This window comes from Pyxicephalus adspersus, chromosome 7 (genome assembly GCF_032062135.1).
Source record: "Pyxicephalus adspersus chromosome 7, UCB_Pads_2.0, whole genome shotgun sequence".
In the NCBI taxonomy this organism is placed as follows: Eukaryota; Metazoa; Chordata; class Amphibia; order Anura; family Pyxicephalidae; genus Pyxicephalus; species Pyxicephalus adspersus.
The window spans coordinates 55,252,573-55,381,707 of record NC_092864.1 but is presented as its reverse complement, the minus strand read 5'-3'; the positions used below and the strand labels follow the sequence as shown (position 1 = coordinate 55,381,707).

General features: G+C 36.9%; 1 protein-coding gene and 1 long non-coding RNA gene across 4 annotated transcripts; one reads left to right on the top strand and one right to left on the bottom strand.

The window, feature by feature from the left end:
• Positions 1-15,588: 15,588 nt before the first annotated feature.
• On the bottom strand, positions 15,589-87,299 carry LOC140335697 (uncharacterized). Its single transcript, XR_011921746.1, has 3 exons — positions 87,204-87,299; positions 39,210-39,260; positions 15,589-15,797 (listed from the first exon to the last, which is right to left on the bottom strand). It is a non-coding gene; the product is annotated as an uncharacterized lncRNA (long non-coding RNA).
• MREG (melanoregulin) lies at positions 16,156-43,556 on the top strand. Of its 3 annotated transcripts, XM_072418540.1 has the most exons (8): positions 16,190-16,326; positions 18,782-19,182; positions 22,661-22,735; positions 27,695-27,788; positions 35,177-35,336; positions 39,585-39,675; positions 40,404-40,567; positions 41,695-43,556. In XM_072418540.1, exons 4-8 carry the CDS (start codon positions 27,700-27,702, stop codon positions 41,794-41,796), a joined length of 606 nt encoding a protein of 201 aa, XP_072274641.1. In that variant the 5' UTR covers positions 16,190-16,326; positions 18,782-19,182; positions 22,661-22,735; positions 27,695-27,699; the 3' UTR covers positions 41,797-43,556. The 3 variants fall into 3 exon arrangements, with proteins under 3 accessions (XP_072274640.1, XP_072274641.1, XP_072274642.1); XM_072418539.1 differs by lacking the exon at positions 18,782-19,182 and having other exon boundaries at positions 16,156-16,326; XM_072418541.1 differs by lacking the exons at positions 16,190-16,326; positions 18,782-19,182 and adding an exon at positions 17,455-17,475.
• Positions 87,300-129,135: the final 41,836 nt, after the last annotated feature.

The window sequence follows — 129,135 nt, the reverse complement described above, 5'->3', positions numbered from 1 at the left end:
CATTCTCTGTACCTCCCTTTTGCGGCTCAAATCATCTAATACACAAGCAGTTCAAGGAATATCTTTCACCTAAATGAGTTGCATTTTCGGTCATTTAAGTGATTTTAGTTTATGTTTAATGCACAGATTCCAAACTTGAAAATGCAATGCAAAAAAAAAACTATATATGCCTACATATACAAAACTACATTTTTGAAATACCTAATGTCAATGTATTCTAAATTCAGTGTATTTATATAACTAATCACAAAGAAGTCATTGAAAAACTTGATTTCCTTTTATGCTGATGATCAGGACAATGAAGTTGAAGGCTCCAGCAGTATTCTGACTTCATGTGTTTATCCCATCTGCCCTAATACCTTTCTTCCATCACCTTTATATCTTGATGGAACCTCTCCCCTTGTTCATCACTGACATCGCCGAGGTTTTCTGGAAATGTTTGCAAATGGCTATGGGGATAGTGTACCTTTATGCTCATAGTAGCACCAAAATTTTTAAAGTTTAAGAGCAAGTTTATACCAGTTCTTCATAATTTTGTGCTTTATGGTTACCCAAGAAGTTCTTGACATCCATGAGATAGCTGTCCCAGACAGAAGCTTCAGTATCATTCATGTAACTTGTGAAATTTGAATCATTTATCAGTTTCCCAATCTGGGATCCATCAAAGATTACTGCTTTTCATTTTTCAGTACTCAATCCAGGGCAGAATCTACAAATGTATTTGAAGCAATCACCGTCCTTGTACAGAGCTTTAACAAATTTTTTCAACTTTAATTGTAGTCGAGGGAGAATGATTTTTTCTTTGTCAACCATTAGCTTGTTAATGATGTTCGCTGCACCTTTTTTCATGTTTTCCCTTAGAGTCCATGTCACTTTTTTCCAGTGATCCTGCTTTGCTCTACTATCCCATAAGCAGATTAAACATGGATGCCTTGTGTATCCACTTTGCTGTACAAATAGGAAGTTCACCATTTTTAAATCAACACATATGGGCCATTGGTGTTCATGATAGGAAAGCTTTTGTAAGACCATTTGGATATTTTCATAATCTTTTTAATGTTTTGTTGGAATTGATTGATAGCAGTTGCTATTATGCAGTTAAACAGATTTCAAACTTCCAGTGGAACTGTCTATGAAAAGCTGCCAATCTTCTGCTCAGTATTCTGATACCCCCATATGGGCTAGTAGTCCAGGGATGTTACTGTTGGGTTAGCACAAGTTTATTTAATGTCAATTATGTCTCACCAACAATAATGCTTTACCAGTATATACTGGTATATATATACCATATATGAGGTCATCCTAAAGGAATGCAGCATATCCAGAATACACTTTCATCAGTGAAGCTGGCTAATAGTACAAACCTGGAATGGATTTCCTAAAATCAAGCTATTTGTTAGCAAATGTTTTCAATCCTGGACCAGATCCATTTCAGGTTTGCTGGATCACCCAGCTTCACTGAATAAAGTGTATTCTCTCCAGCCTTGGAGAACTTCATTAAATCAGGGCCTTGTCTCAGTTCCTGGGTAGTTAAAAACACAGTGCCATACCTAAATAACTAGTCTTGACCAGAACTAACTGTATGCAACATGTTTTTTGATCATCTGCCAAGCCATTAATTTGGGAGATTCCTTGGATGAATGCAATTCACTTTCACAGCTAAGTCTAAATCTAAATCTATGTTACTGCATTGCTTTATATATCTGTCTTTAATATTAAATAGTCTATTCTTTAAATTTTACTTGCAAGTCTCTGTGTTATCTCTCTTTGTACACTTCAAATTTTATCCCATTATTATTTGCATAAACTGTCACAAATTATATTCGTGACATAGCAGTTACAACAGTACACAAAGTCTCCATCTTCACTGAAATATGGTAGGAGTGTCACTTGTCTTGTCCTATAAACTGTTATTTTAACATCCGGTCTAAGACAGTTCTTTTCTTTTAGCCTGGGTGCTAAAAGATCAGATTCTTGTTTTGACAGACTTAGGTCACGTATTAAATCATAGAGCTCTTCTTGGGAGAACTGCAGGTTTGATGAAACACTTCCTTCATATTCACTTCCACTGCTAACTCCTGGATTACACTCCAAACCCTCTATATCCTCCATGTCGGATACAGGAATATCAGGGAGTGTACTGAACACTGGTATAGGAACATCAGCACCATGCCGCACTGGTCGTCTTGCTAATGCCATCAGGGTACTCCCACCTGTTTTTCTTGTAAGGATTGAAACCTTTTACATTCACAGCACAAAATTAACAATCATTAATATGGCTCTTACCATACCAAAGGTACACCCAATTTCAAGATTTTCAGTTTTCCATTTTTCCACTGATGTAGACACTCCACACAAGTTTTGCATACCATATGGGGAGCCCAATACTTATCTTGGTCCCCCAGTTTAATAACAAAATATGCAAGATATGCTTCTTTCACAAATTCTGTAATGTTTTTTCTTTGTTTTTGCTGACCATATTCACCACAAATGTAGCAAAATACATTAGGGTAATTTAAAAAACTTCTTCTTGAAGAACTCTATTTCTGTAAAAAAAGAAAATGTATGAGTAAAAAGAAGGTAAATGAAAGTTTAATGAAAATAATGCTACATTTAAAATAAAAAAAGCAAAACATTAGTGTAAATAAAGATTGATATTAATATGCTGTGTTAATATTCATGTATCACATGTATATTCATGTATCACAAGAACTAAAGCCAATTAAATGAAACTGATGTCATTTCTGGATTTTTTGTTGTTGAGCCATGTTATTATTTTTTGCTTCCATTGTTCCCAGTACCTCTGTGTTTGCATGCATTTCTACTCAACCTCTATATACGATACATTATACTAATTATACTATATACCCTGTACCCTGTACCCTATATATATATATATATATATATATATATATATATATATATATATACACATTTTATACAATTCTCAAGGCTACGCTTTATATGTATCTCTCCCATTACTGCTCTTCTATATATTATACTATAGTATAGCTTCATCTGTATCCCTCCTATTGCTGCTCTTTTTTTACATATACTGTATGTTTTTTTTACTATGTATTGTCTTTTGTACTGAGTGTGATGGCCCTAAAAATCATTAATAATATTAACCTAGATACATTTGTTGTTTTCCACTGACCACTAAAGAGGTTCGGACAAAATGTTATGTTTGTTTGTTATATAAATTAACTGATTATGATATATTCTATACTTTTTACTGTAGTCTCTCCCAATAAGTTTCTATAAGTTTATATTTGCAGAAAAAGAGAACCATTGTGATGTAAGTGGAAAAGCAAGATTTTTTGTCAAACAGGGCCACACCTGATGACTTTGCACTCAGGACTGAGCTCCCAAGCAGTGGAATTTGTGTGGTGGTGACTGGGGAGGGGGAGTGTCTGTTAGTTTGGTTCAAAGAGGACAAGCTTACTGCATAGGCACAAAAGCAAGGCAGGGTGTGGGATCCACACATACAAGGCGCCTTCCATAGCTATTTACCTAAACTATCTTAGATTTATCCTCATTCTTTTGAGCACTAATCAACATGCAAGAGATGTGATTGATGGTATGATGTCATAATGTGTCATGTGAAAGACATTCTGCATTCCAATGAGTGATGTGTTCCCAATAGTAAAGATTGTCAATTTGATAAGACATTTAAAACATATTTTAGTTTTTTCTAATAGATACATGCAGTTGTTTAGTTTAGAAACAATGTTCTAATACTATTGCAGACTAGACAAATTTTATTGACATTACAAATAAAAATGATAGGCTTGCCATTCAGAAAATATGTTTTTTTAATTTTTAGAACAGATGCCAGTCACTAGTTTTGTACCACATAGCCCTTTACAATGTCCTGTTCAATCTAATATGTTTGTAAGTATCAAATGTGAAGGCAAAGAATGTCTTTTTGGTAATGTCAGTAGGGTTGATTTTTTTGAAAGTGTTTGTTACATGGAACATGATTTATCATTGTTGGAAGATTGATTAGGGCAGCAAAAACTGCAGTTCATTATTTTTAAGTGCAAAATAATGCATAAGGAATTCTGTGATAGAATACTTTATTGAAGGTACAGTGCTGGCTAGAACTTCATAAATATTTAGGGGTGTATATTTTTAGATAATTGGAAAATAAGAAAACAATGTAGCATGGCAATGGTTGAAAGTGAATAAAATTTGAGGATCATCTGCAGGAAGAAAAAAGTCTTGATTCAGCAATACGGATTCTTGGTTAGACCCTGTTTAATATCTGTGTTCAGTTCTAGAGATTTCACTTAAAGAAGTTATTAACTAGATAGAAGATAAGGGCAGCAAAAATGGTAAAAGACATACCGAGAGAGACTGCAGGAGATTATTATGTATAGTCTTTTGAAAAACAATAAAGGGGTGGGGGTGTAAGTGGAACATTCACATGCAATAGGGTGTGAGTAAGTTTAAAGAGGGAAATATTTTCTATTATAAAACTAAGATCAAGAACATTGGAGAATGACCTTGAATTAGTGGGCGGAAAGTTTACTTAGAAAATATTATTGAGAGTAATTAATGCATAAGAGATAGTAGTAAAGCAGTCAATAGTAAGCAGATTTAACCACCATTTACTAACGCTTGGGTCTACTCTGCTCTTCTGTGGTTGTGGGATTGCTAAGTATACATAAAGAATACATCAAGATGGCGAAACAGATAAGATTTTTCACATTAAATTACCAAATAAAGGGCCAATATTTGCTACATATGTACTTACAATTTCTGCTTTATCTAGAGACAGAGAGATCCTACATATTTCTCTAAAAAACAGTTACAGCAGAATTTGATAACCAGGCCAGAGAAGGCCTCCAGTGAGAAGCTTACCAATGTTAAACAGGAGCAGGAGAGAGCTCATTTTAATAGTGTTTTATTCATTGCCTAATAGAACTTTTTGTTTTGGTATGGCCTAAGAGCTCAAAGACTGACTATTTTTTTAAGTTTTAGATGACATGGGCAGGGTGGGAAAAGGGGGATGGTGGAACCCTTCAGTAGTGGGCTTTTGCATGTCTAAGCATAGGAGTTTTTTTTACAGGAAAATACCATGAATACAATGGTTTAAATACTTATTTAAACCTTAGGGGATGATTTGTTTTATTGAGATGTATGGTCTTATGCACTGAACAGATAAACATGAAATCAGAATTATGCAAAAAAATATAAGGGTTGGCAGTATGCAACATCCAACATAGTATACAAGGTGGGGCATTCAGGAATATGTACACATGTATACAAGGACAACACAATTTACAGTGAGACATTCTGAAATACATAAAGCCTATCTCCCCTCCCATTGAGTGTTACTTCCCCCACCACCTAGATTGTAAGCTCTTTGGGGCAGGGTCCTCTCCTCCTGTGTCACTGTCTGTATCTGTGGGTCATTTGCTACCCCTAGTAAATGTACGGCGCTGCGTAACATGTTGGCGCTTTATAAATACTATTGCTTAATATTGATAATAATAATAATACTAATAAAACTAAACCAAGGACAACAGATTGTGGCTTTCAAAAGAACAACACAGTAAATGGTGGGGTGCTCAGAAGTCCATAAAGTTCAATCTGGTGTATATGTATGGTGTTCCATTCTTAGGTACAGCACTGTACAGGATCTCATGAGATAGGGCTGCCTGGAGAGAAATCTCAAATATTGTGAGCCTCCTGGGTTTCTCAGGAGATTTGAGAGCTCCATTAGGTGTCTAACCATAGTCATTTCTGTAGTTGTCACCTAGCAACCAATCACTTAATTGTTGCTATGAAAGTTAGTAAATGAAAGGGAAACACTAATTGCAAAAAGAAAACACAGGCTATTCTTTTGCAATCCCTATGAACACAAGTCCTGTGCATTGTCAAAGTGAATCCATGTTTTTTTCCAGTGCAAAATAAATTCATATATAGGCTAATGCAAGGCCCAGCGTTAAAGTGAACCTGTTGATGTGGCCTACATAAGCAAGGAAGGAAACAGTGAGGGTGGAGGAGTAGTAATTGGTGGTGTCTGAGAATGTCATGTCTCTACTATGTCTGGCACGCGGGTTGACCTTGCAGTTTAGTATAAGAGTTGTCGCGCTGTGGTGAAGATGGCTGCAAAACGTATGTATTGCACCAAAGAGGAACAGCGTTCTGCCATACACTTTTTGTGACCAGTGCCTATTATAGGGATGAAGTTCTTTCTCCCATAAGGCTTGATTTATTTAAGCTATCCAAGACTAGAGGTGATACAATTTCACCAGTAAAGCTGGGTGATCCAGCAAACCTGGAATGGATTTCCTCAAAGTCATTTGCTATTTGCCAGCAAATGTTTTGAACCCTGGACCAGATCCATTCCAGGGCACTCCGGACATCCAGCTACAGCCACAGATATGAAAAAGATTTTCATGTGATGATGATGATGTGAAAGCAGAGGTGGATCAGTGGCTATGCTCTCAAACATACTCTCTCATATCTATATAACAGATGCAATTCTACATGATGGATTGTATTGATAACTAATAGGCTCAAAATCTGTTCTTAGTCAAACCTTCTAAACTATTTGGCACATATTGTATGTCTGATCTACCACATATCTCCAGAATGACCCCCATAGGTTCCTCAATCCACATTTTTTAAAAGATGTATTACTGTAAGCTTATAACAATAAGGAAATGTGTAAAAATATACCAAACTATCATCTTGTTGTTCTTAGACACACGTAGTTTGTTTATGTGCACAAAAGTAGGCATACCTTGCCTTTAAAGACCATGACCTTCATAGCTAAGTTATTGTGTTTACTATTCCTGTATCTCAAATAATTTAAATAAACATTATTTAGGGGTGGTTTATCACTAAACTAGTTCCGTCCTAGGGCGTCTCTGACATATTAACAATCACCAAGGGAAGAATCTGTAAATCTTTATTTTGTATTACTATTATGTATTTTTTTAGTGCTGGCTTATTACACAATGCTTTTTTTGTCAAGTCACTAACTATTCCTCAGAAAAGCCACAAAGTCCCTACCATAACCTAGGGCAATTTTTGGATAATATATCTTTAGGATGTAAAGGGAAACCAGAATGTCTGCAGAAAATCAGTTCATCACACATGCTGCCTGATTCATTAAAAGTCTGGAGAAGATAGACTATCATAGGAGAACCTGCATGATCCAACAAGCCTGGAATAGATTTCTTAAAAATAATTTGCTTTTAGTTGACAAATGTTTTCAATCTATTCCAGGTTTTCTGGATCACCCAGGTTCTCCCATATTAGTCTTAATTTAGCAGTCTTGTAGAACTTTAATGAATCAGACCCATAATATGCCCTGGCTGAAGAGTAAAGGTTGGAAAATGAACGAAATGATTAACAATAATAAAAATGCAAGCAATAATATTTACAATTTACAATAGTGTAATGGAGCACACACTATAGTTTGCATGTGAACTAGCCATTGTGTGCCTTCCAGAGTGAACATAAACATGAGCAATTTATATTATATTATATTAATATATAATTTTATTTGTGGAATCTCCTGATTAGGGAACATGTGCTAGGCATGTATTTTCTCTAAGTATCTTGTTAAATGTTAAATCTTAAACATTAGAATTAACATTAGAGCTTAGAAGTGGCATGAAAATGTATATAAAAGAAAACATTTAGGGGGTTAGTCGCTTTGCCAAGATTTCCCCACTCCATTTCTGAATTTTACAGTTTTATTGGGAGCAAAAGGTGAAGGCAAATCTTCCAACGAGGACTAATGTTCTGTGATGAATGTCTTAGATGGAAACATTTCCTCACTTTGGGATTATTTCCTCTCACATTTGTCAAGAGAGTAAGTAAAGGCAAATCTTACCAACAGGACACAAAGAGCAAAAATATTCTAATATTCAATCTTTTCCCTTCTTTATTGCATGCATATTAATAAAAAATTATTATTGTTTAAAATGCATGCATAAATGAGAATGCAGATGGTATTTATCATTGACTAAACAGTCTCCCAACCTGGTCACTTCTCATGATTCATACATATTTCTGAAAGTTGTAATAAAAGTTCCAAAAAGATTAACACAGCAGAAATACTATCCTTACCAGGAACATAAATTAACATGCTCAGTTATACCAAATTAAATAATTTTTTTTACAATCTGCATGAATATATGCTTTTTGTGTTTGGCTTTAGAGGAAAAAACATCAATCATGGAAATAATGAACGTCTTGTTACCATTCAGCAAGTGGGAATTCAATAATATGATTTAGATTTAAATCAAGGTGATGTCTTCTCAATATTATTCAGTAGGTGGCAGCAGATCTCTGTAAAAAATCTTGTGGCAAAAATGAAAAAACTCAAAGAAAAATTCTCTTTTTATTAAACTTCTGCCATGGCATACTTTTCTTTTCTTTTATTGGGTGGAATATACCCCATAGTGAGTGTGAGCAATGTGCCATTTTTGTGGGCATTCCTTGTAGAACAAAATTGGAGAGGCTCTTGCAGTGCACATGTTTTGCAAATTTAGTTTATGTAGACACATGCTTGGGAAGTCTGTGCCCCCCAGGTAAGATTGTATTATGTTTGTATTGTTTGTGGACCAGTGAGAGGGCAATACCAGGTTGACAGTACAGCACATATGGAACAAGAACTCCAAGTTCACAACATTCCATCTCCCTGCTATTCTGTCAGTTGGGGCCCTGTGTTTAGTTTCCCCTTCTTACATTAGCCCAGAATGTGTTGTAAACTGGGCGCAGGGGAGTAAGAACTACACTTGTAGTTTAAAGATCATCCTGCATTTTCTCGGATGGCAGAATAGAACATTTACAGGTTGCCCTTTAGGTTACTTGTCTGGAGCTCTATCAGGTAGGTAAACTTTAACAAAGGAGCCTAAAGAGAAAACATTAAACTTTTTAAATCCCAATTCAGTGTATAACCTGTACCACTGTTTAAGAATCCCTTTGTCCTTCTACCTTGGTTCTTAATTTACAGTTGTTGTTTTTTTTTTACTTTGACACTATGTTTGTTTCTTTGTTTCTCTGTTTGTTTTGTAATTTGCAATGTTTGTACTTATAATGAAAATCTTTCAATAAAAGTTATCTAAAAAAAACAAAAGAAAACTTTATATTCTCTGCAGTGCCTTTCCTACGTCCTAGAAAAGGCACATTGCTGCCAGGTGGAGAAAAACAGCCTTGCCTGCCAGGAGCACCTGTCCTGTTTCTAGACATCTTACATAGTAGTTCAAACTTTTTATATTTGTAGAGTATAACTGTGATCTCAGCCAGAAAATTGTATGTGATATATTTAGCAATTTAGAAAAACTATTTAAACATTTGTTTAATTTATTTTATCGCCCAAAACAATTCAGCTGTTGATTGATAGGAATGATTCAAATCAAACTAGCAATTTAGAAAAACTATTTAAACATTTGTTTAATTTATTTTATCGCCCAAAACAATTCAGCTGTTGATTGATAGGAATGATTCAAATCAAACGTCCATCCAAATATTAGTAAATGCAGCTGTGTGCTATTTTTATCAATAAGCTTAACAGTAATCAACACTAGGGATGAGCTAGAATGCCTCTGGGATGAGCGAAAATCGACGAACTGATTTTGTGAAACCATCGGAAGATCGAGGAAATTATAACAGGAGGATTCACAGGGGATTTACAGGATTTGCTGTGCTTTATGACATTGAATAAAGCCTGATTGAAGGATATCTGGAGTTGGTTGTGGTTTGTGTGCCCAGGCGCATTACAGGCATATAACTATAGTGGGACATTAGATTGTCAGCCCCTTAGAAGGACAGCTAGTTGCATGACTATGGACTTTGTTCACCACTGCGTAATATGTTGGCGCTATATAAATACTGTGTAAAATAATAATACCGTATGTGCCACTAGTATAAACTCAAATACCAGAAAAGAAAATCCAAGCACAGATCACATGAAATCAGATTTCACATCTCCGCTCTTAAGATACAAGACAGAGATGATCTTTACTGCAGAACAAGATTAAGGAACAAACACTGCACAGGATGACCTTTTATGTGATAAAAGAGTGTTACTGTATAAAAGTATGTATTACAAAATATAAGAAGTACCACACTTCTCAGCAGCATGCGTGGGAGATATTCACATATCTCTTGACATCTCAAAGTGGACCATTCAGTAACATTACAAATCTGCATGAATAAATTCCTATCATTATAAAATATATCAGAGACATATGAAATGTAAGGAGATTATACATTTATAATTTGGAGATCCATTGCATTCCATTATGAATGGACTGCCAACAAACTGCAACGGGTGAAAAAAACACACCTGAAAAGTTTTTGTCAACATGGTTTTCATGCTGTGGCAAACTGCTGTCCAAGTCCCTCAACTGTACAATGCGTTCAGGTGCCATTCACTATAAATGGCACTGCAAAGCACCACACAGGTGCTTAGCCATGACTTTAGGGAACCTGCATATTAATAGGCATTATTGCATTGCCCAAATACGATCTGGCCCCAAAACAAATGGGTAACTTACGTTTACCTGAAAACAATTTTGCAAAAAATGTATTTTAGTTTATTGCTCTAAGGTATTGTACACTATTGCATTGCACCCCAGTTCTGCTTTTTTTTTTGTGCTGTACAAATAACATTCATGTAATACACTGTGGTATAGGGTCAAGGTGATCCATAGAACCAATGGTCCACATTATATTTGACAGATAGGATTGAATATACCCTTTTTACTGAGTGAGCCAGAGGACTTAAAAATATGAGAGCGGAGTGCAGTCAGTATCAGTAGTGTGACCCACATTTGTGGCAGGCATTCTCCATTCTTGTATCTGATCCTTTTAGCAGAGAGAACCTAATGCCCAGTGCATTGATTCCAGATAAAGTTAATGCATTCTTAAAGATTGTATTTTGTATTTTTTAAGTTTTGGACAGAGTTTGGAAAGGTTAGACCCACTGTCAGCATTTTATTGCTGCCTGTGTCCTCCATGAGCAGATTTATTGTTTACTTTTATTCTACTAACCATTATGACTAAAGTAATGGAAAATCCATACAGGTGTCACTAAAAGATAAAAAGAGGTAAAACTTTTAATATGAACACCTGTTAAATGACAATTATCTAAAGGGAAATTTTCACTCACTTGGAAGAAATTCCCTCTTTCTGTGTCTTCAGAAAAAAATCAAGTGTCTCCCCAGGGAGAACAATTATTGCAATAAACCTTTCCATCATTTAACAATCTTTTAGCTTGCCTTTAGATAAATTCAGATGAGCTAGTAATGACCGTCAAAGCTGAATGCAAACTGGCTTTGGTCTAGATGCAGGCCCTGGAAGGTCCTGGTCTTCTGTAGGTTTTGTGAGTACATCCAAGAGTACAACCCATGGTAAGTTTTACTGGTGGCAGCTTCAATTGTTTTGCAAGTTCACTGTTGGGCTTAAGCTATGAATAGTATTCAGTTAGGCAGAATTGGTAGAGAAAAATAGAAGAATGGTACAGAAGTGTAAACACAGGTTGCTGCCATGGGTCCTAGCAAACAAGAACAAAGGCTTTACAGTACAATATGTAGCCATTAACTAACTGTAGGTTTAAGTTGCCCTTAGTATAAAAGTTTGAACATCAAGAATTTTTTCCAAAATTGCTAAACCAAGTGCACACCCCAACATGACTGGGTAGCTCCCCCCCCCCCTCAATAAACAATAAATAACCAAACTTTTAAACAAATGACACCCCCCAATTAAACAACCTAATTTTCCCTCTCTTTACCTTTTACAAAACACTGCCTGCACACAAATCTCCTGATGGGTTGCAGATCCTGGAAGGCCCCACCAAAACAAACAACGCCAAACACCTGAAGTGGACTAATATTTTTGGCTCCCAGGTGCGCCCCCCCCCCCTGCTTCGGGTGCTGATATCAACCATCCGCCAACTCCCGCTGACCAAACCAGTTGTCATCACCAACAATCCATTAGTCCCCTTGCACACCATGCCACAGATGAGTCCTCAACTACAATTTCAATTCCATCCTTGCCCAGACCACCGCCATCTCAGGATCCCAACAGCTGCATTTTGCAATAAAACCCTTCCCACCTCCAAAATTCCTCATTTTAGCTTACAAAATCCTCCAGATTGTTGATGCCCTCATGGCTAGTGGGAGGGTCCAGCAGGGTGCAATACATACTTTCCTGAAAATATCTCAAAACCCTGCCTCATGTGGATTACCCTAGCTAATGCCCACATACAAGACTGCCCCCATATATAAAATGACTGAAATCCAGTGCATAAAAGGGGTGGACAGGGACTGGAGGGTTAGTGGACTGTAAGGCTGGACGTTTTTGGCAACAGACAAATGCAAAGTCCAATTTACAAAAAAAAGACCAGTTATTATACCTAATAAAAGAAACATAGTTGTTAGTTTACCCAAACAGTTCCTGTGCATTCATTTTTTATAGTCCACCAAATGGTGGCATGACAGATGTATGTCACAAACATGCTCTTAGCTAAAAAGAGTCCCTCTTCTGATCTCTTAAAGATGAGTGTGATGATTGTGAGCCCATTTGAGGTATTGATGATGGGGCAATGAGAAAAGTTTAATGTAAAACCCTGTACAGAGTGTTACAGTAAAAACAATATATAAACACATACCTGTATCATGCTGAAACATGAAGTTACCCTGTAGCAGACAAGCTTTTTGTTTTGTATGGTCTGTATGTGTGTGGCTGGACCTCAGGCCATCTATAACAAGTACACACACTATTCTATGTCTTGGGAACAAAATGTGTTAAAGTATAATCTAAATAACCTACAGGAACAACTCCTCTGAATGTAAGCCACCTTGCTGCTGTAAATGGGGTAGTAAGCTTGTCCCCCACCGCTACAAGAGAGTACAACAGCCCTTCTGGCTAACATTGCTGGTTCAAGAAGGCAGGGCAGGGTGGTTGATTGCTGACTGATCTTTTGCTACTCAGCTTCTACTAGCAAAAGATATATTATACAAAATAAGGACGTCTTCATTCCTTTGAAACAGCCAAGGACAGCTGCAATGCAGATATAAAATGTTTATGAACTGTGATACATACATACATTAAAAGATTACTACCCAGCAAAAGATATTTAAACACATTCACCCATATGTATAGGAAAGGGACATGAGTTACTGCGAGTTACATGGCTTTACATTGGTATTCTTATCGTATTTATATATCGCCAACATATTATGCAGCGCTTTACAAGGTGCATAGGTATGGCACTAGATGTACCTCAAAGGGGCTCACAATATATTGTATATAAATATATATATACATTATATTGTGTATCTACTACCACAGTTATGTCACTACCACAGTCATATGCCATTAACTCAATCCAAGGTCAACTTGGGGGGAAGTCAATTAACCCCATGTTTTTTGGAATGTGGGAGGAAACAGGAGTACCTGGAGTAAATTTACACAAACATGGGGGAACCTGCAAAATTCATACAGATAGTGTCCTGGCCGAAATTTCGTACATTACAGACAGTGTCCTGGCCGAAATTCATTACACAAGAAGTAATAAATGTTTCCTGTTATGGGAAAAAGGTAAAAGAAAAATAGATCGTGGGAATTTTTAAAGGGAAAGGAGGAAATGGGTTTGAGAACTTGGGTATAACCAATTTTACATTTTAATTTTAGGAGTTTTACTTTGTAATGGCATAACAATTTTATCTACCATCTGTGAAAAAATGGTATTACAAAAGATTGTACTATACACTCCTTTTTAACAAGGTAGCCTCACTGCTTGGAGTAAATACCCTAGATGGAGTATCCCAGAGAACATCGCTGGATAATAGTAGCAAGCCAACATATTTTCCAGGCCCATTGTTAAAAAGTATCCAGAGCTGTGCCAAATGTCACATCAAACTGCTAATCAAAAAAGGCTCAATGGACTATCTCACATGAGAAAGACAAATAATCATACTTATGATGGACTGGTAAGTAGAAATATCTGACCAATGTTTATAGTATTACATACAAGTAAATGGGTAGCTTGGCACATGGGTGAAAAAAATGGTGAACGAGTTCCACTAACCCAACTTTTTCCTCTACATTCTATTATGAATGGTGTAGCCAGACTTATCCATCCTTCCCTCCGCTCCTCTTCTGCTGCTTCTCTTTGTACTTCTCTTCATTGGCTTCCATTTCACCTTAGAATCATATTCATGCTCCATGCGCCTTCAAATCCCTCCACAGGTCTTGTCCCTTACCTTTCTGACCTGGTAAAAAAAATACACCCCTATCTGTTCTCTTCCCTCCTCCAATGACCTACTACTGACTTCCTCACTCATAACCTCATCACAAGCACGGATACAAGACTTCTCTAGAGCTGCCGCAACTCTCTGGATTTTTTCACAGGTCAGAATACAGTTTGGGTTGGAAGCATATGGAATATGGTATTAGGAAGGACCTAGTAAAAAAATAAAAATAAAAAAATCAAATACAAAACTTTAAAAAAAAATATGATTCATTTTTTAAAAAATGTGGTTGGGGACTAATTGTATTGCATTTAGCTCCATAACATCATCTTGCTTTTATCTACAATTGTATTTTTTTTTAATAAAGGGGAAAATAATGTGGGACCCTCTTGGTACTCTATTCTTTATGTTTCAAACCCAAACTGTATTCTTAAGAGTGAAAAAGAGTGAGGCTGTACTATTCAGCTCATATCTTCATCTGGGCAATTCAGAAAAGAGCAAAGCCTGGTTCAGAAGGATGCCTAGGTGCTTCCCCCATTCCAAAGTGTGACAGCAGAGGTAACCACTAGCTTTCAGGTTTGTTACCTTTGTAACAAGATGATCCCTGCTATGGGTCTGCAACTTTAAGAAGTCATTGTAAGCCATGGCAGATGATACAGATACATGGACTGAATACTTTAAAGTGTACATAAAGGCAAAACTTTTTTGATATTTATACATTTTTATACAGGGCAAACCTGTCAGATCATTTTTTGAGATCTCTATCCCACTGTGGAGAACTCTATTGACTTCCTGTCTGTGAAACACAACAAGACATTTCTCCAAAGTGAATGAATTGTAATTGAAAACCATCATTGTAAAAGGTGTTGCAGTTGGCGGATGATCCTTTGCTTCTTGTTCAAATGACAACTAGGTTCCCACTAATGCATTTAGAAATGCATGTGTTACTGTGCAGCAATGCATTATCATGTGCATTGGTGTGCTTGGTTGTCATTCATTGTTTTTGGCAGCTTAATGCACTTTTCCAGCCATCAGCAAAGTTGCTGTACACTAAGGTTTTAAAAACAGAGCATAGATGACTTTGTGGTGCATTAGGACACTCAGCAAAAAAAATCATTCCAATGCAAACAGCAACATTTTCAGAAACATTTTAACATTTTTACTCTCTTTTGTGTGAGATACTTAGTCTGAGTCAAAAGGGTTAAAGAAAAATGTTCTTTCCCATGAATGCCCACAAGACCCAATATTTCCAATGACAAAGCTGAACAGTGGAACTGAGCAATCATATGTGACCAATTTTGACTCCTGTCAGCTTAAAATATTTGATATGTAAAATCAAACTGACTCCAATGACTCTCTGTTCCTGCAATTTATTTTGTGTAATTCCTCAAATTTGTCAATATTCCTTAGGCTTTAGTGTGACCATAAATAGGCAGATATCTCACCAAGGATGGACACATCAGCCTGTCCTCAACTGACACATACCCGGCAGGCCTGGTTGTGATCTTCCTCATGGCTGACCTGACAGATTGGATGCAAACATGGACAATCTTTAATTGCCTTTGTCCTCTGTAATAGAAATGAAAGGTCATTGACATTAAAAAACATTTTTTATCCAAACGGTTGCAATATCTCTTTTGCAATGACAGTTCCTTTGAATAACTGGACACATTTGTTTTGCAAGTTTACACATATGTTGCAAGCATACCTGATAAAATTGCATCACTTTCTGTTATTAAACCTTGATGCCTTACCAATGGTATTTGATTGTTTCTTTAATTTCAGCAATAAGGAGCTAATACAATGTGTAACACATATGATTATGATAAGGTATGAGAGGGGCTGATAAATCCAAAAAAGATCTATGGGTAGCAGCTGCATTATTACACTCCAGAGGACTGACTATACTGCTGCAGCTCTCCTCCTGCTCCCCCCATCTCCCCACCTGTGTTGGTTTAGCTGCTGTCTGTGCAGTTTTCCAGTCAAACAATGAGCATCAAGTGATTTCAGCACAGTCTCCAATTGGAAAAAATGAAAGATCCGCAACCTGCAGAGAATTCTGCTTTGCAGAAGGATGGATTTGATCCTAAGACAAAAGGTAAGGATGCAAACATATCTATCCATCTATCTGTGTACATTCATACCCATACATTATTGAACCCATTGCATGCATATACATGCAACCTACAGTTTACAAAAGGACACAATTCTTTAAAAGCAGAACAATATTCTCCCAAATGCAATTGTATTATAAATCAAGCAAAATGTAGCTCCTTATTCTGTCATATGTATCTATGTATCTATGTATCTATCTATGTATCTATGTATCTATCTATCTATCTATGTATCTATCTATCTATCTATCCCTCTATGTATCTATGTATCTATCTATCTATCTATGTATCTATCTATCTATCTATCTATCTATCTATCTATCTATCTATCTATCTATCTATCTATCTATCTATCATTCATCCTTAGGACTACCATTTACTTAATCTTTTTATCAATATTATTTATCAACCTTGTACGCTAACCCTTCATCTCTGTTCATTTCATGGTTTGAATATATGATTGTTCACAATACCACTGTTCCTTTGCATACTATGTGCATAATAATTAAGCCAGGCTTTTTTCTGACATACAATAGATCTCACACTGTCTTCTATTCACACACAGACAGATGGCACCAATTACACAAGCTGTGTAATGCCTTTAAAGAATATCACCAGTTGCTTACATTGAGTGCAGTCATAGTTAGCTAGCAGTAAATTAGTAGTGATGTAACCTGCCTTGGTTCACATTTTGTACTTTATATATAGCCTGCAAAATGCTGGCCAGCGCCATAACAGTTCTGTGAATCAGATTTGGGTCATTCTCTCCTTTATAGGATTTGTCTGTAAAGATCAAATTTAAAAATAATCTTATTCAAGTCTTTTTTAACTTATATAGGTACAGCTAATAAAAATAAATGTGTGGATATTTAATGCTTAGTTTGAATTCTGCATTCTCTAATTGGATGAATGTTAAGTTGTAGCATTAATAAGATAATGAAGGGTATGTTTGTGGTGTCCTACTGCATCAATAACACAATGAAGGTTAAGTTTGTGGTATCCTACAGAATCAATAATAAAATGAAGGTTATGTTGTGTTCTGCTTTTAGAAATGTAGAGAAGATTATATAGCGTGCAGCCCAGACTGTGCAGAATCACCAAAAACAAGGAACAGTAATGATGTAAAAAGAATGGTAATAATGAATAAGTCTGTCCAGCATAGTAAGTGTGCCAAGGGAGATGTGTGTTATTGGGAGGGGGGAGTACAGACGTATATGTTGACGTGTGAGAAAAAAATAGATATGCCATGGTGATGTCTGGTGGTGGGGGCGTCAGGGATTGAGGAAACTGGAATGAGATCTCTGATTATGGTGTGTGAACCTGCAGTGAGTCACACTACACCGGTGTGAAGAGTGGATTTAGCTCCCAGCATTGGTGATCATGGCTGCATCATGTGATATGTTAGGCAAGTAGCTGCAATATACAAATTAGCTTGGGATATAGAAACATTAGTACAGAGATGTGTAATCAGGATATGTAAATCAAAAATAGGGCTTTAAATTAACACTTATGATGTCTACAGAGAATGGAAGACAGTTGGCCAAGAATGTGCGAACATTTTCTCATGACTATGAATAATTATAGAGAAAACTAAAAATGCTTTTAAAATGCCTGGTTGTGATATGATGCACAGATGTTAGCAAATATTAACAAGCAATTTAGAAGTGCTTCACTATATATATATAAAACAAAATAATCTGGTGCTTAGCAAGTCTTAGGTAAATGCATCCTCAAATGACATTGTGCATTGTGAATATTTTTTATATAACAAAGCTAAGGCAAAGTGCACTCATAGCAAATGCTGAAGAATTATGTGGAGCATTCGGGTGTGTGTTAAAACAATGCCAAAGAGGACACCCAGCAATGTGTCTTAGAGAAGAGGAAGAAACACATCAGCAATGATCTTAGAGATGCAATTGTTGCTGTTCATAAATCTACTAAGGGTTATAAGGCCATTTCCATACACTATGAAGTCCATAATTCTACAGTAAGAAAAAAGATTCAAAACAGTTTAGTTCCAATATTTCCAGAAGTGGATGGCCTAGCAAATTCACCACAAGGTCAGACCATAAAATGTTCTGGGGAAACTGCAAAAAAAAAACAAAAAAACAAGAGCTACAACTCAGATATTACTGATCTCAGTCAACATGTTAAAAGTAAGTTTGTGACAGGACAGTTAGAAAAAAACTGAAGAAGTAAAGCTTGTTTGGAAGAATTGCCAGGAGAAAGCCTCTTAATTTTAAAATGAACATGGCAACATGGCTTAGGTTTGTAAAGTTGCTTCCGAACAAACCACAAGACCTCTGGAACAATGATCTTAGGACAGTTGAAAGCAAAGTGGAGATGTTTGGCCATAATGCACAGCATAGCAGTACACACAGCTCATACCAACTGTCAAGCACAATGGTGGAGGGCTGATGTTTTGGATTTGTTTTGCAGCCCCAGGACCTGGGCGCCATGCAGCCCCATTGAGTCATTTATTGTAGATGCCATCTGTGGCACAGCTAAATCTTGACTGAAGTTCCAAAAGAATGGCTGAAAAAGTCCAAACCTCAATCTGATCGAAATGCTGTGACGGAACCATGAAAGAGCTGTGCATGAATAAATTTCCACAAACCTCAAAGAACTAATGTTGTAAAGAAGAGATGGCCAAAATCCCTCCACAACACTCTGAGAGACTGATATGGTCATACTGAAATGAAACAAAAATGATTTGCTGCAAGAGGTTGTTCTACAAGCTATTGAATCATGAGTTCTGCTTTTTTTCTTGATTTTGGCTTTAGCTTTTAGCGTGTTTGTTAAATAAATAATAATGGAACCTGATGTGTGTTACACCTGAGGTAAGTTTTAAATCATTTTTAAACCTGCTATAGACCAGATGATTTTTTTCTATACCTACAACCTTAGATCTGACACTTTGTTTTTATCATTACTGTGTGTATAGGAAAGTTTACTTTGAAAACCCTGTCATTATTATAACACTTTAGGCATTAGTTTTTATTTGTTTTCTGCATTGAAAACAAATGAAAAACTGATTTGGACTTTTTCGGTGGTTTTTCAGACACCTGATTGAGACCAGTCGGGCCTGTATATTATTCCCTGTGAAAAAAATGGCCTAGGATTCTTTTTTGGGGAGGAGGCTTATTCTACCAAGTGTCTGAGCATTTGAAAATTTTGCTTATATGTATTATTGTAAGGTGTCTCTATGATTAGAACCCTTTAAGAAGCAGCTGGAGCAAACAAACCTATATCTGACAATTTGGAGACCTTCCGTTTTGGAAACTTTACCCAAGGAAGCCCATGAAAGATTGAGGAATTGGGAATTTACTGTTTGCATGATGGCCCACAAACTGCATGAGGTTTACTGAGGTTGTGTCAGTGCTGAAGGAAATGAATCAGAATTGGTCACTCAAGTGTCCAGTATCTGCTCACTCCCTCCAAAAAAAGTTGTCCAGCAGGGACAGTGGGCATTCTTAGACGTACGGGCCACAACACATTAGGGACTGACCTTATGTGTCTATGCCTACCTTAAAACTAAATCTAGGAACATACAAAGGGAAAGAATATTGCAGAGCCATATAAATGTCATGGCTTTATAGGCAGACATACTGTACATATACATTGGCAGGTTAAACAATTCCCATGTACGTATTTATTCTGTATATTTAGCTATTTATTTGGAGTTTAGCTCTGCTGTTTTCAGACACTGGCAGTAAGGGTTTGCATACTTTAAATATGAGATCAGTCAAATTTGAGTAGTCCACTATAACAGTGTGCCAAACCTGTGTTTTGCAATAAAGGGAGTTTAGAAAATATGGTTTACCAGGATTACCCCATACAGACTTTTTTTTCTCTTTTACTGAAATATTAATATAGTTATGTAAATAATATATGCAGTAATCGAATACTACTGTTTTGGCCTTGCATGTTCAACACTGGACTCCTCAAAAGCCATCCAGTGGGTATTCATTCACCTAACCACCCCTTCCACCAATGACCACCACCAACCTTCACCTTATCACAGAAATGTGGCAAGAACAAAATATGTATTTATTAAAGATCAAAGTCATTTTAAGATCATCTTTTATATGAAATGGCTATAAAAAAAAAAATCTATAAACAACTGTCTAATAACTCAGCTGCACTGCATTCTGCATTTACAGATCTTTTTCTCTAGAATTTACATCCACTTAATGCTTAACAAAGCCACCCATATTATGGGAAAAACCAAAATATATAAAATAAATGTCTGTAGGCCTAGAATTCCAGATGCAGCAGATGTAGTTGAGTATAATGTTTTTTCTATATTTCCAGCCGACTCTGCAGTATAGCTTTGCCAAGTGTCCTGCTAATTAGGTTGAAACTGCTGAGGCTCCATGATGCTGCAGTGCTGGAACACCCAGTATGTAACATCCCGAGTCTCTGCTGTCCCCATAGAAACAATTCTCATCCCATATGTTATATTTAGAAGAGGTCAATCGGATATAGCAGAATAAATAAATAGCTCACTCAGGAAAATTCTGTTTAGGGATGAGCTAACCTGACCAATCATATCAACTAGCTTCTAAAACTCTAATTAACAAAGATCAGAGTCTGGACGATCCATTGCCAGCTGCTGCAAAGTTATAATAATTGCAGCATAGCATGCTTCAACACCAGACTTTAATATAACAGTATGATTAACTGGGCAAAGGTTTATTCTTTTCAAATGACCTTTCTCTCAAATCATACATTTAACAAAGCAAAAGTATTCATAGTTTTGCAAAGACTGAACTAGTTTTTCTTTCTGCTTTTTTTTTAATAATATTTCTTTTCTTTTTTTATATGGTATGGGTCATATATTGATTGAACCATCTGTTTGTATATTTTGTTTCTGAAAGCTATAATCCCTGGATTCCTTCATGTAAACAGTCATTACACTAAACGGCTTAATTGGTATGTATATGGTTTTTTTTCTGCCCATACAAACCTGTGAGGCAAGGTGAAAATAAATAGAACTCCCCAATGTCTACCACTATTACAAAGCAAAGACATGCGTTGACGAGTGAGACACTCTGCAGCGCTAATAGGAGCTGATTGGTAGAAGATTCACCCAGGAATGTTCTTTGTGGTCAGTGGTAACTAGAAGTTTGCGCTCACCACACTTTCCTTATTAAAGGATCAAAATTTTCTATTCCTTCATCACCGAATCAGAGCTGACAAATGATCATCTGGAGTTTTAATAAGAATGATGTAAGACTCTAAACGTTTACTGTGTGGTCATTTAGTACCACTACTATATAGTGACTGATGTGGCAAAGTTATCCTACTCACAATATTTCAAAATCTGTGTGTAATTAAAGGAATGTAAAACCCAAATAAGTTTTTTCTTTTGTTATATATAGAGGAGAGGATTTTTTCCTGATCAGTGGACACAATCACACGCACAATCAGCAATAAAATCCTGATTAAAAAAACTATTCAAACAAAAAGAAACAATAGGCTGAAGTTGTGCTTTCAATATAGATTGCAGTGTATTATGGTTTGGAATGCAGACCACACCATAAAATGATTGACTTCTGGAGTAGAATATCCTAAAGCTGCGTACACACGGCAAATTTTTCTCGCCCGATAATCGGTATCGGCCAATTATCGGGCGAAAAACTGCCGTGTGTACAGTCGGTCGTCGTCCATCGTCCGACGACCGTCCTGGCGGATCCATGGACGATGGACGACGACCGATCCTAATGAAAGGGAAGGGGAGAGCGCGCAGCAGGGTGCCGCTCCGTCGCTCTCCCCCTCCCCTCTCCATAGAGCATGAACGGTGCTGTATGTACAGCATCGTTCATGCATCGTGCAGTCTTTTCTCGTTGGAAAGGATCGTGAAAGATCCTTTCCAACGAGAAAAATTGCAGGTGTGTACGCAGCTTAAATGTGCAGTATTGCTTATCCAGCAAAGCCTTGTTCCCACTTAGAAAAGAATGTTATACCACACACAATGCACAGCCATGTATGCAGTTCTGACCCTGTTCATTCCACCGAATGGTCCATGCACAGAAACACACAGAAAAGCAAGGAGCACATGAAAAGAATGCACTGCAACACAAGGCATAAAAGTGGCAACATCAGACATTGCGTATCATATTATGTGAAGTGTACTGCTCTCCACATAGTGGAAATAAATGCTAAACCTTCAAAAAGCCAATATGGGAAAAATTGTTATGTATGACTTGTCTTAGTAACATGTTAGACTAAATATTAGGATTTATATGACCAAACTATAGATTTATGGTTGTAATTTGACAATATTTTTGAAGATATTTATGTTTTTCATTTTAGGTTTTAACCTTCATGATGCACTTCAAGTTCCAAAGCAACTCATCAGCAAAACATTGTGCAGCAATGCTCCCCCTGGTAAGTTTTTGATAGTGGATCACATCTAAAATTTACTAGACTTAGCTTAGTTGGACAAGGACTAATACATAACTTTTAACCTATTAAGTTATATACATTATTATTTGTTAAGAGAGACAATTAAATAATTAGTTAATTGCACCAATAATTGTAAGAGCATTTGCACTGACAATTTTCGATTATAACTCCTGCAAAATGCAATAAATACCTGTTAATCCTGCCAGTGAAGATTACCCAGTACAGTTTTGTGTGATTAGGGGGCAACAATGCTAAACTACTCTTAAATTCAGGGCAGAGTTGCCACTCATATGTTGAATGTGCGGACTGGACAAGTGCTATTCAAAAAGAATAAGGCAATCAGGCTGGGGATATCAGGCAGAAGAAAGAAAGTACTGCATGGAATTTAAGCCAAATATTTCAGCTAAAGATAGATTCTCTTTTATATTTTATTAGCCATTTGTTTTTAGATTATTTATGCCCTAATACAGGTGTATTGTTTGACATCTTTTTTCTTTATTGAAGTAAAACATTCAAATAAGTTTCTTTCCATGAAATACGAGGTGGTTTAGGCTTCTCAAGGTTAACTGTGGTAATACAGGTACTTCATGTATCTGGCAGAACTATTTTTCGTTAAAGTATTGAAGTTCCTCAGTACCAGGGGAGAACCAGTCTGGGCCCATGGCACCCCCAAAGCACTACCTTAACCAGGGTGGGCCACTACATTGGAAATGTAGCTAAGGTATTTAGGGACAGAGTTATTAGAGGGACAGATAATATGAGAGAAATGAGAGGGATATTTTTTCAATTGGTTGATGCACCAAGGCAATGCTCAACAGAGCAGTGAGACATATTGTGGAACAGATTTTTTATAAGGTTATAGCTTGAGTCATAAATCTCCCCTCTGAATGCTCTAAAGTCACACTGCAACTGAATTAAACTTGACCTTTACCAATTATTAATCGTTCTTCTGTTTAGAAACAAAATCTATCTCATTTTCAGTAATGAATCTGTCGTAGGCCAGCCATGATCAGCTGTCCAGAAATTCAGACACATGGGTCATAAATTCACTGTTTACTTGTTGCAGATATTTTGCTAAGTGAGAAGCAGCCTGATTTTCATCTCATCTGTGCTGCTAATTTGTTAATAAATTTCCTTTAAGTTTCACAACTGACAGCTATCGTTTGGGATGTCCCCACCTTCCACTGGGATTAGCGGAGGGGACACCCACAGCCGGCTGTGCCTCTCTCTACAGGTACCACCAAACAACTCTACCTAGTCAAGACATAAACTCCACATAACCTAGTCCATTCGGTAGCCATATTTTTTCGCCGGGTAAATAGCACACACACCCCTGACACATGATCTAAAGGAAAACATGATTCATCAGAACCGACTACCTTCTTGTATTGTTCTTTTGTCTATTTCTGACACTCACATGCCTATTTTAGAAACTTTGGAAGATGTCCTGTGTGTTCAGATGTAAAGCTAGCATTACATTTCTCAGCAATCTGTGTTATAGTAGCTCATTTGTAGCATGGGACCAGATACGCTGGCCTTCCATCCTCTTTGCATCATGGAGCTTTAGACACCCAAGAGCCATTTGCCAGTTCATCATTTGTCCTTTGTTTAGATCACTTTTAATAGATTCTGCATAGATCCTGTGGTTTTATTGAGTTAATTAAGATGATAACTGATATTTATCTGTCAGCGGTTTTAATGTTTTGGTTGATGAGTGTATATTCTACTTCAGTTGCAGATGGGTTTCCATGCTTTAAAAGTATGAGGGTACATGCTTTGTAGTTTTTTTTTTTTAAACAAACACCATTTCATGTGAATTTAATTATTTTTGTCTTTGATTAGACTTTCTACAGGATAAGGGTGTGAGGGGGGAGATAGATGGACATGGTAAATACATGGTATATGTGAAAGTGCCTTCTGCTGCTAACTTTAAATTAAATTGATGCAATAAAGTTCAGAGAAACTACAGATCTTAAAAATTAGTATCATTCTGCTTTAGAAACCATTTTCCTTTTACCTCAGTTAGGCTTATTGAAACAAACCAGAATGTTAGAACAATTCTTGTAATAATACCTGACTGTATGGCCCCATAGAAAACACCCACCCAATAGATGGGGAACTCACTTGATTAATAGGAATATATTACTAGATTTTAGTGGACATTGCTCCTGGTTGGAAACATTTCCTAAGGTTCACCTTCTCTCTCCGACCAGATATTTAGTGACAGTGAGTGTTTTTACATTTGTTTGCTACAAATATAGCAATATAGTCTTAGCAACATTCCTCATTTTCCTAGGACATCAGGGTACCCGTACCCAGGTTATGCTAGCATAAATATGCAACAGTAAACAAAAAAAAGTGCAAAAAGGTAAATATACAATTCTTATATTTTGTTTTTTGCTGGTGCAACATGGTGGGTAGACAAAGATTTGGCATGCTGCCATCAGATGCACCAGGAAGGAAACATTTTGGAGAGGTAAAGGCTACAAACGTGTATTTTTACCAGTATTCAGCTGGACAGGTCACCAGTCCTTAGAAAAACCTAGAATGGGCATTAATCTACCCTCACTTACACTATTAAAATGTAGTTTTGTTTACAAATGTTTTTTTTGCAAGAAATAGATGCAAATGTGCCTTTTAATACAAAAGGTTCAAAGACTTTTGCTAAAGCTAGGAGCAATCTGTGATATGCAATGAGCTTTGTTATACAAATTGCTGGCATTGTAAGATCATTGCAGTTTCACTTATTTCCAGGGTAATGAGAATTAAAACTGACCTTCTTTAAATTGCAGATCATGTACCTAGCCTTGTCCACCCGGTTTCTGTTAAAAAGCAAAATGGCAGTACTAACCTTTCTTGTAGAGGTCAGTCTGAGATATCACAGGTGCAACTTTCCTTGAGCAGCTACCATTTTTCCTTTTTACAAAGAAGCAACTAGTAGATTGCATGCAAGGTAGAACTGTTGTTACTCTTTACATTAGTACTCTATAGGGGGGGGTGCACTGGCAGGAGCCGCGGACTATGTCCTCTTTAAGTATCGCAGGCTCAGGCTCTGGACACAAACTGCCCACTCTCCCATCTCAGACCTGCTCTGTGAGGGAAGGGAAGGGATTTCCGCATGTTAAAAAGGTAGAAAATGCTGCTTTAGAGGTTTTGCCAGATAAGGATGACAGATTTTTAAAAAAATAAGTCAACAAGTATTTTATTAAGACAATGGGACTCATTTATCAAAGCTTTCTAAAACTGGAAAAGATAGACTTTCATGGGTGATCCAGTGTTACAGATAGGTGGAGAGGCATTGCTACACACACTAGACAATTGTAGTCTAAAACAAATGGTCAAGATTGTATACGGTAATGCAGATCCAGTGCAGCAGATCACTAAACAACAAAATGGGAATGGATTGTCATTTCCTATAAAGGAGGATGCATTGGAGTGCCTTCTGCTTGTCCTCCCACTTTTAAATTGAACAGTGTACAAAAATTTTTGTATAAACAGAATAATTTTGGATATTTTTGTAAAGCAATTTCTTACTTAGTTTCCTGTCTAATAAAAATATTTCTATTATTATTATTAATAATAATAATAAACAGGATTTATATACCCCTAACATATTATCCAGCGCTGTACATTACATTTTAAAAATATATGTAGATTCTGACCCCTGAGAAACAGAGGTGAGGCTGAGGACACCTGATCTAACCAGAACATCCCAGAGCTTAGTGTGCTTAATTTTTTAACAGGCAATAAAACAGAACTAAAGTCTGCATCCTGTTGGATTTCTTGCTATAATGTGCAAGCGTGAACAGCATGATGTCTACTGGTATGCTCCTCTGCAGCCACTGGATGACTAGTTACATCATCACTGGCACCCAACTCTATTCTCTGCAGGTTACAGTACATTGTGATATACCTACACACAAAAAAAAGCTTCAAAGAGAATTAATGTTTTTTTTTTAAAAAAGGCTTTGCATGTCTATGGGTCATATCACATCATGATATGATATCACAAATGTTATGTAACCAAAGGGTTTTCCCATTTCATTTTTTTTTCAAATATATATAATTTGCCTGAGAAACATAGAGACTGCATTTACTAACCCACACTTCTAAAAATGTTGGTTGCCTGGCCTGTACCTAGAACAAGCATGCTGATCAGAAGATCCGATTTTACTTTGATTGGTGCATGCTGATTTCTTGTAATACTCAGGTATTGAGGTCTGGGATAGCCAGGTAACTAGCATTTTTTAAGGAATGGGTGAGCAAAGTCCCTTATATTCTTCTCACAAAAGTCCATAATTTAAATCATAAAGCTGAATCCCATACAGATATAACAATAATATGTCTCCAGGCAAACATTTCCACACATACACCAGCCCATCTCCTTGCACTGCCATCATCACCTGCAGAATCCCAATTGAATCTGTAGAGAACCTACTGCTGGAGAGACAATTTAAAATGTCCACATTACACAGGCAGTGCCCGAAACACCCAAAGAAAGACTACTAACAAACACCAAAGACCAGCATTCTTTACACCAACGATTCCAGTTATACAACTATCTTGATAGGCAAGCTGAAAAACCACTTAGCAATGTTTTTGGCTTGCAGAAGGCTGTGCCTCTTACAAAACCTTCCACACAAATGCTAATAAGCAATTAGCATTTTGAAATGGTAGATTGCCAGACAGGTTAGAGTTACTTAACCACATGACTGAGCTCTTGAGCTTTTTACTAGCTTTTTTTTTTTTCTAAGCTGTGCATTATCCAAGGGATTTGTTACTCTGAAGCTGAAAAAATGATTTTGGACTTCCCATTCTACCTGAGAGTCTGAATTTGTGCACACTCATCATATTGACAGACAGCTCATATGGTGTGATTGTGGAAGGCAGAAGAAGCAGAGCCTTCAGACTGCTCACTTTGTGTCTCTTGTCTTGTACTAGAATCCATGGGTCTGAAGGACTGGCTGTGGGCCCTGTGTTGTGTGAGGCTGGGGTGCATTGATTATCCTAAGAATGAGAAGCAGCCTTTAGTCAAGTAAGTATTTGTTTCGATTTTGTAACCTTATTGTATTTCTTTTAACCTTGAGGCATCCAAGAAGCATGTGTGAAAATATTTTACCTGTAAGGAGAAGTGAAAAAACATGATACTTTGTTGGACAGGTATAATAACTGAATACCTGTGGTATGTAAAGGGGCCAGGCCTTGCCTTCAGGACATTTATTATTTTTTAGAAACATATGAACTGAAAATCAAAGGCTAATGGAGTGTATGAACACCAGCATACACTATACAGCTGTATATACTATACAAGAAATAAAATTAAATTCCAGAAATAGAAGAATTAGTCTTACTAGTATGATTCGCTGAACAGTAAAACCAGTGCACATTGTTGTCTACCTAGGCATTGCACATCATGATATTTGGTAGGTTGTTTCCTGTTAAACTGCACTTTATTTTGTCAATTATAAATATCAAAAGCTGTTTAGATGGAAGGCACAAGAGTATGATTATTGGAGTAAATGTAGCTAAAGGAGATCACTTGTGCAGATCAGCCTTTATTTATCTTTTAAGTTTACGCTTCTTACCCCTTTACATTTGGCAAACATCTTGCTTTTAGGCATTTCGGACCTTAATGCACTACTGTGTACTTTTGTAATGCGTTAATACTAAAACTTTTTGTGTCAAACTAATGCAGAAATACGCATGTTGCTAAATACTTCCATTTGTTTCCATAATAACAAATGTTTAGACTAAAATGTTGACAAATAGCTGCTGTAAATGTATTTGAAATCATTGCAAACAAAAGCTAAGAATATTAACTGTCCCACTAAGTGTTGTGCTGTTCTTGTGCATTTTTGCATATGCACCTACATTTTTGGATGTATACATTTTAATGACCAGTCATTAAAGCTTAGACTCCCAGACCAAAGTAGGCAACATCATTATGGATCAGCTAAATTGACTTTAACTCTTAAGACTAATTTTGTCATTTTGACAGCAGGTTTGAGAACAAGAAACATTCAGTTTCACATTCCTTTTTCTTCTGAATGGTAATTATTGTTCCCCCAGCATGGGGTACTAGGCAGAAAGAAGCATTATTTGCTCACAAGGGCTTTAATATTTAAACAAAAGTTTTCCTGTTCGCTACCAAAAGTAAACAAACATATATTTTAACTTTCATTAGAATGCTAATCTTATAAGAAATTGTGGATCTATAAGTAAATGAAGATTTGCCATGTTTTATAGGGGGCTATAACATGGATAACATCTATAAATGTTAGGTCTAAATTTTGCAATGCAATTCTCGGTATGTGAGTGTCTTGTGTTCTGTTTAATGGTATCTACAGTTTGAGATCATCTGAGTCACTGCTGACTTCTACTGCTAGTCTTGGAAACATAGTGCTAGTCATACTGCTAGTCTAAAACATTGGAATATGATTTAGTAATGTCACTAATATGAAAGATGTGATAACTCCATAGTTAGTAGATAGCATAGAACCACACTAATGTGCCATTCACTGACACCATTGTTAGGGACTCCGAGACGTCAGGAACATCTGCCTCTACCAGGATGGTGCCTCCACACTATCTTGCCTGCCAATTTGAGGCACAGCTTCCAGACTTCAGTTCCTGTAATAGCTTGCATTGACATTCCCAAGTATTCATTGCCCCGTGCAATAAGTATAATCTAAATTGTCCATGTGGTTTTCAGATATTAGGCTTTAAGTACCTTCGACCACATGTATTTGTAGGTTTAGTGTTTACACCTTGGATCATAAAAACCTATTTACTATACATTTGTTAGAAAGTCAATATTCTAAATTTTAACTTTACCAACAGCCTATCTGAAAGAGAGATGAAATGCTGTGACTCTGAAATATTGTCACTGAAGATTTTTATTGCACAAATACTTTATTGCTAGCGCCATTTATTTAATTTTAAGCAATCTTGACATTCCTGAATGCTAATGCCTAGGGTAAGGGCACCTCCACTTGAGACACTGCACAGAGATGAAGTTGTACTGCTTCTACACAACTGATTGTACGTACTACACTGGTTTGAGCTGCCTGTCTTTTTCTTCAGTGATGTGACATGGATCTTCTAGACTGGTTAGGTATCCCCCACAGTACATAGCTTTAGTATGCCTTTGCTTTGTTTCTATATAAAGGGAACTTCTCCTATTTGCTTCCTTTTGGTTTTATTTAACAAAATACTTGTATAGTATGTATATATATCGGTTCAGTATGTGCAAAAAATGTGTTGATCTATCATGACTTTATTAAGCTCATTAATTGTTAAACACTTTGACTCTGCTGCACAGTAATTGGCCAGTGCTCTTTGTGAACTACAGAAAATCCACCCGTCTCCATCATGTTATGGAGAAGAGGGGAGGTGTTCTATGTCCTTGCAGTTCCTGTCCTAGAGCATGCATGGCTTGTCTTCTTAACCCAGAGTGTTACTGGCAGGGTCGTTGTGTGAAAATCCCTAACAAAGCAAATGAATTGATAAATCGCATCTAAGGGCTGGAAGGCTGTAATATATCACATTTTCCTTGGGTTTTTTAGATACACTTTTGCTTAGGAATATGGTGTTAATAGCTGCTAATTTTAATAATTTAAGGGTTCTTTCAGGGTAAATAAGTATAATGGCTCAGGTGACTGTATTCTTATTTTACATACTAGAGTAAATGAGATATAGGAAACTCAATAAATGAAATAAACAGCTTTTCAATAGGCCGTGTATAGATGATAGTAAAACAGAAATGCTTATCACAGAATACAGTGCTGTTCGTAATATGGCCTTGTCCTCCTCCCAATGCATTCTCCCATACAAGTCTATGAGGACAGCTGTATTTGTATTTTACTGTTTGATGGAGCCTGAAATGTGACAATGTAATGCTATGTAATCAAGGCCATGCAAAGTGGTTCTTTCTAATATACAAACATTCACTTTAGTTACAATGTGCATTCCCTTTTTGTACTGCTTTCCATGTGTTTGTGAAGCATCTGAAGCAAAGTGATTGAATTTTGTTTTGAATCATGTGGAGCAATGTTGCCTTGTGTTTATTATTTTTTTTTTTACCATTCTTCAATCTTTTCTGAACACAGCATATCCAATTCTTCTGCTTTTAGACTTTATTAGGGCTGAAGTTGAATGTGCTTATATCCTACCAAATGTGCTAATGATAGTTTTATATAGAACTCTTTCTTTTTCATGAAATCTATTGTAGACCCAATTTAATCGCTAGGTGTCTGTTATTTTTTATGCAATTAAGGCAGATCATGTCTGCTGGGAGAACCGGGTGCTGTATATAGCTTTCTGAAAATCACGTCTGGCTGAATATACAAATATAGTTACATAGTAAGTCAGGTTGAAAAGACATAAATACATCAAGTTTAACCACTAGGGAAGTAAACATATCCCAAATATCGCTACAGACATAGTTAATCCAGAGGAAGGAAAAAAAAACCCATGAGACAATCGGATGTTCCCTGGATCAAGTCTGTTGTCTTCACTTTAAAGCTTGAACCCCACTAGCGGTAATCTCGAGTGTGGCTCAGGGTGAATTATCCATACCAAAAGAAGTAACTCCAAGCCACATTCAGAATGGATTGCCAGGGAGTTTAAACACCTAGTAAGCGGTGCCCACGGCGTCCTGCCGCGATTCCCGGAATCTTCTTCCCCTGGTAATGCTGGACGGGCATCTGTGTAAGCTTGCGATGCCTGGCCGGCATCTCTGTCCCCCGCGTGTGAACATTGGGGACGCGAGGTCAAGGGAAGCGGATGCCGATCTGTGTGTGTGTGTGGCTGGGAGTGGGACTGTGCAGCTGGGGTCGGGAAATTTGTGCCATTTTGACATTTACAAATACTTTATATTCTTACCGCCAGGGAGGTTAATACCCAATTACATTCTGTTCTTCTAGAAAAGCATCCAGCTTTTTCTTAAAGCAATCTATAGTAGTTGCTAAAACTACTTCCTGAGGGAGCCGATTTCACATTTTCACAGACCTTACAGTTTAAAATCCCTTCCTTATCTGAAGATTAAACTTCTATTCCTCCAGACGCAAAGAATGCCCTCTTGTTCTTTGTAACGATCTTGAGGTCACCTTGTGGTTAATCTTTTGACTTCTCATGCCTTATTGTGCATATTGTCTCTGTGTAGATGTAGCTGTGCTGTGAGGCTTGGCTTTGCTTCTTCATGTCAAAACTTTTCAGTAAGGAGAACAGTGATCAGCTCTGGAGATTATCAGAGGCAGCAGTGCCTTAGATGTCACTCTGCAGATATACAGTTATAAGGCTGTAGGCACAAAAGTGTCTAGATAACCTTGCATACCAGGATGAGCACAGTATTGTAGGAGGATTCCCAGCCAAAGGTACACCTAACACTTAAAGATGTTCCCTAAAACATAGCAAAACTTTGTGTTCCGTTTCATTTTAACATACATGACCATTTTATTCAGAAGTAAAATTGAAGCATTCAAGAAAAAAAGGTCTAAATGTTTTAAGAAAGCCAAGTGCAAAGTTCATTTTAGCTATATAGCTATATATATATAGCAGTATAGTGCCCTACTAATAGTTTGCACAGCAAAATTGGGGCATATTAATCAGTGCATTGTGCAGGACATCTACAGTTGTTAATTGGCACCGCTAATGACAAATGTGGAATATTCCCCGCATTGTGCATCAGCAAGGCCATGTAGTCTTCATCACGTGGTAGCACCTAAACAAGTACCTTGGTGAAAGGATGATCAGGTGTTATTCCAATGTTGCAGATTCAAAAAGCTGAAACCCACTTTTAAAAAGACTACATTGGGTTTTTATAATTGGGTAAAATCTAATTTTACTTGTTTTTATGCTTTGCCAAGCAACATTTCTAATGTGCTGCGTCTTATTTTATCCATTTTTCCCTGTGAAAGAGCTGCAAATGAAAGCTTATTAGATTACATCTCACCTGCTGCCCATATTTTTTCAAAGTTTTGTATACTTGAATTGCTTTGGAGTCTAACACCAGTGTGCATTTAACCTTTAAGATTTATTAACGATGCTTTTGTATGCAATCCCACCGACCTACATAAAGGAATAAACGCAGCTGGAACACAACTGACTCAGAAGAAGGTCAAATGCAGCTGCTTTCAGGAAAGAAAGACTTGTGTTTGATGTGGAAGTGCTTTGCATTTGTAATCCTTCCAACAGTCTGTGCAAAAGTGATCATCTTTAGGAACGAAGTATGTATACAATGATTGCGACCCTAATTAAGTAAAACACAAACAAAATGCAAAAAAATATTAAAGTACAATCAACATCTTTCTCCTCACATTAGGAACTAATAAAGGACAACACACACCCAATCACATGAGTAATCAAAAAAATAAAAAAATGTGTTTTGACTACATAAACATGCCCTTTTCCCTTCTGTTTTTATGGTGCTGGTGGTATTCACTATTTCTAGCTAAACACTAGAGGGCAGCAGAGCAGCTGCAATGTCACCAATCTTCCTGCCTAGAAGAATACCGCATGTCCCATAATCATTTATTGCAAAGTTTATCAAGAATATGGGTATTTATTCTTGTGATCCCAACTCTCTACATTAAAATGGGGTGTCTACAAATTAGAATGTTCTGCATGAAGCATGCATTGTAGCCATGTTACTCATTAAAGACGTTTTGGTGCAAAGGATATATTTTATTAATAGGGACTAACTGAAACAGGTGAAAGTCATGTATCAATAAAACAAAAATGAGGAAAAATTTCAGGGGGAATTTTTCTGCCCCCATAAAGTTGTGGCAGTATATATACTCCTATAAAACTGGAACAGCATGAGATAGCACAACAACATCCATTTAATGTCAAGCTATTAGTCTGTGTGATTATGGTACCATAGTAAATTAAGGTGCAGAGAAGTCCCAGGAAGGTAGATTTGGTGCATCATACATGATCACATTTCAAGGTCAAACATTATCAGCAAGCTGTCCTTCACGTTTTTATTCCTGGTTCACTGGTCCCATGGTACTGGCTATAGCAGCAACCTCTCTGTTGGTGCAAGAAGTCACCTTCAGCCTGCAAGTCTGTGTTTTTATGGGCGAGACCAAATGCATGAAAGCAGTAGTCAGGAAAGTCACAACTGACCTCTTGCATGTTGTGCTGGGATGATGCTGAGGTCCTGTCCATTATCCAGTTTATCAGGCAACCCTAAGGTGGTTTTGAGACCAGCTCTATGGCTGTGTACACCTGTAAGATTCTCCCCTGATACGAATGGTCGGTTACATCTCAAGCAAAAATCTAACATGCTTACAGCAGTCACTTGACGACATTCAGGCTGGATCCATGAATGACATGGGTGAAGGCTGTATGCATGTCAGATTCTCCCCAACAAAGAATGACCACTGTACAAATCAGTGGAGGAGAGCAGTGCTCATTTTTTCATCTGACAATCTTTTGTCGCTGAACACGATCATGAAAGATTATTTCCAGCATGTGAACGCAGCACAAGTAAGGCAAGTTTTTCTCTGGAAGTATTATCTCCTTGACAGAATGAGGTATAAACCCTTTCTGTGGGGAGGAAGACCTGAGGGAGTAGGGTTCCTCCTCCTCACTGCAAGGGGAAAAAATTTAGTCAGAAAACAAATATTCACCTAAATTTATTTTCCAGTCCCAATGCCAATGTTGCTTCCTGGCCCAGGAGATGGCCCAAATAGTGTTGCAGATGCAGCTGTGGTGGCTGGGCCATACCAGTTTGAGAGGGGGTATCAATAAGGTGCGAATGAGGGGTTAAGGATCATTCCAAAGATCAGCTTTCATTTTGTATATGTACAGCTTTCATATATATATAATATTTTAATTTGTTGTAAAGCTATAATTTGCCCTAGCATTCATTATTTTAACCATGTAATTTTTGGGCTCCTCCTATTAAAATAGTAACTTTGCTTTAGAATTGCTCAAACCTGCCTTGTTTATGTTAAAATTGTAAGGCAGCCTTTGTCTACACAGTACTTAAATGTGATATTTGTCCATTATCTCTCCCTTGGGTTCTCATAGAACGTATAATGTTCCAGCCAATAAATGTAATGACTTTATTGTGGTTGTTGTCACAGAATAAGAAATATCTGTGCTATTCACATTCCAATTATAATCCATACTTTCATGTCTATTCTCTTTCTCATCTAAAACAAATATTCTACATCCAATATACACAAAGTCATTGTGACCAGGCCTCATAATGGAAGTGCATATTGTTCACCTTCAGGCTAGGTCTCCACCAAATTGATGCCCTTTATTCATCTTTGCACAATGCCCGTTGTAGAAACATATTTCCCATAAATCTGTTCTCATGAGTTAGGGTAATATTAATATAAACATGCTCACATCATTGCTTTTACTACTAAATAGGTTTAACTTGTTGATGTTTTTTTCTTCCTCATTTAGCAACAACAACAATATCCAGACGTATTCCACAAGTATAATCCATGATGATGAGAGGAACCTGTGGAGCTCTCCCCATGACCTATCTCACACGGAGGCTGTGGATGATCGGATGCTGCACACTTGGATTCAGACTAGGCGCCAACTGGAGAAAGACTCTGAAGTAAGCAAAATGATGTGTTACATCACTGCTTGTGGATACCGCCGGTTTTTAGTTGTTTAATTACATTTGTTTGTGTGAAATAAATGATTTAGGTTTTTGGATTTGCCATGGCTTGAAGAAGGCAACGGTAGGGTATATAGTCAATCTGTGGTTTTCTTGTTCGGAGTTAAAATATATCCAGAATGAGTTCTAGGTAAAACTAACTTTAGAAAGTAAAGGAAACCACAAAGAAAAAGTTGGGACTGCAGTGTGACCTGCAAGGGTAAAACTAGAAAGTGAGCACTGCCACCTCCAGTCACTTCTCACAAAGCAACCATGTGCCATGAGATTTTTTAGGTGGGACGTAGAGGCAGGTTCTCTTTTTAATGCCTTTTAGTACCAGATGTAAGTTTCCCATTAACCTTTGTACCCAAAGGTCTAGGATCCTCCTGGTTTATTTGTGATTGGTTTCTGCACCTAGTTTAGTTATGTTCATCCCATATAAGGTTTTGCTTTGCTAAAAAAAACTTCAAGCCAACAATAAATACAAGTAGATGAAAACCCTACCAGAATGCTCTTTTCATATTGCTTATTTTCAATAATTTTTGTTGCATCACAATACTGAAGATCACTTGAAGCCGCTTGTGATGGTGACACAGCATTTCCTGATGTTAACCATAGTGTACCAGGTCTGTGGAATGTGTGTTTGAAGCAGTCACTTAATATTGCTCCTTTAAAGTTTTTTCAACAGTGTGACAACCCGCATCACTTTTTAATGAATTTTAATGATCCATAATTAAAAAAAAAAAGTTAAGTGCATGAGTAGTTTCTCAGTAGATGCATTCCTATCCTTTATGACCATCAGCCAAAACAGACACTCCTCGCCAAGTACATTAGTAACAAGTAAGCCCTGTTGCTGTGCACAGAGGGGAGCTGATAATTGTTAGGGAATGAAACACTCCCCACTGTGGAACTCCCTTCTAAGCAGCCAAAACATAAGGATAAGAAGAGAAGTTGCAAAGACTTTAGCGGAATTCAAGATGTTGCTGGACTGCGTAAAAGAATTAGCCTTGTTTAAACAATTCTGTGCTCATTTTAAATCACTTTTAGGAAATATATATTTTTACATTAGCACTAAAGTGAATACTTCTGTTAGTATACCTTTCTTTAAAAAATTTACTGTCATTACATAGGGTGGGGGTTAACGGAGCTATATATATTTATTAACTTGTTTAATGGCCAAAGAATCTGTACACTGTCTTGTGATTTACTAACAGTTACAATACTGTATAGCCAGGTGGGTGGCACATTATTTTATCATTATTCAGCAATGTACCTTTTGCATTCAGATAAAGCTCCAGGGAAATAGCTTGACCACCTCTGCCCATATAGCAGGGAGGGGGACTCAAGATAGCAGTAAAGCTGGAAGATATATTGTTAGAAAGAATGCCCAGACTTTTCAAAGTAACAGAGCTACACATTACAGGACTGGCTGCATTAAAAAAAAAAATGCAAATGTGTGCTGATAGCGTTTTGCCTGGTAATAACCACTTCACATTGTGCTAAACTGAAAGCTGCATTGTTTGTGGATGTGGTTTATTTCTGGCTAATATAGACATTTTCTATTAAGCCACAAAGTTCTTTGACTTCTTTGTTCTCACAGATTCTTTTATAACAATTGTAACACTTCAATGCTAATCCAGCTATGCCTTTATCCTAGGTCTGCAGCATGAGGGTTACTTACCATTCTGTTTAATGACATGCAAACTAGCTAGATCAGTAAGGAATTTATTTCTAATCCTGGCTCTGTGCTCATCACCTGAATAGCAGGAATATCAGGTTTACAGGTTTCTGACACTTTGTGATTCCTGTTACTTTATACAGCATTTTGCAAAATCATGTACAACAGCAATGAAAACTTTGTTGTCTGTTGAATGCAGAGACTCTACATGTAGCGTCTCCTGGTGGCAGCTCCAGAGGAGAGAGGAAAAGACCAATGTGACTGGTGGTTGGCAGAAACCTTTTCATACTAATACTTCAGACATTTTTTTTTTTCCAGGGACACGACTGAGACTTTGGTGGGTGTGTTTGTGAATACATTTACATTATTCCCTATTTAATGTACAGTGCTGTGTAATATGTTGGCACTATATAAAAACTGTTTATTAATAATAATAATTACAAGCACATGTAAAAAGCTTTCCCAGATTACCATAAAAACAGTCGGCCAGTTCACTATAGCTATGTCTGAATAAAAGATGAAAACCCCAAGTAGATGTTTTTGACTGGAGGGTATCTTTAAATTTGTGTTGCCAAGCAGCAAACATAGCTATCCTCAAATAAAGAAGGAATGTTAATGACAAATTCCAGGCAACATAATTACAGAAACATAGGGCCTTGTCCAAATGACCTTAGATTGTAGGTGAGAAACACAATAGATAAAGAAGAATATATTTGCTGGAGGTGATGGGAGTTGATTACGAAGTAAAGCCTGACTAGGAGAGAGACAATGGATGAGTAGTTTAAAGTGTTTAGTTTTTTGAAAGACTATTTGTTGGAGGTGGGGATGATCAAAAAAGTAAGGGTTATCCCAATGTTTGGGCTGTTTAAGAAATTGCCCAGTGGCATTTTAAATAATGAAGACGAAGGGAACAAATCAAGAAGGGAATTAGGATCTGGGTGTCATCTGTACATATAGAATTGGGGGTCGTAAAAAGGGACAATTGTACTCGGACAGGTAGTGTAGACAGAGTATTAGGGCAAGGACTGAACTTTAATGTGTTGTGACAGAATATGGAGAAAATCGGGTTGTGAGACCAGAGTAATACATATAAGGAAAACCCTAAAGGGATAGCTATAGAGTAAAAGCTGATCAACACATTGTTAGGTGCAGAGGACAAAAATAAAGATGAGCATCAGGTAAAATCCACTTTCTTGGCTTTCTATTATTGGCAAGACATGCAAGCAGTTTGAGTCTTGACTGCAAAGTGCTTAACCGCGTAGGGGCGGCCAGTTTTTACCCAGGTCCCTTCTAGTCGCGTGGAACAACAGACCCACGAAGGCTCACAGATCTCAATTTTTAAGGGTTTGTAACTCAACACATACAGAAAAATGTCAGCATAACAGCAATTCACATTCAAAAGCATTGCATATAGTCAACAGCTGACCTTCAGCATCCTCACTTAACTCCTAAATGCAAAGTAACCTGTGGGAGATTATATTTTTCTTAGAGTAAGTTTCCCAATTTCGGTACCAACTGGATCCTGTTGCAGAAGTCTCTTCTGGATCTCTTTTTGCTTTGTCTTGTTCTACCAGTGGTTAAGTCTTCAAGCCTCAGGATTAGCCGGGTCCCCAGGGGTCACTAGGCCAATCTGCCCTTAGCTCTGTTCTCCACATTTTTAAATTGTAACAGAAATTAATCAGTGCTAAACACTGTCAAAGGGCCAAAAGTATTGCACCAGGGCAGTGGTTGGCTGCTACCTTGTATGGACAAGTGCTATTGGTACTGCTACTGGTACTGCTACTGGTATGTGTTTTGGGTTGTACCTTAAGCCTTTTTCCAGCCAGACTCTGTGTGGAAGACGTTAGTGATTTTTAATTTTAAAAATACCTAGACATGCCAAGCCAACACATTAAATGTCAGCCATAATGTGGAGCACTAATGCACTAGGTATGTAGTATATTATTAATATTAAAATGTATTACTTGTAAAGTTTGCACTTAAGATTATTATTATTAGGAAGATTGACATGGTGGATAAAAGATGTCCTTCTTTTGTTTCTTTTTTTCTCCTATTGCAAATGGAATTTTAACCAAAAAATGAGTAACCTTGTAACAGACAGACCCTTTTTTGCAGCAGAGATGTGCTATGTCTTTTTTGTGGTCTTCGCCTACCTGAAAGGAGAGCTTCACAAAAACAATTGCAGACTACTTGGCAATCAGGAGCTATTGAGACAAAGAATACTTTGGTCAAAAGTATGTAATGTACAACATAGCAGTTTAGGTCTGTAACATGCAGCACAGCTTAAGGAGAACAGTGGACAGGAGTTCATACAAAATTGCAGCGTAATGCCCTTTAACATAAACTTAACATGCCCTCTAATAATAATGGTCAATGGTGAAGCTTCTGAGAAAACCAGCACTAGCTCACTGTTTTAAAGAGTGTGAGACTTAGGTCTCTGTTCTAAAGATAATCAAACATAAATCTTTGCAGTCAAAGTATAAACACACCATCTTTACTTGTCATAAATCTTCTTTGTCAACATCCAGGAATGGCAGAAACTCAACTATGAAATATACACCCTGAGGCAAGCAAGACGAGAAGTGCGCGCACGGTGGAGGAAGATACTGGAAGACTTAGGTATGCTGTGTTGAAAATTGAAACTAATCATATCTTAATGTGCTTAACAAAGACTGTAACTGCATTTAAAATCAGTTTGTTAATGGATGGGGTAGTAGAAGCTATGGACAACTTTCCAAAACAAAATAGAAACCTTTTACTTCATCATTCTCCATTTTCCTGTGCTTTTGAGTCCGAGATCTCCCAAACATTTCTGTTGGTCTAGAAGAGAGGTCAGCAAGCTCGGGCCTTTAGGCCAGATACAGCCTAGCCAGTAGTCCGTTCCGGCCTAGCGCCCCCCCCTGGTTGATCGCCCTCATCCCGGCCGGCAGGGGTCAGCAACCCGCGGCACCAGAGCCGAATGTGGTTGCTGAGCCTACTTGTTGTGGCTTACTTCCTTATTTACAGCAGCCGGCGTTAACACTTTCACCACCGGGGTAAGGGGTAATTCCCTCTTCTCCATATGCATTGCGGAGGAGAGGAATTTCCCTTCAGGGGTGTTCCTGGTGGGGGGGGCGGAGCAATCAGCGCGCGGCTTTAGAGAGAATCTGTCCTAGTGTGCCTTCTGACCTGAAATGGCCTAGTAGCCAAAAAAGTTTGCTGACCCCTGATCTAGAGCTCCTGCCACAGGCAGAATATATGGGAAGTGTAGGCTATATTACACAAAATGTTATGTGCGGCCTTGTTTGGATTTACCTTTACTATTCTATTTATACTTAAATTAACTTAATATGATTTCTTTGTTTCAGGTTTTCAAAAAGAAGCAGAATCTCTTTTGTCTGTCACAAAGCAAAGCACCATCAGTAGCCCGAAGAACATGAAAAAGGCCATGGAAATGCTTTTACGACTAGCAGATGAGACCACCATCTTCCCGGCTGGGTGGGACTTGCCAGAGAGATACCTATATATTATGGTATGTGACTTTTTTTTTTTTTTAATGACTACTGAGCTTTAAGCATAGGGGACTGACTGACTCACTCAATCTATATATATACTGCCTACTGCCTATGGGCAGCACGGTGGCTCAGGGGTTAGCACTCCGGCCTTTGCAGCGCTAGGTCCCAGGTTTGATCCCCAGCCAGGACACTATCTGCATGGAGTTTGCAGGTTCTCCCCGTGTCTCCGTGGGTTTCCTCCGGGTACTCCAGTTTCCTCCCACATCCCAAAACATGCAGTTAGGTTAATTGGCTTCTCCCTAACAATTGACCTCAGACTACATTAATCACATATGACTATGGTAGGGACATTAGATTATTATAATAATAATATGCCATTTCTATATGTCATAGAAAATGGTAAATGTTCCTTCCATAACAACTGATACTGCTGCTTATGGATCTCACAGTGTCAAGTCACATGACCATGTAACTGTTCACCAGAGTTTTAATGCTTTTTTTTTTATCTTTTCAAAAAAAAAAATCATTGCAAAAAAAAAAAACTGTTGTTAATGCCAAAGATCCATCAAGCTTCCCAATTCCTAATATCAGCCCTGTCCAGTTTACCTCTGTGAACTTAGGAAGACCTTCTTCCTACTTTTTTGGCAATGGTAAGATGGGAATGTGTTCTGTAGTCATAACACAATCCTGCCCTAGAGTGGCATTGTCACCCTGAGATCACAAGGTGCAAAAACACCCGGAAAAAAATGAATGTATCTGACTTATTTACGGATGGGTAAACTGTAATGTATTACATTTGAGTTTTTTGTTTAGGGACACTTTTAAAATATTGTTTATTTCTAATAAGAACCAAGCAGATTTCAATGGATTTTAAATGGAAACTATTTATGTATGAACTTGAATGTCTACCTAGTGGAATTTGGTAAACATTAACAAAATATTCTCGGGTGATGGTTCTCTTTGAAGTCCTTTTATGCCGGCAAAATGTTAATGAATACAAAAAGTAAAACTGATACTTTACTGTACACATATGAACAAGAATATTAAGTCATATTTGATGATATAATGTCATTATAAATCCAGTCAGAATAGTAGAATTTTACTTTTAATCCTTTTAAGTAACACGCTGTTTGTGTTTTTTTAGGATCGGTTAATATGTCTTGATGCAGTGGAAGACTTCCTTAGCATCGCTTACAAGAAGTATCCCAAAACGCACATGGAAACTGGTTTATTAAAAAACAAGTGAAGGTCTTTGTACAGTGCTTCCTAGCTCAGATCAGAACAAGAGAGACCTCTGTATCACCAGGCGTTGTATTCTTTGTTTAAGCTATGAATGATGATACATCTCAATGTTACCTTCTTGGTCTGGTTCTCCGAATGAATGTCTCTCAGTACCAAACTATGTGGAGTGAATGGCCTAAAATCAAAAGAACCTCAACAGTGAATCTCATATTTGTCTCCAAGATGAGTTTTCAATACCTCCGCTGAAAGTGTTTTATTTCTTCCTGTTCATGAACTGTTTGACAGACTTTTCTACAACGTATCAAAGCTTCCAAGTCTTCAGAACCATGCATTTTCTGGAAGTATGTAGACGTGAGATCAGGAAGTGTTCATATTCATTTCCCATTTAATCTAATCTAAATTGTAAAATATTGAAAAAAACTGTACGCTTTATAGCCTCCCAAGAGGGCAGAGCCCTTGATTTCTATATTTTAAAGCTGGAGCCCGATGTCCTAGCTGTAAAACTTATGGTGCCAAAATGCAAAACTGTGCCAAAAAGGTTGCATTTTAATGCAATGGTTACAGTCGTGAAATAAAAAAAAATGTGGAACAGGTGAAATGAGTCCTGGAAAAATGTTGTTATATAATTGCAAGCTGTGAAGAAATGTAAGGCCACATTTGAAAAATTATAGGTCTTCATTAAGGCAATATGATTGGCAGTAATGATGTGCAAAGTGCTTTAACCAATACTGGAATTTCTAGGCTTCTTACAATCAGCTCATTGGTGATTTCTGAGCATTTACTATGATTTAGAGCACATTATTATCTCTTTGCGCTGTTATATTGAAAAAGCTTGAAAGTGTTTACCATATTTACCAGTTCTTCTTATGCCTCACTAGCATAGGTCATGCAATATAACAATGAAGGTTGTTTAGTAAACTTAATGTTGTTCCAGCATTCTTTGGCTACCACCAATGTGCTGTGCACTGGTGTTCTTTAATGAATAATGAAACAGTGAAAAAAATGTGAAGGTTTAGCTGCATTTTATTTGTATTGCACATTCCAGTAAGCCTGAAATGGACTATATATACTCCATAAAATACTTTCCCTGTGCCTCCTAATAAACGTAGGTGATAAAACTTTGATAGTGGAATGGCTGAATTAGTCCAGCTGTTTTTAATATTTATTTTATACAGTAAGTATAAATGAAGTATCAATGTATTTATTAGCTCTTTTTATGTTTTACTTCTAAAAGCCAAAGGTGCAATTGAAATTACTCTTTGGGCTTATTCAGTGAGACTGCGCAAAGGGCAGTAATAATGCACAAAACTCTTATTCTGAATACCTAACCCAATTTGTGTGCAGCCCACAACTCAGACCCAGCCAAGTCTTGAGAGGTGGATGTCTCATGTACTGTCTAAGTCTTCATGTTCTTTTTTTTGCAAGGGTAAAAGTCTCACGGTAAGAAGGAGCAGCCACTACAAGCAATGCACAGATCTATTCCTGATTCCTCCTATGTTACAAATATCTGATGTATTATTGTATTGCTTAAGTGAGAGACTGCATAAAATGTATATAATGTATTTGTTATGCTGCAATGTTATAAAGATCCATGAGATGGGTTGCACCCAAGATAAAACTATCTTTGCTTTCAGTTTATAGCCTGTCTATGATTGAACAATAATGATGTTACAGCAGTTCCTCTGTTCGTGTTTATTTCTTTCTCTTTATAAGCTTAACTGTGCCAAGGTGCAAAATCCCAAATAAAAATAATGTTTAAAAGAACCTGAATCGCATAAACTGTTTCTTTTGCAATATAGAAGAATACAAGGCAAAATATAGGATTAATGGAAAATCTTTAAAATAATCCCATTTCCTTTTCTTACTTCTTTTTATCCCAAACTGTATAGGAATAAACTCCAAATCAAATATCACTTCAATGCCACTTAACACATCCTTCACTGCGTTATTATTTTACCACAAGGTTATTGCTCTACTGCATGAAGTTGGAGAAAAAAAGTTTAAAACTAGGATACTATCTTCTAATTCTTTGTTTAAAAAAAAACTGGTGGAATGTGTTTGGATCCTACAAAGAGTGATCATTCATGGATGGTAAATGTATTGTCAGAATGAGGGTAATAAAGTGGAACCCTGGGATTTACCACTTGGTGGCTGCTTCATACTGCAACATATCAAGATTTACTTCATGGCACAAAAGCCAAGACCTTTTCAAAGTGATGTCCTGCAATGGATATGAATGTCCATTCATATTTATTCCCCCTGCCAGGTATATTGACAACTGATCTGTAATAATAGAACCCATCATAGTACATACTAAGCTTTTCAATGTAGGCTATAAAAAAAGTATTATTTTTACAATTCTTTTTGCAAATTCACCAAAGCATTACTTATTGTCTAATATGGTGCAATATGTTCTTGGCATCAATAAATATTTGAAGTGTAAAGGTCAAATCCTTTTAGTTTTGTATAAAGTAGGAAATGATTAGAATCATTGCCTGGTTTGTACTTTTATCCAGAATGTCATTAGATGTGCTTTAATTCACTTAAGGGCTTCACTTAATCTGCTGAGGTAAATTCATAGTGATGCTTAAAAAAAAAAAAAAAAAAATCTAAACACGTAGCTGTCCCTGCTCCATGGGGCCATAATTAGCTATACTTCAGGATGAGGAGTGGTGTGCGAAGAGTGAATAATCAAGGGCGGATAATGATATCTGGTCTGAATTCTAAATGAGCCTCTTTGGGCTTCGTACTCATGTCAAAATATTCTCTCCTATAACAAATGGAGAAAACTTGATATGTACAGCAGTCCCCCCATTAAGTATGACTCTTAGGCATGTCAATACAGGAGAGCACAACTGGGTGCTACTCCTTTTTCCTCCTCACACCATAGAACAGAACAGGTGCTTTGGGTGCAGTGCACATTCCTTTTATCTGTCACTGGAAGCGATCATGTAAGATGATTTCCAGTGAAAGAAATTGGAGGTGTATACATTATTCCATTAGTGTTCTAGTGATAATGGTTTCACCAGACAGTAAAAAAAAGAATCTTTTAAGAAATCTTTTACAGCAACAGACAAAAAAAAATAAATATATTTTTAGGGGAGTAGTACAAACCTACAACTTTAGTCCAATTTCTATTGCTGTCTGTTTTGCAGTTTTCTGTATCAAACTGTATGAACAGACACCATGACAGTAAGTTTTAATAACCTTTTTCCGCTCCATCCAAAATTTTGTATATTTTATCCAAAAAAGATAAGAAAAAATGAGACTAGTGATTTATATTACAAATGTGACAAATGTGTAACACCAATACACGATCACATTAAAAAAAAAAATGAGAAAATGAAGGGAACTATTTGTGATATATAAAATTAATGATATTTTGCACTTGATTTTTGGTATTGAAAACCATCGATGCCAACAAAAGAGTTTCTACAGTTCTATTAGATCATTACTTCTCTCTAATTTCCTCTATGACCAAATAGTGTAAATTTTACTGACATCTGCAGTACCCACTAAATGCTCAGTAGAGGACACTGTTGAATGACAATTTAAAATAACACTGCAGAATTTTATTCTGCTCATAATGCCAAATTCGGAAACCTCAGAATAGGCAATCATTTATTCTTTTGCTAGAGTCTTTTAAAGTGAACATAAAAAAATACATTTTTTAATTGTGTTTGTTGTTGGACAATGCTAAATTGCAACATTTTAAACAGCTTACCAATTTTCACATAATACTTTAAGCTAATTTCAGTGAATGGTAGATACAAAAAAAGTGTACTTTACAACTTTTCATCATGGGGGGGACACATTGATGTGGGGTTGATATGCAGTGCATGCAGGATGTTGTGTCAAAAATAGACATGGCTGAATATTGGATTAGGATAAATTAACTGTGACCATTCTCTCAGTAAAAAACTGCATACCTATGCAACAATCCAGAATTATTAAAATTACTACTTTTCCAAGCCCACCCTTCAAAAGGACATTGTTTAAATAGTTAGGGACTTTCTAGCAATTCTTAAAATGGTTTACCATACTACTGCCTAGCACCCTGCTGCAGTTTTCTTTGACCAAGATGGACCAGTGTGCATGTCTGCATTGTTTTATCTCCCATTATTGGCTACCACTCATTCCTGACATGTTCAAGGCCCGCCCTAACCTACTCCCGGTTCTGATCTTCCATGTAGTCTTTCATCCTCCCTCAGTGGCTATATGTGAGGATGCATCCCAGGGCTGCTACCTGGTATATTTACTAGTGATGTTTATCATTATTTATGAGTTGCTTTATTGAAGATCTGGTATTGTGATTAGAAGTCTGCTTTTGCTATTTTTTTTTTTTTTATATTTTTTTTTTTAAGAACACCCACTTTCTTCTATGTGCTATAGTACTGAAGTACTTCTAACTGGACTTGAATTCTGCTAATGGATTTGGACCTATTTTTTCTATTGCACCTTACAGAGTGTGTAATCAGGAGTATCTGAAACATGGTGCACCTTACAATATTAATCAGTGGGAAACTAGAATAGAGTAAATAATACCAAATCATAGCTGAAAATGCAAGGAAACAATCTCATTATTGGTGTCTGTTTATGCAGGCCCAACCTTCAGTCAGTGGAATCTCAGTCAGGAATATGCCAACAGAGTTACGGCCTTTATTTTCTAGGACATAGAAAATCCCTGTCCCATGTTACAAAAAACGCAACTCTTACTTGGACAATAACCTGTAACATAACGTTTGGACTGGAAGGAAGCATTCTAGACATGTTCTGGACCTTGTGAGTCCCAGGATAGTGAAGGGTGGATCCAGGATATTTGGTGAGTATGAAAAAGTCTTGTATCATTTTTGCACATCTTCACCACAGTTTCTTCCACACTGGTGTTTTTCTCTTACTTTGTATAACATTATGTGTATGAATGCATACAGTAATATGCATAAAAATCAGAGGATGGAACTCTAGTCACACGATATGGACTCAATACGACTGCGACACAACTTGGGGTTTAGCCTAGCGACTTGCAACTCGACTTGCGACTTGCAACTCGACTTGCGACTTAACTTCCGGCTTTCTATCCTGACAGCTAAAGGGGGTGGGGAGCAGGTTGGTGTTACAGAAGCCTCACTGCCTTCCTCCCTGCCCCCTTCAGCTGTCAGAGGAGAAAGCCGTGGACTTAGAATGCGATCCTGTGCTCAAGAACAGGATCAGAGCTCTTTTTCTTTATGGGGACAAATGGGGATAAATGAAGTGACTTGACTTGGAAGAATTCTTGGTGACTTGAGACTTGACTTGGTGTCAATGACTTGGGACTCGACTCGGACATGAAGCGTTACAACTTAGTCCAACTTCTGGTAAAAATGTGTATCACATTTAAAAGAGTTTATTTTTGGCTGACCCTTTCTTTCTCTCTTTGCTGTTGCATGCAGTTCACAATGTTAAAGACAAACTCAGAGAAAAGATACAGTAGGTAAAGTTGCTTTTTAATGTTACTCTACAGAAAAAAAAATTTAAAGCTTTCAGTGCAAGGAGAGCCCACCTCAAGGGTGAGTTTGTTTTTTCCAGGATTTAATCTAAAATAACTTCAGTAAGTGAAGCAACACTATATTATACAGTATTACCTACGGGTTATGAATGTGTCTGAACCTCAACAAACTCAGAGCAGTTAACAGTGCTCATAGGACAGTAAAAGCTCTCCAGACAAAGAAAAATGTAACAAAGTTAGAGCTTTCGGTAAGCTTTCAGGAAGAATGCTGTCTGTGCCTTGTATTCATAAAAATTATTATTTACTTTTAATGAAAGCGACATAAGTCTCCCTTGTTTGACCCCTTCATTCACATTAGAATGTAAGTACAATCTAGGAACTGGGAAGGGGTAAGGTGCAGCTGGGATGAATTACTTTCACATTCAGCATCCACTCCATCAGACTCTACTCTCTTTTGCCTTTTTTAACTGTTTCCAGTAATGACAAACACATGCTCCGTCTTTTGTTCCATTGCTTCACTGAAAACAATTTAACCCTGGCAGTGTATGAGAGAACACTGCATGATAACACATAATGACATAAGTGGAAGTGTCATTAGGACTTATCCGTTCATAAGGGTGTTTAAACTGACCAGATATTTTATGAAGAATGTCTATTTGTGGATGAAAAATGTCTCCATATTCATGTATTCAAGTAAATTAAGCCATTGACAGATATATGATCCAGACACTGTAGTGACTTTTTTGTAGATTTAAATGCACTATTGATTGACAAAGATGACTGGTAAAACAGGCACATACACTTTGGACCTAATTTATTAAAGCTCTCCAAGGCTGAAGAGGATAAACTTTAATCAGTGAAGCTGAGTGATCCAGCAAACCTGAAATAGATCTGGCCAAGGACTGAAAATATTTGCAAACAAAAAACAAGTGACTTTTAAGGAATCCATTCCAGGTTTGCTGGATTACCTAGCTTCACTGATGAAAACTTATCCTCTTCAGCTTTGGGGAGCTTTAATAAATCAGTCTCTTTAAGTTCAGTGAATTAAAATGTGCTTAGTTATCTATGTTCAATCATCCATGTATCATTCATTAACTTGCACTCATGCTACAATGTCTTTATCTTAAGTGAGCAATAGTGTCAAGCTAGAATAGACCAAACCCTGACAAGTTTGGTAGAAACTGATATCCCAAACTTGATCAGGTGGCAGTGACTCAAGGTAACCCTAAAAAAAAAAGAAAATGACAGTCATCTTGTCCACGGCCTCCTCTAGCTTAAAGTCTAGATTAAAGTCACACATTGGAAAATTCATGTTCAGGCAGGTGGTTTTTGCAGAAAGGGACAGGTGATGTAATTATTTTTACCTTCCTGAATGCTGCTCATTTGTTAAATTTTGGTGAGCTGCACAGCTCAGCAGTGGTTGGCAGGGAAACTCAGAAATCCCAGCTTCCCTAATGAATAAGGTCATCCCTAGTCAGTCAAGATGGCCAAAGACCACAAGGAGGAAGAAGAAGAAAACATCGAAGATGGCAGCGCCCTGCGATGTAACAGGGATAGGTGAGTAGCACGGGTTTAGTTCCACTTTAAGAATGTCTGCTGATGGGAGCCAGCATGGCCTATCCTGTCAGGTGCTTATAGGGTTTATTAAACCTTACAAACTTCCAGGGTACACACTTGAATAGTACAGGTACAGTTTACCATTGCACCTATACTAACTTTAATGACAGGGGGAACATATGTACCTCAATAGTACTGCTCAAAGAGTTCAATGCTCAGCAGGTAAACTGTACCTTTGGCTGCAGTGGGAACCCCCGGGTGCAGGCAGGGATCATACATCCTCGGATCTCTAGAATCCACCTGTATTTGAAAAGCTACAAACATATAAATACCCTTTCTGCAGTGTGATGTAGGTGCTGCAGATGGAACTCCATAACAAGCAATAAGAAATATTTCATGTGTGCCTTTATCTTGAACTGAAAAGTTACAGAATACCAGTTTAACAAATTACAGCACAACAGATCAGAGTGGTTACACACAACTTGTTTCCCAAGAACCACAGGCATTTCCAAGAAGAAGTGACCGATCAAAAATGCGCAGACTGCAGTAATCTCTGGTCCAAGGTCTCAGGCAAATGTCTGACAAATGGGTAACCTCTCACTATTACATACTTCCTGAAAACAACCCCACAGTGATGAAGTTTTCCCATAAAAAGGCTGCATTCCAAGATGGCCACCAAACTCTGGTAAATTAGTAAACCCCTCAATTTAGCATGTTTAAAATGGCGGTGGCCATGAAAAGGGACAGAAACCCAAAGTAAGCAGTAAGAATGCAGTTAGCTCTCTGAGAGATTATTTAAAAGCAAGCCAGGGCTACTAACGTGGAAGCTCTTCAGGGGTGTAGTCATAAAAAAACGAGGGGGCACAGTACACCCCTGCCTGTGTCACTCAAAGGGGAATACAGCTCCCGCAGAGTGACATCATGATACCAGACCCCGCCCACTCTCCCAGTGCAGGCTCCTAGTGGGCAGGTTGTATTCAGAGACAACCCGCCCTCCTCCCTGAGCCTGCATTTCAATACAGGAGACGTGGACCACCAAAGAATTCTTTGCAAAAAAAGTGGGGGCACGGCGTTCCCACCCGTGCCGCCCCACTACACCCCTGCAGCTTGCATTAAATACAAAATAACTGTATTGAATGCAATACACTGAATTTCTATGTCTAAAAGCAGTACATTGTCTTTCATGAAAATGTATTTTACAGTATATTATAATAGTATGAGTATGATAAAGTTTTTAACACAAAACCATGTCAAGTCATGTCATGTCAAAGTTTATTAATATATCTATTACTACATTTTTTTTAATTTATTTAATTCATTATTTTGACATGATTTTGTGTTTCAAACTTTATTATACTCATACTATTATAATGTACTGTAAAATAAATTTTCATGAAAAACAATACACCACTTTTAGACATATAAATCCGGACAGAAATAAACCGCCCAGAAGGTTAATCTGTTTTTTGCTATGTAAGTCTGGTAAAGTATGCAGTTCTATGAATGCCCCCACACCTGCCATTTCTTTTTTCCCTCTGATTTATCTTATCATTTTATATAAGACAAAGACCTATACGCATGGCCCACAAACAAGTGAAAATGTTTATATTGACAGTCAATTCTAACTGTTTGTAGATCATACCTTACTCAATATTCTTACTGTCTGTTAGAGAAATACCAAAATGTATTTGGATCATGGCCTTCAAGGTGTTGGACAAGCCTGCTCTAAATAATCCTAATTCTGATTAGTTGCTGTTGATTTTTACATTGCCTTGCTTACCACCAGGGAAGAGTGCCGAAATTTCGACCTGGGTAATTTCCAGGTTCCAGGAAATATTTACATTCGATGATGAATATCAAAATTAATGTTCAACATTTTAGAGATTTCAACTTTTGCAAGGTATTGCAAAAACCATGAACATAGTATTGCCACTAAAATGGCTGAGAATGTCAGGGGAACATTCTCAGCATAACAGGGAACATAAAAAAAAATCTAAAAACGCATTCCCACAAATCAATGGTAAAGTACAGTCAGTATAGTCTGCTGACATTTTACATTAATTGCAAATAATTGCAAATTTCCTGAACATAGTATAATAATAAAAAGATTTTTTTTTTAATTGTGTTTATTTCTGGCCTAAACTCAACCTTTTTTCGGAAATGGATAAAGTGAAAGGGGAAACAGTTTTCATGTCTGGTCTGTGTCTGGTTTTAATATTAGGTGGCACTCATGTAGTTTTTGCAAATAAAAAAAAATCATCCTAAAGACTTTTTTTAACCAGGTTATAAATATTTTGTTTATGTGCTTTTTTTAGTCTGGAATGAATAAAAGTGTCTTATTTACAGAAATGATTCTGATTGACTTAAAGGAAAAAACTATTGTTTATGCAAGCTTTGGAATGCTAATAATAAAGTTAGAGTAAATAGAGTAAGTCTGATGCTGAATAACCCTTGCTTATTTGGTTATTAACACCTATACCTAAAACATTTTACTTGGGGCATGTTCCCACACAGCCCCTGACATCCCTAGCAATTTTGGGGACCTTACTATATTCATGGGGTTTGCAATTATTTCAAAAAGTCAGCGGCCAATGACTTCAATACAACTTGCCTTTGAGATCAAAATGGTCAAAGTTGAAATTACCATCAACCAAAAAAATAAAAATGCCAACAATTTTGACTATATATATTACTTATTATTATATTATTACCATACCATCATAGTGATCAGTGCCAACATATATGACTCAATCCACATAAGAACAATAGAAGCGAGGTCTTCTGTTGAACATGTACACTGTTTGAGAATGGGAGCAAGAGATGCAGCATGCAACATGTACAGTAATTATACCTACCTAATGGAACATACCAGAGAGGGAGTTCCACTTTCATTTCTTAAGTACAGATGGGAGCAAAGAATATATTTACTTTACTGTGAAGGTACAGGTATCCTCTTAAACATTTAGATGATTGTGCACAGTGTGTAAGGTCAATCAGTTGACAGGGTTATCATTTGCAAACTTTAGATGACAACAACCCTCCAATTGCTTTGGCAATTGGAGGATCTTGACAGTTTGCCTTGGATTAGCCATAAACTGGTGATTTGAACAATTTATTTTGATAAACAGTATGTGTACACTTAAATATTAACACCAGGCTAGCAGGTGTGTTTATTACTATATTTATTATTTTAAACCATGCATTAATCTTCTCCTAAAGTTAGTGCATATTGAATGCAGCTGTCTGCCTATCCCCAACAGAGAATTGCTGGCTAGGGGTATGTGTTTTGGACCTAAAATCCTCATGAATATTTTTTTTTACTGAAATACCTGTATACCTGTAGTCAACTTAGCTCCTTACTTGATAAGAAAACAATTGTATTAGACCCTCAGTTCTAGCCTAAGCAATAGAACACATTTGTTTGATCATGAAATAGGGGAAGGTTTAGCATGCTGTGACACGTGGGTCGTTTTATGGACACTCAAAAGCTATATAAACACAGGATGCGTCTTCATTATTGTCTTTTAGCTGAGTGCCCTCACAGCCCCTTCTCATGAACCATTCCCTACTTTTATCTTTGAGACATGTGTCTTTTATCCTAGTCAGTGACCCTCCATATAGAGAATGGATAACAGAGTGCATATTTTACTTATGTATGAAAGTGCCAGATACAAGAACTGTCTAAACTTTTCCAGAGTCACCAAATAGCTGTAAATGTGGACGAAATAAATTCTTAAATCTAGTTACTGTGAAGTAGTACAAGGTTTCCTTCTTCTGTATTGATACATCAGGTTCATCAGTAATAGTAGCAATGCCAAACCCTACTGGGCCCATGGCCCTATAAAACTCAGCATTTGCCTTGATGATTTATCAGTATTTCCCATAGCATTGTGTCAAATCAAGCATCATTCTGATGCATCTATTAACAAAAGAGATAAAAATTAAAAAATGTGTTCAAACAAGAAAGTTTTTTTCTATGTTTCACGTTTAAATTAATAATACTGTTATTAGTATTCATATTTATAGAAATACCATGGCTTTTGTTCGCAATATTTTTGTGACCCAGAGGAGTACATGCATCTTCAAGCCAACATATGACAATCTTTGCTAAGGGTAATCTAGACTTTTAAAGGAGAAATTGAGATTTGTACAATAATTATTAATCTGCTCACGTCTCTGCTACTATAGCACTAAAAGGAGCCTCCCATATACATTTTATACTGTTTAAATAACTTCCAGCCACAATATCTAACTCCACTTGTCTTCTGGGTTTGGGAACTTCACCATTTAAATGTCCACGGCGGTATGAATTAACTCCCATACATGCAAGGGAGTTCAATTATTTCAGTATATGCAGAAATTGTTCACTAAACAGCATGGCTCAATGAACATTGTAAAGAGGATAGTAACAAGAAAGGATAAATCCTTAAGTACAGAAGTGACATAGGATGTCTTTACTGTTTTTAAAAGCCTGGTTGTTGTTTCATTTTAACTTTCCACTTTAAAAAGATCTAGTCTACAAAGACACTCATGTAGGTAGGCTGTACAGTCATGTGAGTTCTGTTCCTTGATTTCAGTTATGTTGCATTTTAAATAAACAAGACTAAAGTGATTAAACAGTCTTAGAAATGGCCCTAGGGCTCAGTAAATATTCAGACAAAGAAAACGCTGACAGATAAGAAACATTTGTCTTCTTGTAGAAAAAAAATGTTCTATTTTATATAGTCAGGAGGATAGCAGGGGCAATTTGAACTCCAATTTATTTGTAGTGGTTACAGTGATGTATTTTACAGGAGATGGATGACGGGTACTACCCAGTGGTCAGGAATCTTACAGTCAGTGAAGTTACAGAGTTCACAATATGAGTCACAGGGAAGAAAAGTGAAGAGAATAATGTCTACTCAGTCCACTCACCATCTGTGCTGTGTTTTTCCATCCAGCTGTGAATCTCAGGCCCTTTCCTGCTAGAGGTACATTTGACAGAATCTAAGTAAATAACAGCATAATAGGAGAAAGTACCAAGCCTTGTGTGGTTTGAACCTCACATGTATTAAATGAATGTGCTTTGCTTTTTTCCATGTACGTAAGTTTGCTTGTGTGCTAATATTTTATTCTGAAATACCATTAGAGGTACATGGTGTACCTGTGAGTAAAAATACCCATCACCACATTAGACATACTGATTACTACTTTTTATCTATATTTTAGTTCTAATAAAGTAATTGTATCAGCTAAAGTCAGCTAAGTAGTCTTTTTTTTTTTTTGGAAAAGTTTGGATAAGTTTGACATATCTTTACATCAGTTGGATAATTTTATATACCAAAATTGGTATTTTCTCTCATTCCAACCTTGAAAATGGAAAACAAAGTATATAAGTTGCTGTCCACATACCAGTTTATTTAGTTAGCAATAACAATTTTTGATTTTATCTATGATTGATATAAAGTTCTCTGTTGACCATAGTAATTGATATGGAACACTTTTTTTGATAATTTTTGTAGCCCTGAACCAGGGGGCCTTCTGCACCTTTTGAATGTGTTGGCCATTTTATTGAAAGTTACAATAATTAAAATAACCTGGACACACATCAACTAACTGTCTCCTTAGTCCTGCTCGCTGAAATACAAAAACATACATTCATCTACAAATGTAGTTGTATTAAAAGGTGCAATGCTTCTTAGAATAACCCCATTATAAATAATTGATTATGGTGTATTTGAGGGTGACCACAGGGAGATGAATCTTTGTAACAGTGTCAATTCATGGCCAAGATGAAACAGGACATTATGTCAGTGGTTCCCTTAGTGGAAATACATTGAATATTTGTTTGTCCGACACAATTCTTATATGGAGGTAAAATGTAAATATACAAGTATGTAATTGGTAATTGGCATCTGGTAATTGCTGGGACACAACCATTTTAAGCAGATCAAAAATGAACTAACACTGGATGAACAATGCAGATCAGAGTTGATATTTACTCAGGTCTCATAGTAGTCATGTGCTGTCCTGAAGTGGAGAAGATGAATATTCACCAACGACCCATTTATAGAAGTATTGTCTTAACTGTACGGATACTGTTAAGTTGTGACCCTACAGAGGATGTGGTTGCTCTATGAACAGTTTAAGATAAAAAAGAATGCATTCCACTAAATAAAAGACAAACCAAGGTCAGCATTTTGCAGCTCTTGTTTACTATTCCAAATAAATGACAACATTTTAGATCAAAACCAATCAATATCAAATCACAGCTAGTGTCAGGTCAGCAGAAGAATGCAGAGCATGAATAAAGAAAAAAATAACACTATCAGGTAATTTATGAATCTATTCTAGTGATTAAACAGAAGGTCCACATATACTGGCATATGTGTGCATTGACATGAATTGTCTGGAACACATTGTGAACATGCTTGATTGGCCAAGACACCCTGTGTTACTGGAGCATGCAGTGTATTACCACAAGGCACACTGACACATCTATCAAGTTGTAAAACTTTTCAGCAGTTTTTACTCAAGAAGGTGCAATTTCTCCTGCAGCTTGACCCATTTAAATGAATAAAGCACTGTACTGCAGCATGCCACAACATGCATTACAGCACATTTGTTACAAAAACACAATCAAGTGTAAAAAAACAATTAAACATTTTCTCCCCTGTGACTAGGCTTAACAGTTAATTACTGGGCACAGAGCACTGGGTCCAAATAGCAGAATAACTACTAGTAGCAGAGAGTGGCAGATGCAGAGTGAAACTCTTTGTTTAAAACTGAAGACTAGCAGTAGAGAATAATAAACGCCTGTAAAAACAGTTTATGTATACGAATTTCAACCTTTTATTTAACATCCTGGTTTATAAATCATCATGTAAAGTGGCCTTTCTCTATACCACACTCTTATTCTCATGTGCAAAACTTTCTACATATTACTGATGACTGTTATAAATTATTGATACATTTCTAGCAGGAATAACTAAAAAATTCGGAACAAAAAAGCTGAAAACACCTGAACTAATGCATAGATGCTAAATATATTATATACAGTTCAGAATATTGTGATAATTTAAACTGGGGAAGGGGTTACTGGGGTCCTCCAACAAATGTCTTGGAAGATCATACCTTTCCAAAGTCTTAGTAACGTGTTGTCAAAAGCACCACTAATAGGGAGGAGTAAAGGGAGGAGATCAGACCTTTAGCATGAGGGTCATATTGGTGAGTCAAAATGATGATTTGAGTACCTAATAAATGATTGTTTATATTGGCAGATCTGCAAGTATAAGGAACTCAACTCAATAATTCCCTGGGGAGTCAGGAGAGAAGAGACTGTACAAAATCCATTCCAGACCATCCGTTGTAATCTTTCTGGGACTTGCATACTGGGAGAAAATAGGGTACAGCTTGCAAGCCCAGCCAAAAGGAGGTTAGGAGACATTAGATGACACAAATACCTTAATCCCACACATGGAGCAAATGCCAACCATCCCCTAAATTTGTGGCAAAAAAAGACACTCCTGGAAAGTTTAGGTCCCCTAATCCCCAGATTTATTTAAGAAACTGAAGAACCTGCAGCATTTGTTCTGGAGCAGGAATATGGAGAGCTCTAAAGAAGAATAAAAGTAATAAAAGAAATTATATTACAAGTGTCATCCAAAACTTGATTACTATCAACATCATTTTAATTTTATTTCCAAAGAATGATACTGTTACTAAATCAGATCTTAGCTTGAAGTTTTTTAAAAATATTTTTGCATTAGGTTACATTGACTTTTAATTACTATTGTTTCCAGTGGGATTCTCTACTAAAATGTTCAACAGATGCTTTGTGTTAACATTAGTGAAGTGCTGATGGTGGGTATAAAATGTTCCTGTTGTGTGAAGTCAGTTTTCTCAGATGTGAATGTATCGTGTTTATACAGCTCTGAATTATGAAGACAAGCAATACAGGGCAATGTACTGGAATGCCGCAACTCACCAAGACTGTCTTCTGGGCACAAATAACTTTATCAGATCTGTAGTCTGGCCAAACTCCCACTCAATGTTCACTTACATTTTATTTTAATGCCTGCATAATGATTTATGTAGCTATTACTGTTTATTTTCTTTTACCTAATATTTGACTATTTTACCATGGAGCAATAATTTGCTTAGAACAAATAGGGTATTAAGTAATCCAAAGACAAATAATGTTCCAACATAATCATCTTTCAGGTTTAAAGCATGTGTGAGCAGAGCTTACCATAGAAGTTAGAAAGTGGTTGAACATTGGAATGTGATGAATCTGGCTAAAGATCTTAGTTTTTCACACCCACAAATGTACAACTGAGTATTCCTTATATAGGAATCTTTATCTTCATTTCTGCAAAATATTCTGCCCAACCAGTCAATTGAGGGTTTTACCCACCATGGTGCCCCATTAACAGGAACTGTAATGTCCTTTCAAGTGTAACTGAAGACCTAACAATCAGGGACAGAAATATTTCACCTATTTGGTGTTCCATATCATATATATAATATATGTATGCACAATAGATTCACACTGTTCTGTTTCTTCTTCATCTCTCCAAACAACAAATAGCAACACTCTTGAAGAAGTGAATTGATGCTCATGCAGAGGTCAGAAAGTTTCGTTCCTGCCAGATATGTAATGCTAATGGACAAAAGTTGGAAAGCTGCTGTATATTTGACTCTTACAAGTAAGAAGTGCTGGACACTTAGCATTCATGTTTTATTGGAAACAGGGCCACTGATGACTCCACAAACACATATCATGGGATTTGCTGGCCTGCATTAATCTTTTACTACGGTATGTGGCAATACATTGTAAACATTTACCACAAATCACATATTATGGCATTTGGTAACTTCTAGAATAATCTAGTTAATTGTGGCAGATCATATTATTGGATACTTATGAACATGTTGTCTCAATGGCTAGCACTCTCACCTTGCAGCATTAAGGTCATAGGCTTGCATCTGGGTCAGGTCACTATCTGCGTGGAGTTTGTTCTCCCCATGTTTGTGTGGATTTTCTCAAAGCATCCCAAAACATACTGATAGGTAAATAGTGCTCCTGCCCTCCAAATAAAAAATGGCCTGAGGCTTTAAAAGAGACATTTGATTATGATAAGGACATTAAATTGAGATTGACATGTGTTCCTCCAGGGACCAGTTAGTGACAAGCACTGTGTAATATGTTATTTCTATATAAATATATGATAATGATTCATTAAACGTACATTGCACAAACTTCACATGTACTAGAAATGACAATAAATATATTCTATATTGCATCACTTTCAATTAGATGTTCCCTATGCGTAAGCATAGACAGCTTTAATTCTGTCATAACTGATATGTGTTAACAATACTGAAGCTTTTTATTTTGTGTAGACCTGTGAATACTGTCTGGAAATTTGAGACCAAATGTCAGTGGACACTCAGCAACATGCCATGTAGAAGTAAGGCTTAAAAGCAGTTAATGAGCGCTGAAAATTTTTTTTTTTTTTTTGCAGAAAAAATACCACAGCACTGACTAACATGTCCAGCGGGAACATTATGGCTATTTTAGGAAGTTTGCTGTCTCATATAGGAGGTGTATCAGGGGTGAGTTAGGAAAACACTGGGCAACAGCATACTTTGTGAATGGAAACATTGTGTGCCCAAAATACAGAGAAGTCTCTTGATAGTCTCTGGTGTCACGTGTGTGGGAGTGGGAACAGAGGGGGAACAACTCTGCAAAACAGGGAAATAATTGGGGTTATCCTGGGAATTGGCCAATGATCAAACACCACAAGGAGAAAATAGAAAGAGTGAACTAAGTGTTTAAACTGGATTGTTGGACTGCTTATAGGAATTGTTTCTGATCTAACATCAGTCTGAAGTATTAACTACATTTTAGACTTTAACCCCCTAGCGTTCAAATTCTGTCCAAAATTCCGTGCAAAAAGCGTTACAATATTTTTGCATGGAAATTTATTTTATGTTGTAGGCTATAATTTTTTGGCAAAACTCACCAAAATATGTCCAATAGTTCATACATTTATTAATTAACTTAAAAAAAAAACATATTTTTTCAAAAAAATATATAAATATATATATTTTCTTTGTATTGGACTCAATACAGCTATTTTGTATTGAATCGAATTCAAAATTATTTGAATTTCCTACCGATCCTCCTGTCAGCACCGACGTCACCGGGAAACCCCGCAGATCTCGTGTCTCTGCACTTCTCGATTGGAGCTGGAAGAAGACGGATGTGTCCCTAGGACCTGCGGGGGGCAGTAGGACGCCGGGGGGACAGTGACGGAGCAAGGTAAGTGAGTTTTTTTTCAAGTTAAAGCTACCGGAGTGTAATTCAAGATTACCGCTTTTTGCACCTAAAATCCACCCCGAGTCACACTCGGGAATTACCGCTAGGGGGGTTTATACAGTCTAAGGTCAATTTTGGGGAGAAGACAATAAATCCAACTGAATGTTTTTGGAATGAGGGAGGAAACAAGAATACCCGGAGGAAACCCACGCAAACACAGGGTAAACCTACAAAATCCATGCAGTTAGTGTCCTGGCCAAGATTCGGTACCTAGCCCTGCAAAGGCCAGAGCACTTACCATTGAGCCACCATGCTACCAGTGCTATCTCCTGACCAAGTGTATCAGTGTCATCACCGTCCTTGCAGAACAACGACTCAGTTTATAGGAAAAGCAACATACAGACTTTATAACTTTTAAGCAGTAGAAAGAACTCTGCTGTACTACCAAGCAATCCAGTGACCTAATCATATAGCACATAAACGTGTATAAGTAAACATTTAAACAAACAGTTGATAAACATTTTGAGAACTATAATACCTACCTATAACTCTGTTCAGTCTGGTTTTGTGTTACTTGGCGCCATGGTAATCAACCAGAAATTATAATATGGCTACTAATTTTAAAGCTACTGGTTGGCTACCATGTTGCCACATTAGATTACTAATAACCATGCACTTATGACTGCTATTTTTATGCATTGTATAACAACACAGTGGAACACCTCCCATCCCCGCTTCACAAAACAAAACTAACTGACAAGCGGATTGCATCTGTATAAACATTGTTCCTAAACCCGAAATGATTGTATAATTGTAAATAAGTACCAAGCATAAGTCTTAGCACAGTCATGGTGGGTTGTTAAAAAATGAAGAAAAGGTCAGGGCTTGGTATTTCTTTAAACTGTAAAAAATGTAACAGATCATAAAATATATTGATGACCTGGAACACTAGGAACATACAAAGTACTGTGGCAGGCATAGTGATGTTGAAATTCATGAAACATACTGATGAACTGTACTAAAGAGTCAGGAAAATATAAAGCAATGTATGATGCCATTGGTCATGTTGCCAAGGCAAACCACTAGGGACTGCAGAAAGCCAACGCCTATAGGCTCTACAAGTGTACAACAATATTGTTATGTATCTGTCCAGTTCTAGGGAGATAAAAACAACTTTTTAAGAATTCTACCAACCATCAAATGCATCTACAGTACAAAGACTAAGTAACCCATTACCAGGGGTACATTGCTGTTTTTCTCTTTGTATCTTTGGGTTTCTTAAGCAGCTTTTATGCATGCGTTAACGATCCTATTGTTGTATACTTTCTTATAAAATGATACTACTAGATGTTATTTTCTGTCTTCTTGGTGTAAATATATGTGGTGGAATCCAGTATATGATGGGTCATTTGGTGTGTTAAGGTGGATGTTAGAATTATAGGCAGCTGCATTGGTCAGTGGTTTTCCAGTAAAGGTGTAAAGTCACCCTTATCATACTAGCTGACATTTCTGAGGGTTCTCTCTTCTGGTGGAGTAATAAACACACACAGCTTTGCTCTGTAACTTTAGTCTAGGGCAGTGTTTCATAACATATGGGGACCATTGAAATACATTTTTGGTTTTGAGGAAACCCTGCTATAATTACTATATCCACAGCTCACTGTATAATAGTGCTGTGGTAATTGGGGACAATGTATCCTAAATTGCTAGTCAGTGGGAATAATGTTCCTCCTAGAGAACGTCAAAGAAATATTTGGTGTCAAATAAACAGATCTGAGTGGCACAAACTGCCCAATTTTCAAGGAACCCCTGGAAAACTCTGAAGGAACCTTAGTTGAAAGACACTGGTCCAAGGGTTTAATGAACAGCAAAGTACATAAGGGAGAGAGGGTTTGGGTACAGGATGCCACTGTTCTTTTTCCAACAATCTGGAGTGGTAAGTATCTCTTACCCAGTTATCGGACTTTCTAGTCATTCTTCTACCCCATTCCACAGAGAGCACCAATGTATTCAAAACAACTTGCATGGATATCTCAGCTTAACACCCAAGCTGACTATTTACTTCCTATTCAATTTGAAGTAGCACCACTCTTGACAGTCCCAAAATACAAGCATCGCTGCAGGACCCTGTCTCTAGCATAGGTTGACCAATATTCTTCCTTAAGGGGTGGCTAGCACTTGTCAAGGCCTCCAACAGGCCCACGCCACATGGCCAACTAAGCCCAAGTTAGGTCACATAGGCCGCTACCGAATTAGGTTACACAGGCCCAGACCCTTGTCTGAACTCCCACTATAGAGATTCTTTAGATATTTATCTCTTGGAGAAGTCTCCTCCCAGTGGTCACCAATGCCAGCAACTGGCTATGGAGCAAACATATTTTCCCCATGATTATTACCTTCCTCTATTATACAGGTAAATCTTCATAGCAACTGAGTAACCAGACATCTACTAGATTGTAAGCTCTTCGGGGCAGGGTCCTCTCCTCCTGTATCACTGTCTGTATTAGTCTGTCATTTGCAATCCCTATTTATTGTACAGCGCTGCGTAATATGTTGGCGCTATATAAATCCTGTTTAATAATAATAACCAGACATCCACGAGCTAGAAGCATACCCAGACACATCAATACTTTGGACTTTGATTGATGGGCTACCATACATTCAAACAGAGATCTTTAATATAAGCTAAAGGCAGTTCCTTATACAAAGAGTCTTTATGCTTGCCATTCTTGATGAATGGTGCCCAGGCAGTTTACAGATGTGTATGAATTTCTTTAGGGTCCTCTCCTCCTCCTGTGTCATTGTTTTGTATTTGTCTGTCATTTACAGCCCCTATTTAATGTACATGCATTACATACCATGTTAGCCCTTTGTAGGAACAAAAAAAAAAGATTACTAATGATAGCCGTTTTTGTTTAAATTGGGGGTGAATAATACTTTTTAAAATAAGTGAGTTGTATTATAATTTTTTTCTCTATCTGTCCATATGATGAAAATGTCAGCAATATAGCGACAAATTGTGTATGACTTTTTTGTACACTGGTAATGTCCTCCATGTCTGCCATACATGAGTTAGCATATTGGGGTGCCATCTTACTCCCCATAGCAGGGCCCATACACTGAAAACAAATGTCATCGGTAAAAGTGAAAATGTTATATGTTAGAATAAATGGAGTTATGTAACATACTTAGCACTGTATTAGTGGTTTGGTGAGGGTGATAGAAACCAGACCATTCTATGTAGGACATGATTTAGATCTTTAAAAATACCAGGAAACAAAAACCTTTGAACTACAAGTGATAATTCTGTTCGACACGAGAGATAATGGACTGAATGCAGACCTCAGCTTTCTAAATTGTTATTAAATCATTTTATGACCATTATCCCCACTGTATATTCAACTGCCTACTTCTCTGCAACTTATCTCATTAACTTTCTCATTTTTTGTATCCTATATTGTTTTCTTTTGGGAGATTTCTTTTTTGTTTTTCTTTTCTTGCTTAGATTGCTGTCCTGATCTTTTAACATGATGCCAAACCTTAGTGTATCAGTACTGCTTGGACTGAGAAAAAGAGTGTAGACCCATGAATATTTGTCCTGAAAATTTAACTTTTAGTGCACATAAAAAAATATCACTGACAGTACTTAACTCTGTTGTTGTTACTGTATACAAACATAATACAATATCCAAAATGCATACCTAATGCAAATTCCTCAATGGCTCAAGGCCAAATTTAAGTTCATGCAATTTTAATTTGTGCAATCCTATTTTACCTAATGTTATATATACTGTAAATACATACACCTTGTCAGTAAATGTCGCAAGAGTGACCTGAAAATCCTGCCAAACAATTTTGGGGTTCTTGGAGATTTCTTGTAGCATCTAACAGCTCTTGGCCTAAAATTCTCAGGGCATGTTAGTCATTTGAAATCAGCACCACTATATTTTTTTTCCTTACGGTGGAGTGATTGGGGTGAAATAATTTGACAATCTTTTTAAATCTCTCAGACTCGTAATCCAATCATAATTTCTGTGGGTCTCAGAGTGCTCTTTTGAACTTTGCACAATGACACCACACAAATCAATTGCAAAGAGAAAACCTAACCCTCCATATCTCAGGGTTAAATAGGACAGGTTACAGCTGCATGTGGTCTAAGGAGAAGTGGTGTTAAATAGTGGGGTGTATCTACTTTTTCCACATTCTTATTTTTATTCATTTAGATCATGCACTGATTAAGATGGTATTAAATACATCATGTCAGTTTTAGTGTTATTTGTTTAAGTATAAGTTTGAGACCTAATGAAAAACATTGTGTACTTACTTATTTAATAATTGTACCTTGGGAATAGGTAACATTGCTTGTGCTTTCAGTCTGGCTTACATGAAGAGAAAATGGCACTGCCTTTCTATAGGAGATCAAAAGTACTTGCTGAAAATATTTTCAGTCTGAAAAACAAAAACAATGCGCCCACTATTGTGGTCATGTGAGGACTGGTAAGTTGCAGTTTTTTTTCTTTCTACAAGATATCCTTTAACATCCAAAAAAAATAAGATATTTGTCTTACTGGTTTGTTTTCTGTTGTAATTATAGTACTCTAGCTCCAGCCTAAAATTCTTAAGCCTGTTGGTTATTTGTAGGTAAAGACTGTTACTCTTTGTATAAAAGCAACAGTCTAAGTATGGGTAGACATGGGGACATATATCTGATTTATTTCAGATTGTGTTTCCTCCCCTGGACTGGTTGAGAAGTAATTGAACATTGGTAAAACCTAATCAAAAGTACTTGTGTCATGTGCACAAACGATTAAATCCTATTGAGATGCTGATCACTTTCTGTAAGAAAAAAAACATTGGAGGGGCAGAATATTGTACATGTGTATACTTGGGGCCTCCAACTAATTAATTACTGATCAGAAAATTGATTGGATAAGTCAGTGGAGTGCAAAATAGGGACGGACATGCTGGAGTGTACCAGGCCTAGCTCTCTAGGTCCAAGATCCCCCCTGTCTTGTCACAGCTCCCCCTACTGATGGTGTGTCAGACAGCTTGAGATAGACCACTACTCCCACTTTGGCCCTGATTTATTAAAGTTCTCCAAGGCTGGAGAGAATACACTTTCATCAGTGAAGCTGGGTAATCCAGCACACCTGGAATGGATTTCCTAAAAGTCATTAGCTATTTGTTAGGAAATGTTATCAATCCTGGACCAGATACATTCCAGGTTTGCTAGATCACCCAGCTTCACTGATGAAGGTGTATTCTCTCCAGTCTTTGAGAACTTTAATAAATCAGGGCCTAGGTCTTTATCCTCATAGTTAGGAATTTTGTACTGGCACCTATAAATAATAAAACTGTAAGACATGTTAAAAACATACGTGTGTATGCATTCCCACTTGTTCTTTTTGGCTGTCAAGCAAAATACAATTGGTCTTAAAATGTGTTGTGCTAGCTAATAGTACAATACAAACCATTTAAAGGCAGTATTGTTTTATTTTTACAGTGGCTATATCACATATTTATAGTTGTTGGTAACAAATCAGCTTTTACGTCTCACAAAACCCTTTCTTTTAAATTTTAACTTATTACTAGGAATTTGACGTCCCTGATTTCTGGGCTTAGCCTTACTGATCCTGCCTGTATCCTATCCAAATGAGTGCCTAAAATGGACAAAAATTGCCTTATTTGGACAAGAGGACAGCAATTGGCCAGGACCTAGAGATATACACAAAGAAGGATTTTTTGATATAAGGAGGTCATAACACAAAAAGTATAGTAGCTGTTTTTAGACGGGACTTTAGTGTGCAGAATGAGCAATAAGTTACCTTTAAGGCTTTTTCAGACTATTTAGTTAGGGGTTGCTATGCCTTGCTGGCTCATGTATACAAAATCTTGAAAGCCTAATAGTGTGTCATAGCAAAAATTAGGTATTTGTGATATGTGATAAAGCTTTGCCATAGGGAGACAATTTGCAATTTTGTACTTTCTGTTTACAAATTTGTACAGATAGAAATACATTTACGCAGTCTGTTTGTTTGTTTAACTGCACATGTTAACAGTTTAAAAGCACTTACATGAAGATAACTATACAAGAGCTGACGCATCTGTTCCTGATATTATCACCCCATGGGGCAGGAATCAGTGGTGAAATCCAACAATTCTTGACATGTTAACTGTTACAATGCCCAGCAGACAGAATAACTAATATGTGCACTACAAAACAGAATAAAATATTGTAGTGCAAATGCTCATATAGCTGAGTTAAACATCATAGAACACACATATTTAGGAAACAGCACAAATACTTAGCAATGCCTGTTGTAACTGCTCCAACCTAAATTACATCCTAGCTTCAAAGGACAGACAAGTCAGCATGTTTAAGGTGATTTCTTAGCAGCATCCAGAAATACTCCTTAAATTGAATAGGTGTGGAATAATTAGAAAAATGAAAGCTGCTTTAACTTTAACCAAGAGTCAAATCTGTATCATACCCTCCTATTTGGCCTTTTCAGTGAGTGACTTTTGCACTTGGTGATCAGGTTGTATAAGAACAATATATACATCAGGTTGCAAATGGCTTATCATCAGCTTGCTTGAAACCTTCAAAGCACACTAAGGTTTAGGGAAAAAAACTGTTTTAATCAAACATAATGGAAGTGTTGTCACTTTAAATAAACTGTGATGCAGAATTCACTAATCTGTAAACCCCCCTTTTCTCAATCATACCCCTTCCCCAAAGGGCCCTCCATTGTTGAGTACAGTATGTTTTGCCAAGTTACTTTGACAATGCTTGGAAGCAGTTGCTCAATATTAATGAGAAGATAACTGCAAATCTTTTGATTTTAGGCACAGTAAATGTTGATATTTCAAGAAAATAGTCCGTGTTTTTACCAGTAGGCACATGGAGTAAAAAAGAACTGAGACAAATATGCAAATAGGTACAAAAGAGGGGAGGATGTTTGAGGGGCTTGCAATCTGTGCTAGAGCAGAATGTGATCCAAAACTCTATAGGGAGATTTACCTGAAAAGTGTAGGTTAGTAAGTTGGTGAAATGACCTGTGAATCTGTACAAACTGGCTCATGCTGTGTGAAAAGTGCAACCCATCATCCTGATTGGAGAAGTCTGGTTGTGATGGTAAAGGGCATTTTATTTTACATCTGCTTTCACTTTGTCTTTGCTGCATTTCTGGAATAACCAGAGCTTAAATATGTATCATAGAATCCTTGTTGTCTTTTTTTCATTAGAGCCTTGCACACAAGGGGTTCATATTGCATAAGAACAGTGTGTATAGCAGGTTCGCAAAGCTTTCAGGAAGTTTTCAAGCAGTTTTCCTAAGTCTGCCTTAGTTTAGGAACAAGGTCTGTCTTTTACACTGATCTTAGGCCACCGCATATATGGTTTGCATTTTTATACATACATATTGATATACGGTGTATACATCCTAAAGAAAACCAATTTTATGAGAAATAAGTGGGCCAACTTCTCTTTTGGAGCTCTATAAGCCCATGGTTTCCTTGTAAACAAAACATGTGCAGGTAGTCCCCGAGTTAAGGACTTCCAACATACGGACGAATCCTATATATGAACGGGGCTTCCCTGCTCGTTCATGTGCAGGACGGAGGCTTGATGGGGGGGGGGGAGTGGTTTGCATCACTTGCATAAAATCTTTTGCTGTTCTGCAAACTCCTATAGTTAGACTCCTATAGACTAAATGTCTAGGCTTCACAAAGTTTTGCTTTTTAGCTATGCTTTTTGCTTTTTTTGTAATTAACTCACAGTGAAGATTTTATAACTGACACTACTCTGCCTAATAATATGTTGAGACTAACTGTCCTAATTGCATTTATTAAAAAATGCACCTGTTCTGAATTACATACAAATTCAACTTAAGAACAAACCTACAGGCCCTATCTTGTATGTTGTTGGAGCACAAATGTGAATGTGTAAAATGGCATTATTCAGCCACTTTGGAATGGCTTACAGAAAGTGGTGAATAATTCAGAGCACTCAGTCTCCTTGCAGTACAGTGGAGTCTGATGTGTGAGAACTGTGCAGGGAGAGGAGGGAAAACCACAATAAGGAAAAACATGATCCTACTAGAAAAAAATATAGATTTTCATTAAATAAGTTTTGTACATTTTCCGTAATATATAACCAATGTCTTGTCCATGGTCCCTCTCCCCACATACATTTCTTCGGTTCCTCCACCAGTCCTGCTTTGTTTACATTTAAAGTTATGCCTTTAATAGTTTTTCACATGACTGAGCTTTGTAGGTTGCTCCTCTATTCTATTCTATTCTATTCTTAGTGAAAGCCCTAGCATTAGCCCCCTGTCCCGAGGAAGCAGGCACCTTTCCCTACCCCCATACCATCTGGAAACAGGTCCCACAAGCAAGAAGCCCATGCCTTAAATTTAGCTGCAAACAAGATGGCTGTCAAACTTTTATGGGACCAGGAAAGCCCACACACAACTACTTCAAAATGCCGTCTCCCAACAATCGGTACAAAAGTCCAAGTTGAGCTCCATCTAGTGGCTATTTACACAATTATAGGTAACTTTTGGGGTGATGAACAAATTTCTATTATTGGGACAAAGTTGGACTCTATGGGTAGTTAAGAGGTTATGGGACCCATCTAGGTGTGGTGTCTCAACAGGTATTTGGGTAGAGGTATGATTTAGGTGGCTGGTGGGATGGTGGTCTGTGGCAACAGTTTTTGTTACCGAGACAGTGTGGTGCGGCTGGGAACATTGATTGGTGGGGCCACCAAGGTGTTAAATGGTGTGGAGATGCCTTCAAGTAACAGCAGCCAGATGGTTATGTTAAAATTATGAGAAGGGTTTAACATTGTGATGTGTATGTTACAAAAGTCTTGGTTATTTAAAAGTTATTGTTAAAATTTTGTTATCTGAAAAAAAGGCTGCTTGAGACGATTTCACCAGACCAGTGGGGTAAGTCGTTTGTTCAAGGTTTTGGGGGGGCAGTAAGGGTCAAGAGTATTTGATGGGCCCAATCATTACAATATGCAGGCAACAAAGGAGTATTTGGGACTTTTGAGAATAAACTTCACCTATCAACTCAGCCCTCAAAGCAAAATTACTTCCCCATCCATCTTGAGGACATTTTTCCCCAAATGCTGATAAATCCCCAAATATAAACTACTTTATATTTATATAAGACTCATGTAAGTAAACAGCTAGGGTATGAGTAGTTAAATCAGGGGGGTAAGGCAAAATGGATAAGTGTACTTTGTCTAATATTCATATTTTTTAACAGATAACCAGTTTAATTGTGGTTTTATTTCATATCTTCTGTTTAGCTTTAAAACATCAAACATCCAACATGATTATTTCTAGTAAGCTAATACATAAAGTAAATTAAATAAAATATCATTTATTCAATTTAAATAGTATTAGTCAGTGCCTACTTAGAAATCACATTTTTATATAATCCTGGATTATAAATATTAGTATTTAACAGAGCATGCTTATATTCTTCAAATGCTCTGATTTACCTTATCTCTATCTTACTATGTCTAAAGACACCAATTCTGACAATCAAAGCCTTGTACATCACGATATTAGAAATGAGCTAAAAACAGATTACATTTTACTGACATTTTCCCTACCCCATACTTAATCTGGAAACCAAAGCCTCTTCACTGCCATGGCCAGGAAAGTCACATAGACATCTGGGAGCTACTCTGCAAGTAATTATCAAATTAGGTGAACCATAGCTATCAGTATAATGTACTGGAGCAAAGCAATTCATCAACTGCATACTAAAAATGGAGTAAATGCTGACCTTTTAGTATTTTCTTTCACTGTACATGTGCTATGACCGTGTAGCTTTTACTTTTTTTTATATATGTGTGCTTTTGTAAACCATAGTACCAAGTTTACAGCCTGTGGTTTTTTTATTCTTGTCTTCTATCACTAAAGTTTGTTTGACAGGAATCATACTCAATGTCCAGCCAATCCAAACAGTAAACAATCCACATAATCTAAAATAGCTGAGCAATGGGATTTTGCTTTTGTGTGTCAAAATTCAACATCTGGAAAAAAAAAGATGTTTATGTTCATCCTTGACCCCTGTAACGGACCATGCCAAGGAACGTACCTATGGAGAATCTACAATAGAGAGGTCAAGGTTGCATATTGCATAATATTCAGGGCAACTGAAATATTTTTTCAATCTTTAGCACCCCCTGGGGCAAATTTTCTGCAGTTTCTCTCTTCTCTCTTCTGGTGGGGAAGAAATACACATGGGCTCCATCCATAAATATAGTCTAGAGGATTTATTTATAGGCATACACAAATCAGCAGGAGACAGAGATGGGCTACAGAAGGTCAGAACAGGCAGTTCACAATCTGGAAGGCACCACTTGCGGGCCTTGTGTACCTGTAGGATCCTCCCATTGGTTTCACTTCCCCAACAGACACCTCAATGGACCTCTTGGCCCCTCTTACTTTCATAGGCCTTACCACTCATATTTTTGTTGGGATTTAAGCCCTAATTTAACTGGGTACGTAGACCTCCTAGCTTCTGGAGAATTCTCAAACTGGGGCATTTCCCTTAAAGGGACCCTACAAAAGTTTTCAAACATAAACAAATTGTAATAAACCAAACTAAATCAAAGCAATACAGAATTTATAAAAAAACAAAAACTTTAAAATGAAAATATACAATTATTTATTGCAGTTTAGCAGTCAGACTGTTACTGTTCGGTTCCTTTCAGCTTTTATTCATAAAGATGGGCAGCTACATGTGCAACATTGTACAAGTCTTCCACATGTGTGGACTAGCAGATGTGTGCAGTTATGCACACAAACTAATGTGTACACACCAGCAAGTGAGTACACACCTACTCAATGTGTGCCTATGAGGGTTGTTTATATCTCTTCAGTTCTAGAGGCAGATTTCTGGTTCTTCAGTGTTTCCCCCACTACTCTGCCCAGCAGTATTCTGCCTGCTGGACTTCTCAGATACCAACCTCAGCTTGGCTCCGACCACATTTCTATTGTTGGTTTAATTTGGGCTGGAGAACTCTCTGCAAAAAATTAGCCCCCAGGGTTACCGACCCATCATCCCATGTGTGGTGCTCAAGTGAACACCAGGATTCACTTATTTTTTGTACATTGTGTAATCCCAGGGGGTAAAGACCTAACACGGACTGAGTGAACCTCAAGCAGTCTAAATTAGCTAGACTGACACAAGTGTTCATCAATATTAACAAAAAAGGTGAACATTTTAAATCACTCTTTCTAATTGAGGTCCGAAACAATTCAGGTGGTCTTCGACCTATTATAGATGAACTTCCAATCTTTTTCTTTCAGGATTAATATTGAAACCATCTCACTTGGAACATTTGTTAAAGTCTCTATGTCTAATTTTCTCTTCATGAAACTAAAAAAATAATGCTGATTGGAACGGATTGCAATTAGAACGATAAGAGCCAGATCTCAAACTAGGTCTCTGATGTGTTAGGTACAATATGACTAACATAGTTGACCAACCAAAATTAAAAAAATGTTTTTGAAGCATTGAAAATAATATTAGGACAATTTAAAAGCATTATAAGTGAGTTTTTTAATTTGATTTATTATCTGTAATAAATCTTTATGGTGGGGAAGTCTCATAAACACGCCTTTTTACAAAACACGAGTTTTAAAGATGTCCTGCCCCTCTCAGTTAAATAAGAAAGAAGAATTATTCTCATAGATGAAATTCAAAAGAAAAAGATTGGTTTTGAGGGCCACAGTATTGTGCTAAGATCCAATATTTTACTTATAATTTATTATTAATATTGTGAAACATCCAGTGTGACATAACCTGAGACACATACATACAATAAAAGTTATTTCAATAGTCAATAGTCAATTTCAAGTCCATGAGTAGGGCAGTAAAGAGTCACATCTTTATCTTAAGAAGATGTGAGGGGTTAAAATAAATAATAGCCTACCACTGGTATGGGTATATTATTATGGGTATATTATCTACTTTACAAAAACGTTTTCTTTTTGTGAAAGAGGGGGGGGGGGTTGTAGAGATAACGGGGAGCAGAATTGGTGTTTAAGCCCCTGGAGGTGCCTGTTAATTATGGAAAGTGCCACCTTGGTTTCCCCGTCCCCTCAGCAACCTCTGGAGTGTCTATATTTCTATTTCTTTCCATGTGCCATGGTACATGGTACAAAATAGTTAATATTTCTGTTTTTTTACAGTGGAATAATCTTCAGATGTTTTCCATCTCTGATGCAGTTGTGCAATGCATCTCTGACCCCTTACATCTGCTTTCTATTTAATTGGTGTCTGTTTTCACTATGGCTACCAGACAAATCACCTGACTTTGGAGAAGGCCCAAGCCTACCTTGGACAACCACCTCACAAAGCCTCAAGGGAAATATGAGGCCCTACTAACTGATACATCATTTATCATTTAATAAAAAAAAAACTAAAAACAGATCTCCAGGAGTCATCTGGATGGGGCAACTGAGAGAACTTTCAATTTGATGATGATTTACTAACAAAGTATAATACCTTTATCACTGATATATTCTTGGCTGGTTGCCACAGTAGTACTGTATGCACAACCTGAGTACAGAATGCATATGATCAATGTATGATGATTATTAGATCATTAAACACAGCTGTAATGCCAAACCTTTTTCTACTAACTTGAATTTAAAATGTAGAGATGACAAGGTCTCAATTGTAGAGAGTTTTACAACCCTAAAATCATCAAAAAGAAATGGTCTTTGTCAGCTCTTGACTCCTTTGTAACCCTGTTATATAAATTTTGACAAATTAAGTGTTTAGTACTAGCACCCCATCTTGTTTTTTCTCTAATCCTGATTATCAGGGGCTGGCAAAAAATGAAATGTGATTTTAAATGGCTTTTTTAGTGTATTTAAAATTTATGGGTTAGCCTGAGAAGGGGTGCTGTTTCAGTTACACGATTGTTCTATGTACTTGTGAGACTATTTTATATACTTTTTAGACTTGTTTATTGCTACTTGTTTAAGGGCAAATCTATTTTTATGTGAATTTCAAAAGGTAAATTCCCACACTACAGTCAAGAAAGAACAAAATGAAAATAGAGCAATTGTACATTTATTAAGGACCTTAGTAAGAAATACATATGGTAAAAAAACAACAATAATAATATAGGGGGGTTGGGGGAGTTAGGGTTGGGCAAACGGGGTGGGGATACCCGGGAATCGTAGTCTAAAAGAGAACCGTGGAATCAAGGACGTAATATTGTTACTTGTAATACCTAATTGAAACTGTCCTACTTTTTTGTTTTCTAGTAGTATTTTTTGGTGGTTGAGCTAAAACTTCTTACATTTTTGTGTTTGCAAGTTATAAAATAGCTGTAATAAATAATGGAAAAGGCATATTTTGGATTCTGGTATTTACTTTTATATGTCCATGCTTGTTCTCCCACATCTTCAATATGGCAGGCCAATCAGTTGACGTAAGCAACTGGCTGAACCATGTCAAACTGATGTATGTTCACAGATAAAAGGCTACATGTTCAAACAAAGTGAAGTATCCTTATCTTTCTGTGGTCTTTCTTATTAAGTGCTTAAGAAAACTGCAATATATAGTAGCCTAACGCTACAAATAAATTGCTATGTGATTTTATTTAATGAAAGTATTATTAATATTATAAAGTATTAAGTGAGGAGGTATACAGAGAAAAGAGAACCAGTTCAAGGACTGATCCTTAGGGAACACCAATGGGGAGGAGAGTAGAAAGTTGGGGAGAAGAAGTTAACATTAAAAGAAACTTGAAGGAAGCAGTCAGACAGGAAAGAAACAAACCAAGAGAGAGCAGTGTCTCTGATACCAACATGGTTTATTTGTATAGATTTGTATTAGAATTTGTATTAGAAGGTTGATCAACAGTGTCAAAAGCAGAGGAAAGATCTTGGATAAGAAGGAGAGAAAAGCTGCCTTGAGACTTGGTTCTGATGAGGTCATTTGTCACTTTAGTAAGAGCTGTTTTGGTAGAATGGGCAGCTCAAAAACCAGAAAGTTCAGATAGTTGGTGAGTCTTTTATAGCGAAGGTGCTCAAGAAGTTTGGAAACATATTGGAGAAGGGAGATAGGATGGTAGATAGAAAGCATGGAGGGGAAGTGAGGGTTTATGCAGAATGGGGGGGGGGGGTAATGGCATATTTGAAGGTCGAGGTATAGATACCAGCATAATGTGAAAATTCTGTTAGCGTGGGGGCCAGGATGGAGGAGTGGGCACAGAGTAGATCAGAGGGATTGGGTCAAGCGGACAAATAGTATATGGAGATGATGGGAGAAGAGAGGAGACTTCATCCAGAGTAAAATGGCTGAAGGAGGTTAATAATTGGTTTACAGGTGGAAGGGGTGGATATGGTTGGAGTGGCACAGTGAGTAGAGACATCATGTCTGATCTGGACAATTTTATCCTTAAAGTAGGTGGCTATGTCTTGGACAGAGAAGGTAATTGTAGGGGGAGTAGGTGTGGGGTTTAGGAGAAAGTGCATGATTTATCGCTCTGTGCTAACTGAGATGGACTAGTATACCTGAAAAGTTTAAAACCAGAGATGTACTTATAAGGTGACTAAAAAAATAAAGATATTTTCACAGTATCACAGGGTGGGATGGTGGACCCTCCATATCACCAGCTCATTGGTAGGGACATGCACAGGGTGCAGAGTCTAAACAACAGCCTGTTCTTCTCCAGAGCCTCTAGAGGTGGGCATGTTTTGCTGCAGGCTGTTGCCAGGTTGTGGCCCTCGTGCACGCAGAGACTAGTGACAGGCAGGAACCAAGACTGGTACAGGAAGGTGAGACAGGAGTGTGATCAGACAAGCAAGAGCTTAAGGCAGGCAGCAAACGGTAGAAGTCGGGCAGAGCCAAAGGTCAGGGCGAGCGACGATCAGTAGTCAAAAGGTCAAGCCAGGGTCGGTACACAAGAGTGAAAGTAACAGGAGACACAGAAAGGAACAATTGGAACCTGGGAACAGAGCCAAGGAGAACTCCTTATTCAGGCAACTTCCTGTTTTCACTCATTTACTTTTATAGGGGAGGTCATGTGGCTAATTGGAATCACGTTACCACAGGTCCACCACCAGAGGGAGTGCTGGAGCAGAGGAAACTCAGTTGGTGTTCACACTTCTACCAGCAGATGGAGTGCTTCTGCTGAATATTCTGGTTCTCTGGGGTAAAGGGGCAGCTCTCAGGGGATCACATGACCAAGAAGTGACCAGCAGACCTCCCTGAACAAAACTGTTGCTGCTGGGTGCAGAGGAGGACAAGGTGGGGGACAGAGACAGTTGCACAGATTATCTGGTCCTGCGAGGATCTGTGACAGATATTAGAAGATTTGGGAAAATTTACTGATAATTGCAGTACAAGGTGTTACGTTCTGATATATTTTTATATAGAGTAATATGCTTTTACTTTTACAATTGTACTAATATCTGTCATTGTGATTGGCTTCGGCAGTTTACTTAGTTTTACAGCATTCTGTAATAGATCAGGCTGTTTTAGTATTGGCCAAAGATGTGTACCTTCCCAACCATTCATAATACTCATCTCCTATTAGTCTGTAAAACATAAACAGAGCGTTGACATTTTAGACTGTTACACCCACACATCTATCACAATTTAATATAATAGTCCAAAATAAAAACACAATACATTACATATAAATTTACAAAGACAATAGTTTGTATTGCAATTCCCAATAATGCTTTTCAAATACATACATTGCCAATCTTTAGTTGAGAGCATTTAACAACATTTACCCTACTACTTTGCTGAATGAATCACAGTGCATTGTTTATAAATGAAACCATAAAAGTACCCTTATATGAATAAATAAAAAGCCAACTTTTTAATGGTGCACATTTGACCCTCAGCAAAAACACTTTGGCCTTTAATGATTTTAATGTCTTTGGTTTGGCCTCAGGCCGCAGCATAGCTCTATACATACTACTACAACATATACCATTTAAACAGTTAAAGTAAAATGTAGTCTGCTGAAGAATCAAATGCGAGCCATCATTTTCTGGCTGCAATAACAAACGTCCCCCTGAGTATTTGTGGCAAAAGCTTTAACAGACCTCCCTCTCTAATTAGACGTCTCCTTTTTGGTGGGTTATTGAGAATGCATTTATAATAAGAAAACATCTTTATGGCTGTTTTGAACTGAACCCATGCATTTCCTAACCCTCTGAATCAGATTTCAGAGTTGGACATGTTCAAATAAGGTGATTTCAGGAAAGTTTTCTAGCCAGAGCCCCTAGACTACACTTTTTGGCTCCGACGAGTTGAGACTTTGCCAAGTGTGCTGTCCTGACAGATACATTTCTTTGCATTGCTTTATGATATTATCAAGCAGAATAAACAAAGAGAGATGGATCAGCAATATATATTTAACCCATAGCTTTCCCTTATTTACTGAAAACTGTCAGATGGAAAAGGCTTACTGACAACTGAAAAGTTTTCTGGCTTGTAATATTGTATGCAAACAAAAAATATATATACAGAATGTCTATATATGTATATTTATTTTTTTTGGCCTCGGCTTACCCCTGACTCACCACACCAGAACCTTATATGAACAGTCACAAGGATGGATGCTGAGATCATCACTTTATACCATGGTCAGACAAAAGATGAGCAAAGTTGTGGTAATAAGCACACACAGAATTAAGGTGAGCTGGTCTCATGCATTTCAAACAAAACTGCATGTAATTTGAGAGAAGATAATTTCATTTCCCACTAATATAGAACTGGTATTTCTCTACATTGTACAATTTCCAGCTGTTAACCAACATTGCCTGTAGGGGAATCTCTGTCTATGGTTTTGGACATAATTTAATACTTTTAGAAGTCCCCTCATATGATCTCCCAACCAGTAATTGTCTCTAATCAGCACATGGGTCCTCATGCTTGCAGATGTCACCTTTATGTGAAACTGCACCCAGGCATTACACAAGGATATATATATTTAGAATAAGCATTAAAAAAACATTTAAAACTGTCTCTCATTTATCTCTCTAGCTATTGTGGGGAGATTATTCTTTACAGAAGGACCAAACACACATCTCCTTACGACTTACTGTCTATGAAACGATAAAATTTGCTAGTCTACTATCAGTTAAAGGTAAATAAATGCAAAGATGCTAATTTTATATTGGGGAGTACATATTGTTATTCACTGTCTGTTAAATGATGTTTTATTTATACAGTTGGGATGTGGTGTGTATCAATAAGAGCCTTGGTTGAAGAAGTGTCAGTGGTGTGAGTAACAGGTCACATGACTAAGATATCCTTCCAGCCTTTTTTGCAGAACTTCTATTCAGTTTCTTTGCATTTTGCAGGCTTCAGACACATTATTTGCAAAGTAAATCAGGCTGTTTTTTTAAATGACCCACTAAGTGTTTCTAAGGTGTTAGAAGTCAATTTTTGATAATGAATTACTTCACAGTGTATGGAGCTAAACATGCCGTAAATATTTTATTCTTACGGATCCTTGTCAGGAGTATGTAAAACTTACATTTTACTGCTAAAGCACCTATGCCGCTGTTCTCCAAAAACAAAACTTCTATTTCTTTTTGTGTAAGCCATGAATCATCAGCTTACACTATTCATCAATATGTATCATCATCAGCACCAAAGTAACTCCCAACAGTCTTGCTTTCCTATTTTGGATTATCTGTTCACCCTTCACTCGCCCCAAGTAAAGCTTTTAGATAGCAGCTGTGACAACTTTGTGTAAAACTGTATAGCCTAAAAAACTCCTTTGTGCAGTCTGTATTGTGTCATCATTCCTCTTTTCCTATATGCAGAGTTGATTTTTAGTTTGATTGTATGACTTTGGCATTGCTTAGCAGACAAAAGTGTCTTCATTGTTTTTCTCCATAAATAATTGTCGTGCATCACATATATATTTTACCAAGTATTGAATCTATTAGCATGCAGGCAAAGGTTAGTGGTCTCCAAACAGAAACAAGCACAGTTTGAAATAAGTAATTTACTGTTCTCCTAAAGTTTTTTTAGCAGTTTATACTAGAACATTTAGACACAATGCTGGCATGCTCTGCAGCTATTGTAATTAAACAATATAATCATTTTCAGATCAAAACTTGAGTTGACAATAAGTGTATTTAAGGATAAATGTCTGAGATGTTGTTTGCCCAAAATGTTATTTTTTGTAGATGAACAGCTAAATCCAGAATATCTGACAGGAAATAAAGCTGATAAACAAAGTTGGAAGCAAATAGTAAGAGGCACATTTTCCTGTATCTCCAAGTGTTTAATAATGAGAGCTCTCAATATCAAAATTGGATTCTGAGTTTAGAGCTGGAAGCTTCCATTGGCATATCGAGTGTCATGAGTCGTAAGGCTCCTAGCAAACTCAGGAGGATAACTCAATATGCATGTAGGCATCTCCTGATTACCTGTCAAACACACTTTCTTTAACAGTTGTTATACTAGTAATACTAGGTCTCCCCATGTTTGCGTGGGTTTCCACTGGGTACTCTGTATTAGAGACATAAGCCTGAGGTAAGGAAAATTAGATTGTGAGCCCCTTTGAAGGACAGTTAGTGACGTGACTATGGATATTGTAAAGCGATGCGTAATATGTCGGCGCTATATAAATACTGTGTAATAATAATATTAAAATCTTATATTTTTTCAAAACATCAATTGAAAATATAACAATAAACCACATTTTATTGTTGGATACTTTGGGCATGTGCTGGTAAATTTATGTAAATATTTCCAAATGCCCAGTTTTTGTTCCCCTTTGTAGACCTTTACCCATACCTTTTTTTACTTTTTTCTTAGCTCCAAAGCTGGAAAGTCTTCCCCCATGTCCGACATCAAGATCTTCCTGTTCTAGCAGCACAAGGGGGGTCAGCTGGTCTACATCACATAGAAGCCCCCCCAATGAGATAACCGGGGTTCTAAGGAGACTGGTCATAGCTAGATGTCTCCAATGACCAGTCTTCTCTACAAGAAATGCTTCAAATACAACAGATGAATAAACAGAACAAATAGCTGGGCGGCACTTGTAGAAGTGTCCTAACATTAAAACAGACTGGACAACACCACAACATTGAAAAATATTATCCATTGTTTTTTCCATTTATTAGGTCATTTTAGCTAGCATTATGACATATTCAGTGGTGAGCTAATAGCGGTAATAAAAAAACATGAAGCCAAACTTGTAATGGAATAGATGTATTGGTTGTTAGCAAACCACAGTTCTATTTTCAAAGCTCTGACTTACTGAACAACAAGCCAAGACTAGAGTAATACACTGCCTTTAGGACTGCCATATAATAAAATAAGCTACTAAATATAAAATTATTTTTGTTACAGAGTAAGGTACTATTTTCTGAAAAGTGTTCCACCTAAAAATACTGTCACTGCCAATTATGCCTTAAGTTTGCCTTAAGTAATACACCAGCTGCTGCCCATATTTATAACCATGGCCAAGCAGAGAAAGTATATTTTTGACACACAATAGACTTGCGTACATTTTTCTGTACATTTAAGCAACGCACAGGGATTCAAATTGTAGTATATTATTCTAGTGTTTGAAAATCTCCAAATAAAAAGGGAAATGGAAAGAGCAGATTCGGCCTGAAAATTCTCTGATTTATTTCTAGTTGGAGTACAAATCATGTGGCACTATGTTGTATGGTATAATGGTGACAATAAATTGTTGCAAAATACAATATTACGGCATCCAAAATTGATGTTGTTGAATATATTAAAACCTAATAACTCGCTGATTCCTGCTGTATGGAAAATACATATGGCAATTTACAGACTGAAAGCCTATTTTATAAATAGCAAGGGATTGATAATATAGAAGTTTGCTGCAGGAAAAAAATCTTGTTGCCCATGTCACTATTTCCAGCCAACTTTCAACAGCATAGTAAATAAACAGGGTATGGTAATCTGCCTCTAGTATGTTTGATTGTTTCATGGTTTTAGTCGAAGTGCCTTCTAGTAGGTTCCATGTTCTGTTTTAATTGAAGCTGAAAGTTTAATTAGTTGCTGCCTTTCAATATTTCACATGATTCCTCTTGCCGTCCCACCTAGTAGTATATGTACATAAATTAGGCTCTTTATTGCTCTATTTTGTATATTACTGCTCTCAAGCAATCCCTAGCCAACAGATGTAAAAATTCTGTGTAAAGTTTGACTTTACATTAGAAAGTCTAATTTAGTCTAAGTCCAATGAAAGTTTGCTTGTGTTTAGTTTGCTTAGTTACACTGATCAGCCTTTTGGGAGGAATACATTTTTTTTGTATTGTCAGCTAATAGAAAATAAAAAAAACCCAGCCAGATGGTAGAAGAGAGCTGATATAATTGTATCTGGCAGACTTCACAGGCATCATACTTCTGAAAGTTTATTTTTAGAGCTCATCACACTATGAGCTTTTAAAAGTTGACGCACATCGTGTTAGGCAGACAAAATTATTTTGATTAAAATATCAGTTCAAATCATCAAAGTGATCGATAACGCCTGCTAAAAAAGTAATATGATCAGCAGACTGTTAGCAGGTCAACCTCTGCCAATCCCTAGTGGTCTGAAATTTTTTTCATGTTCAAAGTATAAAACTTCCCTATGTCAATGAGATGTAATATATGTTTCTATTATGATTGGGGATTGATATTATTTGGAGGCATGTTTCTACTCATTGCTATGGCATTTTCTTACAGACTGTTTGTTAGAATTTGTCAAATCAGTAGCTAAAACCAATATAGGCTTAACATGTCAATGTAATTTGAAACATTTTTTTCAATTATTTTATTATGGAGCTTGCATTAAAAATATTCCTGGTGATTCTGCAACTAAAATCCTTGTTTGGGCACTTTCTGTCATAAAACATGTTTCCCAGTTGCATTCGTGCAATATTACCCTGTCATCTGGGCCACTCTCTGAGTGTACCAGCAGCCATGACAGCACATATGGCCCAGGTAAGGCACAAATGTGTGCAAACAGGAGGTGGCTGAAGGAAAACGAAAAAAAGTTAAAACAGCTCTTTATCAGTTGGATTCTGGCCATTTTGGGGCTTAAATACAAACTAAAGCTTGGAAACTTGGCGTTGCCAGTTTATTATGTTAAAAAAATGTTGTTGATTGTTAAAAATTTGTTGATTCAAAAACATTGCACTCCCAGATAGAAATTGGCCATTATTTGTAAAAATTGAAATACTGTACTTTATACAGCAATAAAAACTGGACAGCAGGAAGAAAACAGGACTAAGCTTAAAATGTAATTGAGCTACAGGGTACAGACAAGTATTTGCCTACCAGAATTAGGAAACTGCAAATTTAAAAATTTGCCACTGGCAGAGCGGTTTTAGTAAGCAAGTTAAGGCCAAAACATATTTATAACAAAGAGCATAAACAGATCTTTTAGTAATAGACATAAAGTTCCACAGATTATATAGCAGTGATACATTGACCAGTGATAAAGTTTTTATTATCACATCTAGATCTAAATGTGCTAGAGACACAAAGGAGAGATACTGTTATAAAGTGTTGTAAAACTGTCCAGCAGCAGGAAAAAAGCAAAATGCAGACACAAATAAATAAACTCTGATTCTATTAGTCAGTAAATGAAGTCCTTTGAGACCCCCCCAACAAAACGTCCCATCAGCGTAAAAAATATATAATCTTATACCTGAAAAGAAATGAAAAGGAATAAAAACACATTTTTCCAAATGACCACCTATGCCTATGAAGTTTGTCAGCCTTCCCTGAACCTTCTTAGAGGCTTCCAGAGCTGCTCTGAGCCCCCTCCATTTTTTATAGCAGGAGGGTTAGCTTATCCAGAAGCCCCTTTATTGACCCTTCTAAGACTGCTGGACATGTTATTCAACTCCTCCTCTCATTTTAATTAACACAAGTTTATATTTATTAGAATAAACATATGGAATAGCAAGCATGTAAAAAAACAAGTCTCAACTCATTAGTAACCCAGTATGTGTTTTCACTAAAAAAAAACACTGTAGTTTACCTTTAAATGTCTATAAAGCCTTAACTTTTGCAAATACAGAGTAACAGACAGAGTCATTACTGCAGTTCCCAGGAACATTTATCTACAGAAACACTTAAGCTGCGTACACACTTCCAATTTTTATCGCTGGAAATGAACGACGAACGAACGACGAACGACCGATTGGCCAAAAATCGTTCGTAAAAAAAGTAACCAACGACGTCGACGAACGAGGATAGTCATTGGAAATGAACGACCGGACGCAGAAATGTGTGTGACTACTGTAACATCCTGATCTCAGGAAACAGACTGGAAACATATTTTGACTCTGAGCATTGTGGTTATATGTTTACAAAAGAGCTTTATTCACCATGCTTAACATACACTGTCTACAGCCAGACTCCATGGATTGAATTTGGAAAGCCTATGCATAGTAATACCAGGCAACAATACCAAATAATGCAATGCAATGAACTGCTAATATAATCCAGAAAATGTTGCTGCTGTGCCAAAAAAAGGCAATGTATTTTAATCTGTTTATAGTCAGTTCATATGAGTTTCCTATGATTCCATGCAACCTGATTAGACTTTTACAATGCCTTTTTGAGAAACTGCAGCCTCTTGGCAATTATCAAAGGCTATGCAGCAAATATTTTTTTCCAAAAATATATACATTGGCATAACTAGATTATTGATGTGTTGCTGCATATGTTTTCCTTTCTAAAAGTAAATCTTTTACATGAATTTACTTTTAAAATGTGGGCAACTATAAAATGTTGTTAATATTAAATGACTGTGTACTTATGATTAGTACCTTGTATTAAGTCCAAAGACTTACAATTACCAGTAAGTGTGACTGAAATCTTGCCATATATAAATATTCAATACTAATAAAGACCAAAAAAACAAGTGAACACCTGGGATCATTCTGCTCAGCGAACACATTATTTCCTGTATTTTGCCATTTTCATATTTGCAGAGGGCACACAACCTTCCCTAAATGTTTTATATTTAGATCTATAGTTGAATGATCACTCAAACTGTAATAAACAATGCATTTTATGGTTAAGTTTTAATTGGATAATATTGCTCATAACTTAAAAAATGCCAAATAAGCAACAGTCATAATGGTGAGAGTTGTGGAAACACCCAGAATTAATAGCAAGGAATTACCATGAAACATAACTGAAGCAGCCTCAGTCTCTAAGGGTTCAAGCCTTGCACAAACTTTTAAATATTTCATAATACTTCTGAGAGTAATGCTTGAACTGCTAACCTTTTAAAGAGGAAACATCTTTAATGTCAACAATATCATACTCGAGCAGTCAAATTCTTAAGATCTTGCAATTGTAATATCAGCTTGCCCATATTATTCAAAAAATCTAAAAGTTGTTTGAAAATTGATAAAGATACATTTGCATGGGATTAAAATTATAGTGTTTACCAAGACTCCTAATATTTTAAAATATGATGAATAATCTCCTTGAATGTACAATATCAATATCTGTGATGCATTAATAAAGTTTGTCTGTGGTAAAGGGACTCATAAAAGTGTAACTGCACCTTTAAATGTACCTTCACAGACAAATTAAAAACATTCCGTTCAATAAAATATAGTCCATATGCCTAATTCAATATTCTTTTGATACCCTTGAGGAACTATTCATTTAAAAAGGGACATGACTAGCACTTTAAAAAAATAGTAAGCATGAATAATGATGAATATGTCAAAATGTAGTCAAAAGCTTTTTTTAAAAAAAATATTCAAGTTTTTGACATATTCTGATTTTTTATTAAAATTATTGGAATTTATATTAAATCATAATTTGTTTATTTTTTTATGAGAAACATTACCCCCAGGAAATGGAAATAACATAACCCCCCTCATTTGCCAATGGGAACTGGAAAAATCTTTTTTAACACATACTGTTAATATCTGGGAACCTTTGCCATATTCTTTCATGGCTCAAGTACATTGATGACATCTTCACACTTTGTATGGGCTCTTGCAGCATATTAGAGGTATTTCCAAGGATTTTTAATTCCGGTGCTTTACTAGATGTTTTTCTGGCTATCACTCTCTATAGGAAACCCACAGCAGAAAATACAGTCTTACACACGGTCAGATCACATTCACATCCCATGAAGAATGGTATGCAAATAGCTTGATACCTTCAGATTAAAAGGAATTGCTATAATGAGGTAGATTGGAAAAAAAATCTAAAAACTAATATGCTAAAAATGTCACAGGAGAGACTAATAATGAACAGAGTTATGCAAAAGGGAATCATCAAATAATTCAGAAATTACAGAAAAAAGAACCCAACCAGATCAAATTAGACTGATTAAAAATGTGCTTGCCAACATGAAGAATAATTGCCTATTTTGAAAAAACATTGACACCTGGCATTGGATCTAGCCAAATATATTGACTGTTCCCCAACATTAATTGAGGGCAAACTAGTTAAAAGCCATTACACTGGTCAAAAGAGAGGTTATAAATATACATTTAAGATCAAAGGTACATAAACCTGTGTGATTTGTGAACAATGTAGACACATCTCCAAGGACAAAGAAATAACATTTCCCAAGGGTTCGATTTATCATCCTTATCACTTTGTAAACTTTTCCACTATAACGGTTGTTGATCTAATGGGATGTGAATCTAGTACTTTCTATATAGGTAGGATTAAATGTTTATCACTTGAATGCATGGTATCATGTTTCTGGTTCATGGTATCATCACTTTAACTATGATTTAGTTTCTTTTTTTTTTAACTTTGGACCATGTTTATTTAAATCAAAGATAGAATTCTTTTACAAATAGAAACTTAATAGATTTATTAACTGCAGGCTACAAATAGCTCAGGAGTGAATGGAGCTATTTGTTTCGCTTCATTCCTTTAATTACTGGAACTTGCAGTGAGACAGATCGGATATCCCATATGACTTTTTAAAATTGTAGCATGAAAGTACCCAATAATTTTGAGATTTATTTTCCGGTCAGCAGTCCTGTTGGAGCTGTTGTTTTTGTTAAGTCCAAGAGGATTGGTTATTTCTGTTCCTTTCTTCCCTGTGCCCCTCTGCCATTTTTGTTAACCTGAGCATGTGTTGGATAGTTAACGCTTCACTTCTTTTTTCCCTAATGTGTAGATTTTCTCCTTTCTGGTCTGCTGGATGGGTATGTTAAGGGGACTGGAGAAAAACCTAGCTAGCTAGTGATGCAGTGACTTGAAAGGACCTTTAGGACTTATACACAGCTTATACAACTGAAATACTTTTGGAAAAGAATGGTATGTACAGTTTTTGCCAGATACCCAGAGATATATTTATTACATGGAAATGACTATATTTCATCCATATAGCATTAATGCACATTTGCTCCTTCTGATTTAGAGCTAAAAACACATGAAATGCAGTAAGGGTTTTGGCAATATAAAAGTCTTTATCTGTCGCTCATGAGATAAGACTGAGCTAACATAGATTGTAAAAATTATTTTTGAAATATTTGATGGAAACATGTCATAAAAAATGGGATCAGACTAGACTGAGAATTTTTATATATGATGTAATAAAAACTTCTTGCACTAAAGTACGTAGGGATAGTTTTCTAGAAATACTTAAAGGATACCAAGATTAGAGGCTTAATACACATTTCTCTGGTATCTAGACTTGATCATTTTTTTGTCCAGATTTTATCTTTGGAGCATGGTACACACTAGAAAATCCACTATTAATTTTGTACCTTAACTTTGTACCGATCTGATCAATATCCTGATTGGTATTCAATTGGATGGACTTTAAAAACATTGCCCACATCTTTATGATATTCTGTGCTTCTTATTGCTTTTCCAGGATATTGTCAAAATTTTGATTGGATGTACTTTATCATTCATACTCCACATGCATAAACTTGCTCGTTATTGATTTCTTATGATTGGCTGATGAATCCCCTTCAGAGTTACTTCAGATCTTTTTAATTTTTTGGATCAGAAGTGAAAACCTGCCTGTGTTCTTCCTTCTGTTCTCCATTTAAGATGTCTTCCAAACAAATTGCAGTTTGGTACCAGAACATGTGAAAAAAATTAACCAATAATAACATTACCCAAAACTACCATAACAAAAGCAATATCAGTTCCATTAAACCTTAACTTCAACCCTTATAATATCCTGTTACTTGCTTTCTGGTTGCAAGCCCTAGGAGGCACCACTCACTATACCACACCAACTGGGAAAGCTGTGCCTTTTATTGCTTATGTTCCCAGCCGCAAAACCAAACCAGCTGGACTACACTACTCGCAGTCCCCCATCATATCTCCACCCTAAAGGTATCACAAAATTATCTATAACAGTCGGAGATCCGACACTTAAGATGGTTCTCCTCTCTGGTATACCTGCTCCCTGAAGACCCCTACCACCACCAGCAGTGTAGTAAGGGGGCACAGGTGGGAACGCCTTGCCTTCACTTTTTTTGGGAGTGGAGTTGTTTTACAAAGAAGTCTTTGGTGGTCCGTTGCTCTGGCCGGTCTGCCCCCCCATGGGGTCAGTAGAAGAACCCCGCTGGGGGGACGCACTAGCCAGGGCCACGGACCATGTCCTCTGTACTGATCACAGGCTCTGATCACAGCCTTTCTGTTTGGGGTCTGGTATCATGAAGTCACTCTGGGGGAAGTGTCTTTCCCTTTGAGTTACACAGGCAGGGGTGTATTGGGGTGGGCCATGCCCCCTCCTCTTTTTTTGGGACTACACCCCTGACCGTCACAGCGAACAAGCGATAACCTTATGCACACTAGCCCCCACCCTTAGTACCTCCTAAATCCCCTCTCCCAAGCCCAGGGACCATAAGTCTGTCCCAACAGCATTCAAATGGACCCCATCACCCCGCAGATACTGCCAGGTATCCACTTCTAGTTTTCAGTGCCTCACCACCAAAACACTGTTGCACTTATCCCACTTCCTTACTAACTTTATCCTTATTTACCTTGTTCATTGACCTAGTGAAACGCCACCGCATTTGGCCTACCATGTCCAACCCTATCACCGGAAGCCTTGGGAACGTGGTGCACAATAGCAAAAAATACTACTCAATGTTCCGATGGCCCACATCATTGCCACCCACATGTCACACCTCAATATCTGGCAGTCTATCCAGGCTAGTGTATCGATGGAATTGCACAACCCTATTCCACATTATCCTAGGCACTCTATTTCACAGGACTAGGCCCATAGCCCAAAAAACCCTCAGCTTCCTGCCATTGGGCCACATTTCAGCTCTCCTTGAGCCCCTAAAACTATAAGACTCCGACCTACCAATGCATTTAATCACTTGATCCCGCAAACCCCAACTCGCAGCCTCAGTTGCTGCACCTATCTGAAAGGAATGTGACATGTTAACCACCAGGTCCACACCCTCTCCACCAAACATCTACGGAAGATAGTCACAGACTGTTACAGAGACAAGCAACGGCCATCCTGGTGAACCAGCAATGGACCCTGCACACCCTTACAAAGCAGATCCTTTTTTGACTTCCGTAAAAGCACTCTGGCGCCAACTCACAGAACACTCACCACTGTGACTGAGATAAAGCATCAGCAATTCTGTTATTCCCCCCCAGGATGTGAATTACATAGATCACCACATTTAGCTGTAAACAGCACAACTCCAAGTGCCTCAATGACTAAATCACTGGCAGCAAGGATGCCAAAAAGCAACTTACTGCCTGGACCATACCCAAGTTGTCACAGTTGAACTGCACCTTTTAGTTAGCCAGCTGAACCCCCCACAATTCCAGCACAAACACCCACACTCCAATGACACTGAAATTAGCCCCCAAAACATGATAACTCTGCTGCATTTATAAACAACTCCAAATGCACACTAGTAACTAAACCCTCCAAACACACAAACCTCCCATTGTAGATATCTAAAAACATTCTCCAGACTCGCAAATCCTTTTGTAATTCCTTCATCAACCACACAAAATGGCAAGGTACCCTTACCTCCTCCTGGAGAAAATTCTGTCCATTGGCAAAATTATTTACTTAAGTACTTACCTAGGAAAGGCTGCTTAAGAGCCTCACTGGCATCATCCCTTTTTCCAGTGTTGTCTCCAAAACAGACCCTATCTTGACAGAAACAGTGGACGAGTCCATGGCCTTACCTAAATTCCGAACACTTATGCCGGAAATGGCATTAGTTTCCAAACTTGCACGTGCATTTGTTAAAGAACAAGCACACCCATTTTCGATGCCTGGCTGGTAAACCCGTGGCAACAGCCCAAGGGCTGCCTTACCACTAGCATTGGCGTCATAAGCTTTATCCAAAGACTAATGTCTTTGTACTCCCAAAAAATAGAAGGACATACCACTTTGCTCTGACGAAGCTGCAAAGCCATGCCACCCCCCATACACATGTTAAGCCTCGTAAATCGTATCTATGTAACAGAATAAAACTGTTTGCTCTGGGGATTTCTTCCCAAAAACCCCCTCCAATATTGCGAATACTTGCAGCCAATTCACAAACATGTGAACCTGCGCCGCAGGCAGCTCCCCTTTCTCGCCCCCCCCCCCCCTCCTTTTAATCACTCCAGATTAAAACACTAAAGGGGGAGCAATGCAAAGATCTCAATATAAAAACTCGTCCTGCTTTTCTGTTTTCCTGACCCATAGTTACCACCCTGGAATAAATAAATCCAAAAATAAATTAGTTCATAAAATTATTGCCTAAATTTGCTTTTCATCTATTTAATATAAATTATTCTAGTGTATCTTTACAAATCCGGACTTTATCCCATGTCAGCAAATAGAGACAGCTGATAAGTACAGCCTTTGTCCCAGGAAGAGGTTTGGATAGAAAATATAAGCAAATAGCAAGCTGCACTGAACATATTGTTCCAGCAGCATAAAAACAGTTTCAGTTGCAAAATACATTTCAGTGAATATCCCTCTATCCTAATAATATACTTAAACTGCAACAACATTTCTTTTTATCTTTAAAAAAAATACTTGCTTGCTCTGTATAAAGTGAGAATTTGTTTACATTTTATTAATTTCTCTGTCTCTGACAAGACAATGACACCTCTGAGGTCATCCAAATAATATATTTTGCATATATTTTTATATAATATATATTTCAAAACTATTATATATTAAAAGTTGTCTAGACATATATCTAGATTCAACATGCTTTTAATTTTTGTGACTGTTATCATTAACCTGCATTATTTTCTTTATACTTAGCTTTTCAAATCTTCTCACATTTCCCTGATGAGCTACTAAATGAGAAATTATTTTTCAAAATAATTTGCTCTCATAAAGTTTATATTTATAATTGCTTCTTGGCCGTATCTATGGTCTACATGCCAAATGTATGTTGTGTTTTCTGCTGGGATGCACATCTTGAATAACACTACTGTCGGTTTTGGCTAAATCTTTTTAGCCAGTTTGATACTGATCAAGGGTAAAAAATCATTGACAGCATTGAAGATTATTTTGTTTGTGCAGAGTACTGGTATACCTAAAACAGTATAATAATGGCCTTTTAATGAATGAATAATTATTTAGAGAAATATAAAGAGACCTGGTATCGCACAAGCATCAAAATAATGACTTGATAAATTTTAAGAAAGACAGATTAGAAATTAATTCTAGCTTTACACTATGATATATATGTATATGTATGTTTATATATTTATAAAATATAAAAGTCACATACGTTATAGATAGAACATATCAAATAACAAACAATATCAATAATACGGTATATAATTTTTGTATGCAGATTATTTTCATGTTTTTTTCATGGTTGTTGATATTGTTCTATCTATCTAACATAAGTGACACAGGGTACAAATATCGTTTTTAGCCCACAGAATCCATAAATTGTAGCAATGCATACCATATAATGTAAAAATGGGTGTTAGTATCCTGAATCATTGAAGTGAGATTCTCCATCTGCATGATCCTATTCACTTGGCTCAACCACCGCTACACAGGGGGTGGCGTCTTCCTGCCCAAAAAGAGTGAGATACACAACCTTTCCGCTGTTACCAGATAACTTAGGATCGCCTTTATACTGCTTTGTAGGTATATGGTTATGGTGGAGTAGGAAGAATGTCGGATCATAAGGAGCATGGAAATCTGTGATCTTCCGGGCAATAGAAACTACTGTTTTCCAAAAGATTCTAGGGCGGGACAAGACCACATCCAGTGTAGCATATTGCCTGAGATTGTACTACTTGTTGGCAGCGGAAGGAGTTTCTGTACTATTGGTGCACTGGAACACTGGTTTTCAAAGAGGTGGAGGGGCCCTCAGAGCTGATTCTGTTGACAGGGGCTGCTACATTATGGTTAGCCTGAGAGCAGGACAAGAAGCTCCATGGAGCAGTACTCAGTCCAGAGAGGTCATTCCCAGTTGTTCAGCAAGGTTGTTGTCATAAAGACAAGCACAACATCCTTGCAGGCTGCATGGTGCCATACAGCCCCTGCTTGAGGTTGTTAGTCTCTCTCTCATCTTGCTGTACTGACTAGCCTAACCTTTCTTCAGTCATGAACAATATCCCTGGAAATTCTGCACCTGCTCTATTGCTAAGCCCTTGAATGGGTGATTCGCAGATTGCCTAGGTGCTCTGATCTGGAGGCCCTGATTAGCAGACTAGACACCTCTCATAAGGCAGAGTTGTATGAGGTCAAACAGGAAAAGACGAAGGTGGCTGATAAAGTTGATGGTATAGCTGGGACTTCTTCTGGCCTTTCATTAAGGAATTCAGAGTCAGGAGCAAGACAGAAATTTTCACTATCAACAACTGGCCTATCTACAGTCCTCTATAGAGGTGCACAAAGGTGGAATATGTGAAAATCTCTAGTGTTTTAAAAGGACTCTTGAAGACTCAAGTGTGGCTACAACACCTTTTGAAATAGCATACTCCCCTACTCAATTACTGGGAAATATTTTGATCTGTGGCAATTAAAAAGAATGTTTTGCTGGTCTTGTGATTTGTGGGCACCTTGCGGGGATCCAGACCCTTTCTCAGTGAGTTTTACAAATTTACAAGGCCAGCTCAAGGAGTCAATTCCCTCAAATTTTGACCTGTCATCTTGTGGCCAATTTGATCACATAGACCATGGCTATGGTTTCTGTGTCGGACTTGATGTCTACCCTCTTGGTCTCAATAGTTGATATACTCAGTATTACCCCTAGGCTTTTACAGTGTTACACTTTGCGGAATATTGCTTTTGGCTCTTTTTGCAAAGAATGTTGTTCAGTCCTAAGGAACATAGAATCCAGCTGAATGATTTGGCTCCTTTACACTGTTGATAAATTGAAACAGCTTACCATGTCCTTTTAGCAGAATGGTCAATGCGGTGTTAAAAACTCAAGCATTTCCCACTGCTCAGCGTTTATTTGCATCAAAAGCTACAGCTAGCAATATATAGACAATCAGCTAATACTTTGTGGAACATGCACCCATCAGACTTCTACTGGGGTGGGAATTGCCAATTTCAAGCCTATCCCAAAGTCGTTTTCTCTTTCGACAACTTCTAGCCACCTCCTCCCACCTTTTCCTCCCTCAATACAAATGGAAAAAATGGTATGGAAATTAGGAAAAACTATTCCAAAATATGTATCAGATCTCTGCACTGTAGTCCACACAGGAAATTATATCTAGCGATGTTGCACTGTGGTGAAAATTAGGTTGCATGTGGTGGGGGATTGGTAGAAGTGGCGCCATGTTTCCCTGTTTTGTCTTTGAGCCTTTTCTGCCTCCCTCTGACCCTAGTATTAGTATACTGAACTAATTATTACTGGATTAATATAAGGACTGGGTCTAATATATACCTCTGGGGTTCTGAGTGGTAGATAATGTACAGGGGGACATACCTCCATTTTCCATCACCCAATGCTCATCATAAGGGGCTTTCCCTCACAGACTATAATTCTACATATTTACACAAGTACACGATATGTAGATTTTTGTAGTGTAGTGTAGTGAAGTATAGTGTTTTGTTTGGGGGATTATCTGTTTATTATAGACAGTTTAACTGTAGATTTTAAAATAGTACCATTTTTTTGCTAGTGCATACCTAGAACAAGTAGGGAGTTACACCAGCCATTAAAACAAATAAGTACATTTCCTTTAAAGATTCCTTAAACATTATTTCAAACCTATTTAACAATAAAGTGAACATTGCTCCAGATTCCCATGACTGTTGAGGACAGATAATGTTTTAAGAATAAATTATTGATTTAAAATAAATACCACTTGGACACTTCAAATTGGTGTGAAAGGGTTCCATCTCTCCTCATAGACCTATCCATGCACACATAAAAAAACACAGGGTACACAGGGCCAATTGCAAACACAATATGTCACAGAAAAGCAGAGTTCCGATAGCAATAGATCAAAGTTTACATATGGGACTCACAGATAATATTGAACACCTAGGCACCTAAGACAACTAATCAAAATTTTTCAGCTATGACAAAAACATCAACTGGCCATACAAAAGCGTTATAGGCAATTGCTTTTATCCATTGGTCCATTGGTAGTTTATGATTTTGTCTGGCACATTTTACACATATGTCATTCCCGGTTTGCTGGATCACCCAGGTTTAACCATAATAGTCCATCTTCTTTAGTCTTGGGAAGATTTAATAAATCAGGGCCTGAGATAGGCTAAAACTGACCAAGTTTTTCCCCCTCCCTAACTTAATTAGTGAAAAACTCATTAGAGCCCTCCTAAAACAAATGTTATTTATAGGTCATATAATATTCTCAGATCCAAAAATAGGTTTTTTAATTAATATTTTAAATTGTCAATAGTGTTATTTGTGCGGGACCATTAACCATACACCAATCAACAAATATAAATACTGTATATATGTACAGATAATTATTTAGATATTGTTTGGTAATAATATTCCTAGCTCTTTGCATTGTCCTGTTTATCTTATGGACCTGTGACTCTTTTGGACCTGTGTGTCTACATTTCATATATATATTTATATTATATATATATATATATATATATATATATATATATATATATCATAGTCTACAGGTTTCCTCTTCTCCAAAATGTTATTGTAGTATTTAAAAGTTTATATATATATATATTTATATATATATATATATATATTATGTAATACATGTATATTTGTCAGCATCAATAACCTGGAGACAGCCCACCAAAACAGATTTAAGTTTATGTTTTGGTTATGTCTCAGCTTGAGAACTTATTTTTTCCAGAGCTGTTGCCATATTGCAGTGTGTATCATAAGCATTAAATGCAGAGTAAGAGCCTTATCCTACAGAACACACACTTTCTGTGTAGCTGGAGAAAACATCCAAAAGAAATTTCCTCTCAGGCTAAAGCTAAATGCGAAATGAAAATAAATACCAATTAATGTTCTCTGTAATTGTTTGAATAACCCGGTGCCCAGACTATACGGCTGAAAAAAACATACAGAAGGGACTATTTTGGCATTGCAGTAGAAGCTCTGACTGTACAGCCTAGACCACTGCCATCAAAATAAGAGCTGTTGTGGGGTAACATTATTTATGATTCAGCATTTCCTAACATTCACATCAGGGCTTGTTCTTTAGATAAAAAAAAACCTGGAACATTCTGAATTTACCTATTTTTCATTGTTAATTTTAATCAAATAATGGGAAAAACTTTTTGGAATATATACAGCTATGGTAGTAAGTATTGTCTTCCACTTGACCAAAAGCTTTATTGCAAATAATCAGGATATCACTAAAACATGGATAGTCTCAAACACCTGACTAGGTTTTAATTCTTTTTAGTTTCTCATCTTTAACAAAGTCTCTGAATACAGATAATGTACTTTCTGAATACAGACAATGATGGCTGGACACAAACAGTGTTTCCTCCTCCTAAAAATTAAGGTTCAACTGTTATGTCTTTATGTTTCAAAGCAGGACAACATGGAAAGGTTCCTGTGTATGCTTTCTACTCAGCCCTTATTCACGTTTTATATTGCATTATGGCTCTTTAGACTGTAGCATAGATTCCTAAAAAATCACAAAAATACTAACCCCTACATATGTAAATCCTGCCACAAATCCATTTATTTTATGCTAAAAATTTTGCTTTACAATATTTACAAACTTTACAAACTTTGGTAATCATGTCTTCCCAAACCTGCTCCTAATTTGGTGTGTTCACAAAGAATAGACACTTCAATAAAACAAAACACTTATAATGCTCACTAGGGGTCAGTTTAGTTTGTGCTACTTTAGTTTGGGGCCCCATGCTTATTTCCACTGGTGGATACCAGGTTCCCAGGTATTACCCAGTTTGCATGTGTTTGCATGTTGCAAAATTAAATTAATTATTAAAAATAAATTAAGGTTCTTGGAATCTCAGCAAATGAATACTTGGTAACAAAGTACAGTTATTAAGTTAAACAATGTTAGCCAAAAACTTAATTGTATAAATGTTTGTAGGTATTCAAAGTATTTACAATAGGTTTAACATCTACTGTATTTCACCTACTATATACTTTTTGTTTCCCATCATATTTTTTTGCTTTGTTTTTCACTTCAGTTTTCAAAACAGATGTTTTCAGATCTAGGTAAATGAGAGAACTTTGGGTTCTTATCCTTAAAAAACCTAAATCTTCATGTTACAGCTTGCCAAGTTATCTCACAAAAACATTCAATAGAATAGAATTACAGCAAGTTGCTTGTATGTTTACAATACAAACATTAGAGAATGACAATGGACTTTGAAAGCAACCAGTAATTGTCAACCACCATGAAATCAACATCAACCAGCACAGTTTTTTAATTATCAAGTTGTATTTATCAAATGTACCTTACAATTATCAAATGTACCTATGGAGTTTGACAGGAGTAAATATGTATAAACATAGGAACCTCACCACTTTTTTCCACAATCCAAAACATACTCATGTCTATTAAAACTGGTCCTAAACTTCGTGCCCTCCCTTCGATCTATGCAACGCATGTAAGTAACCCCTATTTCAGCCAAAAATGCCACTATCTCCATGACCAATGCTGCTGATACTGGGGAACCCCCCATTTGCTCCTTGAATGGAAGACCAGATGTTTCTCAGATTGCGTAGGAAGGGAGTACAGAGGATAGAACACTTTAGAAGCAGGGTCAATCGGTCAACAGTGAAACTCTAACTGTACCTTCTTCAATTTATAAACTAGACTTCTGGAGATCTACACAACTATTACATTTCCTTCGATCACTCCCACAGACCTGTGCTGTACCTGTCCTAAAACAATCTTCAAACTGGTTTGTGATGGCCAGGGCACTACCCAACACTCATTGTCATTTCTGTACTCAGAGCTTAACTTTGTCTCCGGAAACTATTCCCCTTTCTACTTCCAAGCATTGGAGGAGGAACTGGGATACTCGCTGGACGCAGAACAAAGAAAACAAGATACTCACCCTGATCCATAGGTCATCCATTAGTAGCCGGTTACGAAACTGTGTCCTGCAGGTATAGGACTCCAGAGAACACAGACTACCTAGTTTCAGAAAATACCTATAAAAGCTCAATTATTAAGCACCTAATTATTGTGGCCAACTCATGTTTTCCTCTGTGTTGGAAATCTACTTCAACATCAACAGTTGGTAGATACAGAAAATAAATAATATGGGGGAAGTTGGATGTTTTACAGAAAAGTTTAATTGCCACCTGGACCCTACCATCCCCTGAAATTGCATGACATGTGTTGATGTTGATGTGCCTTACTTGATATACTCTTTAAAATGATGCATTTGCATCCTCTTTCTTTCCCCAGGAAACATACTCACTGGACATTTCAAGCTTTGGACACTGTAGTTATTTTATTCACCATAGACTGACAATGGACTTAAATATGCACTCCCTGTTGTTATCGCTTGTATACCTTACTTTTGATTGTTACATTTTCATCTTTATGATATATACTTTAAAACTTTGAAATAAAGGATGTTAAAAAAAATTGATCCTAGTACTTGCATGTGGCCACAGTCCTATGGTGGAACTAATTAATCTGTAAGTGGCTCCAGGGGAATGGATTGATCCATATATTAATATACTCTTTAAAGCACACTAACAAAAAATGAAAAATAAGCTAAAGTACATACAAGTACTCCTCACCCTATGAACATGTTCCTACAACTTGGTTGTTAAGCGAATTGGTTTTTAAGGTAGGAGCACAGTAAAAAGCCAGTATGAAGAGCTACAAATGTGCAGTGTGTATTAGTGGCAGAATTACTGACAGCCTGCAAGACTAGGATCAAGGATGGAGCATGTGGAATGGTGTTTAGGACAGAGGACAAAGTTGAAAAAATGATTGAATTATCATCGTTAAGCAGGTAAATCAGTAAGTGAGGAATATCTGTAATGGATTCTTACTGTAAATCTCCTAAGCACCACTAACCAGTAACAGTATGTAGTGAATTGAGGTACTGTCATACTTCCCTAAATGATTCAGCATGATGTAATATATGTAATATGCAATTATGCATGTCTTCCTCTCCATCTGACCATTTCACATCACTCACTCCCTGTCTTCTTATTTCCTTCCACACCACTCACCCTTTGCTCAATAAATTAAACAGATTTTAGCACTAAATACGACTAAAAAGAAACGGGAAGCCCCACCAGCCCATTTGTTCCCAGTAGACAACTTCAACTCTGTTCCTAGTGGGTTGCCCCCTCTGTTTCCCTTCACAGACCGATTGCTAGCTAAAGTTCACAAGATCTACCATATTTCCCTGAGGTACCCATCATGTACCCTGAAGGGTCCGCAGATATAGGATGAAAATCACTGCACAAGAACAAGCTAGAGTAAGCTAGCCATAGTGTCATATGGTTAAAATATAATTGAAAAGACTACAGTTTCCCTAAATACAATAAAAGTTATTACTCCTACTCTAAATCATAAACCCTCCTGGTGTGCTTCTATTGCCAAAAAAGCTGCTCAATCTCACTTTAGCTTCAGCTTTGTAGATACCTAGATACACGTCATCACGCAGACTCATTCATAGAAGGCACTTTAGGTACTTTTTAGAAAGTTTAAAATGTAAAGGAAGTGTATAAACAGGATGGATTTTATGATGACATGTCATATCAAATAAATAACCATTTCAATCACACAAAATATCACATCCCTGGTTTTAATTCTTAGCAGGGTTTTTGAAACATGGCAACAGTCAGTACTTAATCTCTTGACGAATGGAAAACTGATGCAGAGTAGCTCAGACATTTCAAAAACACTGGGAATAATGGTCAAACAAATAGGGCGTGATATATATAAGAGAATCAACATATGATTGTAAGGAACTTAGATGAAGTGGGCAGAGATGATTTTAATTTACCTTTGCCTGTTTGTCTCAGAAATCACAGTTCTAAAAATGCCTGTTTGAAAATCTGGGTTAGAGCATGCAGAAAATTTATTCTACTTCGGACTCCACATTTCTGCCTGAACCTCTAACTGTAACTGTTCTGCATTTTTGACATTTGATTAACATTATCTGGATCAACACTTTGGGCTCTATTTATAAAGCAGGGACTCTGACATTCCTTTAAACATTTACTGGTGATGTCAGGGAAAGTTTGATGTCAGATTCCCTGCTTTATCAATAGAGCCCCTTGCAAGATAAAGATATCATGACTGTTTACTTTATCATAACTGTTGGAATAAAAATTGTTTCTATTGGCATATTTCACTATAGCTTTTGCTTTGTTTTTATGGTAATTTCAATTTATAAAAACAATTTTCTATTTTTTCCTATCTTGGTTTACCAATCCCCATTATTGTTAGCATAAGGCTAGCCTCAGAGAGACAGTAAATTTAATTTTACTGGCATCAAACATCATCATTATCATTTAAACATAATTTAAAGAACACTGGTTGATGTCAGTCATTATTCCTTTATTTATTGCTATAGTTTGTTTAGACTGACATACAACATTTGGGTGGATGTTGTCCAGGAGGACGTTGCATACAACATTGATTGACAGTCTTCTCAGTTGGAAAAGACTTGCAAGAGCAAAGTGATGTCTATACATTTTTTAGTATTCAATTTGCAATCCTCTCAGATGTCCATGTGAACTAGACTGAAGGGAAACACATAGTTGTTCAATTTTGCATTCACATGATTTACTGTTGTCACATTCAGGAAGTCAACCCAGATCAATGATGTTTTGCCAACACTAAAGTGAATGTGTTTAGACAGGAAGAAGCTTGACTTATGGTGCTTATGGTATACATTTCTTTAAAGCACTTAATGCCAAAAAACTAGGTCATATTCAAGCTGACTGTCAGGCAGCAATTCTCTGCTTTCAAGCTTATATTTACTATAAGGCAAAAATATAAACAGGTCATATGTGATCACACATGCCTATTAAACAGACAGGTTTGGAAGCACTGGCTATGGGAGACTATGATGATGATATGAGATTAGGAGCCTGGGCAAAGAGATCTATACGGTTTAATATCGGGGATGAATAGAAGTTAATGGATAGACAATAAGCTATCCCTAGCAGGAGATCTCAGTTAAGGTTAATTGGTTTATTATTAGGTCTCTACAAAAAATCTTGGCTTGAAAATATCATTCTAGGGAAGGGGCCAGGGGACATAAAGTATTTCTGCAGCAGGCATACAGTAGGATAGGTCTGTATGGGCTTCCCAATAGAGCCTTGTTGCATGAAAGGTGGTATAGTGAGTGATCTCCCTGAAAAAGAAGTATACACTATCATGATCCCAACAGATATAGAAAGGAATGCCCAACCACTTTGTGAAAGAGTTCACAGCTACAAATACAGGCAAAGTATTTCAAGGGCTACAAGAACTCACACTCCATCAATTATATATATGGATTTTAAAGCCAGTACAGGCAGTATAAACTCTTAAAGTTCTCTAAATATTATACCTAACTATAGAGGCTGATCAGTGTAACAGAAAAACCCGATCTTTACAGAAGTACCAGTGTGAAGAAGAAGAACCCAGCCATTTCATTAAGGCAAGAGAAAGAAGAACAAACACTATCTGGGTCCTAAGGGAATAGGTAAGGATTTTATGTCTTTTATCTGGATTCTCCGCAGGTAGTTATCCCCAAAAATTGTCAGCCTAAGTATAACACATGCCTAAGGACGGTGTGGATACAGTGTGTATGTCAACAGACGTGGGGCAGAGATAAGCAGTACCAGCTACATTGGTTATTTTTTTGGGGATGTTCAAGTTGATCTTGAAATAGTTGTGAGATCAGCCAGGTACCTCTCTGACAGTAACATTTATGGATGGATGGTATCTGTGGCAAAAAATCCTTTCACTGACACTGGAATCTAGGTATTGACTTATCTTTATCTGTTCTGGGTATTTCATTTGATGTACCATATTTCTTGCTAGAAGGCCACATCTCAGCAGATTTAGGCAGCATTTGCATGCTGAATTTGTAATATGGCTGACTCAAAAATGACTCCCAAAGATCAGCCCCTAGTCTTCACCCAAGTTCCTTGTTCCCAGACATCACCTGGAATAGTCCAGCAGGGATTGTCTTTTGAGAGGGATGGCTGTCCTACTGGGCACATACAACTGTCTGGCCAGAACTGTCCATTCAGCCAAGGCTTAAGTACACCAGCTAAATGTTACCATTCTAAAGCAATTCATGTGCGCAAAACTGGCTGCTAGCAGCTAATCTGAAACAGCAGCATCAAATTCTAAATAATAATGAGAACAAGCCCAGCCTTGGCTTTACCAATATCTCATCACCCAGTGCCATCAGTACACCTCTCAGACCAGCAGAGGTCATCGGAATTCCCCTTTTTAATGCAACAGCAATGTGCGGAGGCTTCCATGAAATAGGGCTCCCCATGAAATTGGGTTTGAACCCTTGAAAGATGGAAATGATATAAATATGGCACTGCCCATAAAAACTGATTTAAAAAGCTCCCATGAGTGCAAAGAACATTATACAGTAGTTCATAGTGTTCCCATGGGTAATTTTATTTGGTGACTTCCAAGATCTTTCTGTACTTGTGAAAGCCTGGACCAGAAATTGACTGCCGGGTGTGGTGAGTGCACTCATACATGGAAAAGAGTGTGCTCATTCATGGAAAAGACGACATGCCAATAACTGTTGGCAGTACACAAAACTTATTCCCGGGCTACGGTGACATATTTCCAGTCAAATCTACAAGTACCATAAGAAGACTGAGAAATGGTGACATACTGTAAGTTACAAGTATATCACCAAATAAAATACTAGTAAAAGCCTAGAGATTATCAACGGCAGAGTGGTAGCTTTAAATTATTAGCATTAACATCTGGAAATATTAATATATATAAGTGGGCAGGTTATTATATCTTACATATGCATGGAGAGTTCAATTTGTTAGTGGAATTTACAATGATGTATATTTGCTTATTGCTTGTTTTTCTGCCAGTTATAAAGGTTATGTCATGGGGATGTTGAGAATAAGTCATATGGAACAGCCAAACTGCTTTACTAGAGTAGGTTATGCTAATATTTTGCACAACAGCATGGTAAATAAGCAACAGGTTGTATAAAGGTGGTGTTAAGAGAGGATGTATTGTTTGTATATGCATATATACTGTATATATATATATATATATATATATATATATAAATATATATATATATGTGTGTGTGTATGTTGTAACTGTAGTTATATCCTTCTGAAGCTCTTTCAACTCTTTCAACAGTTCACCATAAATAACATATGCACAGTTCAATATACCGCTGAATTGATTAATTGAAAACTCTACTATATTGTGGTACAATTGGCCTGATTTATTGGAGTTCTCAAAGACTGGAGAAAATACACTTTTATCAGCGAACCTGGGTAGATGGATCTAGTCCAGGATTTAAAACATTTGCTAAAAAAGTTTAATAAATCAGGCCGACTGTGTCCAAAACCTCACAATAAAAAAAATGTGGCAACTTTGGGTGTCATGACCTTAACTATGAGATATGACTATAAGACATGACCTTATAATTCATTTTCAAAATTTAAAGTTTGGTATAAGTTTGGTTTTGTTTAATATATGAGTTTGTGAAACTGCTACTACACGTTATTAGGTGGTTAATTTGTCATGTAATTTACAGATACATATCGTTTTAGCCATATACACTATTTCAAACAGAACAAGCAATAAATGGTTTAACAAAACTATAAATATGTTTATAATAAAACAACCACTATGTCATATATTTGTTCATTAAAAAACAAAAAAAAAACTTCAACATTTCAACAACAGTAAGATACAAATGAATACAACATAGTAGTGTACTTCACAACATGATGTACCATAAAACAGGTTATAAAACAGAAATCAATGTTGAGCAAGATCACCAAGCAAGTAATGTCTGACAAGAATCATCAAGTATGCTCATAGGTAATAAAATATTATGTAGGTAAATCTTTTGTTAAAAAGGTAATATTGCAGAAGACAGCAGCCCTCTCCTCCTATGTCACTGTATGTATCTGTCTGTCATTTGCCTTGTACAGCGCTGTGTAATATATTGGCACTTTATAAGTACTGTTTCTTTACCTTATTGTTATTATAATTATTATTATTATTATTATTATTAATATTATTATTATTATTGTTATATTAATAATAATAAAGTCAGCCCTGTAAAAATCTATTGATGCACAATTTTTCTTTAAATTAAAAATGACTCCAATGCTTTCCTTTTGAAACATAGTTTTTGTTCTTAATACCCGTCATGAGACAACATGGAGGCTACAGTTTATATCCCCTTATTCCAAAAATGCTATTTACTTGGTCACAAATCTAAATCATTCATTTTCCAAGTAACTAATCTGTACTAAGTTTTCAAGAGTCCTAACTCTATCTGACTTTTGTATTCAGCATGGCCCAGACATGAAACTGGTATTCATAAGTGTGCAGCAATGGGGGCCCCCAAATTTCTCTCATTAAATGTTTGTTTTAAACCACTTTTTTTTTTCAAACAAGCTTTCACATGAGAAAATACTACTGGTTTGTTTTATTCCAGTAAACTTTGTGGCTTTTTTCATACATATTATTTTGTCTGTAGGGACAAGATTATTGCAAATTTAGCCATATGTGCAAGTATAGCTCCATCTCTAAGACCAGCTCTGGATGTTAATACTATTTATGTTGTTTAGTTTTTGTCCTTTTTATCTCTGTGCTCAGTGAGTTGCTGACGTAGGTTTTCTCTACCAATGAATCATTGCTCAACAATAAAACCATCCATTGACAGACTTATATTTGCAAGTAAGGCAACCAGCTCAAGTTTTGATTAAGATAACTGGGGTGTGAAGACGTTTACTTCTCGGCAATAATGAGCAGTTGTGGCACTGGAAGTTGGAAAATCACTGTGGTTGTTTAACAAATGTTCTCTTTTCTGAAAAAAAAATAAAGGAAAGAAAAAAACACAAAAAACTCTTCTTTTACTGCACGTACTACATGCACACAGCCTAATGAGGGATACGTTTGTGTGCGCCTGTAACTCCAGTTATATTTTTACATTCTGTACCCCTGGGCCAGTTATGTCACTTCCCTTTTCAAAGCTGAATGCTTTGTGCACCCCTTCTACTATTGTTTATATATTGACAGTTATATTGTTTAACAACTGACAGTTTTTTTTAAGATATTTATTCTGTAAAATGATTGGTCAGTTGGGTTTAGACTTATATTTGGGGAGGGCGGAGAATTAGCGAACCCTCGCCGTGCTCTTTTCCACAATGGTCATTCCCAATTGGCTGTTGAAATTGATGAAGGAAGTGAGGGGACCGCTGTACTTATGATAGATTTTTTGGTAATCTGATAAACAGGACCCTTCATCAGGAGAAAATTATCTGATGTGTGTGCGAAGCTCTAGGTTAAAGATTACGGTCATATAAAATAATTTTTGTGAACATACCTAGAAATCCACAGATCGATAGTCAGAACCCTATTCACATAAAGAAGAATCATTAGCGTGTTCACAGAAGTGGAGTTAGAACCAAGTTTGTCCAACCAAAAAAAGATAATACAAATGGAATTACAACCAAATTAACTGGTAAATAAACAAGTTTACAGAGAAAGAATCAAATTTAGGTCTAGGTTTAGATTGGTAGAACCTTAATTGGACAGCGAATTCTGTCATTCAAGAAGCTGCACGGAGAATTCAGAGGTAGCAGCAACTTAACAAGAAGGATGAAGTGGGCAGACCATAAAGCGGGCCCCTTTGATAGCATAGGACAATCATTTAACATTTACCAGAAGAACACTATGCAGATGCCCTAGACCACAGCCTATCTATCCACTATGTCCACCCCTGCCTCTAACCTAGAAGAGTATTTTATTTTCAAAGACAATGTCATTAGATTTATTGAAGGTGCCATGATAAACACCAAAAGGAAAAAAAAAGCAAAAAAGGAAAACTCTGATAAATGCAGGACTTGTAGCATGTATTGTAAATTATTTGCTAATTATTACTAAATTGTTTGAAAATATTTTGAAGTGTTTGAATATTTTGTATTTTGTGCTTTTGATTCCAATATTCTGGCATAAATATCACAGCTTGTCTTTATGGCTTAAACCCAGCTCCCTGGTCATGTTTTACAGGTCCTCCCTTCTTGTAGAACTTGCTGAAACCTCTCTTTATGAAATGTTTTCTGGTTTATGAGGTTTATTTTTGTGCCAATTCCACCATCCGCTCACGGACTTCAGCTTCCTCCCTTTACTTGGTGATTCATGGAAACCATCAACCTCTTCCAATGAGTGTCGTCAAATGAACACTCACATTGACAGCACGACTACTACACATTTCCCTGTTTGCAGAAAATTCTGTCTGTTCAAATCACTGATTCCCTTTTAAATTCACGAACTAAAGGTTTGACTGACCATGGTTCATAAAGAAAAATCAATATTTTCCTCTACCTACTGTAACTGCACGTAAGCAGAAAACACATGTCCAGGCAAATATATAAAACATGGTTTGTTCTTTTTTATATTTCTTCACTAGGAACTTTATTTTCCAAGACATGTATAATTACCAGAAATTTGTGTTATGTGAAATTGCAACACACCTCCCGGGACTTATAGCTGAACTTTTATATATTTGTAGTTTCATACTATATACTTTTATATTAAAGCAGAACTAAACCTGCAGAAGGACAGACAATGTCCTATCTGCATTACAATAACATTACCTGCCTGATCATAATTTTTTATTTGCACCACCTTGTCCTCACTCAGCCATCCTCACCTGATCCTCGACCTCGAGTTGGTCTTTGCATATCTTGACTGGCTTAGCCGAGATTATGTAACTCCCATGTTTGTGCACTGAAATTCATTCTGGAGTTAAATCATTTTCCTTTAGTCTGGTTTTTGGCAATCTTGATCTCAAGAACAGGATTGTGAACAAGCAGGTAAGTGTGCTTACTGCAGAATGAACTTCACCTGTCCTTTCTACAATAAAAACCTGCTGTTTTGTAAAATTTAGGTGTGAAACTATAATTCTACTTTAAAGCTTGAATATTGGGGCTGTTTCATCAAGCAGATGATTTTTTTTTTTGTTCATTAAGTCTTTCGATTTTCATACCACTGATAAAGAGTACAGCCAGAATGGTGACCTTTTGTTTTATTAGTTATAAAAATAAAGCTTGGTTATCTACTTGCCCCTAGCTTCTGATTTGATGGTAACTGAGCTGCAGCAGCACATTTCACTGTCTTTTTTCTCACCTCCTATCAACATGTATTTGTTAGCACATTCATATGCTGCATATTGGCTCCTCGCTTTGTTTCCCTAATAGAGATACAAGTAGGAAATATAAGGCCAATTCAGATACTGAAAATATATGTTAACTGCAATTATTTCCACTTTTAACTGCCATCAGTAACAGCCCAGGAGATTCTGATTCTCTAATGAGCTACAAACTGACATAAGTACAATCAAATTAGTTTTCCAGGGAAACATGGGTGCGTTTGCTGGTCAATAAAAAAACGCTGATATTTCAGTTTTGGAAGGTCAATAAGTTGAATCATCCACAAAATGCTATTCTGGAAATTTAGTGGAGAGACTTCAGAATTGGAGTTTCTATATTCACAGCAGCTGCTACTAATGTGAGAATCCAATATCCAGCATGACTTCTTCATGGAGGGTTTACCACTGGGTTAAACTGAGAGAAAGAGCTTGATTCTCTCCGTCAGTGTCAACAAAGCCAATTATGTTTTTTTGTATATTTTTGTATTAACCTAATATGTTTAGAACTTATAAATGTTTAAATAAATGTTTATTAATTTGTGTAGTCATGTGAATATAAAAGACTGTGTATAAATATTTTATAAATATGTTTTCAGACAGCAGTTGGAGTTCTACACACTTTTTGTATATTCACCAGGCTGACTTTAGACACACAATTCAGTGGTGTTGACTTAAGAAAATGTTTAGGCTGTTTACTTTGCAAAGTGGATTATCACAGTGCAAGGAATTTTGCTTAGTTTAGTGAACTTGGTGAAAATTAATTTAGAAAAGAATACCCAATCATGTGCAAGGATATGTAAAAAAAATTGCTGGCATATAAATAGATGGCTGAAGTCAGCAGAGCTTTACTTCATTTTTTCAATTCGGTGAATAAAGTAGGTTCAGTTAAATGAATCATCCCTGGCAGATTGATAATTCAATTTGATAACAGTTAACAGTTTAAACCAATGTTTCTTGATCTTTTTAACATTGGTGAAAGCCTTGAAAAGACTTTCAGTTCTTCAGGGAACCCTTACTATAATAAATATATCCACAGCTCAGAGTACATTAGTCACTGTTACGGATAGCCAAAAAGTTCATCAGTGTCATTTAAACTAACGTATGAGTCACAAACTGATTATTGCTTAAGGATCCCCTACCACCTCTAGAGAAGAAACACTTCTGTAAACTAATGCTCAGACAGATTGTGCAGAGATCTATTTATTGCAAGAGAGCAAACAGCAGCTGTAAAGGAAAATATACTGTTGTTCAAAAAATGAAGAAAAACGGAATAAATTGACTCCTTAACTGTTATAGCTCACCTTTAAAGCCCAATAGAAACCTTTTGATTTATTACTTTTTGGTCTTCTAAGTGCTGCAGTAAGGGGTTAAAACATTGAGTTGGCCATGGTATGGCTCAACAGTCCAACATCCCTAAACCTTCTACCAATCAGCAGTGCCACTCAGGAAGTAAGAGACTGTTATTTACAGCTGTGTCCAGGGACCATGTCTGACCTCTGGAGAACAAGACCATTGCTTGTTGTAGTGGAACTGTGGCTTCAGCACTAAGGAGATAACCAGAATTTGGCTTTCGGTTATTTAATTTGAGTCTGAAATTTTAGTTTTAGTATTTTTTATATTAAACTTTCTCCCCATCCTCCCCAAAGAGGAAATATGGATAGTTGTCAACATCTGGCTTTCGTGAAGTATCTTAGTAAGATGTTCTAGTGACTGCAGGTTAATGATCAATAGATTATGAATGTTGTATGCCATTATTACATGTAAACTATATTTAAGGAGTTTTGTTTCCCCTCGTTGCACTCACTAGGTCTTTGTGTTTCGCTTTGCAATGCAGGCAGATTATGGCTGGTGGAAGTGGACAAAAAGGGTACTGTAGATAGAAACCTTCAGCCAGCAAATGAGCCAGGCTTTTTTTGAATTGTTGCTTGCTACAAAATCAGAGTTGTCAATGTTGTACCTCCTGTACAACTGTGGAAGATGAAGGGTAAAGTCTTTAACCTCAAACACCATATCACATCTGCAGACATTATTACATGAGGAATCCCACCTTCTCCTCCGATTGGAAATACCAGCTGCAGCAGGTAAACCTTACAAACTCCTGGATTTCCGATGATGCAGGAATAAGAGTATATTGAAATTTGAAGTTGAAAGAATTGAAGTTTATCTAAGATCTGGAGATACAGAAATTGTGACATATCAAAGGTAGTCCCTACGTTATAGCATGATTTTAAATTAATTTATTTATTGTAGAAAAGATTGCTGACCCCTCTGTAGTGTTAGTTTTGTGATTAACTAGTGTAGCTCCCCTTCATTATAGTGAGGTCCCTTAAAGGGTCAAGGGGTTAATCTTGGTTTTCTGGACAGTCCTAAATCCACTTCTCCTCCTCCTTCTTGAACCTAGCCTTAGCAGGGAAATCAGCCAATCACTGCCCTGGTGCATCACTTTTTACACCCAAAATTGTTGGCGCCTTTTTAGACAGGCTTCTGACACAGGTTAAATATGTAGAGAACTAAACTAAAGGATGCCTTTGCTATGGATTACTGGGAAAGCTATGGGAGACAGGGCAGGACTGTCCTGCTGCCCCTTTTGACTGAAGACCCAACCACTAATGGGATGAGCTGGATTCCCAGTGGCAAAGGACTTGGCTTCAGTGGAAAGAAACTAAAAGGATGGAACCCTAAAGAGAGATACTAAGGACAAAATGCTGCTGGTGTTGAATTTAGGACTCATTCACAAGGAGACCCACTCCAGAGGAGGAATGATTCTCCTATCACTATGGATTCAATTCAGTGAGGATGCTTGAAGTGTGAACTGTTATTACCCAAACCCTTTCTCCATATGTGTTGAGTTACAATAAAGGGACCCAGGTATAAACTAGCCACACCAACAAGTGTGAACTATACACCAGGTTTCTTCCAGAAAGTTTTTCTTTTTAAAACACAGACTACTTTGAATTCAGGGAACAATCAGAATGACAGTCACTAGTAAAGTGCCATGGCTATTTATTATTGTACCTTTTTGTGTTTATTATTAAGTAATTATGGGGGAGAATGCATAAAAAGGTAGTTATGACTTTACAGCAGACTGATCATGGCAGCAACTGATTCTCCAGGGAATTCACCAGGAAATGCTTCAGTTAATGTCAGGTGCATTCACATATTTTTTGTATAGAAATTTGAAGTGGACATATCATTACATTTTTTACATTTTATAAAAGGGTAGATAACTGTTTCATATAAGGAAAAAAACTGGGAGATTAGGCAAGTGCCGAAGGGACTTTAATAAATATAAAAAAAGATATGCCTATCTCACACAAGCACAGTGAGATCGGAACCGTGCAGTGCTAGATTGGGTGACATCAAAGAAGAAGGAAGAAGATGGCGGCGCCTGGTGTCCAGCATATGAAGGGAGATGGGACCAGGATCACAGAGGGATCTTTAAAGACAGATTGGCAAGCACACATGATTTAGGCAATAGCAATTAGACCCTTTTCTAAGTTGATCCCCATCATTTCCCCAACAGTCCTTGTTTGGTGTTTTCAGTGCCTCAGCTTTTAAATCAATAATTTATGAAAATCACTTAGATTAAATGTTTTAAAAAAGTCTCAAAAACATTTGAGGTTGTTAAAAATAAGAAAAATTACATTGTTGTTTAACAACAGTTTGCTACGTTTAGATGTTAAGTACTTGTTCAGATTTTTGTGGTTTTATATTCAGACATGTTGGCACAGGTATGGAATAAGATGTCACTTGAAAAGGTTAAGGCTATTAACAGTGCTTGAAACCTCAAGTGGTGCTGACCTGTTCTTCAGATGGCCTCTGGCTTTGAAGTTAAGAGTTAGAGACCTAAACCTATAATGAGTATGGTGGCAGGAGGGGGCTTTGTATAATTGATAGGCAGAATGGAATATTTCCTGGCTAAAAACATAACTCTTCTCTGACATCTCACATCTGTCTGGTGCAGTGGGCAAACTTCCTCAAGTCTCGAGGTCAGTAAACATTGGGGGATGATGATCAGTGGTATTAGAACGTGCTGTACATTATAGAGCACACACCCTGCTTCACTGTCTGACATGAACACTTCTCGCTTTCAGACTTCGGTCAACAAGAATTTATTTGCAGGCTACTTTTAAAGCAGGGTTTACCCTGGCCTTTAATAAGAGAAAATGATGTATGCCAAGAAGTATTAGAGGAAACACAACTCAGACACGACATGGTCAACTGAAAACAGGCCAGAAAGGGAGCTTTTATCTAGCCTTAGCCAGAAAAGCTCCACAAAATGCAATCAATCATATTCCAGAACCCAAACTCATACAGGACACACACTGACATTTGTGGACCTATGCACATATTATGGCAGATCTGGAAACAAAAAATGTTTATAGAATGCAGGCAAAGATTTTGTCCAGGTGTTGAGGGGCGGAAGGGGATCAAAAGAAGGAAAATTACAAGTCATAACTTTGGACTCTCTATATCCTGATTTAATTAGATCTTACTGAGTAGTGATTGAATTAAGAGCACTACAGAAACAATGGACTCACTTTTGTGAAAAGTCAGGTGACACAACTGATAAGAAGGTAAAGTGTTAAGTTGGATGACATCAGCTCGCCTGAAGTCTTCAGTTAGCAGAATTCTCACTTTAAGTTGTGTTCTCTGGACTGAATTACTTCACAACTGTGTGCCAAAAAATCATAGGTAACCCATAATTTCACTTTGTAACTATAGCTTTGTGGTTTACATGCCTTAAAGTTGCATTGTAAGAACCTAACCAAAGAATTACTTGAAGAATTACTGTATTTACCACGTCCATCATCCGCAATACCTCCTTGAACTTGATATCACAGAGGCTCTTTGGCTCTGTTGAGTCTGCAAATCATTTTTCCAGTAATACTTCCAATAGTTTTAGAGAAGCACTCTACCCTCTCCCCCCCCCCCCAGTTTACCCCTAGGTCCCTCCTGTTAAGGTGACATCAGAAACTCATAGAGTCAAGCATGTCTTCATTTTAAAGGAGTTTATTTTAACTCCAAAATACACATGGAAAAGGTTAAGGGGAGCAGAGTGTCATTACAGTCCACTTCCGAACAGTTCCTAACATACCCAATTAAAACTAGCCTTTTTAGCTTTTCATGTGGTCCTAGTAGTTATTTCTGTATACATGGGTGAACTTGTTACTCAAAGTCCAAGTCCTACATTTAGGTATCAGCGGGATCTTGTCTTTGGGGTCCTTTCCCTAGGAATTCCCTCCCTGGGAGCTGGACTCTAATACTGGTAAATATAATGGTTCCTTCTCCATTGGTTTATAGCTTCAGGCCTAGTCAGACCCCAGAGTCCTTTAGGACCACGTGCCCAGTCCACTTACTCTTTCAGTATGCAATGGTCAAGGTCCCCCCTCAATGCAGTTCTCCAACTTTTTACCTTAATAGTTAGCAAACCCTCACTCCCGATGGAAAACCAAGCTCTAGAACAGAAGAGTTTAGCCAGAGATTAACATCCAAATCCTTAGAGAGATCATTGCTACAGTACAGGGTGCTACACTAGAATAGTTTGCTCATGATAAATATAAAAGTCAACATAAAATTAGGTGAGCTTCAGTTAATAAAGATTTAGAAACCCTGGCATGTACATGGCCTTCAAGGTCTGTAGGTGAGGCTTAGGAGATTCAAACAAACCTGTTAACGCAACATTTGTTCATCAGCATGATTGCTTAGATGTGGGAACACTGATTAGCATCTGATGTCAGTTGGCACCTGTAGACATTACACAAAAGCATACAAACCCACATATTTGTGTTCTAATATTTTCAGGTCAACCTTTGACTGTCCTACACACTCATTTTAGGTGAGGAAGCCATCTTACAGAATAGAGAACCTTGTTTGCATACTGCTGTATAAGCCTTTTTAGTCTGTATGCTCCTTCCCCTCCCTCTTACAGGAATATTTGTGCAGACTGAGCTTTCCTGTTTAGTCCTGCAGCTGACCATGTCTGACCATTCTTGGATTTCTATAACGGTAAAGATATCTAAATATGACATACAAACATATAACAGGAATTGAAAACATAAATGTATTGATGTATGTTTTGGCCATTTCCTATTGTTTATTTGTATACAGGCTTTGACAATTGCATTTAGACTATGTTTGTTTAAAAGCCAGTAAGTCCTAGGAAAAGAATGACAAAGCTATTCCCTTCCCCCATGTTTACATCACAAGTGAGGTCATCTCATTCCAGCTGTGTCAGGAAGTTTGTTCCTTTGATGTTCAGACTGATAAGATAAGAAGTTAGCTGACAAACTAGGACAGCTGAGGGTGACTGGTTTAGTATGCAGTATCATGTTCATACCTGCAAACATACATTCCGGATGTTATGTAAGCCTTTTTAAGAAGGCATATATATTGCTTAAAGCCATAAAAAGACAGAAGCTTTTTGTTGACAGTATGTCTTCTAGCACCGTATTTCTTTTTGACAGTGTCTTTGAGTTTGTTAGGATAACTTAGCCCCAAACTGAAACACAGCTATGGATCACACCTTGTTTAAAGCTTGGATGAGATAACAAATTTGTTTTATTGGAGAGGCCCGGAGTGCTGAGGAAGAAACCAGCACCTTCCTAGAAATAAAGGAAGATGGTTGCAGGTTTTTGTCTACCTGTCCAATCTATTTTTCTTCAAATCATGGGCCACCATGCAGGGTCAGGGGCCACACACAGATGAGAGATCATGAGACTGATTGTCTTAGGTAAATTACCTTAATGTCTAGTGACATACCAACAAAATATTAGTCAGTAGGTATGAAATCATCATTTTGTTTTACAGTTTTGAAATATATAATTTTTATGTTCTTTAGATATAATCAAGAACTATAGAATATGCTGCACTGTGTCTTTAAAGATAGTAAGCATTTAAGTTGAATTCTCTTTGAATCTGTATGAAGTGTTGTTGCTATAAAACATCCTAATTCATGTCGAATTTTACCCTTATAATATCTTTGTATACCAGAAGTACATATTTTGCACATACAAGAAAGAAAAAAAAGTTTATTTAATGCTTAAGCTTAAGCAGAAATAGCTGCATAAACTCTTAGAATTAATTAGATATCACCCTTTTTATCTAATTGACTGTTATTGCCATGTATAATTTAGATAGATATATTATATAAATAAATATATATATAAATAAATATTTTATATATATAATCTCTTTGTCTTTCTATCCCCTTACTCCTGTATACCAACTTAGGGCAGAACTAAACTCCACATTACTTACCCGTCCCCGCTCCCTCACGGCAGCCATCTTTATTCTTCTCTTCCTCTTTGCAATGTTTGGTCATCTTGATTTGCTGGGCCAGAATGTGCAGCTTAGCTTTTTCGCCAGAAATTCTGAGTGATGCAACAGGTAGGGTAGGTAATTGAAGAAAGGGCATTGCCTGCCTAATCATGTATTCTCAAATTGGAGCTTTAGTTTAGCTATAAGATGGGCTGTCTTCAACCAAAGGCTCAGATGGGAAGGATACTATATCTATAGTGGAGACACTAAGAAAAAACTAACTATGGAGTCTAAATTTTGGTTAAAACCACCAGGCACCCCCTGGCTTGGTATAAAAATTTAAATTTAGGAAAAGCTGCATGTATCAATCTGAAATAAACAGTGTTAAATGTTAGATTAGGGTCTTTACATTGTATTACAATTAAATTGCAGATTAGGCAAAATATTATAGTTCTTGCATCTAAAGTAGCAAAATTAGTCATTTACACACCAAAAAAAAAAAGTTTGGGACTAAAGTACATGTGACTCCAGAGGTGGACAAGTTGGGGTGTAGAGTTTAATATTGCAATACATGCCCAAAAGAGATGTATCAAGTTAGCAGAATTTTTAGAACATCTTGGGCAATCATTACTCTTTAGTAAACTCATTTTATGCAGGTGATATGCAGTATAATATAAACAGTGGAGGAATTCAACTTGAACCAGCTTGTTTTCTGTCCTAATATTGCTATATTTTCTTGAGGCGCTATAAAAATGTTGACATTTCCTAATCTACAGAAGACTGTATAAATTAGTCACAACTTCTCTAGAATGTGTATACATGATGCTGCTGTCATAAATCCCAAACCAAGGTACATCTCTATCTGACATTTTAAGTATTGTATCTATTTGAACTTTAAAATAAACGGCAACAAAGTATATTGATCCTCAACATCAGTCATGTTTTCTCAATTGTTTGATATGCTTTTATGCAGATTTATGGATATTGAAGATATTTAGATGCGAAGATTGTTTAGCAAACTTCATCTTTAAAGCTGCAGAATATGTGGATGCCTATTCACAACATACAGTATATATTATTTCAATAAACAAGTACAAGCAATGCATGAAAAGGTACATTTACAAAGTTATCACACTTTAGTAACTTCTCCTTTTCACATACTGTATATTTATATAGAATAAAGGTAATCCTTAAGTATTTAAGGATTCTACAGTAGTGCAGAAGCATAGGTACAAAGGCTGCAGCTGTGATCCAAGGAGGGCCAGATCATCTTCTGTCTACCCTTCCTGTAGATTAAAACATAAAGATATGAGGAGTGCACCAGCAAAGGTAGAAGACTGGTCAGAAGCGGAGCTGCACAAAAAGCTACATATTTGTACCAGGTTGCTTTCCACGAGTCCCCTTTACTTGATCAAAAAATTTGTGATAGGACAGATCTGTAACCTAAATATGTAGCTGTCCCAACACCGTTCTGACACCACCTAAATGTCTGATCTACTTTGGCACATACTAATGGGTAGCACTGAATGGATTAGGGTACATTAAATGGGCCTTAGTTCAAACTTAGTTCTTGGACCTCTTTATCTCTAACTATGAACCACTGGTATAGTTTTATTTCTACCTAATATTACGTTTTTATTTTCTGTGTCCACTGAATATTGTGAGCTATTCCTCATTTTGATGTGTATTAAACCTTATGATTTGCTATTTCTGTGATTCATACACTTGTGTATCACTTCAGACTTTTAAAATAACACAAAGTTAACAAATGTGTCTGCTTCACCCACACTTCAGACACTGACGTGATGTCAGTTCATTATCTAGTAATACTTGCTCCTAGGTTCATGATTTACTTCTGAAGGTGGTATGAGATTTTATGACTGCCATTAATGGCACAAAGATTTGCTGGATTCCTTTCTTCTCACCTGAAGTTAGTAATTTTAAAATAAAATTCAGACAGGGAAAAGTACATGTAATGACTATGTGCTCTCTAGTGTCTAGGTCCAGAAAGGTTAGTCTAGACTGGCAAGGCTGAGTAATCAATAGACACAAACAGTGGCTGCTAGCAATGTATCATTTTGTGGACTTCCTGCCTGCTATGTAGCTGCTCAGTAAATGAACATTTTTTGTTTGAATTCCATGCTAAATAGGCTAAAAAATTCACCAGATTCCTGTTCTGATGAAAATATTAGTTCTGTAGTTTCATGTTTAGAGCCAATGAAAAATGAAGAGTTAGATACACAGAAATGCATCAAATGCCTCCATTTCACTATACCAATGAGGTCAACACCCAGAACAGAAACAATAATGCACAGACCTGCACATTTTATTAGTATAATACAATCCCTAGTGCAGGAATTCAAAAGAGAATAGTGAAGGGTTTTCATCAGTTGATGATGAGGAGGTCAGACTGGAGGATGATGGAAGGGTAAGGTGGGTGATGAGAGTTGCTGTGGGGGTTATAACCCAAAAGTGTAAATGTATGATAGAGGAGCTGATGGTGAGAGTGTGGGATTTATTGGTTTGGGGTAAGGGGACTGATAGTGGGATTAAGACCTGTGTTATAGCTAGTGGATGAATGCTGTAGCATTTAAAAAGGAGAGTGGCACACAAGATAAAAAGCAATGGAAAGGGGGGTCTGTATAAGGAGTATGTGCCTTACCTGGGTCATGGATACATAGCATGTTAAGAAGGGATATGTGCAACGCATGGGCATGGAGGCTGCCTACACTAACCTTTACCATAAATGAAGTGTCCTAAGACACCTTGCTAGCATCCCTGTAGCCTCATGTAATCTTTCAAACATCAGGATGAAAGAGCAGGGGCAGTAAAGGATGGACCAGATAAAATGACATATTTGGACATAAGTATCAGATGGTTCAAAAACAGATTTTACCAGCCTTTGTAATCAAATCTTCTCTGCCATTGCAGAAAGCAAAGTTAATCACAAAACTTATCCCCTTTGTATTATTCCTGAACTCATGCAGACACATGGTTAGCAAATTATGTACAACCCTGTATTACCATAGCGCCCTGTAGCTTTGTGTCGCCACTCAGTGTGAATTTAACATAACTCTGTGTGAAAAAAGACCATGACAGCAAAATAATAAATGCCAGCAAAAACAGGTACTCATAGCACTACCTCTGTCTCAGCACATAGACTTTCCTAAATGGATTACATTTTAATGCGGACCTTTTTAGGAAATGTGAACACGTGAAGCTGAGACTAAATGAGTGACAGAAAATAAAGCAAAAAGTGGTGAGGGCCAAGCTAGCACAGATGGGGATGGGGGAGGGGATACCTCTGTACATCAGACAGGAAATGTAGTGGGCTCAAGATACTTGCTACAGCTTCTAATGCGTGTTATGACAATGGAGTTTATAATGAACTGAAAGAAAAGTCAATTGTGAATTTTTGCTGATCTAGACAGGAGTGCTTATTAAGCAATCAACAGGCTGCATTTTTAAGGGAGTGAGAAGTTAGAATTTCAATGGAAAATTGTTTGCACTCTTAAGCACGGGTAATGACACCTATTTGCACTTGTACTCACTGAAATGCACTGTAATTAGCAGAATAAATATACACATCACTTGAGTAAAATCCACTCCATTTGTCCTAAATCCCTTGGTTGTTTCAGTTAAGTTAAGTCATGAAATTTGAGCACAGAGATCAAATGAAGGGGATGAATTAAAAAGATATGCATGACTTACTTTGTCAAATGCATTGCACATGCACAATTAGGATTCACAAAAAAAGTCACAAAACCACAATAGACCATCCTATACCTTAATCTTGTCGTAATTTGAGCATGGTAGACACATTTTGTTTTGATGAGGTTCAACACAGGCAGTTTGTTTGAAAATACCCCATACTATCCGAATCATACGGAAAATCAATGTTATCTCATAAATAAACACTCACATTTAAGTTTGACCTCTAAGACTTTCCATAGAGATTTGTTTTTTTTTTGTTTTACATAATATACTCATAGCCTATACTCATTGGCGTTGGTTGCTCACATCTGTCTATCGTTCTTTCTCATACATGCACAAACACACACATATATCACACACACATACATACAGATATATATATATATATATATATATATATACACTACTCTGTTCCCCCGCTGCTATGTTAAACTTTTTTTTTTAAAGCTGGATTTCAAACAGATATAGAGGAATTGGTAGGAGGTCCTTGGAGGAAAAACACTGTGTATGTATGGGCCTTGGTGGCCCATCTCTGTGGCCAGGGAGATGACACTCATTTATAGTATGCCTTTATTCTCAAGAAAAAAAAAATAATTACTGTGGAGGGATGCTACAGACTAAAGGTAAATATTGCAACCAGAGCCTCTTTCTATTTTTAATAATTCCTTCAAAAATAACTTAATTTCTCATGAAATGTGATATAGGAAATACAGAGGGGAACCCTTATTAAGAAAAGTTAAAGTTAAAAAAGTAAAAAAAAAAAATGCTAGTCACTGGATTAATATACTCATCTTTTGGTTTCAATATTATTGCTGACAATGAACGAACGTGAGATACAGAATTCCTGTTTTACAAATCATTCTAAATTTGCATATTTGTTCTGTATCAATTAAAGAATTGAAGTCAGTGGATTAGGAAGACAGCACCCCATATTACAGGTCTCGTGTCATGTAAAAAGTCAGGCAACTACTTAAAACTAAATTCAAAACTAAAAAAACAATCAGCAGCAATCAAAAAGGTACTGGCATAATCTGCTAAATTCAATTGACAAAGAGATATATTCTGTGAATTTGTTAATAATAGCTGGTATTGTAAATGAGCTGCTGTGGCCCCTTTACCAGTTAGGTTTGGCCATATTTGGCATATCATTACTTTATTTTTTAGATTTATCCCGTTGAAACATCAAATATTTTTCATTTTTTGTGGATCAACACACATACAGTTCTATTACTATCTGGTCCTCTCTGGAATTCATTTGGCTTGTGTTGTTATGAAGTACACATATCAAATTGCTAAATAACACATCTCTGCTGACAGGCAATCCTCCTAATGTAACTCACCCTTAAAGCTCTGCATGGAAGTGGGATTTTAAGCCCTTAAAGTCAGTCTACTTTATTATGGCGGGATGCCATTGTGATGACATCCTATTGTGCTTTAAGCTATTAAGACAACTAGCATACAGTTATTACTGTACTTTGCCATTAAAAAAAAAAAGAATTCAATCTATCTGTTAAAATTCTTTTTACATTATCCAAGATTGTTTTGTCCATAATTTTCTCCTTTTTTTCAATTAGCCCAAAATGTAAGGCTTATCATCTAAGAAACATGATGTGGATATTTGAGATTTGGAGTAATGTACTCAGTTTTATTATAGGGATTGTAAAAGGTATCTATGCAGCCGAAATAAATATGAAGATAATATGCACTAGCCCTGGGTGATCCTATGGACAATGGTGAATTATGTTTACATCCCTATCTAATGTACAGTGATGCATAATGTGTTGGTGCTATATAAATCCTGCTTATTAATAATAACAATAATGTCTTCAATTTGCCAAATATAGTCCCTAGAAGACCACATATATTTTCATGTTTTAGGATTGCAAAACAATGATTAAATGAGGTGTGGTTTGCTAAGTAAAATGACTCAGTCTGTCCCAAAACTGTACTGCAGTGAACTTCCCTTTGTTTTTTTCTTGCACAAGAGGTCAGAGAACGCCACCAAAAATGTAAATGTTGTTACACAACAGCTGAGTTCATAGAGGAAGGTACTAGAAAGTGGCTTGATCCTTATCTGTTAGAATATAATTCTAGCCATACTCAGATGTGTTTGTTAAGTGGCTATCCATCCATCAAATCCACCTCCTTTTACAATGTGCACATACACTGAGTAATCACTGCACACGGCTTGTCCTCTTTCTTGACCTTTTCACAGGTCAGCAGACAAATGAAATCATACTAAAATTCCCTAAATGTCTCTAAGTGTTTTTCAGCAAAATTTCTGAATTCATTACACACACTGCAGTAGAATTTCTTTTAAATGGCACCCAACAACCTTGGCATGTCCTTCTTCCATATATCATGGTGCAGTAGCAGTCAATTCAAAATGAATAGACATCCTTAATACAGCACACCTTAACCAAACGTACCTAAATGAATAGTTACATTTTTATATATGTAAATATATGGGATCTCTGGATGACAAAAACCTTAAGTCACTGATGAAAGATTAAGTTGCTTCAACTTTTTAACTGTAAAAATACACTCATTCTAAAATATTCAAATAATAAAACTGCACAGGACTCAGTAAAGGAGGCCATCTAAGATGGTGGTGGTTATGAGGAGACCTTCTGGCCTCCAGGTTCCATAGGAGTTGCAGTTTTTGCATACAGCAGTTTGATATACGTTCCTACAGTAGTTCACTTGTTTATTGGCTTTCCATTCGGATTAGGTAAATTCTGTTTTATATTGCAAGTAGGAAAATATAATCTGCATTTTATGTCAACAAATGTTATTTCTGTGTAAGCAAAAAAGTTAAATATGTCACTCCAACTTGACATTAGTTGAGTAAAACCAGCTACTTACGTACATTCAAAGTGTATTTTAAGACCTAGTTCCAAAAATGAATTTGAAGTTGCCATACTTTTACTTACTTTCCTTTAGTGATCTATGGGACTTGTGTTGCATGGTGACTGGTGGCTGTCTGCCTTGCTTGCCTTCAGGCTGGGCAGAGATTAAGGATGCCTTTTGTGCATAGTAACAGAGTCTCTTAGTCCACACCTGGCACTTCAACGTGTGAAGTAACAAGCCATATCTTATTCCTAAGTAGGAAGGTTACTAACCTAATTTTCTTTCCCCTTGTGCCAAAAATGCAGTTGCCACAATACACTACAGAGTGTTCACACTCCAGTGACGATGTTTCATAGGGATAAAAGAGACTTGCATTGGATACACAAATTTCTCTAAATGCCAGTAAACACTGCATGTTGCAGTGTCTTAGCACATGATGGATGACTATTAGTAGCCATAACACTGACGAATTTGTAATGTTAGATGCAGAATAACTTATATTTTAAATAAATATTTTATAAATGTATTTACCTAAAGCCCGGGAACTTAAATGCTGAAAACTTACATGCTCTACCCAAAACTGGTATCTGAGTTATCGATGAATACAGATAGGCTGAATTGGTAACTGACTTATTATAATTTAGATGGTTTGAACAGACCCCATGACCCTGCTTGAGCGTGCCCACTGACAATGTTATAAATCAGAGCAAATTTTACCAAGTTGAGCTGTTATCAATCAAATAACTGTTTGTCAACATAACTACACTTTACGATATTTAACATTACAAATAATAGTACTTTAAACATTTAGGTCCTGATTTGTTAAAGCTCGCCCAGGCTGGGGGGATACACTTTGATCAGTGATACTGGGTGATCCAGCAAACCGGGAATGGATCTGCTCCAGGATTCAAAACATTTGCAACCAAAAAGCAAAACCCATTCCAGGTTTGCTGGATCAACCAGCTTAACTGATGAAAATGTCTCCTCTCTAGCTTTGGAGACCTGTAAACAGGCCCATAGAATTTACTTGGCTCTCTGCACTAAATCAACGTGGGCATAAGAAAAAGACATGATTGTAATATTATCATAGATAGCACGTCTAAGGATTCAAGAAAAACGTTACTAAGATATTTTCTGTTTATTGACAATAATGGAAAATAGAAAACAAATGGTAAAATCCAAGTATGTGAGTCATAGTGCAAGAGATGATAGTAAAGAATAAAAATGACCTCAATCCTTTCTGCAGAATAGAGTGAAAGTGACAGACTGAATCTCCTTCATAGAAATGTCAAAAAGAGAAATAGTTAAGAGGCAAAAGAGTTTCAACACTTAATCACTCTGTGCTGGGAAACAATGTTTTTCCCTAACCATCTGCCAGGATATTACTAACCCCCCACCTCCATCTCTCACCTCCCTGCAAATACTATTAGAGATGTTTCCCTCTATGGATATCTTTCTGGAAAGGTTGGCTCTTATTTTAAGCATTGCGGTGGTTTGTTTTCTAAAAAAGAGCAAAATAAATAAGACGTGCTGGGACAATGATGCTCTTGTCACAGCTCCATGTAAGGGACTGACTCACAGCAGCAGAAGAAGGGAGATGTTGAATTTTAGGGAGAGGTTGGTGTATACTGTCGTCTGCTGCATAAAACATTCTGGGAACAGCAAATCGCACTAACATTCTATACAGCATGGTCATTAACATACTGAGAGTCAGACTGGAATAGCTTGCGGGAAGGTAGAGACAGGATGGACGTGAAGGAATGAAACTGTTATGACTATCAGTTAGGCCTCCAGGTTAGACAAGTAGGGGCTACAGTACAGAAAACTCTTAAAATGTTTAAAAACCATGCAGCTTACTCTGTAAACATATTCAAAAACTTTTACATGATTTTCCAAAGACTGAGCAAACAGTTTGTTTGATACATAAATTCTACAGAACCCTAACTATGTATTAAGTCCACTACATACATTTTAGGTAGACATCTTGGTTGCAAACTCTGAAAAAAATTATTATGGTTTGCTGATATATATTATTAGTGAGATAGATATGTACATAACATTTGTAGACAAGTACAGTTATTTCCCACACTCTGTAACAATTTTTGGAAGGATTAGAATTGAGGTTTACATGTAATTACTAGTTTTTCCCACAGATTTTCTGTTTTCTGTGTTCATATGCAGGATCACATTTGGCCTTTCAGTTGGCATTGTTCTACAATATATTATAATATTATATAATAATAATAAACTGTATTAAAAAATGCCAACATATTATGCAGGGCTGTTCATTAAATAGGGGTTGCAAATGATGAACCTGCATAAAACTTAAAGAGGAACTAAACTCTATAACTAAACAAAATCTGGTGTCTTCCATTGGGTCCCGCGTCGTCCCAGTATCCATCATCGAGGTGACGCTCCAGGCACTGCCATCTTTTCCTCTTCTTCCGGGTTCTTCTTACTATGTCCCACAACCCAGGTACGAGATTGAGTGACGTAGTTGGGGGAAAAAAACCCAACCCCAAACTCATGCGTGAGATCGGCTTTTTTTTCCTGTTTTGACAAAAGGGCACCCAAAGGAGCACCCAAGAGCCTCCCCGGATACTTGATGTAGGTATCCCGGGAGACTTTGCGTTCCCATTCATTCATTCCATTCATCGCCTAGGTAATCGAGAATTAGGGGGCAGTCCTGCACCTTTTTTTTAAAATAAAAAGGGTGTTGCACTTAGAAAAAAACAAACACATCAAATTTTTACATAACATAAAAGAGTTGTCCACTCTTTTATGTATTGTAAAAATTCTGAGTTTAGGTACGCTTAAAGTACAAACTATGACTCAGGAGGAGGAGAGGGCTCTGTCAAATAGATATAAAGGACCTTATTTATTACAGCTCTCCAAGACTGGAGAAGATACACTTTCATCAGTGAAGCTGGGTGATCCAGCAAACCTGGAATGGATGTCCTATCACTAGCTGTCCCTTAAAGGAGCTCACAATCTAATTTCCCTACCATAGTCTTATGTCATTACCACAGTCTAAGGTCTATTTTGGGGAAGCCAATTAACCTAACTGCATGTTTTTTGTCACACATATATTCAATTATTGTTACATTAATGTGTTTCTTTCTTTCTTTTGAAAAAAAAAATTCCTTGGTGTTTTGATGGCTGTGGTTGTTTCTGCCCATTGTTGACTGGTGTTCTGGGTGTAAGGGGTATTTAAATCAAGATATATGTTTTTTTTTATAAAAAAAAGAAGTATATGGACAAAGTTTGTAAGTATGTTCTTTGAATACTATTATTCTACATGCAAAATAATGTTGCAAAATGTTTATTTACACATATTAATATTTTTAGAAGGTTGACATCCTTAATCCACTGTTACTCCAGTAGAATCAGAATCAAAAAATGTTCAAAATGCATCAAGCAAGTGGATTAAGAGACAAGAAAATACAACAAATTGATTGATGTTACAAAAATGAAATATGTGTGAAAAAATGTCTTTTTGCCCATTACTGATACCTTTCAACCCTAAATATTCCACCCTTCAGTTATTTCAATGACCTTCAGTGACTTCATGCCTTGTACAAGCACAACTCTACATTAGACCCACGTTAGTAACACAAAAAAAGGTCTAGAAAGTTTTTGAAAACATCAAGATCAAAAGTTTGAAAACTCAACTAGAATATATCTTTTCCATGTATATCATGGCCACTAAGACAGCATTCAAAGTGACTCCAAGGCTATGTAAAAAATCATGATAGCCTGATTACAAAAACCTTCCTGATAACCTTTTCTGCTGCTCATGCCACCAAACTAACTTTAGGTGAAAACTTTCTAAAAACTCCTCAGCATTCTCCACACTGTTTTGGATAAAAGGATCTTCATTTTATCCTATGTTTATGTTCCCTGACTCTTGTTTCCTTTCGGCACAACTGAGCACAACAGGGGATGCAGGCATCTGACACTCTTTAATGTATCAAATTAAGATTTTCCTTTAAAGTCAGCAGATTTTAGCAAAGTTGGCAAAGAGGCTGGTAAATATTCATTTGCAGGATCAATTTGTGTGTATATATATATATATATATATATATATATATATGCAACAAGTAATTATGGAATACAATTACAACCTCCCAGAATAAAATAATGATGAACAATCAGCTTTTGTGGTGCCCAAAGGGTGGTGCCCACAAAAATACCTGTTTTGAATAGAACATTCAATCTCCTTGTCATCCACACAGAGATGGATTAGAGCAGAAAAAGACCCTAGGCAAGGTAGCAAATTAGGTCCTCCAATCTCTTTAAACAACATTGATAAAGATAAAGTATGGTTCATTTGCATCATCATGCAGATGCAACTTTGTAAAAGCTACACAGAACTTTAAGGTTTAATGTCCTTGATATGTGTAGCATTAATCTATTATTGTTATCCACTTGAAAGTAAACTTGAACCATGTTATGTGGATGTACAGAATTCTGATTGTGGGAAAGTTATTTTCGCTTGCTAAATTAGTGAAGTCCATTTATGATCACAATCCCTTAAAATATTAAGGTAGTATATTTTGTACCATTATCCATCCATTCCTTGGAAATTGGTAGACATAGGCACAGAGAGGCAGCCTTGACATTCATTTACATTTATTATTAATTTTTATTTTTTAATACATTGCTGCATAATACAAGAAAGATCAAACAGCATTAAAATGTCATTGGCAGCAACCAATGAAAATAGCATAAAAGCATTTTCCTATTTATTAATTTTAGCAGGAGTTTCTTGACGCCTAAAAAGTTTGAGTAAAGTTCATACAGACTATAATGTGATAAAGAGGGGTGAAATAAAGATGTGCGTCTGTGTGGAAAGTATAGAGTTTCTGTTTAAGTGTCCCATTTGGCTTTGCCATTAAAGCCCACATTTTAACGGAAATGCACTTACCCACACAGTTTTGAGGATGTAATCAGTGCCGATGATGTGATTTGCATTATCTGCCTTTATGGGACAAAATTGAGTGTCTAACCACAAAGCGTTCTGTAAGAATTTGTGTTTTGAGTGAACTCAAAATAATTTCAAAATAATATATCAGACAACAGCATCTTCTGTTTTCAAAGTGAAATACACATTGCTGTAGTGCATATCTCAGACGTTGCTTGAAACTGTCCAGTGACGTGAGCTTGGCCTGTCTCCAAACTACAGGATACAGTTCCAGCCACTGACTCACAGAGGTTTCTGTTACATGAAGTCTGAGATTTTCCAGTTATTTATTACATCTGGTGGGTTCTTGTAAGGGAGTTGGGTCCACCCACCCACACAATGCCTGAGCCCAGTCACAATGCTGTTAAAAGCCATACTAGGTGGTTTATTATAGACGGTAAATTCATCAGCCTGGTTTGACACTTTACAGATCTATTGGAAAGCAACAGGAAGGCAATCTATAGATATGCTGCCAATGCAAACACATCATTCAGTTAAGAAGGGACAGCCAAAGTTTACAGTATGTTTTATGTAAATAAATCTGATTTGTATGTGTTGTATCACTTCGTGAGCACATATTTTCAAGTTTCTGATTCTTTAGACTGATTCCATGACTAAACAGAATCCCTGATTACACATAAGTTATTAAATTATAAGCACATGTCACAATGGGGCAGCCCAATATAGCACTACAGCAAACTGAATAATTATCTTCATCAGTCAACCTGCTAGTGCATGCCATTGGCCAAGAAAGAGATCAATGGATGGGCATATGTTTATGCCATGAAAGGTCTCTCATTCACTGGAACAAAAAAGAGTGAGGAACACTTAAGTGTCAGAAATGGAAGTGGGTTGTTTTAGAGCTGGGAATTTACCTAAGATGAGTGTCACCAGTGGATGAGGCTTTGCAGTGGTGACCTATGGTCTGCACAACATCAGATGTGTGAAATGGTTCACTTGCTAGTGTTATGGGACTCTGGGATGAGAATAAAGGACAATTGTAGGAGATAACACAATGGGAGCCAAAACAGTGTCACTAAAACAAAATATAATATGAAGTTGTATTGGCTTGGACACAAACAGGGTTATTTTTCTGCTTTACTTTCTTTAGTTTTACACATACCCTTGTATTAAATGAGGAATATCACATCTAAGTAAAAAACTCACCAAAACAGTACAGCAAGACACAACCAACAAAAGAGGAGAAAACAAAACTGTAGCCTGTCCTAATTATGCCTGGACTTACTCAAAGCTGCCAGAAGTTTTGTTATAATGACCTGAATAACACTCATGCCCCTAGACTCTGTAATTGCTAGAAAGCCCTCCTCTTTAGGTTAGCTGAGGCTAAGGTCTTGTTTGTAGAGGACAATTGTTTCGAAATCACAAAGCTAGATCTCACAGCCAGGATCCCTCTTAGTTGGGGGGGGGTTCATCATCATGTCAAAAATATTTTTGGTTGTGCAGCATCATAAAGGAACCCTAACTTGCACAATACCAGATTCAGCATAAATCTATTAGCCGGTACAGTTTGCAGTCTTTTTATTAAAACCATTACTCTCATTGGGAATTTGATTTGCCAAGCGATGTTATGACTCATATTGTAATTGTCATATGTATTGCAAAGCTTTCTCTGTTTTTAGAGATAATGTCAATTTCAGTCCTAAATACTGGTCTAGCTATTGTGAACTGCATCTAGTGTTTATAAGAGATGGGCTTTACACAAATACACTAAATTACCTCTACTTTTTTCTTTGTATAATCACATAATATAATTCAACAGTAGCATGGTTTAGATAACAATACTGTTTACATAAAAGCCAGTTATGGTTTTTGGATTGCCAGTACCCCTAACAATATTAAACATGCAGAAATTTAAAAACAAGACATGTGTGACCACTCATGCAAGGACAAGCAGGTCACCTATCTCACCTGATTGCACCAAGACACCTGGCATTTTAGAAAAGCTATACATTGTTGGCTTTTGAGAGTTTGTGTGGAACCATATATATCATAGATAAACACGCCCAGCCTAGGAATTAAGAAAAATTTCCTAACTAAAAAGGTCTTTCTTGCAAAGCTTCATGTGTAAATTGGGGTAGCACAGTCAAAGATGAACAGCCCAACGTGTTCATCCATCATTTCACAAATTTTATTGGTGAACAGCGAGTGTCATAAAATGCACTATCCCATCAATTGAGACAGGGTGTAACTGCATTGTACTGAAAAAAACAATACCTCAGCTTTAAATGCAGCTTTTTCATAGTCCACCACTGTTGTTTGCGTGAGAAGGAATAGGAAGTAACCTGACCCGTAACAGCCCGGCTGGTCCAGAACATGACAGCTTACATTCTACTGCTCCATCAAATGGGGGATCCAACAAAGCCATGCTAAAACTCTAATGCCCAACTCCCATAGTGTTATCTTAATGTGACTACATATATTTTCTTCTAAGGGCCATCTGGGAGCATGTAATGTGCATAAAGTACGTGCAGCTCTTTGTACAGAAACTTAATATTTGTTGCTCAGTTGATGACAGTTTTTGATGAAATGATCACTGAACTGATAGGCTCCAAGCAGCCTGTTCTGTCCAATGGAGAGGGAGTGGGAAGAAACAAGGATGAGGCATCCTCCTACCACAGTCCATATTATTGGTTGTTAGTTTACTGACATAGCAGATACAGAAAACCTGTACTAATTTTAACTTCTACCTAAGTCAATCAGAGTATCATCTCAGGCAACAAAAATCTAGTGTAGAGTGAGGTAAATGAGTGATAAGCTTAGACATAGACATCATACATGGATCCTATTGACTCCCACTTATTTTGAAGGTTTATACAGACAATAAATTATCAAGAACATTCAGGGTTCCTGAGCATGGAAAGCCACTCAAGATCTTTCTCACAGTGGGCCTGTTATGATGAAATCCATTGCAGGTGTGCTGAGTCAACCACATTCTCCCATGATAGTCTTGGAAAATCCCTCTCCTCCATTGCTCTGATAGGGAAGGGTCATTTATTCAATGGCTACTGACTTGTGTATGTTGCACAATAGACATGCCAGTTAGGAACCTATTCTATTCTAGATGGAATCCATGTTCCTATAGTGGTCTATCCAGTGTAAAACATAAGGCTTTACTTATTTCCTTTGCATTAGCTAAAAAAATGATCGGTCTCTTGTCTTCTTCTGTGCTTATATTAATTTATAAGGATGGCACCCCTTAGAATACCTCACTAACAGAAGTCTACCCAAACTTTTGTCTGCACAGATATTTGGGAGAAAGTAATATAGATTTCTGTATGCTAGACTAAAAATAGGGTTAATAAATGTTGGCCCCAAGAAGAAAGATGAAGTCATAGTCTGGCTGGTCTGTGAAACCCCCCACTCAGGGATCATATTCTCTAAATAAGATAAACTGAGTCTACCACTTCTATTGTTTGGAGAAGGGACGAGGCAGTCTTTTCTTAACACATCTGACCCTTGTTACAGACCTGCACACACAACCAGAGCTTTTATCATTCCAGTTATACACAACAAAGTTCTGTACATTTCCAAAACCTTCAAGAACACAGTTACGTAAGGTACAAGTTATTTTCTCCCATAGATACTAAACTCCAGACTAGTAAATCTGAATACATGTAGGCAGCACATGAATTCTACTTTATTGAAGGGAATTCCTGTTGTCTGTATTTATTTCAGTAAGAATACAACTGATATTAAATTGTATGTAAACCCCAAAAATGAAGTTCCCACATTTATTCCCTAGTTATGTATAAAACATCTATTTAAAGTGTTATTTTATAACTAAACCTTTGTCCAGGCTCTAAATTATTCAGTATGTTATTTGAAATGCTAATATAAATACAGTTTGACCTATCAGTTTTTGCATATGCATTTTTTAAGATCCACCTAATGGGGACTTGGCTAGGGATGCATCCTTTGCCTTCTTTGATGTAAAAAGTTTCCCTCTTACAGATATTGGGATGTATGATAAAGAATTGTATCTATATTTAACGTACAGCGCTGCGTAATATGTTGGCGCTATATAAATCCTGTTTAATAATAATAATAATAATAATAATAATATTAAAAAAATTGCTATGTAAAAAAATGCCTATTGACCATGTAAAACATTTTGCAAGCTAACAATTTCCTGTGTTTTTTGGGAGTAAGATTTCTCTGTTATTCTCTCTGATTACAGAACATATCTCATAACATTTTAGAGACGAGGAAACCTGTGGACTTGTCTACTATGAAATATGTAACTTTGAAAAAAAAAGTTTTTTCATAGTTACTATACAGTGAATGAGTATTGTCAATCTAGGACAGTAAATATGTTACTGGCAGAATCACCAGGTAAAAATAATAGGAAAACTAATGCAGACTGGTAAGATACAATACAAAATATATATTTTGTTTTTTTTTTAGATTCACACAGATTTGCTATAGAATTGCAAGTTGATTCCTTCTTCTGCTGCCCAAACATTAAATACCATAAAACATTTTTCCTGTAGCCACCCATCACATAGTGGGTACCATGATTTGAGAGAGGGCAAATGTGAGGCATGCAAATGAAGGATGCTTGTAGATGTATAAGTCAGGTAACACATGCAAGGAATAAAATTAAGATATCAACACCTGAGATCATGATCTTACTGTAATTGTGCACATGTTTTGATTGCACCAATGGCACATTTTTCAAAGCTGTTGCCTTCAACAGGCCACAACATTAGATAACTGATTTGATTAGTAACTTGATTAAATAAACTCCATTAACCGTAGGGACTTGTTTATTTCCACTAACTACTTAACTTGTAATTTCACCTTTGTGTAGGACTCATACAAATAATTGCCGAATGACTGCACTGAAAAAGGTGCTTAAAAACATTCAAATGTCTAATGTTTTCTACAGTTTTCTATAAGAGCAGGTCCGCTAAAGTTGAGATTCTCTAGCCAGAACAATATAACATACCTCATCTTTATACACCCCCAGCCACAAGCTGATATCACAATATGATGTGGCAAATAGCTTTACCACTAGTCAGCCTAATGACCAAATTTACCCAAGGAAAACCCTTAAAATGATCTGAACTGTCTGATGGAAATCCTGGATGTGAGAAATAATTTGTACATGCTCAGGATCTCAAAGGTTTGTATTGGTGTACTTGTATGTGACCATTTCATTCCACATATAGACACCTATCTTTAAACATATATGTACAGACACAGATATATCATAGCTTTTTATTTTTGAATACAACATTTTCTGTGTGCTGAAAATTTTTAAAGGATATCATTATAAGTAATTGAATCTGACATTCACCAGTCTGACTTTTGAAGACAAGGGGAGACTTTTACCTAATGTCAAATTAAGAATACTTCCGCAAATACATTTTTACTATATACAATTTGTGTCCATGTCACTGAATTTAAAGGGGATTTACTAAATGTATATAAAATGTATTTTATTGTATTAATTTTTTTCTAAAGTACTGTAAAAGTCACAAATAATGCAGAATTCTCAGATCATAAGTACATATATTTGGTGTGGTATCATTCTCCGCCAGTCTCTATATAGCTAGTAAGAGGTTAAATGGAAGAAACAGTTCAAGGAGCCAATCAGCTTATGCTGAGAAGAAAATGCTATTTGGAGGAAAATGCAGAAAGACAGAGCGATGAACTGTGATGTTTTTCCATCAAATCCAGAAAAGCTATACCCATGGACACTTATCTATAGGATTTGTTTGCACTATTGGCTGTGGTGCAGTTACCGCTAACCAGGTGCCCATTTTCTACCTATAGACACCCATTATTAATTAGGACATTTGGACATTTTATTTGGCAGACACCTAAAAATGCTAAAGGGGTAGTTTTCTGGTTGTGTGGTTGCTTGTTACAAGAATCAGAGGGGTTTATGAAGTGGAACATGTACATACACTTCAAAAACACCTTTGAAAAACTTAACAATTGCCTAAAAACTGAGTAGAAGGCAATATAAAGCATTCCAATTCAGGTTTATAAAAAGGGTTGAGCAGCCTACCACCCATGGGATGTGCCTGTTGTGTCTCAGCACCACTCGAAAACTGCAACCCAACTATTTCACCTGCTAAATGCTGGCAATAAAAAAGACTTTTCAACCACATAGTTGAAAACCAAGTGGTAAAAAAAAATGCAACTGTCCTTCTGAAAACGCCAATAGACAATAAATTTATCTTGATTTGCCTATGGTTAAACATTTCTTAGCATTACAATAACAGGATTGTGCTATGCCATAGAGTACCTCTCAGTCTTGATATGCAAGGGGAATACAGAAAGCTATTATACAGCTATTATAAATCCATATTGGGCAAAAAATAAAAATAAATCAGCATCACATAAAAAGCTGTTCTGTTATCAATTAAATGGATATACTCACGCCTAACACTTCTTACAACCCTGAAAAAGCTT

Excerpts from the sequence above, each read along its gene's own strand:
- MREG (XM_072418539.1), top strand. The coding sequence starts at position 16,260 with ATGAAAGATCCGCAACCTGCAGAGAATTCTGCTTTGCAGAAGGATGGA. Across the intron at positions 27,789-35,176 it reads GAGAAGCAGCCTTTAGTCAA|CAACAACAACAATATCCAGA; the intron begins GTAAGTATTTGT and ends TTCCTCATTTAG. Across the intron at positions 40,568-41,694 it reads AGAGATACCTATATATTATG|GATCGGTTAATATGTCTTGA; the intron begins GTATGTGACTTT and ends GTGTTTTTTTAG.